The sequence below is a fragment of the Vitis vinifera genome, chromosome 12, assembly GCF_030704535.1.
Source record: "Vitis vinifera cultivar Pinot Noir 40024 chromosome 12, ASM3070453v1".
Lineage (NCBI taxonomy): Eukaryota > Viridiplantae > Streptophyta > Magnoliopsida > Vitales > Vitaceae > Vitis > Vitis vinifera.
In genome coordinates, this window is record NC_081816.1 from 15,001 (window position 1) to 136,442 (window position 121,442).

Consider the following 121,442-nt stretch of genomic DNA (forward strand, 5'->3'; position numbering starts at 1 on the left):
ATTGGGCCTGCATGTGGGCTGGGGAGGGGCTGGCATGTGGCAGACTAATGGAAAAAAAATAGGCCCCATAAATTGGGCCGAAATTGGGCCCAAAAATTGGTTGGTGTGGGTGCCACATGGCGCCCTCCCAAAATTCCAAAAGAAATGCAAAAAGGTGGGGGGCGGTGTGGCCACGTGGCAGCTGAGTGCTCAGGTGTGGCTGGTGCTCCTCCCCCTTTTGCTAAGGAGGGCTGCCGGCCGTCCGTTCATTCATCGGGAATTCCGGCCATCTCCTTTTTGAAACTACAAATTAAAGGTTTAGGGTTTAGGTAAATGTATTATTTCATTATTATATTTAATTTTTCTATTCACATTTATTTTAACTTTTATATTTATTATAAGAATTTTAAATAAAATATACTCAACCTGGTTCAATAACATGATATTATCATTAGAACCAACTCTGCCATCAATAAGTTTTCAAGATGATTTAATTATAAATTTTCTCAATCAAACAAAAAAATTCAAAATAATAAATAAATGCACGAAAAAAATATTAAAATTATGAATAATTGTGTAAAAAAACACCATAAATTATAAAGATCGGGTAGATGGGGAGTCATCATTGGTTGTGTCATAATCACACAATTTTGGTAAATATACTATTATTTGAAGAAAACAGCATGAGTAGAAATTTATGAGCTTACTACTCTTTCATAAAAACAAACTAGTCAACTTTTTATTTGAGCAAACCATTATGATCGAATCTCCACATTCGGGACTCCGATTTGGACCTTTTTTAAATAAAAAACCACATATCTCTCCAAGACTCACATAGTAGTGCCCTCCTCTTTCCATGTCGGGCCCCACAAGTCCCCTATCCGAAATGCCTATTTGGTTTCCCGACCTCAGAGCGAGGCGAGCCATGCCATGATAGATTCATCTTGACATCACGATCTTCCCACAATTTGGCGCAACACACAATTTTTAGCCATTAAAAAGTTATCCCCTAAAAACCAATGACATTTGACTTAAGCCCCCGAGGTTCCCTGGGACCCCATTGTCTGATGGATCTAAAACTCCTCCCATCGTCGTCCGATCCCCCGATCGTCCAATATCGGCCCTCAAAATCGATCATCACCGATCTTCCCCGTTTTCTCCCTCATGAAAGACCCCCGCGTTTTAGGATGATTAGCATAGACGCTCATCCTTTTTGACCCCCAAAGTCGAAGTTATGACCCAAAACGTCTTTTCTCCCCTGTCTTCCCATCCATCCATCGAACAACTCATTTGACCACACCGTTGCTGTCTTCGCGTCCAGACTCACAGTTTTAAAAAAAAATGTCCAAAAACTCCACCCAGAGCCCCCAAAAAAGCCTTCGAGAAACCCTTCTTTTGACCTTTTCCCCTCTCGTCCTTTAATGTCTCGATCAACACCCAAACCGTTCGTTAAAAAGCTAATCCAGCTGTACGGATCGAAAGAACGTGTCGATTTTAGGGAGGGGACACCCTCTAATCTCCACGAGCATTCCCGAATATCTAGATTATAATACATCTATCAAAACCACCCTTTTTCCTCTATGTCCCTTCCATCCAACACTCCATGTGCTGCACCTCTGTCATGCCCCATCCTCCTCATCATGTGGCGCCATCCCATTGGCCCACTTGTTTAACATTTTCAAGCCATCACCACCTTTTAATCTCAATTGTCTATGTTCAACCTTAATGAGTACACCATTTCTTCTTCTTTAATAACATTTTGTTCTTTAACTTAAAATAAATAAGAAAAAACATAACCAAATATGTCCTTACAATAAAAAAAAGGCATCAGTTTTTTAAAAATATTTAAAAAAATCGAGTTTTAAAACAAAATTTCAATCTCAAATTTTATAATTATTTGAAATTAGTTTTTAAATACATAATTTAAACCCATACTTTTTAAACAAAAGTTTTTATTTTTTATTATTATCATAATGTTTTTTCTAAAAACAAAAATAGGAAAGTGTGTGAAAGGAGATTTAATGAATGTAAGTTATAGAAATTAGAAATAATTAATTAATTACAAACTCGTGAAATCTGTCACTGACTTAAGCTCGTCTAAATTAATCATGATATGGAAATCTCCAAAGACAGATTGAATTTGAGTTGAGTTGCTTTGCTTTAATTGTTACATTTCAGCCCACCCACGGGCCAGTAGTTTTTAAAATTGGGTCGGCCCAAGTTCAGCCCATTATCACTGATATTAGAAATCAGTCGACCTGCAGCGTAACAAGCGCCGTCGTCTGTTGACACAAGCATTCAATCATTCTTCTCCAAACGCTGCGTTTCGATCGATCTCTGAGTTCAAGGTGCTGCTCCAACCTATCTTCCAAGTTCAATCAATCGACTTCTAGGTCAGATACAATAGTTTACGCTCCGAAAATAACGAGAAATGAAAGGAAATTTTGAATGGTAAACTTTTCACAATCTAGGGCTCGAGAATACAAAAACTCATACAAATTTCGACTTAGTTCAACCGAGGTGTTCTTTTTCTTTTTCTTGGGTTTTGGTGTTGGTGGGGGTGGGGGTGGAGATTTTCGGCAGCAAAGTAAGTGAGATCAGATAGGAATCAAAATATGGTTTTCTTTTATTTTGCTTCATTTTCTTGCTAGCCAAACTGAGGGCTCCAATTCCACTAGAGTGCTTTATAACTTGGGAACGCTATTGCTGGAAGTTTTGGATTCTAATGGTTCTCTTTGAACGGCCGTGCAACTATCGCAAGTTTCGATGCACTCTGAAATTTTGTTTCTCATTATTTTTGTTAGGATGACGGTCCGTGGAAATGTCTAGGGTTCAGACTGAAATTTTTTGTTAGGTTGATAGTCTTTGCTATTTGGGAATGTCTTTCTGGTATAAAAATAGAATTATTTAGAGGCAGAGGAAATAAGAGAAAAGTAATTACAATTTTGAATTGTAAAATTTTCACCATCTAGGATTCCGGAATACTGAAAAATGCTACTTCAAACTCCCACGACTGTTCGGCTTAGTTAACCTGAGGTTTGTTTGTTTGTTTTTTTAAGCAAAAGATGAGAGATAACGTAGGACTGAAAGGGTTCTTTTGTTTAATTGCTTCATTTTCTTGGAAACCCAACAGAGGGTTAGGGTTTCTCTTTGAATGCTTTTACCTTGTCAAGTTTATTGCTGAAAATTTTGAATTCTAGGATTTCATTTTGGACTACAGCTCAAGCTAGAATTTTTGAAAATTTATCTATGGAGGAACATTTTCTTGTACAAAAGATTTGGTTTGAAATTAAGTTCACTTATTTTCCATAGAAACATAAATGGTAACCCGCCATGTTGGCATTGAACCCAATGTAAAGAAAAAAAGAGGAATAACAAAAATGTTAGATCATGGTTGGCAACTGTTTAGAACCTAAAGAAAAAGGGAAATATGTTTGACAACTGAAAAAAATAAGTAAGGTGTTTTCATATAACACATTTTAGTTGTTTTTGTGGACTACTTTAGAAAATAATTATGTAAGTATGAAGAACAATTAAAAATAGAGAACTAAAGATAAAAGTTATATTTAAAAAATATTTAAAAACATAGAAAATAGGTTAAGTATAATTTAAGTTCCGAATGAACTTTTGATCTACAAAACTTCAAAGAATAGTTTTTCAAAAACTTCAACAATTGTTTTTTAAAACTGTTTTTGAAAACACTTCCCAAATAGAGCCTAAAGCTCTTATCTTAAAAAAAAGGACAGAAAGAACTTTAAAGTGCCCAATAAGTAAAATGCATAATAAAAAGATACATTTATTATGGTTTTTATGGTCAAATAATTTTTTATTGATAAGTTATGATTTTTATAGTCTAATAATAAAAATATGAGGGGAAATAAGTTATATAATAGGGGTATTTTGGAAGGAAAAAGGTCTCTTTCTCTCTTTCCCTCTCTTTCCCTCTCTCCCTCTCTCTCTCTCTCTCTATATATACTGATATTTAATATATTTTAATTTTTGGAGAATGAAAAACTAATTCAACAAACTTGTTGCATTTGGAAAGTTTGGATTGAGGTACCAAATAATGTTAATCTAAAACTTGATTTCCTCCCTTGCTTTTCTTGGAAACCAAACAGTGCATTAATGGAACTGTTTTAATTTACTGCATTGTTCAAAGTTTAATGCTTCATATCATGGGAACAATTTAGGCATAGCTTGCAGGTGATATCATTTTCATTATTTTTATTTTTATTTTCAGATTATTGTATAACATAGTGCAAATAAGGTTTTTATGTGAACTTTTTCTATCTTGTGCACTGGATTTGCTGGGTGACTTGCTTAGAAGCCCTCGAAATTCAATTATTATTGATATAATAACTATTATTCCTATCAAAAAAAAAAAAATAACTATTTCGATTATAGATTCACAAATTAACAAAGAAGTATTTGAATTATATTAGTCAAGTTTAGGCAGTTAGATGGTCCTAGATATCTTACATGTTTTCCCTGTTAATGGTGATGACTTCCTTTGTTCTATAGGCAGCTCTTCTATAAACTATTGCTTAATTACACCCACACCCTTGGGCTAATTATTTGTTAACATTCCTTCGGCCTTGCATGGTGGTACTTTATTTTATTATTTATTTTTGTGGCTGATTTAGCACCAATTTAAAATTTGCAAACTCAAATTGTAAAGAAGTGCTAACAGTTACTTTTACAGCCTTCTGACAGCTTTTCTAATTGATAGCTTATTCTCCCTTCCATTTCCCCTTCTTGCTCTGCATGTTTCTTTTTAACTTTATTATTACTTGCATTTCTTAAACGGCAGGTAGATCATTTTGTATAGAAAATGAGAGAGTGATGGTGGTCTATCGTTTGCTGTGGACTTATCCATTCTGAACTTTAGAAAGTTGTTAATGGTTATGCCCAGTATGGAAATCGAAAATTCCTCCCAAGCTGAAGAAATCAAACTCCAAGCTAATGAAGCATTTAAGGGTAATTTCTAGTGATTCTACAAGTTGTATTTTATTTTGTTCCTTTTAAAATGCATGCATTCATCAATTAGTTGCTTTTGTTAAAATAGACATCAAGTGAAGTTGTTACCTGGTGGTTCTTATAAGTTATATTGCATATTTTTTAGTGGTGTGTTGGGTACAAGTATGTATCTAGGTGTTAGATCCTTTATTCATACAAATTTTTGGATATGAGGACTTGTTTAAGAAGATCTTTATCATAGGTATGGACACTTGAATATAACCAATATTTTCATAACTAGATTGGTCATTGAATTGAAAAAGCTATCGGTTGATTGTTTAATGGTCAAATCGGTGGTTGAATCTCGATGTCATCATTACATCATAAATATATAATTATTTTTTATTAGAAACAAAAAATGTATTAAATTATGGATAAAGATATATAGATGAAAGATGAGGAATTCTTCTTCAAATACAATGAATGATAAAAAAAAGTATGTTTGAAACCTCAAAACTACTAAGTAAACCTATTCAATGCTTCTCTCTTTGCGAACCCACATTTTATGATCTACACATCGAAAACCAATCAAGGTGGACTATATTGAGAGGAATGTCCTTAAATGCTGTGATGTAAGAGGCCCAAAAGGAGGTGTAGAAATGACTGATGTCCAAAAGAGATTCTAAAGTCCTAACCTTGTTCTTAAAAATCCCAACATTTTTTTCCCACCTAACAATCCAAATCAATGCTAGACAAGTGGTTTTGCCAAAGAACCTTGTCTCTAATGGAGCTTCCCAATCCCTTATATGAATAATCACCATGTCACAAATACTTCTAGGAGCAACCCAATCCAAGTTAGCTAATCTAAATAGTTTGAGCATAGTCCCATAGTCAATTGACAATGTAAGAAAAGATGATTCACCATTCCTCCACTCTCCATACACAATAAGCAAACATCATGACTAAGGGTGTTTTTAGGGTTCTCTCAACTATAGCATGTCATTGGTGTTTATCTTCTAGTGTGCCACTAGCCAAGCAAAGATCTTGGCTTTAGATGAGACTTTAAAATTATTCAAAAAATTTATTTGGATACAAAGGAATTGGATTTGAAGGATTAAACAAGACTAAAAAGAATGACTTTATAGTAAATAATCATGATGAAGATAATGACCAAGGTCATATGCATTCATGAGGTTGTAGCTCTTTCTCTCTCCGGGATGGAGAGGATAGCCTAGCATGGAAAGATTGAAGTCTTGGACAGTGTTTGAGTCTAGTTATGGCAAAGTTTTGGGTAGCGATTGAATCGAAGACGTTTGAAGTGTCTATAGAGGAAGTCAAAGGGAAACTAAAAGGTATCATTGTGGAAAGGAGTAGAGGTTTTTCCTCTTGGATCAGGTTTGGGGTATTAAGTTTGAGAAAACTACTGGAAGGTTTCGAAGAATGTTGTAGGGAGGAAAAGAAAGGAAGATTGGTTAAAGTCTGGGAGGAAGAGGGAAGAAAGTTCCGGTTGGAGAGGCGTGTAAACGGGGCAGGAAGATACGTCTTATGCTCTGTTGTGGATGTAGAGGCTAAAAGATTCTGTTTAGTCTTTCCTGAAGGAAAGGGCGTGATAGGAGGATGGGCCATTCTAGCTGAGAAGCTAAGGGCGGTGGGGATAGTTACTAAAAAGGAAGACAAAGGTGTAGAAGCAACCCAAATCAATTCAAAAAAGAAGGATGCAACATTAGATGATGAGGAAGAAAGGTGCATTGGTAAGAAGAAGCAGGGGGAGAAAAAGAGCTTCCTAGATGTGGCTAAAGGACCGGCTGGAAGGGTAGGCGAAGAGCTGTGGCTTCAGGCTGGAGGAAGAGGATTGAGGAGGAGGGAGGAAGTTTTGGGGCGTTGCCTAGTTGGTAGGTGGGAAGGGGCAGCGATGGAGATGGAGTTAGATTCGTTGAAAAACTGGGGGAAACGCAGCTGGAACCTTAGGAAAGGAGTTAAGGTGATGAAGATGGGAGAACCCTTCTTCTTGTTGGAGTTTGAAGATGGAGGGGAAGCAGAGAGAGTATTAAACAGGGGGACGCGTAGATTTAAAGATAAGCTGCTGCATTTAGAGAGATGGAGTGAGGAGGCCGGGTGTTTGCAGGTTGGAAGCCAAACAAAAGAAGTTTGGGTGAGGGTGGTGGGGCTTCCGCTTCACTGTTGGAGCGAAGAGTTGTTTAAAAGTATTGGTGATTGCTGTGGAGGTTTGGTGGAGGTGGATGAAGATACAAAGAATCTTTCTCAATTTCAATGGGCCAGGATTTTGGTAAAGAATGGCGGAAATTTTTTTCCAGGAACTTTGAATTTAGTGGTGAAGTCCTTCTGCTATGCAGTCCGCCTGTGGTGGGAGGTGCAGCCTAGAGTTTCAGCAGTGGAGCCGATGATGAACTTGAGATGGAGTGAGGGGGAAAGGGTGAGGGGGAAAGGGTGAGGGAAAAAGGGGATGAGGGATCACGCACCGGGAACAGCGGTGGGAAGGAAAAGGAAGGATGGCGTGCAGCTGAAGCTGATGGATCAGGTGCAGTCAGAAAAAGAAGGGGAAAAGAAAAAAGTGATGGTGACAAGATGGGAGTTTCAGCTGATGGGTTGGCAGGTTATAGCAAGGAGGAAGGAGGGGTGGGCTCAAGTGAAAAAGACAGTGTGGGTGGGCTTGATAGCTGTAAGTTTGGGTGCGAAGTGGCCCAACCCAGAAATAGTCAAAGCCTGGAGCATGAAAGTCCTGTGGCTTGGGTAGAAATACAAAAGGATATAAATGGGCCAAGGGTTCGTTGGGAAAGGGGACAGTCAAGCAGAGGTGAGGAGTGGGCCGCTCATGAAGGCCCTTTTAGTTTTCAAAGAAATTTTTTGGGCCAGATGGACAATAGGGGTGAGGAGCGGGCTTCAAGGGTGGATCTTGCTTTCTTGCAACGGGATGGGCTGGGTCATTTGGACAATAGGCCCAAAGCGGTAGAGAAAGAAGGGCAACCCAGTTTAGCGGCGAAATACACCTCAGTGGAGCAGGCTTCTGATGATGGCCCATCTTCTCTTCAAAAGGATGTGCTGGGCCGGCTGGACCACAGTCCCAAAGTGGCAGGAAGAGAGGGGCAGCCCATCCTAGCAACAGTTTGGGCCCCGCTGGCTTATAAGCCTCCCTGGTTTGAGCCCGACAAAAAAGCTAGGGCTTCGTCCCGCCTTGTGCCAGCTGAGGAATGGTTCGCCGAAGACAAACTAGTCGGAGGGATGGGGCCATCGGCGGCGAGAGGGACACCAGAGAGCTGCTCAATAGCGGACGAGTGCTTTTTGGAGGAAGCTTCCAGGTATTCCTTCTTAAAACCTTCGACTGTTTGCGTGTGGGGGGGTCGGGCCTCTTCTTCTTTTTCTCCTTTCTCTGGGATGGGGGGCTCTTTGCTTGAAATGGAGGAGAGATGTGGCCATGAGGGCATTCTGAAGGAAACCGAAGAGGGGTTGAGTATCAACCCTCTAAGCATGCGTCCGGCAGAAGAGAGAATGGGAGAGAAGAGTACGAGCGGGTTTTTCCCGCTAAAAGAAGGAAGGAAGGAATGGGGCGAGGAAGAGGAAAAGGATATGGAATCGTGGAATTACAGTTGTTTGGCAAAGTTTTGCCATTGTTTGGGAATGCCAACAGAGGGCTGTGAGAGGGATATTCTGAAACTTCTCCATAAAATGAGGGACAGAAGGGATAGAAGTGAGAGATTAAGCGGAAAAAAGAGGAAAAGACAGAGAACCTCAAGATTTGACCGCGAGTTGAAGAAACTAGAATGGTCGGTAAATTATAGCGGGTCAGGAGGGGACAGGGGGTATCAAGAGTGTGTTAGATGAGGATTCGAATTGTGTCATGGAATGTAAGGGGGGCAAATGACAAAGAGAAGAGGAAATTGATTAAAGATGTGATTAAAACCCAGAAAGCAGACTTAGTGTGTCTCCAGGAAACAAAATTGCAGGAGATGACGAGTGCAATTGTGAGGAGTTTAGGGGTAGGAAGATGTCTGGAATGGGGGGCTTTGAATTCAAGGGGTGCGGCGGGGGGGTGGTGGTGTTCTGGGATAATAGGGTGCTGCAGTTGGAGGAAATGGAGGTGGGCAATTATTCAGTTTCTTGTCGCTTCAAGAATGTTGAGGATGGTTTTTGCTGGGCGTTTTCAGGAGTGTATGGGCCCTCTGTGAAGGTGGAGAGAGAGGAGTTTCTGAGCGAATTGGGGGCCATCAAAGGGCTGTGGAACGAGCCGTGGTGTGTTGCTGGTGACTTCAACATGATAAGATTCCCTTCTGAGCGGAGCCGAGGAGGTCGCCTGTCCCCATCAATGTGGAGATTCACAGAAGTGATAGAGGAGTTAGAGTTAAGGGATTTGCCCCTTCAGGGGGGGATGTTCACGTGGAGTGGAGGTTTTAATAATCTCTTAAAATCGAGAATTGACCGGTTTCTTATCTTTGAAGATTGGGAAGCTCATTTCCAGGGGTGTATTCAAGGTGTTCTGGCTAGACCAGTATCAGATCATTCTCCAATTATTCAGATGGAGGGGGGATGAGGAGAGGGCCCACACCTTTCAGATTCGAGAACATGTGGCTGAAGGTGGAGGGCTTCAAAGAGGTGCTGAGGAAATGGTGGGAGGGGATCCAGGTTAGTGGGACAGCCAGTTACATTTTGAGCGAGAAATTAAAGGCTTTAAAGCCGATTCTGAAAAAATGGAACACGGAGGTTTTCGGACATATCAAGGTTAAGAAGCAAGAGGCTTGGAATTCATTGAATTTCTGGGATAAGGAAGAGAGGGTTCGCGAATTGTCCTTGGAAGATGAAGAAGCTAGAAAGGAGGCAAGAGAGATGTATAAGAAGTGGGTCCTTTTAAAAGAAACGTCATGGAGGCAGAAGTCCAGGGAAATTTGGCTGAAAGAGAGGGATAGAAATACAAGGTTTTTTCATCAGATGGCTAATGCTCATAGAAGAAGGAATCAGATGAATAGAGTCAAAGTGAACGGGAGATGGTATAATGAGGAAAGGGAGATCAAAGAGGAGGTTTGCAGGGTGTACCAGGGGTTGCTGGCAGATCCGGGGGGGTGGAAGCCCAGGATAGATGCTTTGATGTTTGAAAGGTTGGAAGAGGGGGATGTGGAGGGGCTGGAGAAGCCTTTCACGGAGGAGGAGGTTTTTAGGGCTTTGTCAGGCTGTTGTGGCGAGAAAGCGCCAGGCCCTGACGGTTTTTCAATGGCTTTTTGGCAATTTTCGTGGGATTTTGTTAAAGAAGAGGTTATGAACTTCTTTAGGCAATTCCATGAGACCGGGAGCTTTGTAAGAAGTTTGAATGCAACTTTCCTAGTGTTTATTCCTAAGAAAGGGGGGGCAGAGGACTTGAAGGATTTTAGGCCAATTAGCTTGGTGGGAGGGTTGTATAAGTGGCTAGCTAAGGTGTTGGCTAATAGAATGAAGGGTGTCTTAGCCAAGGTCATCTCAACGTCCCAAAACGCTTTCGTGGAGGGACGACAAATTATGGACGTAGTGCTGGTCGCTAATGAGGCAATTGACTCCATTGTGAAAAGCAATAGAGGGGCGATTCTCTGTAAATTAGACATTGAGAAAGCCTATGATCACGTGGATTGAGATTTTCTTTTAGCAGTGATGGAGAAGATGGGGTTTGGGGAAAGATGGTGTAGGTGGATAAAGTGGTGCCTATCCACTGTTAGGTACTCAGTTATGGTGAATGGAAGCCCTACGGGTTTTTTCCAAAGCTCAAGGGGGGTAAGGCAAGGAGACCCCCTGTCGCCGTACCTATTTGTAGTGGTGATGGAGGCTTTTAGTGTTTTGATAAAGAAGGCAGTGGCTGAGGGGTTTTTGGCGCCTTGTTTGATTCAGGGAAGAAGAGGCGAAGGGGTCCAGATATCACATTTGTTGTTTGCTGATGATACGCTGATATTTTGTGAAGCAAAGGAGGATCAGTTATTGTATATGGGCTGGTTGTTAATGTGGTTTGAGGCAATGTCAGGGTTAAGAGTAAATCTGGAGAAAAGTGAGCTGATTCCGGTTGGTAGAGTCGAGAATGTGGATGAGTTGGCTGATGAGTTTGGTTACAGGGTGGGAAAACTGCCTTCCATTTATTTAGGAATGCCGTTAGGTGCCCCGTTTAAAAGCGTTGCAGCGTGGGATGGAATAGAAGAAAGATTTAGAAAGAAATTGGTTATGTGGAAACGTCAGTACATTTCAAAAGGGGGGAGGATAACTCTAGTGCGTAGTACCTTGTCAAATTTACCGATTTATTTTATGTCGATTTTCCAGATGCCTAGAGTGGTGAGAATCAGATTGGAGAAGATTCAAAGGGACTTGTTGTGGGGTGGTGGGGCTCTTGAGCAAAAACCACATTTAGTAAGATGGTCAATTGCGTGTTTAGACAAAAGAAGCGGAGGGTTGGGGGTTAAGAGTCTTAGGGCCTTCAATAGGGCTCTCCTTGGCAAATGGGTTTGGCGTTTTGCAAATGAAAGAAAGGCTCTTTGGAACCAAGTGATCAAAGGGAAATACGGGGAGGAAAGAGGAGGGTGGAGATCTTGTGAGTCTAGGGAGGCCCATGGGTTTGGGTTGTGGAAGGCAATAAGTAAAATGGGACATCAAGTGACCCCTTTTATTGGCTTTGTGGTGGGTGATGGTGAGAAAGTGAAGTTTTGGAAAGACAAATGGTGTGAAACCATCCCTTTGTGCGAGGCTTTTCCTTCTTTATTTGCTTTAACTTCGAACAAAGAGGCTTGGGTAAATGAAGTGTGGACAGCCGAGGGGGAATGGGGGGGAAGTTGGAACCCTTGTTTCAATAGACCTTTCAACGATTGGGAGTTGGAAGAAGTGGAAAGACTATTTTGTTGCTTGGAGGGGAAGAAGGTTAGGGGGGATGAGGAGGATAAGGTGAAGTGGATGGCATCAAAGGATGGGGATTTCTCGGTGAAATCTTTGTATAGGACCATGCAGCCGGGGTCTCTTGCTTTTTTCCCTTCAAAAATTATATGGAACTCTTGTGTGCAGCCCAAATTGAGCTTTTTTGCGTGGGAGGCTTCTTGGGGGAGAGTTCTAACCTTGGATTGCTTGCAAAAGAGAGGTTGGGTTATGGCAAATGGATGTTTTCTTTGCCATAAGAGTGAGGAGACAATTGACCACCTTCTTATCCATTGTGAAAAAACGAGGGAAGTATGGATGGTGTTCCTTTCCTTTTTTGGTGTTTCGTGGGTTTTCCCCCGTTCGGTCAAGGAAACCCTTTTAGGGTGGAGGGGTTCTTTTGTGGGAAAGAAAAGGAAGGTGGTGTGGCAATTGGGACCGTTATGCTTGTTTTGGGTTATTTGGAAGGCTAGAAATTCAATTGCATTTGAGGATTGTGGGTTGTCCATTCAAAGGCTGAAAGCATCTTTTGTGTATTTTTTGTGGTCGGAAACCAAATTGTGGATAAAAGATGGTCCTTCGACCTTAATAGATTTTATAGACTGGGTGTGTATGCGTTAAGGGAGAGGTTTTTTTGTTTTGCCTTGTCCTTTGATGTTTGGGCCCTTTTGTAAGGGGGTAAGTCCCTTTATACTGTAATTTGGTGGGTCGCTTCTTTAGCGCCTCTTTGCAATACAATCTTATACTTATTGATAAAAAAAAAAGATAATGACCAAGGTCCATATTTGGGATTGATGGAGATAAATACAAACTAGTGAAAGAGGGCATGTATCTTTCAAAGTCTTCTGTCTCCAAATTAGAGGGGTTACGGTAATAATTAAAATTCTAAGAGATAGGGTAAGTAAATCCAAGAATTGATGAGATAGGTAGATTTTTAACTAGGATAGTTTTGAATAAAGTTGGGAATTGTGAGCACAAAGGTTGATTTTTTTCCATCACCCACCATAAAATGAGTGGGTTTGAAAAAAATACTGAAAGACCTACACAATGGTCTTCCAAGGACAACGATGGTCCTTAATATGACGTTGGCGTCCCACCCATTAGGGTGTGTCCCCTAGATGCTCATAATAACCTGATGCCAAAGAGCATAACTTTTCCTAGGAAACATCCATCCTCCATAGCCATTTCCCTAAAATAGAATGATTCCTTAGAGAAATCTTTACCAAATCCACCTTAGACTTGCACATTAGGTCCCAACTAATGAGAGGGTCTCTCTTATGCTCACTAAACCCTTAGATTTAAGAAAATCATGTTCCATTTCCTCAATCTTTAATGCCATTGAAAAAGGTATCTTAAATAGTCATAAGAAGTTAAAATTATCTATAAATAATTAAAAAACTGGAAATATTTCATTCTTTTACCATTAATAAGTATTGTATTTAATAATAAGAATAAAATATTAATGTTTTAGTATTTTTTATTTTATTAAATAGTTTATAATATCTAACTATTAAGAAGATATATTATCTATTAAAGAGTGAAATAAAATTTTATCATTTATTTTATTGACATTTCATTAACATTTTATTTTTTTATTCGAATTTCATTAACATTATAATTTTGTCATATTAATATTTGGTTTTAGTCTAAATATCTAAATGATGGATATATTTAATGCATGTAAATAATGTAATGAAAAGAAAATTGTATCAGAATCAAACAGGCTTATCCTAATTGAAGTGGGCATAACAGCCACTGTTATATTGAATGGGTATGCTTGGTGGAGTTGGAGGTATAGCGTGTTTTGTAGTTTGTGTACGTTTTGCTTTCCTGTGTATAGTTTGTGGAGATGATTTTCATTTTTTGTTGAGCAGTATATGTTTCTTCTTTCTGATCAATAATTGTACATCTTGGAAGAATTTGTCATTCTTCTTTATATTTATCCTTCAATACAATGGTTATGTTTGTTTCTGATATTTTTAAAAAAAAAACACCTAGAAGCCATACTATAGATTCCTATCAAAAGAGTGTTCAGTTTTCTTACAAGTTCACTGATTGTAATCAATTTATGATGCAATAAATTTTTTTTCTATTATTTGGAAGAAACTTGTCCTTTAATATGATCCATGAGTTGTGTTCAACTGATCAAGATCATGTGTGTTGCCTCTATGATGCTGTTTTCCCCTTTCGTCTCTGCTAACTCTGTCAGTTGGCATTTCAGCACACAAATATTCCCAAGCTATAGATCTTTATACTCGAGCGATTGAACTACATAGTCAGAATGCTGTGTACTGGGCAAACCGTGCATTTGCACACACAAAACTAGAGGAATATGGAAGTGCCATACAAGACGCATCAAAGGCTATTGAAGTTGATCTTAAATATTCAAAGGCATGCTTTTCATCCTGAATCTCGTGTACTACTGCCTATGCATTTCTAAATTCTATGATCCTGTTCTGATAGTTTTTCATTATGTCAGGGTTATTATAGGCGAGGTGCTGCATATCTTGCCATGGGGAAATTCAAAGAAGCACTGAAAGACTTCCAGCAGGTATTTGGATCAATCTTGTAACAAAATGGGTTATTCTTTTTTTGTTCTAAATTTTTATTCATTAATGGGTTTTTAATACCAATCATTCTCTAATGTCTTCTATTTTGTGGGTTAAAAATGACTGTAGCAGCATATCTGTGAAAAAACTAAATTAACTGGGCCTTTTGTCTGTCTTGCATATTGTAAAAGGATTTACTTGCCTGTTGTGACTTTACTATGTGTTCCTTAGTTACTGTTATTGTAGCCAGTTTCTGCATAATGCATTACCATTTAAATAGGATCAGCATGGTTGTCATCTTTTGATATTTTATTTTTATGTTATTACAATAGCATGTATTATGTTTTTTATTTTTAGTAGGATCATGCTTCTCCTAACTTAGAGGTTTTAAATATTCTGTTAAATCATGTATAACTGACCTGGAGATAGAGGATATTGAAAGACTTATGCCCTTTCTCATTTGTGTGAACTTATCACCAACTTCTGTAGATATGAGAGTTTGGTCATTATCATCTTCAAGTTTATTTGCAATTAAATCTTTGGTCCTAGCCTTTTCCAATTAATCAACTCCATTTCTCTGCTCTCCTGCAAAATTTATATGGAAATCCAAAGTCCCATCAAAAGTTAAAGCCTTTTGCTTGGTTAGTGACCAATAAGAAGGTCAACACCAGTGACTTTCTCCAGGTGAAGAGAGCTTTTAAAGCTCTTATTTCAGATTGTTGCACTTTGTGTAGGGGAAGTGGACACTAATTAATTATCTTTTTTTACACTATCCAATGACTTCAGGTCAAAAACACAGGCCATTCAAACTAGCAAAATTAGATTGGGTTCCTTATAGAAGTATGAGTGACATGATGACCATTTCCTTTATGGCTTTGAGGAGTACTATTAGAGGCAAAGTTCTACAGTAAATTGCTTGTATTAGGTTGGTTTGAATAGCGTGGTGGGCAAGGAATGCAAAAATTTGTTAAAGAGTAGTGGAGTACTTCAGAGACAATTTATTTCCATTCCTCCTTATGGGCTTCTACTACTGTAACTTTCAAGAATTCCTTTTTCAATTCTCTTGTTCATTCCAAGTCCTTTTTTTTTGTTATCTTTTATATTCCAATTGAGCAACTATTGTTTTCTACCTTGTCTTTCAACTCTTCACCTAGTCTTTAAGAATTCTCTACAATGATTGTGAAAGAATTTTTCTGATGTTGCCTTTCCCGAAATCTCTACCTTAGCTCTACAACCGATTTGTTGTGCCAATGGAAACTTTGAACTTATAAAATATGTCATTAGAATCAATGGTTTAAAAGGCTAAAGGCAACCTTGAGGTGTTTGCTCAATCAAGCGAGATGTACTCCTTGAGGCGAAAAGAGGCATAAGCCTCGCTTTAAATGAAAAACTTAAAACATTAAAAAAAAGATACTAATAAAGTCATGTAAAATAAATTCATAAGAAATAAAAAATTTATAAATATCAATTGTATTTCCTTTTTTTGCTCTTAAAAAAAAATAGTTCTTTTCTCTCTCTTCCAAAATCCAACTCTTTTGTAACTTTATTGAATAATCTTTAGCACCACTATCACTATCACTAGTAGGATCTACTTTTTTTTTTCATCCATCAATTACAATGATCTCTTTCCTCTATCTATTAATAAGGTAATGATTATGTATGAACCTAGCCACTACAATAGCCAACTACTCTTCTATTTCTTCTTCTCACTCTCGCTCACTTTCTTTGTGTGCATGTGTCTTCATTTAAAGGGCTAAATGAAAGCTAGTTGCATACATGTTTTTTTATAAGGACCTAATCCTTGGACCTAAGCTCAAGACAAAAGACTTGGAAAATGTATATTAAAAGGAAGAGAAAACAAAAAGCTACTCTTTCCCTCAAACCGACCCTAACCAATCAATGAAATCAACTATGGACACCAATCTTTCACTTATAAACAGTTTGGTCCAAGTTAATGAGTTACACAAAAACAAGTATTTCAGCCTTTGGATTGAAAGTTCCACATTCTCAAAAGATCTTCTATTTTTCTTTTTCCAAATTGAGAGTTCTATTTCTCAAAGAGTTCCATCTTGGGCTTCTATTTTAGCGCCTCTTATTAATACAATACCTTTGCTTACTTGTCAAAAAAATTGTCTAGAAGAGGTATAAAGGTGTCGGCCTCCAAACTTATTTATGCTTTCTTCTAACAAAGGAACCATGCCAGCCTAATAAAGTCTTTCTAATTGTGGACCGCATCACCCAATAAACTCTAAAGAGAGAATAATAGCCCCCACGACACCCTTCCCTTGCCACAATGCAAAAGGATGTGGTCAATTGACTCCTCATGACACAAACATTGTACACCTTAATTTGATGAGGCTTAAGCCTTAATTTCTTTATATTAAGGTTAGAGCTTCAAGGTTAATTCACAATGTCTCACATTGAGGTGAGTCTTAAGGTGTAAACCTTGATGGGCCTATTGAATGGCTAAAAGGGAGTCCACCAGAGAAATCCTCTTAGCTTATGGGAAAAAGGTTGTCATCCTCACTTAAATTTAAAATGCCAACCTTGAGACAATTTATTAACTTGACCAACCTTGAGTTCGACCTCGACCTCCTAAAGAAATAAGTCTTGGCCTTGAAACCACTAGATTACCGTCAATGAATCATAGCTTAATATAACAAGAAGGTATGATGAAGGCAATGCTAGGAAGGAAAATTAGTTTTGTGAAGAGTATTTGATTAACATGCAAGATCCTCTTGAGGGGGAAAGTATCACCCAATCAGGAAGGACCTTACAAAGTTCAAATTGCACAAAAATGAGGAGTAGACCAAATCAAGCATATGAATGGAAAAAAAGATCCCTCACCCCTAGTATGCATGTAATCTACAAAAGTATTATCAATAAAATGATTGGTGATTTCTATCAAAGCTTAGAATCAATAAGCTTACAATCGACCAAGTTGAGCATCTCCTTGGGACGACTCCTTTCTTGGACCCGTTGTGAACAACACATTTACTTGCTAGGAACCCATGATTTGGATCTTCTGTGCAACTCCTAATGCACCCAAGTCATATATAATGTAAGTGATGCTTTATAGTTACATCATGACATGCTTTTAAGGGCTATATCCTAACAAATACCCTTTGAATTTCCACTTTGTCTCATTTCTATGACTTTTAGGTACAATTAAGACATTTTGAAAGTTGGGTTGAGGGGGGAGCTATTGAGATATAAGATATTTCTTCATAGACACCTCTAATTTTTTCAAAACCAGCTTATTATTATTTTTTTTTATACTTTTCTAGACCTTGTTAAATTATTAAATGAGGTTTCCTTGATAGGTATGCTTAATTATAGTTTTTGTTTTCAATGATTCTTAGTAGTGCTATATGAGATTAATCAAGTTAGAAATTTTATCTTGAGTTGAGGATTCCTTAAGATGAGATAGTAGGATTTCGTGTAATTCAATTTAACTTGATATAGAGAGGAATGCCTAGATAGTTTGGTTGGAATTTTAAGAAGTTTAAAATTTACCTGGTTCGAATACTATGAAGTGTGATCCCAATAAGTGGCACATGGCCCTGGGTTCAAATCTTGCCACTGATGATACCTTGAATTTATTTGGTCTTGGTTGTTGCGGTGCGGTCATCACCTCGAGGTTTGAGTCCCCATGGAGAGTCTTAAGGGCTTGGCCATGAAAGGTTCCTTGGTTATTAAAAAAAATAAATAGAAAATTAAGAAGGTTAAAGATTTTTCATCCTATAGAAAACATCATAAAAGAAAGGGAAAACAAACACAAATCCCAAGCTTCAGGGCATCACTACTTCCTCTTTTTTAGCATCTACACCCTAAATCTAAACCCTACTCCAACAATTGTCTCTTATTCTTCCTTACATCTCTTACCCAATATACCTTTTACAGGCATCTCAATCTCTTGGATTTTGCCCCTCATGATGTAAAATATGTATGAGGATATGTCTAATGTTTTTCCTTATTCAATAACAATACCTGTTTTCATAAGGACCCATTTTCATATGGAAATACAACAAACAATGTATTTTAGATAATATTATCTACCAAAGGAAATTACAAACTAAATAGGAATTTTAAACATTTTCCAACACCAAGGATCCTCCCATAGCCCTTTTGATAGCCCCAACACATCCAAGACAATCATCTTTTCTTTCTTTTTTTTTCAAAATTGGCCCATAAACCCTCAGGAGAACCAAATGAACTCATCCTATGTGTGTTAATTTGTCAAGAAGTGCATTTCCATGGTCTGTAGATTCTAGGATAGTGCTTTTCAATTGTTTGTAGTCACTTTTTACTTCTCTAAAATGCATTTGGGCATGTGCGTGCTTGTTAATTTGTCAAGCTAGTGCATTTTCATTGTCTGATGACACTTAATTACATTAGTTGTACATTATTTGGCTCCGCATTTTTGCTTCTCTAAAATCTATGTTTGTTCATGTGTTTATTAATTTGGCAAGTTAGTGCATTTCCATGGTTTGCAGACACTTAATCACAATTGTTTATCATAGGATTTAGCTTTACCTTATTTATTCTCTAATTTGTGCTATTTACATAGGATTAGGTCATATCAATTTCATATTGATTCTTTAATTAGATAAGGAGCCAACTACTTCAGCTTCAGATTTCATAGAATAAGCTCTCTTATTTCTTTTTAGGTGGCAATCTGCATTTTTTAATCGTTTTGCAGCCAATCAGAAATTGTATATCTGACAGAAACTAGATATGCAATCTATGACCTAATCAGGTTATGTACATTGTTTGCACATGGGGAAAAATGCTTATTTTTCTAATTTTATGGGTGGATTTGGTCATGTACATTGTGATAGGATTTGTGATCCATCAAAGTCAATGCAACATTCATTGTTCTCATGTTTTACCACCTTCATTTTACTGGGACTTTCAGCTTTGTTTTGGATGCAAAATTGAGAGCCTTAAAAGCAGTCTTGAAGACTTGGAATAAAGAAGTGTTTGGTTTCATTGAGGCTAGAAAGGGAGAAGCTCTTAGCCAGGTTGTGTATTGGGATGAGAAGGAGAAAGGTTCAGCCCTTAATCTGGAAGAGTCTGAAGCCAGGAAAGAGGCTAGGGAGGCTTATAAGAATTGGGTTTTGAGAAAGGAAATCTCTTGGAGACAAAAATCAAGGGAAGTGTGGTTGAAGGAGGGGGACAATAACACTAGATTTTTCCACAGGATGTCGAATGCTCATAGTAGAAGGAATTGGCTGTCCAAGATGAAAGTGAATGGTTGCTGGTTTTCCGAGGAAAATGAATTAAAAGCTAGTGTGGTTGGGGCGTTTCAAAACCTCTTCTCTGAATAAGGGGGGTGGAGTTCCAGTATTGATGGGTTGTCATTTGCGGGCTTAGATAGTAGTGAGATTGAGAGGTCGGAAGAAGAGGTGTTTGCTACTCTCTCAAATTTGGGCAAGGACAAAGCTCTAGGTTCGGACGGTTACACCATGGCGTTTTGGCTCTTTTGTTGGGATGTGGTGAAGGTTGAGGTTTTGGGTTTTTTTTAGGGATTTCCATGAGGGGGCATATTTGTGAAGTCTTTGAATGCTACTTTCCTTGCTCTTGTTCCAAAGAAAGGAGGTGCGGAAGACTTGATAGGTCGATTAGCCTTGTGGGCAACCTCTATAAGCTACTGGCCAAGGTGTTGGCCAATAAGACTTAAAAAAGTAATGGGCAAAGTGATCACGGAGTCCCAAAATTCATTTGTGGAGGGTAGACAAATTTTAGATGCAGTGCTGATTGCAAATGAGGCTGTGAACTCAAGGTTGAAATGCCATGAAGGTGGTGTGTTGTGTAAGTTGGATATAGAGAAGGTGTATGATCATGTGAATTGGAAGTTCTTGTTTGCAGTGCTAAGAAAGATGGGCTTTGGGGAGAGATGGATTAAATGGGTAGAATGGTGTATTTCTACTGTGAATTTTTCTGTTCTAGTTAATGGCTCTCCTTTTGGTTTTTTTCCAAAGTTAGAGGGGTTTGAGACAAGGAAATCCTCTCTCCCCTTACTTATTTGTGATAGCCATGGAGGTGTTTAGCTGTCTCTTGAGGAGGGCTATTAGTGGGGGCTTCTTATTTGGTTGGCGAGCGAGAGTTAGGAGTGGTAATGGGATTTTGATATCTCACTTGTTATTTGATGATGATACTTTGGTGTTTTGTGAGGCGTCTTAAGACCAGATGACTTATCTAAGCTAGCTTCTTATGTGGTTTGAGGCTTGCTTGGGTTTGAGAATAAATTTGGAGAAAAGTGAGCTAATCCCGGTGGGCAGGGTGCCTCATATAGAGGATTTAACCTTAGAGTTAGGGTGCAAAGTGGGAGGCCTTCCTTCCCGCTATCTGGGTCTTCCTTTGGGGGCCCCCTTCAAATCTGTAGAGGTATGGGATGGTGTTGAAGAGAGATTTCGAAGAAGGCTAGTCATGTGGAAAAGACAGTATATCTCAAAAATAGGGAGACTCACTCTAATTTTAAACACTTTGTCTAGCATGCTTATATATTTCATGTCTCTCTTTTGCATGTCAAGACAAGTGAGGTTGAGATTAGAAAATATTAAGAGGGATTTTCTCTGGGGTGGGGGGGCTCTTGTGCAGAAACTACATCTTTTCAAGTGGAAAACGGTTTGTTTGGAGAAAATGAAAGGTGCTTTGGGTGTGAGAAATCTTTTTCTGATGAATATAACTTTCCTGTGCAAGTGGAGTTGGTGGTATGCCAATGAAAGGGAGGCTCTTTGGAAGCAAGTCATCAGTCAAAAGTATGGTGAAGAGGATGGGGGGCGACGTTCCCGTGAGGTGAGAGGGAGTTTGGTGTGGGGTTGTGGAAAGCTATTAAGGAGTGGAAGTATTTGAGTGGCAAGTTGGCCTATCAAGTGGGCAATGGGTAGAGAGAGAGATTCTGGTTGGATAAGTGGTGTGGAGATGAGCCACTTAGTGAGTCATTCTCTTTCTTATTTACCCTTTCTATGTCTAAGGAAGCTTGAGTGGCGGATGTTTGGAACCCTAAAGGTGAAGGGGGTGGTTGGACCCTTATTTTCTCTAGGGCCTTTAATGATTGGGAGCTAGATTTGGTGGGCCGTTTTCTGCAAAAGAACCAAACATCTAGAGTTCACAAGGATTTGGACGATAGAGTGATTTAGATAGCTTCAAGTTGTGGGACCTTTTCGGTCAAATCTCTCTATTCTATTTTGATTCTAGAGATCCTCTTTCGTTCCTTAGTGGTAGTACTTGGAGATCGAGCGCGCCTCTTAAGGTGACCTTCTTTGCTTGGGAGGCATCTTGGGGGAAAGTGTTAACTTTGGACCAACTTCAACGGAGGGGGTTCTTTTTGGAAAATAGGTGTTTCTTTTGCCTCTCTGATGCAAAGACGGTTGATCACCTTCTTCTTCACTGTGCAAGGTCTCAGGTTCTTTGGGATCTTCTTTTCTCCCTTTTTGGTGTGTCTTGGATTCTCTCTTGTTCAGTGAAGGATACACTTCTTGGGTAACATGGGTCGTTTGTGGGTAAATCTCATAAAAAAGCTTGGCAAGCGGGCCCTTTATGTATATTTTGGACAATGTGGAAGGAAAGGAATTTGATAGTGTTTGACAATGAGGAGTTATCGATCCAAATATTGAAAAATTCTTTTTTATGTAACCTGTGGTCTTGGTCTAGGGTGTCTGTAGATATGTGCCCTGTTTCTCTTGTAAGTTTCATTGATTGGTTAGGCTCTAAGTAAGGGCAGGTGATGTTTTTTGCTTCTGTCTCTCCCTCTCTGTTTCGAGCCTTTAGGCTCGACTTGTATACTTCTTGTATACTCTGAGGGCACTGTTTTCAGTGTCTCCTCTTTACTTTATATATGACTTTTCTTTACCTTTTAAAAAAAAAAAATTTACCACCTTCATTCATTTGGAACCTTAACCTTTTATCTTGATCTAGCCAATAATTATTTACATTAGGTATACACATGTGTGTGTAATTAGGGCTCGAGGCATCCACCCAATTCAATATATGGAAAGGGATTAAGGTATCTATCAAAAAAAATATATGGAAAGGTATAAAGGTACCTCACAAGATAGACCAATGAGGAACATCATTTGATTAGCCCTTTATAATACTATCCCTCTTTCCATGATAGATTCTCCTAACGCTAGATTGAAAATAATAACTCTCCTATCATCCACATAAGGCCACTTTCCATAAAATCCTCTTGTTCAGGTTGATAATATGGTACTAGTCCCAATGGAAGGGACATTCTATACCTTGTTGATGTGCTAATCTATGGTGTATTGTTTCATTTTTATAACTTAGGTCAAGAAAATCTGTCCAAATGATCCTGATGCTACTAAGAAATTGAAGGAATGTGAGAAAGCCGTAATGAAGCTTAAATTTGAAGAAGCAATTGCTGTGCCTAATTCTGAACGACGTTCGGTAGCTGATTCTATTGATTTTCGTTCTATAGGTATTATCACCTTTATTTGATTTATTTTTTAATGATATATGATATTTTTTTTTTGTTTATTTATTGAAAACTTTGGTGCATGTTTCTAAATATATGATTTTTCTTCTTGTGTTTCTTAGAATTTCTGTTATTTATTTATTTAATGAATATTTTTTATTATTGCCATAAGGAAAATGTTTAAATTTGTTACAAATTTTGGAATGATAAATGCGGACATGCTATGGTGAAGGAAGAGAATATGGTGGAGTTTTATGGCTTGAGCATCTTTTTTTTTTTGATAGATTTGATGGATTGAGCGTCTTAGTCGCTTCAATTTAATAGTCAACAGACTGTGAGGTTGACTCTCTTGGACATTGATCATTGATCATTATAGGTTATAGATTTTCTGAGGATTTGACAGAGATCTGTGATTTGGTTATCATTTAGGCTTGAATAACTCCTATAAGGTTGTACAGGAGGAAGAAATTAGGGTTGTATTGTTTTAGGTTTATGGAGATGTTGGCTCAGGATCATGGTTCTTAGTGTGGCTTTAGAGAAGATTTTTTTTTTTTTTTGGCGTTCTAGATAGAGCTAGAACTTCTCAGAACAGAATCATTTTGATTGAGCTCGTTATGCTGGAATCATGAGCCCATCCACCTAAATGTAGGTGCAGCATTCAGACTAGTAATATTTCATTTGTGTAATCTCAACCTTATTGTATTTTTGGAATCGATTAGGTTGTTGCCTTATGATATTTGTCAAGATTGATAAAATGTGATCGAGCTTGTTTCCTAGTTATATTTCAGTTATAAATTTTTATTACATTAAGTTGAAAGACATACCAGGGTTGGAGGTGTACTTGTGATGTGGAATTTTAATCTACTTCAATCTTTGTGATGTATGGGGGATGTTAGTGTATATTTGGTTCAAGACAGCTATTTAATGTTTGGTCTCACTTCATTGAAATTGGTAAGGATGAAAATATTGATCGCTTGATTTTATAGAAATTTTAACAAAAATGGCCTTAAAAATAAAAAATATGGAAATTGAAAAAAGATAAGGAAACTTTGGCTGCAACTTTTTCTTTTGTCTTTTTTTTTTTTTTTTTTTGTTGAAAAACAAATAGAGAGTAAAAGAGCACCAATGAAAGGGGGTACACCTTATGTATACTAGAAGTATGCCCAAAAAAAAGAAACAGAGAATACCAACTCGTATGTTTAGGCAATAGCCTCAAAACCCAAAGCATCCACAACTAAGACCATATAATTTTTTTGATGGGTAAACACAGAAGAGAATATATTAAATAGAAAAGGAAGCCTAGAGGGCAACCCAAGGCATACCAAAAGTAAATAGCAGGTGCCAAAAGGCTCAAAAGAGCAAAACAAGAGTAAAACAAAAACCTCACCCGCCCTCACCTAGAGCCCAACCAATCAAAAAAGTCAATTAAAGATAAAGGGACAGCATCTATATACAACTTTGTCCAAGACCATAAACTACACAAAAGAATGCTTCAACCTATGTACTGAAAACTCTTCATTGTTAAAAGCTATCCTATTTCTTTCTTTCCACACCGCCCAAAAAAGGCATAAAGGAGTCAGTTTCCAGGCTTTTTTGCACTTCTTGCCCACAAAGGACCCAAATCAACCAAGGAGAGTCTCCCTTACCGAGCAAGGGAGAACCCAAGTCACCCCAAAGAGAGAGCGAATAATAACTCCCACAAAACTCTAGTCTTCGTGCAATGGTTAAGATGTGATTAGTAGACTCCTCTTCGGCTAGACAAAAGAAACATCTATTAGCAAGGGTCTAACCCCTCCTTTTGAGTTGATCCAAATTTAAAACTTTTCCCCATGAAGCTTCCCAAGCAAAAAAACCAACTCTTGGAGGGACATAAGGATTCCATATTAATTTTCTTGGAAACCGGACTGTACTTCCCGGCTCCTCAGCACTGTACAAAGACTTAACTGTGAACAACCCACTTTTTGTCTTTTTCCAAATCACCCTATCCTCTGTTTTTGCACTAACTCTCTTTCCTTGAATTCTCATGAGCAACCGCTCCACCAAGACTACCTCCTAATCATTGAAAGCCCTCCAAAAACGAAGACTCCAACTCCCCCCTTCAACCGAAATGACCCAAACCTCCGCCACCCACTCCTCTTTAGAAACCGCCAAAGCAAACAAAGAGGGGAAAGAGTTGCAGAAAGCCTCATCACCATACCAAGAGTCTAACCAAAATCTGATTCTTCTTCCATTACCCACTGAAAACACAATGTAGTTGCTCAACCGATAACTTTCCTTCCTAATCTCCTTCCATAACCCCACACCAAATCCCTCTCTACCTTCTCTAGTATACCACCCCCTTTCTTCCACTCCATACTTCCGACTAATAACTTGATTCCAAAGAGCCTCATTTTCTACCATAAAACTCCAACTCTATTTACCCCAAAGAGCTCTATTAAGTGAAGAGAGACGTTTTACACCCAATCCCCCCTTACTTTTATCTGAGTATACAATCGCCCATTTAACAAGATAAGTCTTCCTTTTGTTCTATTCCTCTCTTTGGGCTTCTTGTTCTGCAGCTTTTAGAGGAGTTCCTCTAAATGTGTTACAACTCAACTGGAGTGAGGTTTGCGCTTCAAAAGTTTGAGTTTATGGGGGTTTCTCTTTGTTTTTAGCTAATGTTGGGTGTTTTTTCTGTTGTTCAGATTGTGTAGGAAGGACCTCTCATCCTTCTAGTGGTTTCTTTTGTTTCTTTTTTCTTTTCTTTCTCCTGTATCTTTCCTTCTATTAATATATTTCTCTTCGTTTCTGATCTAAAAAAAAAACAAGATAAGTCTTCCTCTCCAAAGCCCCCCCCACCCCAAAGGAAATCCCTTTGGATTTGCTCAAGTCTTAATCTAACCGATCTAGGCATATGCAAAATTGACATGTAGTAAATAGGCATGCTCGACAAAGTGCTTTGAATGAGAGTAAGTCTCCCTCTTTTAGATATATATTGCATCTTCCACAATGCTAGTCTCCTTCGTAACCTCTCCTCCACCCCATCCCACACCGCCATTGATTTGTGAGGTGCACCCAAGGGAAGCCCTAAATATAAGGAAGAGAGCTTCCCCACCTTACACCCAAGCTCAAGAGCCAGCTCCTCCAGATTCTCCACGCTCCCTACTGGAAGAATCTCTCTTTTATCCATATTAATTCTTAAATTGGCTATAACTTCAAACGAAATTAACACCTAGCTTAGGTGAGCCAATTGCCCTCAGAGGCATCACAAAAAATCAGCGTACAACAGATGGGTGAGTTGAACTCTCTCACCACCCCTCCCTTTAACCCTACAACCAGTCAAAAAGCCCCCACTAACTACTCTCTTGATCAAACAGCTCAAGGCCTCCATACCTATTATAGAAATGTAGGGTGAAAGGGGGTTCCCTTGTCTCAACCCCTTGGAGCTGTTAAAGAAACCTGGCAGTGTGCCATTAACCGACATCGAGAAAGAAGTTGTAGAAATATACCACTTAACGCACCCTACCCATTTGTCTCCAAAGCCCATTTTCTTCAACACCTGGAGCAAGAAATCCCCTTTTAAATGGTTGTATGCCTTCTCTATATCAAGCTTACACATCACCCCGCATTCATTACCTTTCAAAATAGAATCTACAGCCTCATTAGCTATTAACACTGCATCCAGAATTTGCTTCCCATCAACAAAAGCATTTTGAGATGGAATACCACCTTACCCACCACTTTCTTCAACCTATTAGCTAACACTTTTGCTAACAATTTGTATAGCCCTCTCACCAAACTGATAGGTTTGAAATCTCTAAAGCCCTCAACATCTCCCTTTTTTTGAACCAACACCAAGAAAGTAGAGTTCAAACTTTTAACAAACCTCCCATGCTCGTGAAATTCTCGGAAAAAACCCATCACCTCCTTCACAAAATCCCAACTGGATTGCCAAAAAGCTAAGTAATATCCATCTGGCCCTGGAGCTTTGTCCCCGCTTAGGTCGCAAAGAGTAGAGACAACCTCATTAACAGAGAAAGCCTCCTCTAGCCTAGCTTCCTCTTCCCCTACTAATCTGTCAAAAACCAGCCCATCCAAACTTGGACTCTAGCCACCAGGATTCGACAATAGGTGCTGAAAGTACTAACCACAACCCCCTGAATTTCCCTCTCCTCTACTATCCAAGAACCATTACTTTTAATCTTGGTCAGATTACTCCTTCTATGACAATTTCGCCATCCCGTGGAAATAACTTGTATTCCTGTCACCTTCTTTCAGCCACACTTCTCTAGATTTTTGCTTCCAACAGATTTCCTCCATGAGAACCCATTTCTTATATTCCTCCCTGGCCTGCTTGCCTCCACCTCCTCCACCAATAAGGTTCTAGACCTCTCCTGAGTATCCCATAAATTGACTTCTTGTAATGCCAAACTCTTGTTAACCTCCACCTTCCCAAACACTTCCTTGTTCTAGGTTTTCAAAAAAACCCTTAAGAGCCTTCAACTTTGTTGCTAGAATGAACTGCTAGAGCCCTTGAAATTGAGCCATTGCCACCAGTCTTTTAAAAGATCCTTAAACCCTTCCTCCTTCAACTGCATATTCTCAAAACGAAAATCCAAAAGACCTCTCCTCATCCCTCCCCCATCTAAAAGGATAGAATGGTGATTAGACACTGGTAGGGGAAGAGTGCTTTGCACCACCCCACTGAACTGACTTTCCCAGTCCTCAGACACCAAGAAAAGATCCAATCTTGACATAGTTTGCCCATTAAGACCACCATTCCAAGTAAATGGACCCCCTGCAATGGAAGGTCTCTTAGAGCCAAATCATCAATCACCTTCGAAAATCTTCTCATTGCAGCCTCCAACCTGCCTCCTCTATTGCGCTCACTAGGGAACCTTGACATGTTAAAATCCCCTCCAATGCACTAGGGGTCATCCCACAACCCACGGATAGCCCCCAACTCCTTTCAAAAAAGTTCTCTACATCTCTTCAAAATGGGACCATAACCCCCGTAAAAACCCACACAAAACATCATCGCAATTTCTAAAACGACAAGAGATCGAGAACTGACCCACCACCATGCTAGTCAACTCTAACACTCTGTTATCCCAAAAAACCACCACCCCTCCGGCTATTCCACACACACGCACCCCACTCTAGAAACCTGCCACTCCAAGACTTCGCACCACTCCAATGGACATCTCTTGAATTTTAGTGTCCTGAAGACACACCAGATTTGCCTTCTGATCCCTAATTAATGCTTTAATAACCTTCCTCTTATTGTTGTCATTTGCCCCTTTGACATTCCAGGACAACAACTTTAGCTTCATTTACAACTCAACTCTCTGTTCCCTCCTCCTTTGACCACCTCACTCTCTTTGTCCCCTCCTTTGTAATTGATCGACCACTCTTAACTTATTCAGTTCTCAGTCGAACCTAGTGGTCGAACCAACACCCTTCCTCTTAATCTGTTCCCTTTTTTTTTATCCTTTGAAGCAAACTTAGAAATTCCCCTTCAAACCCTTCTAAGGAAAAACCCAAATATTTGCTAAACTTTACCAAGCTGCTCTCATTCCACTGATCTCCAAACTCCCTTACTTCTTGAGTAAGCCCTACTTCCACAGCCATTTCTGCTACGTCCCTCCCTCCCCCTTCATCCATAGCCTTTTCACTACTGTTAGCCAAGATGATGGACAAAGGATCTAAGGAACTCTCTTCTTCTATTGGCACCAACCCACCCTGGCCAGAGGATCCCCTTGCCACCAAGGCTCGACCAAAAAGAAAAGGAGTAGAAGAGAGAAACAGGGTCTTCACACAACCGTGGGAAAGAGTGTCATACCTAGAGGCCTCTTCCAATAGCACCTTGTTTTTAAACTCTGCCCTAGCGACCTCCGACAGAGTCGACTCAGTCTGGGTAAGCAAAGGAGCCACCTCGAGCATCGGGTCCCCCTCTAGGATGCCAAAAACTGACCTTTTACCATTGTTGGCTTCTCTTTGGGACTCCTCTTTTGCCCTAGCTTCAAAGTTAGCCACGGGAAGAACTAAGGCTTTAAAAGGGCCATTGAACCCCAAACCACTTTTACTAGGCCCAACCCTCATCTCCCAACCCTCATTACAACCCACTAAAGATATTTTTAAAGAAATGTGCCTTAAACCCACCTCCAATTCTCCCTTCCCCCGTCGATACTCAAGCCCAATAACAGATTGGGCCTCCATTGAGCCCAATCTCTCTTTCCTTTTTCTTCCTTTAATCAACTCGCCACTGCACCCACCCAACGATTTCAAAAAAGTGTCATTCTCCCCTACTCTCAGGAATCAAATTAGTATTCCACTTTTTAGACCTACCCACTGACCCTAGTTCAGAGGAAGCAATAGCAACAATAGTAGTATCAGCACCAACTCCTTTTTGCCTCCCCTCATGCAACGACACATTTTGTACTCCCCTCTGTACCTCAACCAACACCACCCTTTCTCTTAAATCACCACAATAATCAGCGTGTGGCCTCTCCTCAACTGCTTCCCTACCCTTGGAACTTCCAGCCATGCAGTTCTTGCTCGCTGACACCACCTGGACAAAACTAGGATGGGTTTCCCACCATAACTGAATGACAAAACAACCTGATCCCACAGAGAACTGGTTTGCTCCTTGCCTTCCAATTCTACTAAAATCCTCGCCCACTATAATTCCATGAAGAAAGCTATATCCTCATCCACTGCAATAAAACCTCCGCACCCATCACCTATATTTTTAAGCACCTCTCTACTCTACATGTGAAGAGGAAGACCCACCACCCTCACCCAAGTTTCCTTAATGCTAGCACCTTGCCGGAAATACCCCGCCTCCGGATTCCATCTTGTAAGATGCAAAACGTTCTCCTTGAGTCTTCTTTTCCCTCTAGCCAAATCCCTTTCAGCTTCACTCAAAGACTCAAACTCAAACAACAAAAGCCCTTTACCCGGAAAAGCCGCTCTCAATCTCCCCTTTAGCAACCAAAGGTGGCTCGCCCAACTCCTCACTAAATCCAGGGGCAGGAACAAAATCCACTCCCCACCAGCCCACTAAACACCGGTCCAATTGATCCTTCCTTCCTAGCAACTCTCTTTCTCACAGCTCCAACCAAACAAATCACCTATCCTCCTTGGCCTCGGTTTTGCCATTTCGGCATAAGTCATTGACAACAAACCTTTCCAAGATCACGCAGCTTGTCCGCCAGAATATTATAACCTCCTAACAAACCCCTTCCTTTTGGGAAGATCACACAGTACCTCTTGGACTCAATATCGCAAATTGAACAGAGAAAAAACCTTCACGCCTCATTTGATCGATGCTCCAACCTATATTTCCTCCCCTCCTCCTCCCAATCAAGAACCCACCTTCTATTTCCATTATCCCTACAACAAGTTTCAACACCATCCAACAAACGACTTAAACTAACTTCCCCAAACCTAATCTATGAAGTGGTTCCTCTACATTTCTCCCCGATACACCCTTTCAGCTTGCCACCTACCACCTCAACCTGCAACTCGTAAGACTTAGATTCAACAACGAACTAGCTCCTTCCACCCCTAGAAGCCTCACTCATTCTTTGTGTGTGAGGCTTCTTCACTCTCAGGGTACACACTGTGCTGCTTGCGAGATGATGAATTCGGCCGTCAAGTAGTTGCGGGAATAAACCCTCTAACCATATAGAGGCTTGAGGTAAGTATAAGCAAGGAGCAAGGACACTTCCTCTAGGGACCATATATGAATGTCATCAATGAGAAATTTCCCATTTCTAACGTAACTTTGGACCAACCAAAGAGGGATTTCCCATTGAGAAATGATAAAATAATCTATAGTATACATTAATCAAGAACTTTTAAGATAATAATATATGTGTTATAAAATTAGTGGCATTGGTCGCTCTTGAGGCCTGGCTCAAGTGGTAAAGGGTTGGGGTGGGTTTATGAGAGGTTCTAGGTTCAAGTCCCAATGGGGACAAAAACGGAAAAAAGAAAAAAAAACAATTTACCTATGAAAAAAAAAAAATCATGGCATTGGTCATTAAATAAAAATGCAAATTTATATGATAACAAATATGACTTTAAAAGTGAATACTAAATTTATAGTAGAGACGACAATTATGTTTCATGGAGTTTCAATACTTAAAAAACTCATTAAATTACATTCTACACCAAAATGATAATCTATGTAGTTCAAAGGTACTTTAGGACATAAAAAATGATGATCTGTGCTATTTTTGTGTTTGTTTATAAGAGTTTTTAAAAATGTTGGTAATTTTATTTACAAGTCTATGCTTCATTGAAATTAATTACTACTTTATTATGGTGATTATCAAATACTCTCAGGAAAGTATAGAGCTTTCACTTCAAATATCTCACACTTATTTATTCCTAGAACTATACAGGAAGCACTAGGAATGAACTAGTAAATCTTATTTTTTTCTTTCCTTCATTGGGTTTTTCTTCAAGAGGTAAGGTGTTGAATTAGGTTTCTCTTTTCACATTGAGGGAGTTAATCTTTGATATGAAGTTTTTTTTGGAAGAGAGGAAGCTTCCTTGTCTAAATTTTTGAACAATTTGAATGCATGAGAATCTCAGTATTTTCAATTATTGGAAATCTCATTGGATTAATTTGATGGGTATTGATAATGTATGATGTATTCTTTGTGTATTGCAGAAGAGTTCAATGGGGAATCATCTTTATTTTAGAGTGAGATTGGAGTTAGATTCAGTAAAGTGTTTCTATCATCTTTCTTGGTTGATGTGTATTTGTTTTTCAAATTTTGGTTTGATATTTTTTAACTTATGTGTTTATAAAAATGGGAGTGGTGCAGTTTCCATGGGTGGGTAGCTATAAGGTGATGTTCTAGCTAGAGCATTGGCTGGCTACATTGTGAAGGATAGGGCTCTATTGTTTGCAGTGTTCTCTATTTGTAGGCCTGATTCATTTTCAGGACTCAAAATTATCCTATATTTCTAGGCCTAATAAATTTTTGGGATAGGAGCAGGGCTCAGAATTTCAAGCTCGAGTTGGGTTGCTGCACTGATGCTTGATTTGTGTTAGTTTTATGAATACATAAAATAATTTTATAAATTTATAATAATCTATATAAATTTTATGCTTATTAAGAGTTAACATTATTAGTATTTTTACTAATTTTTATTGTTATAGGGACTGGCCCAGACTCATCATCCTTGACCACCCTGGTGACCGCTTTAGCGGCGGCAGCAGTAGCCATGGTGGTAGTGATGTTAGTGGTGGGAATTGCAGCAACCGCAGTTGCAACGACTGTGGTGGCAGTGGTGGTGGTGGTTATAGGGGCTTGTTGGTGGGGTGGCTGCACTAGTGGTGTCTTTTCCAAAAGTCATACAGTTAACCTAGGTTTGAGCTTTTCAAAGTTATCATATCATACTTGTTATATGCCTACTAATACTGTATACTTTCTTTTGCTCTTTCTGCCTAAGTCTGGTTGAGGAAGAGCTGAGGGGTATTCTTTCATTAACAGTCTCTTTTGCTCTTTCTGCCAAAGTTTGGTTGAGGAAGAGCTAAGAAGTATCCTTTTATTGACTGCTGTTCTTTTCTTGGGAGTGTACTGCTGACTCTAGTGCTGTAGTGGTGGAACATTGGTTTGAGTTCTCTCTTTTTCCAACTTATCTTGATTCTTCAATAGCACAACCAAGATAACATGTTCTCGATTCTAGGGGAATATAGCAACAAGAGTTTCCAAGCTATTTGAAACAATGTAGAGTATGAAGAAGGATCACAAATTGCTCCCATAATTCCAGAAGTCACAAATTCATGGTTTTAGATATTGTGGAAACTCACAATGAATTATCGACTCAACAACTAACCAAAGAGAAGTTTGGTTAAGAATTCATCATTAGCATTAAATACCTTTCATAATGTAAATCAAACATGGCATAATATAATTTAATAAAACTTAATAGTGATAGACATTGTTAGGTGAATGAGAAGTACTGCCTATCCATTGGCTTGGTTAATAATTCTAAATTTATATAATTGGTGGAGTCCAGTGAAGATTTGTTCTTCATTTTTCTATTGAAAATGGGCCAGAGCATGATTTGAAAATTTTGTTTCTTTTCTTTACTAGAGTGCAACATGGGGATTAATGAAAAGAAAATTGATTTAAGCAACTTTTTTTAAAGTGTAGAAAATGAGCATTTTAATATATTGGTGATGCTATATAAAAATGTTCCGTTGAAATGGATTAATAATAGTGAATGTTGTGAAATAAAAAAACAGTAATGCTATTTCTTACCACATTCTTTACCACTTGTACAACAAGTGGTGATGTAATGTGATGAAAAGTAGTTAATATGAATTAAATGCAAAAACATTTTGGCTCCAATCACCACTAGCTATGCAAGTCGGTGGCCAAAAAGTGTGGTAAAAGTGGTAGGAAGAAAAGAATCATTCATAAAACAATTAACTAGATGTTTTAGGTAAAAGATGGAGAAAGGTTTGAACAAGATTACCTTTGGCGATGACACAAAAAAGATAAAAGAGTCATACATATGCATGCACACACTAAAAAAGATTGCATGTTTTAACTTGACTTCATGCCACATAACTACTAATGTTCTTGCTATTATTTGCTAATCATGTCCATATTGGGGAAATTGATGGCCAGTAGATGATCAGAAGTGAAATTGAGGTTGATGTTGCTTGTAGGCTTGGAACATGATGGATGATGTGGAGAAGGTCCTAGTAGTACTGCCTCATTGTATAATGCCTATGAAGTAAAGGGAAAATTTTACAAGATACCTATGAGTCCAGCTATGCTAAATGTTATAGAATGCTAGTTGCATTTGAGGCCAGTTCTAGATGCTAGGGTTTCAGGTAGGTTTGAAGTTCGATCCCATGTAAGAGCAACCAAAAAATGAAAAAAATAAAAATAAAAATAAAAAACTATACAAATTTTATAGAATGCTAGACAGTTAGGAGACAACCTCTTAAAATAATATGTTGCTAAAATGGTAAAAGATGGATTGGCCAGTCATGAAATGCATGATTGTCAGGGACTTCATGAGGGGATGTGTTGGATATACTCAATTATGTGAAGGGTCTGTCTACCTGACTCCATGTGGTTGGGATTATGTGTCTGTTGAGTTTGTCTTAATTGATTGAAATTTTTGAAACCATCTATTTGCTTTGTTGTTTTTCCTAATCTATATTTTTGGTTCTCTTAGACTCCTGGTTACTTGTGGAAATTGAATTTCTGTTGTGAATGCATCATCGGATGTCGTTTTCTTTTTTCTTTATTATTATTAGTTTTTTATCAGAAACAAACAAATGTACTTGTGGGAAGCATTTTTCTTTCTCTTTCTTTTTTTTTTTTCTTTTCTTTTTAGTTTTGCTCATGTACATCCTTGTGTTATTATGTTGCTGAATAAAATGCATCAAGGCATGCATATACAGATGCACTAGTTATTCTTTAATTTAATCTCTCTTTCTCTCTCTATTAATTTCAATAATTTTCTAATTTTGGTTCATGTATTAATAAAAATGAAGAGAATGGGCTTTAACCTCTTACATATTCCATCAAGTTGTTTTCCTCATGCTTCTGGATATTCTAAAGCATTGGTTCTGGCTGTCAACTTTAACCATTGTTTCAAATATAATTCATTTGCTGGGGGATATAATCAGTTGAACAAAAATTATTTCAGTTTTCTAGAAGATAATATCATATAAGTTCTGGGAATCTATTAAAAAAGGATTATTTAAATGCTTGGTGTTAATGAAGTTGCTATTTTGTTTTCATCCAAGATGTGGAGCCACAGTATTCTGGTGCAAGGATAGAGGGAGATGTTGTGACGTTGGATTTTGTGAAAAGAATGTTGGATGACTTCAAGAATCAGAAGTGCTTACACAAGCGGTATGTGTAGGGAACTTTAAACTTGTTATAGGTTTGACTCTTTCAAAGATGGAAGTCCTAATGTTTTTACTCTGAATCTTGATGTCCACTTTGTAGATATGCATTCCAGATTGTCCTTCAAACAAGAGAAATGCTGCGAGCCCTGCCTTCTCTTGTCGATATAAATGTTCCAAACAACAGCCATTTCACTGTTTGTGGTGACGTCCATGGTCAGGTAATTGCATTACTTTCTCCTTCCATCACATTTCTATGAATTTTTTTTCCTTTTTTTCTTTTTTTCTTTCCTACATGTTATAGGTCCTGAATTTAAGTAACATTCTGCGTCATTTTTGAGATAATTGTGCAGTACTCTGCATGATACATTTTGGTGTGTGCTTTCTGTTGTAGGGTGAAGGTTAGGCATGGTAGCATTTATGCACACTGACATTCATGGTTATAATGTGTACACTTTCATGTTTATGCTAGTCCTGGTGCAAGTACTTCAAATGCTTACCTAAAACCACTTATCTTTTGTTCTCATTTGTCCATGTAGATGCCTTGAGGTTTAGCTCAAGGAGCAAGTGATTGGATTGGGTTGGGAGTAGGAAGGTTTTAGGTTCAATTCCAATGCCAAAAGGGGTCATCTATCAAAAGAAATATACTGCTTTTAAATTCACTGAGCTGCCCTGGATTATAGGAAAGAATGCTCCTCAAATGTTTAATAAACCATGATTTGGAGAGTTGGCATTTGGTTGAATCCGCAGGAATTTTGGGGATTGATAGGATTGTGATAGGATGTCAAACTCTCCTTAAATAGGCTGTAATCTGTGTACATATTTTCCTTTATAAAAGATATTCAATGTAATAGGAAATAAGATTTTTGCTCATGGTATTAGAGCTCTTGCTCTTTGGGAAATAATTTATACAAAATCCTACAACTTTTCTTGCTGATTTTTTTTTTTTTTTTTTTTTAAGAAATTTGATTCTTTGAGAAATCCCTTCTAGCTGTCCATTATTCAGTCTTACCCATTATTTAGCCCTGTTTGAAACATCTGAAGGTAACTCTATTGCTGTGATTACTGAAAACCAATCTGAAGAGGCACAACAAAACTCTCCAAAAGAGGAGTTGCAGAATACTCAATCATCATATCAATTAAATGGTAGAAAATACTTATAGTGGTCACAAGTGGTGAAGACTTTTCTGAAAGGAAAAGGGAAATTAAGCCATTTGATGGGGATTGGACCTGCTTAGAATGATCCTACATTTGTCAAATGTGGTGAAGATGCTGCTATGTTACTAAAGCTTGAATTAGACTATTATAAAAAATCCTTAATGCTGAGTTTGACCAAGTCTGAGTGCAAGTTTTAGGGAAGGAAACTCTACCCTTATTGCAAGGTGTTTTCTCAATATCTGAGCCGAAGAAAGTCGAAGAGGTGTCATGCTTGAATCTCAACCCACAGAAGGGTTTGTCATGGTTTCCACAAAAACAAGTGATGAAGGAATCAAGAGGAATGTTGAGAGACAAGGAATCACAACTGAAACCGATAAGAATGAATCAACAAGGTTGTTCAACAGTGATGGAGTATGGTGCACCTATTGTAAGAAGCTTCATCACACCAAAGAAACTTGTTGGAAACTCACTTGACTCACTTGAATGGTGGTTTTAAGAATGGACAGCAGAGAGGACAGACTCACTTGACTCATGCAGAAGGTTATCCTTATGAGAATTCCAATTTAAGTAGCTCGAAGACTGGGGAATTCAATAAGGAGGAGATAGAGAGGTTGAGGAATCTTCTTAATTCCCTTGAAAAACAAATGGATTGTGTTCATTTGCACAATCAGGTAAGTTTCCTACTTCTTATGCCCATGGTGCCTCAAACACACTCCATAATGATTCTTGGGTCATAGACTTGGGAGTAATTGATCATATGACATATTCTTCTTAGTCACTTATCACCTATAATCCTTGTCCTAGTAATAAGAAAAATAAAAAATGCAGATGGCTCTTTCACTACCGTTGTGGGTCAAGGAATTGTTACTTTATTCCCCTGTCTTCCGCTAAAAAATGTTTTGCAAGTTCCTAAATTGTCTGTCAATCTTTTGTCTGTTCATCAAGTTACTAAAGATTTGGATTGTAGATCTATCCAACCTACTGTGTTTTTCAGGATCGGGTTATGGGAAGGATGATTGGACATGCTAAGGAAAATGATAGACTCTATTTCCTTGAGACAAAGGGTGGAAGTAGCAACCAACCTTCACATTCCTATTTATCTAATGATTTTTCCTTGAATAAAGATGACATTTGGCTTCAACACTCCTGTCTTAAGACATTCACCATTTAGTTTACTCAAAGATATGTTTCCTTTACAATTCAATAACGTTGATGTTAACAATTTACATTGTGATATTTGTGAGTTTTCTAAACATCATCATGTTTCCTTTCCTCTGAGTAATACAAGATCATCTTCTCCATTTTCTTTGATTCACTCTGATATTTGGGGACCATCTAAAATTCCTAATATTTTGGGTGTAGAGTAGTTTGTCTCATTTATTGATTGCACAAGGGTAACATGGGCTTTTCTCTTGAAACAAAAATTCGAAGCGAGTGAAGTTTTTCCAAATTTTTTCAAAACGATCAAAACCAATTTGGGGTATGCATTAAGAGTTTAAGGAGTGATAATGTAAGGGACTATTTTAATTAAACCCTATCAACTTTTCTTCAAAAAGAAGGTATTATTCATTATTCATCTTGTGTAGATACTCTGCAAGAAATTGCGGTTGCTGAACGGAAAAACAGACACTTACTTGATGTTACATGAGCACTTTTTTTTTTAAAACACGTGCTCCTAAATCTTATTAGGGAGAAGCCATATTGAGGGCAACATACTTGATAAATCAAACCTTTTATGTTTTCAAATTGCCATAAATTGTCTAGTACTAACTGCATCATTCTCCCTTCCTTAGAAGAATCTTGTCCTCGAGTTTGGTGCTGCTGGAAACATCTTTTACGTTTTCACCAGTGTAAGAACATCAGAAACTAGGATGTTAGGGCGTAAATCGACATAAACATCTATGGAGTTAAACTACAAGATTGGACGAAAATGAGGGATACCCGTGGATAAGGGTAGATATCAAATACTAATTGGTAAGCTTATCTGCCTGGCACATGCTAGACATTGAAATCACTTCCGTTGTAAGTGTGGTAAGCCAACATATACATGCAACATGTGAAGAAAATTTCGAGGCAATGAATAGAATATTAGGGTACTTGAAGATGATTCTAGTAAAGGGATTGTTTTTTGGGAAGAAAGTAGAGAAGAAGATTGAAGTTTTCACTGATGCTAATTGGGTTAGGCCAATAGAGATAAGAGGTCTACCTCGAGATATTGCACATTTGTTGAGGGAAATTTGGTGACATAGTGAAGTAAAAAGTAAAGTGTCCAAGAATGGAAAATGTATTAGGTGCATAGAGGGAAGCTCTATCCCTTTCCTTGTTCTGGTTTAAATAACAACAATAAGAAGATGATTCAAAATCAGTCGTTTGTAGTGGAGAGAAAGGTTTTCCAGGTAAAGTCTGAAGGTTTTAATGGGGGAACGTGGATTTCAATAACAGAGAGAAGTCGAGGTTTTGTGGTTTCTTTAGGTTTTGGAGAGGAGGAGTCGGGTTGGTTATTGGAGCATTTGAAGAAAGCTGTGGATTTGGAGGCTTCTAGGGGTTTCATTCGAAAGATGAGGGGCAAGACTAGGACTCATCTGATGGAGATATGTTTTAATAGCAGAGGGAGATATATGAAAATCACAGAATTCGTTGCAAAGAGAAAACCTTTGGTTTTAGTTGTTCACGAAGGTGTTAAAGGCTATGGGTGGGAAAATCTTAGGAAGGCGATTGTTTCAGTCGAAGATTTCTTTGTTCAAGCTGAAAGAGTCTCGAAGGAGAAGCAAAAAAAGCCTCAAGAGAGCAAAGGAATGTACAAAGGTGAGTGGTCCTATGTTGATGTGGTTGCAGAGAAAGGACCTTGGAATGGTGCAGAGATGCCAGTTGGAAAATGGGCAAGAGCTGTAGTTTGTGAAAGCAAAGGAAAAATATGAGACTGGTGTGATGTTGGAAAAGCTATAGCGAGAAGGGTGGGTATGAAAGGAATGGTGTCTGTAACACCCATTTCTGCTTACAAAGGGTGTTTTTTTGTGGATTCTGCAAGGAGAGCTCAGTGGATTCAAGATCAAGGGAGCTTCACAGTGAGAGGAGAGGTTATTGCTCTGAGGAGATGGTCGCCAAAAGAGAACTCAGTCGTTAATGGAAAATTTAGATGGGGTTGGTTGGAACTAAGAGGCCTTCCTTTCCATCTGTGGGATGAGGCGCAACTGAGAGACATTTTGCAGAAGTGGGGGAGGGTAACGAAGGTGGCGAGGAATTCGCTGAAGCTTGTAGATTTGACGAAGGTAACATTGTGGGTGGGGATGCTTCCAAATGTCGTGCTTCCAGCGCTACTAGAGGTAGAAGATGGAGATTGGACATACACGGTTGCAGTTACAGTCACCGGAGAAGATGACGGAGAAGACTCTCTCAGGCCTGAGTCAAATCGCAGCAAGGACAAGCTGAGGTCAGCGGGGCTACGAGCTACTGCTAGGACCAATGAGTGCCATAGCTGGAGGCCTCGTCATCGTTCCCATTCTCGTTCTTCAGATTCAAAATCGTCTAAGGGGGAGAAAGGAAAGGGAAGGTGGATGTTCGGCCCAACGGCGGGAAGCAACATCGGGCCAACAAAACCAGACGTGTTTAAAGCCCGCTCTGATTGGGCCCAATTTGGGGCGAAAGATTTTGGGCCCCTAGTGGGTCCAGCCCACGAAGGTTACTCTAATGGTGGCCTAGATGCATCTTCGTCTTCAAAGCTTCTACGACCAAGGTTCTCTGCAAAGAAAATAATGCCGAAAGCTCATCCTCAAGAGTTGTCAAAGCCAAAAGGCTCCTCAGTCTCCGTAAGGCGCATAGCAAGAAGTTGGCCGCCGAGATTAGAGGAGGCGTCTTCTACCCCGAAGCGTAACCTAGAAGGAGGTGGCTCATCGGAGGCAAATCGAGACACTTTTCGGGGCAAATCTCGCTCCAGTAAGAGCGATCTTTCTCCTGGTTCAGAAAAATCCAAAGTTTTTACTGGCGAGACAGAGGGAGAAGAGGGGATTTCGCAATGCAAATTGGTCAATAAGGTGCGTCCTCCTTTCTTAGCTGTATCCGAGCGGGATCTTCCTTTGGTTGGGGCTTTTGAGCCAAAATATCTTCCCGAATCCTCTGTTTCTTTGGTTCATCCTTCTCGTTGTCAGCCTTTTTCTTCGTTTCCGTTGGAGTCAAGCTTTGCCGTTCAACGTGGTTCCTTTTTTATCTCTCCTGTTGTGAATATCAGCCATCGTGGTGGTGCGTCCTGTTTTGAAGGTGTGGTGTTTCCCCTAGAAATCTCTAACCGAAAATTTAAAGACCGGCCTTTCCTTAGGGAAACACTCAGTAACCCTGAGGAGCGTGGTGTCTCAGGTGAGGCTTCACCCCCAGAGCTAGAACCTTCCACCCTCCCGTTGGAAGGTTTTTAGGTTGAGGGACTTACGCTTAGGAAGATGGTCAAGGTTCAGTCGGTTTTGGAGAGTTTGAGGATTAGAATTGTCAAGGATAAAGGAAAAGGTGTGGAAGGAGAGAACAAGAGTGCTCTCTCTGCAGACAAGGTTTATTCCAGAAGAAAGAGGAAAAATGACTCTGGAACTCGAGGAGAGGATTAGTACTGGGTGTTGGTTGTGTCGGGTTGTTTTTGTTTTCATGAAAATCTTAAGTTGGAATATAAGAGGATTAGGATCTAGGAAGAAAAGGAGGACTGTGAGAAGGTTTTTAAGTACTCAAAACCCAGATGTGGTGATGCTTTAGGAAACAAAGCGAGAAATTTGGGACAGGAGGTTTGTGAGCAGTGTTTGGAAAGGCAGAAGTCTGGAGTGGGCTGCTCTTCCTGCTTGTGGGGCTTCGGGGGGGATTGTGATTTTGTGGGATTCAATTAAGTTCAAGTGTACAAAGAAGGTGTTAGGATCCTTCTCTGTAACTGTAAAGTTGAACTCTGATGAGGAAGGGTCTTTTTGGTTAACCTCAGTGTATGGCCCGAATAAGCCTTTGTGGAGGAAGGACTTTTGGTTGGAGCTTCAAGACCTGTATGGTCTGACTTTCCCAAGGTGGTGCGTAGGAGGGGATTTTAATGTTATTAGGAGGATATCTGAGAAGACGGGTGACTCTAGGTTAACAGTCAACATGAGGTGTTTTGACGAGTTTATAAGGGAGAGTGGTTTGTTGGATCCCCCTCTAAGGAATGCGGCTTTTACATGGTCAAACATGCAAGTGGATCCTATTTGCAAGAGATTGGATAGGTTTTTGTTCTCTTCTGAGTGAGATTCTTTTTTCTCTCAAAGTATTCAAGAAGCCCTTCCTAGATGGACCTCTGATCATAGCCCAATTTGTTTGGAAACTAATCCTTTAAAATGGGGACCGACTCCTTTTAGGTTTGAGAATATGTGGTTGCTCCATCCTGAGTTTAAAGAGAAGTTTAGAGATTGGTGGCAAGAGTGTACGGTTGAAGGTTGGGAAGGTCACAAGTTTATGAGGAAACTAAAGTTTATTAAATCAAAGTTGAAAGAGTGGAATATAGTGGCCTTTGGAGATTTAAGAGAGAGGAAAAAGCACATTCTTTCGGACTTAGGCAGAATTGATCTAATTGAACAAGAAGGGAATTTAAATCTTGATCTGGTTTCGGAAAGGACCTTAAGAAGGAAGGAGCTAGAGGATTTGTTATTAAAGGAAGAGGTTCAATGGAGACAAAAATCTAGGGTTAAGTGAATTAAAGAAGGGGACTGCAACTCTTAAGTTTTTTCACAGAGTGGCCACTAGAAGAAGAAGCAGGAAGTTCATTAAGTCTCTGATTTCTAAGAGGGGGGAGACTTTAAGTAACATTGAGGTTATTTCTGAGGAGATTGTAAATTTCTTTGGGAATCTCTATTCCAAACCTGAAGGTGACTCTTGGAGGATTGAAGGGATTGATTGGGCCCCTATTTCTGGAGAGAGTGCAGTTTGGTTGGATAGACCGTTTTCTGAAGAGGAGGTTCGAATGGCAATTTTCCAATTGAATAAGGAAAAGACCCCTGGCCCTGATGACTTTACTATAGCAGTTTATCAAGAGTGTTGGGATGTGATAAAAGAGGATCTTATGAGGGTGTTTCTTGAGTTCCACACTAAGGGGGTAATAAATCAAAGTACAAATGCGATGTTCATTGCTATGGTGCCTAAGAAAAGTCAAACTTTTAAAATCTCAGATTATAGACCTATTAGCTTGGTTACAAGTTTATATAAGATAATTGCTAAGGTCTTATCAGGGTGTTTACGCAAAGTTCTACATGAAACAATCTTTGGCTCTCAAGGAGCCTTTGTGGAAGGGAGACAAATTTTGGATGCTGTATTGATAGCCAATGAAGTGGTGGATGAGAAAAGAAGGTCAGGGGAGGAAGGGGTAGTCTTCAAAATTGATTTTGAGAAGGCCTATGATCATGTGGATTGGGGCTTTTTAGATCATGTGCTTCAAAGGAAGGGGTTCAGCCAGAAATGGAGATCTTGGATGAGGGGCTGTTTGTCTTCATCTAGTTTTGCAATCCTAGTTAATGGGAATGCAAAGGGTTGGGTTAAAGCCTCTAGAGGTTTGAGACAGGGAGACCCTCTTTCTTCTTTCCTTTTTACTCTAGTAGCAGATGTTCTAAGTAGGTTGATGATTAGAGCAGAGGAAACTGGGATAACTGAGGGTTTTTTTGTGGGGAGGGATAGGATTAGAGTGTCTTTGTTACAGTTTGCTGATGATACCATCTTTTTCTTTAAAGCCTGTATAGAACATCTTCAAAACCTCAAGATTATCCTTTTGGTTTTTGGGCAAGTATCTAGTTTAAAAATCAACTTAGAAAAAAACACCATTTCAGGTATTAACACTAGGCAGGAGCTGTTGTCTAGTTTGACTTCGGTTTTGGATTGCAGAGTGTCAAAGTGGCCTTTGTCTTATTTAGGCCTTCCTTTGGGAGGGAACCCAAAGACAATAAGCTTTTGGGATCCAGTGGTTGAGAGAATTTCGAGGAGGTTGGATGGGTGGAAAAATGTCTATTTGTCTTTGGGAGGAAGGATTATTTTAATTCAGTCTTGTCTGTCTCACATCCCTAGCTACTTCCTCTCCCTCTTTAAAATCCCAGTATCAATAGCTTCAAAGATTGAGAAGATGCAAAGGGATTTTCTTTGGTCTGGGGCGGGGGAAGGGAAGAAAGGTCACCTTATCAGATGAGAGGTTGTTAGTAGACTAAAGGAGTTGGGAGGTTTGGGCTTTGGGAAGACTTCTATGAGAAATATTGCTCTCTTAGGGAAATGGCTTTGGAGGTTCCATAGAGAAAGGAGCGGTCTTTGGTATAAGGTTATTGCGAGTATATATGGGACACATCCTAATGGATGGGACGCCAACACGGTGGTTAGATGGTCACATAGATGTCCTTGGAAGGCTATTGCTCAAGTTTTCCAAGAGTTCTCCCCTTTTGTCCGCCTAGTGGTGGGCAATGGGGAGAGAATTCAGTTCTGGGAAGATCTTTGGTGTGGTAACCAAACTTTGTGCTCTTAATTTGCTGATCTTTACAGAGTTATTTCTGTGAAAAACCTCACTGTCTCAAATGTCCTTGGCAATTCCTTACCACTGTCTTGGAATTTTAACTTTCGCCGCAATCTAACGGATTCAGAAATTGATCTCCTTCAAAGATAAATGTCCTCCCTTAATTCTGTGCTTTTTTCTCCTTCTTCATCAGATTCAAGAGCGTGGTCTTTGTCTTCGTCAAACTTGTTTTCAGTGAAATCTTTTTTCTTGGCCTTGTCAAAAGTCTCAAATCCTTTAATGTTCCTTCCGGCCAAGTTTTTATGGAGCTCAAAAGTCCCTTCAAAGGTTAAGGCCCTCGCTTGGTTAGTAGCACATGGGAAGGTAAACACTAATGACAAGTTGCAATTGAGAAGACCCTACAAAGCCCTCTGTCCTCAATGGTGCATTCTTTGCAAAGGAAATGGAGAGTCGATTGACCACCTTTTTCTTCATTGTCCCGTTACCATTGGACTTTGGCACAGGTTGTTCAATCTAGTAGGGTTGGTTATTACTTTTAAAGGCTTCTTGGGGAACTCATTAAGAGGCAAGACACTTTGGCAAATTGTTTGCCTTACTTTGATTTGGATGGTGTGGCAAGAGAGAAACAATAGGATCTTTGAGAATAAAGGGAGAACGGAAGAGATGGTATGGGATTTGATCCGGTTTTATTCTTCTTTGTGGGCTTCTTGTACTGAAGCTTTTAGAGGAGTTCCTCTAAACATTCTACAACTCAATTGGATTGGGGTTTGCATTTCAAAAGTTTGAAGATTGATTGGGTTTCTCTTTGTTTTTAGAGTTCTATTGTTGGGAGTTTTATCCTTTGTTCAATTTGTGTAGGAAGGACCTCTCATCCTTCCCTTGGTTTTTTTCTCTTTCTATTGTCTCTTTTTTCTCTCCTGTATTTGTTCTTATATTAATATAATCTTCTTCGTTTCTGATAAAAAAAAAAAAGAATTAGTGTTAAGACTAAGTTTAGGTCCATGGCTCAAGGGATTTGTGAAATGATTTTGTTGAAGCTATTGCTAAATGAGTTGAGGGTGCTCCCACATGGTCCTATAAAACTTTATTGTGATAATAAAGCTACCATGAGTATAGCTCACAATTCGGTCCCTCACAAAAGAACAAAATATGCAGAAATTGATCATCATTTTGTCAAAGAGGAGATAAAAGAAGAGCTAATGTGCATCATGTACGTTCCGACAAAGCAATAAACTATAGACATCTTAACAAAAGGCCTATCGAGACAAAACTTTGAGGATCTAACATACAAGCTAGGAATGTTGAACAATTTTTTCTCAACTTGAGGGGGAGTGTAGAGGATATTGTTTAGGATTAAGTTTGTTATGTTTTGATTTTTTTTAATACTATTTTTTTTTTCTTTAAATTTAAAATGTAGTTGTTAGTGATTAGGAAGCTCTATCTTTATGTAGTTTCGGTTCCTAGTTTTTAGGGATTTAGTTTAGGCGAGGTTCGATCTGGATGCTATGTTTTTCTTTATAAATGTATTGGTTGTTCATTTCAATAAATTGAGAGAGCTATTCCATTTATTTTCTAGTCTCTATTTACAACTTCTATACAAAATCTGATGCAAGATCAGTAAGCTTCCAAGACGTTTGTTCTTTAGTTGTAGGTTGTGAAGAATGAGTTATGGATTCTTGCTATTATGGAGTAGTGGTAGAATGGCTTAGGATAATTGTGTTTTTGCATTTTAGTTGCTTCAAAAAGGTGGAATTGTTGGGATGTTATAGAAGAAAAATAATTTAGGTTGAAGGGAGGTCACTCAGGACAATGTACAACACATGTAACTAGAAGGAGGAAATAATAGAAAGTCTAATACAACTTTGCTAACTCCGTAATTTGCTATGTACTAAAAATGCAACAGATTATAATAAATCATTAACCAACAAGGTTCTATGAATTTGGATAGTCCTTGGTGGGGTGCCTTTGTTGGGAAGAAGGCCTAGAAAGTTGCGCCTTTGTACCTATTTTGGACTTTATGGAAGGAGAGAAACTGAAGAGCCTTTGAAGATTCTGAACTAACAGACCATGCGATTCATGTACATGTTTTTGGAGTGGGTTAGGGTACATATATAGTCTACTTCTTTGCCCCTTTTAGATATCATAGATTGGTTGGGCTGTAAGTAAAGTGAGGGTGTTGTTTTTTGTCCATACCTTCTTTTGTTGGCTTTGTATACATCATGTACACTTTAGGCACTTTTAATACAATTTCTTTACTTATCAAAAAATAGCCCTTGGGACAATCAGATTTCTTTAATTCTAATACTTCCTCTTAAGCTGTGCAAAGATGTTATGCATTCCTAGCTTGTTGACCATAGAGTCGAGCATTGTGTTTAAGATTCTTTTGCAAAAATATTTGTAATTTGCTACTTGATTGTCACAAAAAAGGTGGAAATTGTCCATTCTTTATTTTTCCTTGATGAAGTGTCTATCCACCTTTACATGTTTGGTGTGATCATATTGAACTAGGTCATGTGCAATGTTGAATGTTGCCTTATTATTACAATAAATCTTCATAGCCTCTTTAAGCTTCGATTTAAACCCCTTGAGTAGAAGTTTAATCTGTGAAACTTCACATATTTATTGGCCCATTGCCCATAATCCAACCTTAGCACTAAATTATGCTACAATCAGGGTTCTTACTCCTCCATGTATCAAGATTGTCTTCTACTTGGAGGTGGTCATTCTTAGAAAACAAAAGTCCTTTTCTAGGAGTAGCATTTAAATATCTTAAAATTCTTTGAACTTCCTTCTATGTGTCATTCCCTTCTATGTGGCATTCCAATGGTGAATGCATAAACTGGTGATTTCAAAGGTGCACATCATGAGGTGCCTAAAAATGCACTGAGGCTCAAAATGAAAAATGTGAAGCCCCAAAGATGTATGCCTTAGGGATCAAGTCTTGGATGAGGCACACCTTAAGTGCATTTTTCCTTCTTGTTTCCTTGATGTCTAGTATTTATCTAGCTACTAGGGTGATTAAAAACAATGGTTAGAGCATTGGACACCACATTTTGATTCGAATCAGCAAGATTTAGTTGACATGGGGAGTAGGACAAATCTTCTAGATCACTTGTTTTCTATTCTTGAAGACAGTTGTAATAATAATAATAATAATAATAATAATAATAATAATTTGGTGAAAGTAATGTACCTTTAACTAACCTATTCCAATGTTTCAAGATCTCGACCTCCTATAAGGTTTGGAGAAAGCATTAATTATATGTAATTTGGTGAAAGTAATGAAAGGTTCAGGTTGAATCCTCAAGGTCTGAAAGGGAATTTAAAAGGTTGGAGTGTTCCGTTAATTTTAAAAGTTTAGGAAATGGAAGAGCTATTTTTCGAGAGAGTGGGGGTTCAGTCTCTGTGGGTAAATGAAGTTAAGAATTCTCTCCTGGAATGTGAGAGGGGCAAATGATAGCGATAAAAGAAGGCTCATTAAATCTCTAATCAAGGCTCAAAAGGTGGATTTGGTTTGCCTGCAAGAAACCAAAATCCAAAGTATGTCGTGTAGTTTGGTTCGATCGTTGGGGGTGGGCAGGTTCTTGGAGTGGGGCGCTCTTGATTCTCGGGGTATGGCAGGGGGGGGTGTTAGTTTTTTGGGATAATAGGGTTTTAGAGCTGATTGAAATGGAAATTGGTAATTTTTCAGTTTCCTGTTGGTTTAAGAATGAAGAGGATGACTTCTGTTAGGTCTTTACAGGGGTGTATGGCCCTGCTGTTGGGAGGTTTAAGGAAGATTTTTGGGAGGAGTTGGGGACAATCAGGGGATTGTGGCAGGATTCGTGGTGCATAGGGGGTGATTTTAATGTTATTAGATTCATGGGAGAGAGGAACAGTATTTCAAGACTGTCTTTAGCAATGAGAAGATTCTCGGAGATCATGGAGGATTTGGAATTAAGGGACCTCCCTTTGCAGGGGGGGTCTTTCACGTGGAGGGGTGAGTTGAATAACCAAGTTCAGTCAAGGTTGGATAGATTTATAGTTTCAGAGGAATGAGAGTGTTATTTTAGTGGGGCAGTTCAAAGTCTTTTACCCAGACTTGTTTCTGACCACTGCCCAATTTTGTTGGACTGTGGAGGAGCAAAGAAGGGCCTTTCCCCCTTCAGGTTTGAGAATATGTGGCTAAAGGAAGAAGGCTTTAAGGATTTGTTAAGGAGTTGGTGGATGGGCTTCCAATCCAGAGGGACTTTTAGTTTCACTTTGTCTGAAAAACTGAAAGCGCTTAAGGCCAGCTTGAAGATTTGGAACAGAGAAGTGTTTGGTAATGTCACTGCCAGAAAAGATTCAGCTTTAAAGGAGATGATGTTTTGGGATTCAATAGAAAGGGATAGGGTGTTGTATGCCGAAGAGCAAAATCTCAAAAAGCAGGCTTTAGAGGAGTATAAGAAGTTGGTGATAATGGAAGAGACTTCTTGGAGGCAAAAGTCTAGAGAGTTATGGCTGAGGGAGGGTGATAGAAATACTGGTTATTTCCATAAAATGGCCAATGCACATAAGAGGGTCAATTCCCTGGTGAAGATTAAGATAAATGGGTCATGGGTAACAGAAGAACGTGACATTAAGGATGGTTTGGTTCAGGCTTTCCATTCTCTGTTGTCAGAAACAGATGAGTGGAGGCTCAAATGCAATGGGCTGCAGGTTGAGGTTTTGGAAAGGGAAGTTGCAGCAATGTTAAGAGGCTCCTTTTTCTGAGGAAGAAGTGTTTGGTGCTCTCTCGGACCTCAACGGGGATAAAGCTTCTGGTTTTGATGGTTTCACAATGGCGTTTTGGCAATTTAGTTGGAGTTTTCTGAAGGAGGAAGTTATGGGGTTCTTTAAGGACTTTCATGATCAGGGCAAGTTTGTCAAGAGCATTAATGCTTCTTTTCTGGTTTTAATTCCTAAGAAAGGAAGAGCTGAAGATCTCAAGGACTTTAAGCCTATAAGCTTGGTGGGCAGTCTTTATAAGTTGTTAGCAAAGGTGCTAGCTAATAGGCTTAAAAAAGTGATGGGTAAGATGGTGTCCAAGTCCCAAAATGCATTTGTGAAGGGAAGACAAATCCTGGATGCCTCGCTAATTGCGAATGAGGCGATTCATTCGATGCAGAAAAGTAGGGGAGGTGGCATCCTTTGTAAGCTGGATATTGAGAAGGCATACGACCATATAAATTGGAGTTTTCTTCTTTGGTTGATGGAAATGATGGGTTTTGGAGCTAAGTGGATTAGCTAGATTCAATGGTGTATTGGTATTGTTAGTTTCTCCGTTCTTATTAATGGAACTCTCTTAGGATTTTCCCAAAGTTCTCGGGGATTGAGACAGTGGGATCCTTTATCCCCCTACCTGTTCGTGATTGTCATGGAGGCTCTCAGTTGTTTGTTTAAGAGAGCGAAGGAGGGGGGGTTTTTGCTAGGGGGGGTTTTTGCTAGGGTGGCAGCTTAGTGATAGAGGAGGTGCAGGAGTGGAGATCACTCATTTGCTGTTTGCGGATGACTCTTTAGTATTTTGTGAGCCTTCCATTGATCAGGTGTCCTACTTGAGTTGGCTCCTTATGTGGTTCGAAGCCATGTCAGGGTTGAAGGTGAATTTGGACAAAAGTGAGATCATCGCGGTGGGAAGAGTGGAGAATGTAGAGGAGTTGGCCCTTGAGTTTGGTTGCAAGGTTAGCAAGCTCCCATCTTCTTATTTGGGACTTCCTTTGGGTGCTCATTAGAAGAAGGTGGCAATTTGGGACGGGTTGAGGAAAGGCTAAGGAAGAGGCTTTCCTTTTGGAAAAGACAGTATATCTCCAAAGGAGGCAGAATGACCTTAATCAAGAGCACTCTGTCCAGTATGCCTATCTACTGTATGTCCCTGTTTCATATGCCAAGGAGCATGAGTTTGAGATTGGAGCAGATCCAAAGGGACTTTCTTTGGGGTGGTGGGACCCTAGAGAGGAAGCCCCATTTAGTGGAATGGTCTATTGTTTGCTCAAATAAACGAAAGGGTGGTTTGGGTGTGAGGAACTTGGCGTTGCTGAATAAGGCACTCCTATGTAAGTGGAGTTGGCGTTTTGCGATGGAAAGCGAAGCTTTGTGGAGGCAAGTTATATGTATAAAGTATGGGGAAGAAGAGGGTGGTTGGAGGTCCCGTGTTGTGAGTGGTAGTTTTGGGGTTGGTTTGTGGAAAGCGATTAGGAGAGGTTGGGATGTGTTAGGCGACAATTTGGTTTATTCTATGGGAAATGGTAGGAGGGTTAGATTTTGGAAGGACAAGTGGTGTGGAGATGATTCTTTGTGTACTTCTTTTCCCTCTTTATTTGCTATTTCATCGGCTAAGGAGGCTTGGGTGGCGGATGTGTGGAGCCATTTTGGAGGGGGAGTGTAGGTTCTCAAGGCGGCTTAACGATTGGGAAGTGTTCGATGTGGAGCGTTTTCTATTAAGGTTGCAAGGGAGGAGGGTTTGTAGTGATGTGGAAGATCAAGTAATTTGGACTAAGGCAAAGGAAGGAAGATTTTCTATTAAGTCTTTACAAGGAGTTGGAACTAGAAAGACTAAGGGATTTTCCTGCAAGAGTTATTTGGAATTCATTGGTGCTTCCGAGGGTGAGTTTTTTTGCTTGGAAGGCTACGTGGAAAAAGGCCTTAACCTTGGATCGTATTCAGAAAAGAGGGTTCTCCTTGGCTAACAGATGTTACTTGTGTCTGGCTGAGGAAGAGTCTATTGATCACATCCTCTTGCATTGTGGGCTGGCCAGAAGTTTATGGAGCTTACTTTTTTCCCTCTTTGGGGTTTCGTGGGTGCTCCCCTCTTCGGTTAGAGAGACGTTATTGGGATGGTTTGGGCCTTGTGTGGGAAAGGAAAGGAAGAAAGTGTGATTTTTAGCTCCCTTGTGCCTTTTTTGGATTGTTTGGAAGGAAAGAAACAGTAGGGCGTTTGAAAACGAGGAGCATTCAATTCATGGGTGTAAATCGTTTTTCCTTTGTAATCTGTGGGCCTAGACTAGGGGGTTATTTGGCTCTTGTCCCCCTTCCGTTGTAGATTTTGTAGATTGGTTAGGCCCTGGTTAAGGGTTCTCTTCTCTCTCCTTTGTATTCTACCTTTGTATACTACCTGTATACTTTGGGGTGCTTCTTTGATGTGCCTCTTTTCTTTTAATATATTTTTCTTTATTCATAAAAAAAAAAAAATTATATGTAATTTGGTGAAAAGTAATGAACCTTTAACTAACCTATTCCAATGTTTTAGGATCTCGACCTCTTGTAAGGTTTTGAGAAAAACATTAATTATACATGTAACATATAGTAGCAGTTTTGGTGAAAGTAATGAACCTTTAACTAACCTATTCCAATGCTTTAGGATATCGACTTCTAGGACTTTGATTTAGTCCAACGATGACCTCCACTCCAGGGAGTGGACCCCACAACCATAGTGAAAAAAATATAGTAGGGTTTCAAAGAATTTGACATCCATGGTTAAGTATTTTTTTTGCTGGTAGGAAGGATCCAGACATTTGAACAGTTTTTTAGTAAGAAACCTAGGAAATAGCACCTAAGAGCTCTAGGATCAAGTTTAGATCATTCTCTACTTAGGAGCTGAATAAAGGCTAAACATCCAAAGACTCTAAGGGGAAGAGATTTGAATAAGTTAGATATTGGGAGACAGTTTTTAGGACTTGAATTGGAGTTTTCAGTAGGGTCTTCAAAGGCGTATGGTTTATTTAATAGGCTATAGTTAAGACAAGATAACCCTAGCAAATCTTTGGGATATTGTGAGTAAATCTTAACGCTCTAGGAACTTCTTAGAAATGCCTATTTTTCCTCTCAATCACTGCATATTGTTGGAGTGTATCTATGCGTGAAGAATGATGTATAATCCCATTTTCAAGAAACTAAGACTTCAAGATATTATTAAAGTATTGTCACTAATTATCTGACTGAAATGCTCGAGTGTTTGTGTGACAGTGATGTTGAATCATTTTGTGAAAAGATTTAAAAATTGAGGCAACTTCAAACTTTTCTTTGAGGGGATAAAACCAAGTTGGTGCAAGTAGAATCATCAATGAAGCTTATGAATCATTTAAAGCAAGAATAAGAGGTTACTTGTGATGGACCCTGCACATCACTGTGGAAAATGGAAAAAGGAATTTCTAATTTTTCATTACTCAGATTGAAAAGAGAAAATGACGACTTTTGGGTAGCTCATCACATAGCAATTTTGAAACAGTTGAAGAATAGGGTTTCACGGGAATAATTTTCTTTCATTGAGATTATTCTTTTATAGAGTTTACAGCATATACAAATCCTTCAAATTAGGAAACTAAATCACCGATTAAAAGGAAAGAATAACTCCTAACAATTACTTTCCTAAAAATACAAAGATTGACAACTAATAAATAATTTACAGCTTTACAAAGTTATTTCTTTCCATATCAGTTTCGGTTTTCCAACACTCCCCCTCAAGCTGGCTTAAAGATATCTTCCATAGCCAGCTTGCCAACTAGAAAATCGAATTACCTCTTGTGTAGTCCTTTGGTGAAGACACCAACCACTTGTTCCTCGGTAGGGATATAGGTCATACAGACCAATCCGTTGTCTATCTTCTCTTTAATGAAATGCTTGTCCACTTCCACATGTTTGGTGCGGTCACGGAGAATCGGATTGTGAGCTACTGAAATTGCTGCCTTGTTGTCACAATACAACTTCATAGGAGATGAACCTGTCATCTTTAACTCTTCCAGTAATCTTCTTATCCACATAATCTCACAAATACCATGAGCTACAGCTTTAAACTCAGCCTCAGCACTACTTCTAGTAACCACGTTCTGTTTTTTACTTCGCCATGTAACCAAGTTGCCACCTACAAATGAACAGTACCCAGAGGTGGACCTTCGATCCACTATGCTTCCAGCCCAGTCTGTATCGGTGTAGGTTTCAATTTGTAGGTGTCCTCGTGACTTGAACAGAAGACCTCTACCTGGTGTCCCCTTTAGATACCTTAGAATCCTGTAAACAACTTCAAAATGCTCTGGTCCAGGCGCATGCATAAACTAACTAACCATACTCACTGAGAATGCTATGTCAGGGCGTGTATGGGATAGGTAAATCAATCTCCCAACAAGTCTCTGATAACGATCCCGATCCTTCACATTCTTGGCTTTTGTAGGCTGCAGTTTTACATTCGGCTCTATAGGTGTTTCAACAAGCTTACATCCTAACATACCTGTCTCATCAAGAAGATCAAGAACATACTTCCGTTGATTTACAAAGATACCTTCTTTGGACCTAGCAAACTCCATCCCAAGAAAGTATTTTAATGCCCCCAGGTCCTTAATCTCAAATTCCTCAGCAAGTTTCCCCTTCAGCTTCTCTAGTTCATTGCAATCATCCTCAGTTGACACAATATCGTCAACACACAATTAAGATGGCTACTTTACCTTTATTTGAATGTTTGTAGAACATCGTGTGATCAGCTTGACTTTGAGTATATCCATAATGCTTTATTACTTTGCCAAAGCGCTCAAACCAAGCTCTAGGCTACTGCTTAAGTTCGTATAAGGACTTCTTCAATTTGCACACTTTCCCAACTCCAAAACTTTCTTCAAAACCTGGTGGAGGACTCATGAACACTTCCTCCTCTAGGTCTCCATTAAGAAAGGCATTTTTAACATCTAATTGGTGTAAGGGCCAATTGGAACTTACTGCAAGGGACAACAAAACTCTAATCGAGTTTATTTTAGCTACGGGGGTAAAAGTCTCTTGGTAGTCTATCCCATAGGTTTGAGTAAAACCCTTTGCCACAAGTCTAACTTTGTATCTCTCAACACTTCCATCTGCTTTACTCTTTATTGTAAACACCCATTTGCACCCTACAACTTTTTTTTCCCTTGGTAAATCTACAACCTCCCAAGTGCCATTCTTTTTTAAGGCATTCATTTCCTCAAACACTGCCAATTTCCAACTCGGTTCATCTAGTGCTTCTTGAATATTTCTAAGTACCACAAGTTTTGAAATATTTGTAGTGAATGCTCTATAGTTGTCAAAAAGGTTACTATAGGGGATATATTTGGCAATGGAATGTTTAGTGCAGGCTCGAGTTCCCTTTCTAAGAGCAATAGGGAGATCAAGGTCAAGGTCCTGTGCAGGAACAATTGGGGCTAATCCTAAACCGGGTTCGGGTGCAAATATTTCTGGACTTGGACCAAAGTGTGATGGTAAACTTAGATCAGTAACAAAAGAAGAAGAAGCATGTAGAGTAAGAATAGAAGGAGGGTTACTTGAGACATTTAGAGAGCCATTGCCCAGGGCTTTCGGTTGACCATGTGCTGGGATGATCGACTGGTCTTTACTTCTTCCAGGGACTTTTTTCCTTGAATAAACCACAGGTTCAAGATTGTTTCAATTTTTTTTTATTCGTAATATTTCTTCTTCTGACAGACCAATTTCAAATTTGGATTTAGTAGGCTTAGTTTCCTTATTTTCTTTTTCAAGAGAGATATCAAGAATTACACTAGGCTAAGGTTCAACAATTTCCCAAAAATTTGGTTCTACTAATTTCTCCCCCTGAAGTAAATTTTTGGTAAAATATGGGACATTTTCCACAAAGGAAACATCCATAGTTGTGTAAAAACATTTTGTAAGGGGATTAAAACATTTGTAACCCTTTTTATTAGGAGTATATCCTACAAAAACACATTTTTCTGCTCTTGGGTCTAACTTAGATCTTGACCTTTTTGAAATGTGTACATATGTAGTGCAACCAAATATTTTCAAGGGTAATTCAGAATTAATTCGAGATTCTGGAAATACCTTTTTCAAGCATTCCAAAGGAGTGGTATACTGCAAAATTTTTGTAGGCATCCTGTTGATTAGATATGAAGCAGTTAGTATGGCATCCCCCCATAAGTATTTTGGAATATTCATGTAAAAGGATTGATGTAAAATTCCTTTCTTGTTTTAAAAGGTTTCCAAAACTTTATTAAAGTACTCAGTCCTATTATCATATCTCAAAATATTGATTTTTGTTTGAAATTGGTTTTCAATCATTCTGTAAAATTCTTTAAAAATCCTTTCGACTTCAGATTTTTCCGTCATTAAATATACCCAACAAAGACGTGTATGGTCGTCTATAAAGGTCACAAACCATTTTTTTTCCTGAAATTGTGGTTACTTTTAAAGGTCCCCAAACATCACTGTGAAAAAGATAAAATGGTTTTGATGCATAGTAGGGTTTTGGAATGTAAGTTTTTCGTTGGCTCTTTGCCAATAAACAACTTTCACATTAAAATGATAAAGGATCAACCTTTTGAAATAACACTGAAAATAAATGTTTTAAATAAGAGAAACTAGGATGACCTAATCTGCAATGCCAAACTATTATTTGATCACAAACAGAAAGAGAACTAATACTACTTAGTCCTTGAGCAATTTTATTACTAGGTAAATTATCCTCAAAATAATAGAGAACATTGATCATCCTAGCACTGTCAATCGTCTTCCCCGACCTCTGGTCTTGAAAAATACAATGGGATTCATAGAAGATAACACAACAATTAGAATCTCTAGATAATTTGCTAACAGACGAGATTACAAGTAAGTTTAGGAACATGGAGAACAGACTTAAGATCTATTCCCTCAGAGATTTTTATTAGACCTTTTCCTGCAATAGGTGAGAAATTACCATCAGCTATCCGAACCTTTTTATTTCCAGGACACGGTGAATAGGATTCAAACATGTTTGAGGAATTGGTCATGTGGTCGAATGCTCCAGAATCGATTATCCATGGAGTAGATTTAAAACGACAAGATAGAGCATATAATTCATTACCTGTGTGTGCCAAAGAAACACTAGAAGTACCGGATGTCAAGTTGGATTTCAACAGTGCAAGAAGATGCTCCATTTGCTCAGTGGTGAAGGGGCTGGTCTCAGCCTCATTAGCAGTAGGAATAATGGCTCGGCCTGATTTGTCACCTATTTTTCCTTTCCAATTTGCAGGTTTCCCATGGATTTTCCAACAGTTCCCACGAGTATGGCGAGGTTTGTTGCAAAAATTACACCAAACCCGTGGTCTTTCATCTGATTTACGCTGAAATGCAACAACTTTATTATAGCCTCCACCCGTGGTAACCAAGGCTGAACCTTCAATAGCAACTCCAGGTCCCTTCTTGCCCAACATCACATTCCTCCGACTCTCTTCTCTTCTAACTTCTGAAAAAACTTCACCAATTGAAGGCAGGGGTTGTCTTCCAATGATTCTCCCCCTTACCTCATCAAACTCGACATTAAGGCCAGCCAAGAACTTGAAGATCCGATTGTCTTCCATGGTCTTCTTATGATGAAGTCCATCCTCGGTAGATTTCCACTCATAGGTGTTGAAGAGGTCAAGGTCTTGCCAGATCCGCTTCAAGGAGTTGAAGTACTTTGTGACGTTGTCCTCCCCTTGTCGTATCTCACCAAGTTTGAGGGTTAATTCAAAGATCTGTGATTGATTCCCTAAATCAGAATAGATTTGATTTACATTCTCCCAAAGCTCGTGTTGTTGGATAGCACATGTAATTAAAGCTAAATGTCTTCTTCCATGGAATTCACAAGCCATGTCATCACCATGGAATTCTCAGCATCCCATATAGCATAGTTTGGATCATCCACTGCAGGAGCCTTCTTTTCACCTGTCAGGTAGCCCATCTTTCCACATCCTCTGATGTACATCCGAATTGATTGAGACCATCTCAGAAAGTTGTCACCATTCAAGCGAATCGTGGTGATTTGGACAGAGTGAGATTCCGAGGTGGTAGGACTGATTTTTGAAGAATCGGTGATGATGGGATTGTTCAGAGAAGGTTGAGGAACAGGAGTGGATTCGTTTGAAATATCCGACATGGTTTCAGAGAACAAGGACTGAAAGAGAGGAAGAAGGAGGATTTCGACAAGCAAATTGCTAGCTCTGATACCAAGTTGAAGAATAGGGTTTCACGGGAATCATTTTCTTTCATTGAGATTATTCTTTTATAGAGTTTACAACATATACAAATCCTTCAAATTAGGAAACTAAATCACTGATTAAAAGGAAAGAATAACTCCTAACAATTACTTTCCTAAAAAATACAAAGATTGACAACTGATAAATAATTTACAACTTTACAAAGTTATTTCTTTCCATATCAGTTTCGATTTTCCAACAAAAATAGTACATGTGTTTGTGTGGAATCATAGGCTTTCCTTTTATTACAAGAATAAGATTTTTTTTTTTTTTTTATAAGTTAGAAAGATAGGAGTTTAGCAAAGAAGTAAACTACTGACACTAATTCCAATAAAATAACAGAAGTGTATGTAGGATTATCGCTTGCTTGTCCAACTCATTCCAGCAATTCAGAAATTACCGAACTACCTCTCTGAAATAAACATAAGGAATCTTTACTAAAAGCAAAATAGTTTTCTGACTTGAACAAAATTGTGCTAAGATTCAATTTGACTTAATTTAACCGTGTAATGTTCCAAGTGGAACTTAAAAGATCATCCCAAACTGCTCATCACCATGGAATTCACAAGCCATGTCATCACCATGGAATTCTCAGCATCCCATATAGCATAGTTCGGATCATCCACTGCAGGAGCCTTCTTTTCACCTGTCAGGTAGCCCATCTTTCCACGTCCTCTGATGTACATCCGAACTGATTGAGACCATCTCAGAAAGTTGTCACCATTCAAGCGAATCGTGGTGATTTGGACAGAGTGAGATTCCGAGGTGGTAGGACTGATTTTTGAAGAATCGGTGATGATGGGATTGTTCAGAGAAGGTTGAGGAACAGTAGTGGATTCGTTTGAAATATCCGACATGGTTTCAGAGAACAAGGATTGAAAGAGAGGAAGAAGGAGGATTTCGACAAGCAAATTGCTAGCTCTGATACCAAGTTGAAGAATAGGGTTTCACGGGAATCATTTTCTTTCATTGAGATTATTCTTTTATAGAGTTTACAGCATATACAAATCCTTCAAATTAGGAAACTAAATCACTGATTAAAAGGAAAGAATAACTCCTAACAATTACTTTCCTAAAAATACAAAGATTGACAACTAATAAATAGTTTACAACTTTACAAAGTTATTTCTTTCCATATCAGTTTCGGTTTTCCAACAAAAATAGTACATGTGTTTGTGTGGAATCATAGGCTTTCCTTTTATTGCAAGAATAAGATTTTTTTTTTATATATATAAGTTAGAAAGATAGGAGTTTAGCAAAGAAGTAAACTACTAATACTAATTCCAATAAAATAACAGAAGTGTATGTAGGATTATCGCTTGCTTGTCCAACTCATTCTAGCAATTTAGAAATTACCGAACTACCTCTCTGAAATAAACATAAGGAATCTTTACTAAAAGCAAAATAGTTTTCTGACTTGAACAAAATTGTGCTAAGATTCAATTTGACTTAATTTAACCGTGTAATGTTCTAAGTGGAACTTAAAAGATCATCCCAAACTGCTCAAAGCTTGGGCTGGCTTGACTTAAGCCAACCCAAGTTGAAGTCCTAGCTTTTATAGTAGTTTATAGTGTTAGAAAAAATTGGGCTAATCCAACCTATGGTAATCACCCTAGAGGGAGGGTGATGGTTTCTTTTTGCAAATTTAAATTATGTGAATGAAAGAGATAATTATATGCAAATATATAATAACACAATATGAAGACAATTGCATATAAAGTAAAAAAGTAGGGAAGAGAGAATGCAAACACAAGATTTTTATAGTGGTTCGGCGAAACTCAGCCTACGTCCACTCTCCTCTAGCTTCAATCCCAAGCTTGAGGTTCCACTAATTCAAGGCTTCCAAACCAAGCCTTCAAGTAATACAATTGGATTATGGTTCCAATCCACCTTCTTGGACTTTTGGCTCCAAGCGCCCTTTACAAACCTAAAGAAATACCTTACTCTTGAATAACCCCTCAAATGATACCCCACACTTGAGAATCCCTAAGTGATGCCTCACATTTAGATTCTTCCTCTCAAAGATTTACAAATGAAGATAGTAAATGATCTCACAAAATCCTAGTACAAAACTTTAAGGCTCAAATGATACAAGAAAATTATGATTGAATGGTGTACTAATGATATGCAAGTTTTAGAACAATTGTGCACTAAAAAACACTCTCCCAAGGCTCAAATATATTCAAGAAAGGTTTAGGAAGGTTAAGCTTTAGAAACAATGAAGATTAAAGCATTTTTATAAAGGAAAACGACCAAACTACCTGTTGGGGGTTTGACCGGTCGAGTTTGGGGTCGACCGATTGACTAGCCGTTAGCATTTAATGCTTGACAAGTGAACGTTGGACCTCAACCGTCCCTTGATCGGATCTCGACCGTCCCTTGATTGGTTGAACAAGCGTTCTGGAAGAAAGAGAAAGTTTTTGTACCTTTAGACCGCTTGAGCTGGGGGTCGACCGGTTCCTCATCCAGTTCAACCGGTTGAGTCGTTTTTGTCTCAACAATCATCATTTTCAACTTAAAACCTTTTTAACAAATTTGGAAAACATTTGACACTAGATTTTAGTTGAAAACATGAAATCATCTAATTTTAAAGGATTTAAAACAAAATTACTTGTTGAAAGAGAGAGAGAAAGGAGAAAAACCTTATTTTCATTCATCTATTTTTACTTACAATTGAGAGATATATATATATACAAGGCTAGGAGTCCTAACTACCATACATATGACCTATATTAATAAGGAAAGATAGTATACTATACATACATTATATTCAACACTCCCCCTCAAGCTGGAGCATATACGTCATATGCACCAAGCTTGTTACAAATATATTTAATCCTAGGACCTCTGAGAGATTTAGTGAAGATGTCTGCTAGTTGATCATTTGAATTGACAAAACTTGTAGCAACACATCCTGATGCGATCTTCTCTCTAATGAAATGACAGTCAACTTCAATATGCTTGGTCCTTTCATGAAAGACTGGATTGGATGCAATATGTAATGCGGCCTGGTTATCACAGATGAGTTTCATCTGTTCATCCTTTCCAAATCGCAACTCCTGAAGAAGATGTCTCAACCATATGAGTTCACATGTTGCCAAAGCCATAGCTCGATACTCGGCTTCAGCGCTAGATCTGGCCACTACATCTTGTTTCTTACTCTTCCAAGATATTAGATTACCTCCAATAAAAACACAGTACCCTGAAGTGGAACGTCTATCTGTGGGTGAGCCAGCCCAATCTGCATCTGTGTAACCAACAACTTGAGTATGACCTCTGTTCTCGTACAATACACCTTGGCCTGGTGTACTTTTGATATATCGAAGAATACGGATTACGGCATCCCAATGGCTATCACATGGTGACTGTAGGAATTGACTAACAACACTCACAGGAAAAGAAATGTCTGGACGAGTAATGGTGAGATAGTTCAATTTACCTACGAGTCGTCGATATCTCCCGGGGTCTCCTAAAGGCTCCCCCTGTCCTGGTACAAGTTTGACATTCGGATCCATAGGTGTGTCTACCGGTTTACAGTCTAACATACCGGTTTCTTCCAGGATGTCTAAAGCATACTTCCTTTGGGAAAGGACCACACCAGAACTAGATTGAGCTATCTCAATTCCCAAGAAATACTTGAGTTTCCCCAAGTCTTTGGTCTGAAAGTGGGTAAAAAGATGTTGCTTTAGTTTCTGTATACCATCCTGATCACTGCCTGTAATGACGATGTCGTCCACATAAACAACCAGATAAATACACTGCCCCAAGGAGTTATGATGATAAAAAACTGAATGGTCTGCTGTACTGCGAAGCATGCCAAACTCTTGAACAACAGAACTAAAACGGCTAAACCATGCTCGAGGAGATTGTTTCAAGCCATATAGAGAACGGCGTAACCTGCACACTAAACCAGACTCCCCCTGAGCAACAAAACCAGGAGGTTGCTCCATATAAACTTCCTCGGCAAGATCACCATGAAGGAAGGCATTTTTAATATCCAACTGATAAAGAGGCCAAGAACACATAGCAGCCATGGAGAGAAGCAAGCGGACAGAAGCAATCTTGGCAACAGGGGAGAATGTGTCACCATAATCAGAACCATAAACTTGAGTATAGCCTTTAGCAACTAAGCGGGCCTTAAGGCGATCAACCTGACCATCAGGACCAACCTTAACTGCATAGACCCAACGACAACCAACTGTAGATTTACCAGGGGGTAAAACAACAAGATCCCAAGTGCCATTAGAGTGCAGAGCAGCCATTTCATCCACCATTGCCTGTCGCCAGCCTGGATGGGAAAGAGCTTCATGGGTGCTCTTGGGAAGAGAAACAGAGGATATAGCAGAAACAAAAGCAGAATAGGGTGAAGATAATCGATGATAACTCAAAAAATTGTAAATAGGATGAGGATTACGAGTAGAGCGAGTACCTTTCCGAACAGCAATGGGTAAGTCATTAGGAGAAGGCAGAGCCGGGGCAGGTGAAGCCGAAGGGATAGGAAGTGAGTCAGCAGGTGCCTCAGGAAAAGGGAGAGGAGCAACGACACGAGGACGACGATGATAAACCTGAAGTGGTCGAGGGGGCATAGCTTCAGGTGGGGAGACAATGGGAATGGGCAAGACTTCAGAAACAGGAAGAGACTCAGAAGTGGTGGAAAAGAAGGGTGAGTCCTCAAAAAAGGTGACATCAGCGGAGATAAAGTACCGATGAGTCTCAAGGGAATAACAACGATAACCCTTCTGAAGTCTGGAATATCCCAAGAAGAGGCACTTCATGGCTTTGGCGGAAAGCTTGTCCTGTCCAGGAGTGAGAATATGAACAAAGCAAGTACAACCAAAGACACGAGGAGGAAGGAAATAAAGTGGTTGGTCAGGGAAAAGAAGGGAGTGAGGAATCTGATCATGTAAGACAGAGGAGGGCATACGATTAATCAAATAACAAGCGGTAAGAACAGCGTCCCCCCAAAAGCGAAAAGGAACGTGACTATGGAGGAGGAGAGTACGAGCTGTCTCAACAAGATGTCGATTCTTGCGTTCAGCTACCCCATTTTGTTGAGGAGTATGAGCACAAGAAGACTGATGAAGAATCCCATGATGAGACATAAACGAAGTAAATTGGGCTGAAAAATATTCCCTGGCATTGTCACTGCGTAACACACGAATAGAAATATTGAACTGGGTTTGGATTTCAGTATAAAATTTCTGGAAAATTGAGAATAACTCAGCTCGATTTTTCATTAAAAATAACCAAGTACATCGAGAATAGTCATCAATGAAAGTGACAAAATACTGAAATCCTAAAGTAGACGCAGTCCGACAAGGACCCCAAACATCAGTGTGAACAAGCTCAAAAGGAGACTTTGCCCGATTATTCAAACGCTTTGGGAACGAGACACGAGTATGTTTCCCAAGCTGACATGACTCACACGGAAGCGACGACAAAGTGGAAAAACGAGGAACCATCTTCTGGAACTTGGAGAGACTAGGGTGGCCCAGACGATTGTGAATGAGGAGAGGAGCATCAGTGGAAATGCAAACTGCAGGAGATGAATCTGAGGTGAGGTGATAGAGGCCTTGAGACTCACGTCCTATGCCAATCGTCTTCCCCGTACTCCGGTCCTTCAAGGTCACAAATTTATCAGAAAATGTAATAGAGCAATTAAGAGTACGAGTGATTTTGCTGATGGAAATAAGATTAAAAGGACATTCAGGAGTATAAAGGACAGAAGTGAGAGGTAGAGAAGGCAGAGGAAGGGCCAAACCAATACCTTTAGCCACAGTTTGAGAACCATTAGCTAAGGTAACAGTAGGTAAATCAGAGGTAGTAGTAATAGAGGAGAAAAGATCCTTATTACCAGATAGGTGATCAGATGCTCCAGAATCTAGAATCCAGGGTCCAAGAGAAGATGTGTGGGTAAGGCAGGCAGAGGCATTACCAGGCTGGGCAACAGAGGCAATAGAAGCCTGAGATGTCTGAGATGCGGAGGAGCTCGGAGGCTGAGGCAACAGAGAATCAGAGGACTGGGCCATATGGGCAGTGCGAGGAGGTCTTCCATGTAACTGATAGCAACGATCGCGAGTGTGGCCAAGTTTATTGCAATAGGTGCATTGAGGACGTTGGCCTCTACCTCGGGTACCACTGCGTCCTCCTCGAGAGGTAGTTTGAGAAACTAACACAGAAGAATCTGAAGCGCTATCAGATGTCAAAGTCTGAGTGGACGAGATACGCAGGAGGCGAGCAAACACATCATCCAAGGACGGAACTGATGAACTGCCAAGAATCTGATCACGAATAGGCTCAAGATCCGGACGGAGGCCAATAAGAGTAAGAACCATGAAGAACTTGTCAAGTTGTGTTTGTTGAGCCCCAACATCAGGAGTAAGAGGCATCACAGTCAGGAACTGCTCCTTAAGAGAGGCAATCTGACCAATATAAGTAGATAGGTCCAAGTCCTGTTGGCTGAGATGGACAATAGCAGAAGCCACCTTATAAAGACGCTGGATATCATTCGTGTATAATCCTTTGGCCTGAGTCCAAAACTTAAAACAAGTTTTATAGGCCTGAAGATGAAGAAGAATCCGGGGATCAACCGATTGCCATAATACACTACATAACTGTGCATCTATCTTCCGCCACTGTACGCGGTCAACCTCAGGGATATCTGCCTCCTGGGTAACCAAGTGATCCTCATATCCTTGACCCATAAACCAAAGTTCAACAGAAGCAGACCAGGAGAGATAATTCTCACTGCCAACCAATTTCTCTGAGGTAATCATAGGAGATCCAGAGATAACAGAGGTAAAGATCTGATTTTTGGTGGTCATATTCACGTATTTGGATCGAAGAGAGCCCTAAGATGGGTTCAGATTTCGGCGGAGAGAGAAAAAAAGTGAAACCACGGCTGTGAGAGGTGCAATCAATGGAGAAAAGGTTCGTGACGTGCCTGGAGAGGAAGAGAAGCAGCACCCAAGCCTCGGAGATGGAGGGGGAGCCCTGTCGGAGGTGGCCGGAATGGCAAGAAAGCCAAAAACAGGGAAAAAAATGGAGATGCAGGGCTCGGGGAGGACTGCCGGGGGGCTAGAAGGCCAAGACGGCGCCGGACGAGCCTGGAGAGGTGTCGGAAGTGGCCGGAATATGCCTCACGCGCCCCCACGCGCCGGCGCGTGAGATGCAGCCGCCGACCGAAAATCGCGCGTGGACGGCGCGTGGCTCCTCTTTTGGTGCTGGTGTCTTCACAAAAGGTGGAGATCTCCTCCAGGCGCTCCTTCTGGTATGGTCGGTGTCGGAAAAATAGTTCGCCGGAAAGTTCGCCGGAAAGTTCGCCGGAAAATTTCGCCGGCGGTGAGTGGTTTCTAGCGACGATCCGACTGACCGGAAAGTATTGGGAGATGGGAAAGGTGACCGGAAAGAAACACGGTGACCGGAAAGAAACACGGTCACCGGAAGGTTTCCCGGAGTTGATGACACGGAAAAACAGGAAAGAATTAGGTTTTCTTCCTTGGCTCTGATACCATGTTGAAAGAGAGAGAGAAAGGAGAAAAACCTTATTTTCATTCATCTATTTTTACTTACAATTGAGAGATATATATATATACAAGGCTAGGAGTCCTAACTACCATACATATGACCTATATTAATAAGGAAAGATAGTATACTATACATACATTATATTCAACATTACTTTTGAATGATTTTGGTGCATAAATTAATAATGTAATGCATGAAATACCTAATGCACCAACAACCAACCTTACAAAGAGATCCTATAAAGCTTAGGTCTTGAAAAGAACTTCTCTTTGAGGTCTTCTTCTTCTTATTGATTTCTCTTTGTCTTGATTTTGTCTTTGTGATTGCTACTTTGGAAATCTTCTTGCCTAATCACACTTGAAATATAATCATTAGTTTCAAACCTTGTTTTGTTATCATCAAAACCGAGATTAACCGAACTTTGGTTTCACATATAGTTTGTTGTAATGAATACACCCATTAGTGACCATGTGTTTATGCCGTCCCATTGGATAAACTGTTATTCATTAAAAGGATAACTATTCTACATATTAAATGCAATCTACTACATTGCAAGTTGCAATCATAATTGATTTATGCTTTCTTGTTCTTGTAAAAGCTTGAAAGATCAGTTCTCAAATTAATTTTCCAATCCTGCCTGAAGATTTTTTGATGCCCATTTATAGCTCTGCCTTATATTCCTGGAGAGGAAATCTGGATGCTTAAAAGTGTTTTGTAATATCTTTCTCCATTTAAGCATTATGTCTAGAATGTGTAGTAAATCAGTTTTTTTGCCTTGTATTGGCACCTAGGCATCTTGCATCCACTGATTTCTGATACAGTGACATGGACGTTCCATATTGTTTACTTAATTTAATCTCTTTTAGCTCTGTCTTTATGTTCCAAACTATTTTTATTGCCTTTTCTTTTTTCTGTTTGCTATTTTGGAATTTGGAGGGACTTACACCCATCTTGATATGCTTGCAGTTCTATGATCTATTAAATATTTTTGACCTCAATGGACTTCCCTCAGAAGAGAACCCCTATCTATTTAATGGTGATTTTGTGGATAGAGGATCCTTTTCTTTAGAGGTCATCCTCACACTGTTTGCATTTAAGTGCATGTCTCCATCAGGTATTCCCTCTGCAATTCTTCTGCTCTTTGTCTTCTCTGCGTGAGCTTTGCTTACAAGGTTTGGCACTGACAAACAATCATTCCTTTCTGAAAGGGTAACATGTGGAAATAGAATCTACATTTTGCTGATTCTTGTTTTTCTCATTAGCATATCAAGAAGTACATTTTTGCTAATTCTGTTTATGGCTGTTGAACAACATATATTTATAGTAATATTCAAGGCCATCTGCTTTTGGTACTGATGAGTAAATCATATTTGAATACAATTGTGCCTAAGCAGGTCTCTATTATTAGGTTCATTTCATATTTTGCCTTGGTCCTGAAATTTGCCATTGATATGTTTAATTCAGCCTTTCTTTTTTGCTTGTCTGGGTTTTTATGTGTAAAAATAACAGCATTTTCTTCATTTCTTTCTACAATTACCATGCATTACTTTGTTTCCTCTTCCTTTGTTTCATGCTCTCTAAGTAACAAAATCACAACTAATTTTATTCTCATGTAACATCTTGTTGACTGGTTCAAAAAATCTTCAGCTATATATCTCTCTAGAGGAAATCACGAGAGCAAGAGCATGAACAAGATATATGGTTTTGAAGGGGAGGTCAGATCCAAGTTGAGTGAAACATTTGTGGAACTCTTTGCCGAAGTGTTCTGTTGTTTACCTTTGGCTCATGTAATAAACGAAAAGATCTTTGTAGTTCATGGAGGTCTATTCAGTGTTGATGGAGTGAAGCTCTCTGACATTAGAGCAATTGACCGGTTTTGTGAGCCTCCTGAGGAAGGTAAGCTAGATATGCTGTTCATTCTGTACTTTTTTCCTCAAGCTTCTATTAATATCAAGATGCATTCTCTTCCAATCCTACCACTATTGGTAAATAGTTATAATTAAATTGTCAATTATATAATGTGTTTCACTTGCCAAATAAAAAAGAGAACAAAAAAAGAGGAAAAACTGTATTTCTTTTTCATTTTGATTCAGGGTGAGGATCCTTTGTGTAAACATGGAAGCTTAACAAATTTGGCATGACTTAGAGGAACTCTTATTTATCCCAGTTGTGAAGCTGCGAGAAGAAAAAGGAAAAAAAACATGAATGGAGAACATGTTCTATAACCTTATGAATTGATGTCACCATTAAAGATCCTCAGAAGCAAAAAATTCAATCTTCTTAGCACATGAAAGTTTCACATATACAGCCTCTAATGATTGAATAGAGCATAGCAGCCTAATCTCAACATTTGTGCATGATGATCACAATCTAACACAGCCCTACCTTGGAATTTTGGCATTCAGCGAAAATTTAGTTTTTATCGGGGCTGTTTAGTCCTAGTGGAGTAGTTAATTATTTATTTATTCATTTGCTTTTGTATATCAGTCATCTCAATGCCTCGATCAAATGGACTTTGCATAGGTTATAATTGAAATGATTAAATCTTTTTGTTGCTTGCATACTTGCTATTGGTACCTTTATCTATTCATTAGTAAAACATGCTGGTTTTGTTTTGTCTGGTTTTGTTTTGGTACCATGGGTAAGATATATCTCATATCATGCATCCTAGAAGATGATATAATAGAAGGTGACTAATTACAAATTCTCAAAAATTCAAAATTGTTTAATGATGAGCAGTGGAAGAAAGGTAATAGGAGTTATCTGTCACATCTAAATCTTAAATCCATGAAATATTGGAAGGACACAAGCTAATTTGAGGTTCCAAAACTGGGGTGGACATTGGTATGTGTAAACTTCTGGTTAAAATGATGAAATAATTCCAAATATGGCATTAAAAGTAATGCATTCACCTATGTCAAAATTAAACTTAACCAATGTAGGTAATGACCAAGGTCATATTCTTATTAATTGGTAGCTAATTCATCATCCAGTTAAAATCATACAAGAGGGTATAATCATTTTCACCAACCATGTTTTATCTTGAAGCCCACATTAAAAACAAAATATTTAATCTTGGCTAATACCACAATAATATAAAATTTTGCTTTAGGACTCTCACCCAAGGATGTGTGTCTGCACCCCCCTATTATATTCCTAATGGAATCTTCTTGAGGTTACTTTGGGGTCCTCCATCACTAGGGACACGATGCTGTTCTTCTTTTTGGGCTCTACCTAGGGGCCCTGGCCCCCCATTAATGCATAAATTCACAATTGTGCAACATATGATCGGTTTTTTATAGAATTTGTCACATGCATAATCACTTAATATGTAGGGTTCCCCACAAATATGTCCATCTGCAGAATATCTCCAATTAAACTAATTAGGAAGAATACTTCAACCTGCATCACTTTGTAGTTCAACAAAAGATAATTCATTCACACATTTAATAAAAATATTTTGAATGTCCATGATTAAAATAAATATCAATTTATTATCAATTCTAACAAATGAAAATAATAAATCATGACAATAACAGTTTTTTTTTGTTTTTTTAATTGTAGCCTCAGAATTTATAAAAAGAACTAACATAAATGAAGTTATCTCAGCACTTGATTTAATATTCTAATTCTTAATTTCACAAATGCACTTTGTATAGTTATTGTTCAAGAAAATATTTTTAAATACAAATTATTAGTAGTAGTAGCATGTGCATAGTTGTTTCTGTTCAAGAAAATATTTTAAAATACAAATTACCATGTGCAGAGTTCATATTGTAGTCTCAGTATTTTTCTTTCTTGTCCTTTATCTCACTTCTGCTGTTTACTCTGGATAAGGTAAACTTGGATTTTTTTTTATGTAAGATCATTCTAAGGCATGATCCTCTGCTTCTTCACTGCTTATGTTTATTGATTACTAAGTACCTTTAATATTTATCTGGTATTCCATAAGGATTGATGTGTGAACTGCTGTGGAGTGATCCCCAACCTTACCCTGGAAGAGGCCCTAGCAAGCGGGGTGTAGGTCTTTCCTTTGGTGTAGATGTGACAAAAAGATTCTTGCAAGAAAACAATCTAGGTACTTCTCTACTAATTTGTATATTATTTATGGTCATATTTTGTTGAAGTCACTCTCTTCATGCACATGGCTTGTTTGACAGATTTAGTTGTGCGATCTCATGAAGTAAAGGATGAAGGCTATGAGATTGAACATGATGGCAAGCTTATTACTGTGTTTTCTGCTCCAAACTATTGTGATCAGGTATGTGAGGCTTAACCTTTTTAATAGTTCCTTGGATTTGAAAGCTTAGAACTCGTGTACATTCGACTAAACTCCTCCAGGGGACATCACATATGTATATGTATTTAGAAATGTAGGCCTCATGAAGCTGTTGAGCCCTTGTCTACCAGTATGAACCACTGTTCCTTGCAATTTTATCACATATGAGAAGTCTCTAAAGAAATTGCAAAAGTAGTCAAAACAGCAGAGCCCATTGTATGGAGCTTATCTTATCAGGAGTGAGAAAATATTGTTTTTATTCATCTCACTCATTAGACTATGGAACATATATTGGTCTTTTAGGTGATCTGCAATATTCGTTCTTGGAGTATGGATATATTTTATATATTTGTTGCTTATAAGGAGCTTGGATTTGTAATGAAATTTCATACTGATTAGTTGTCAGAACATTATATTTTTGGAATATCATTTTCAGATAATTTTGCATTGATTTTACATACTTATGATGTGTTTTAATTATGATGCAAGAGATTACATATAACTTGGGTATGTGATTGGCTGTTGCAGATGGGCAACAAGGGTGCTTTTATTCGTTTTGAAGCCCCAGATCTGAAGCCAAACATTGTCACATTTTCAGCAGTGGTGAGTAGCCTGTGTTTTCTGAAAGATCCTTCTGCTAAATTTTGTCAACTTGGTTTATAGATGGTTAAAAGTGTAACTTGTCCTCTTATTTCTTTTTGTGATGAAATTGCAGCCACACCCTGATGTGAAGCCAATGGCGTATGCCAATAACTTTCTCCGGATGTTCTCTTGATTGGTGTACCGCCAGTTGTATGTCAATTTTTTCTATACAATATTACTTACTAGCCTCACTGCTGAAGTGCAAAGTTGTTGCAGAAGGCTGGAGAAGAGCTGATCTTGTTGGCAAAAAGCACTTTTTTTTTTTCTGTCATGACATTTTTTAGAAATACATTTTTTACCAAAAAAAAAAAAAAAAAAAAAAACTCTGAATAATACTTTTATCTATCTCCAAGCTTTCTTGTTTGGACCAGAAAGTCAGGTCTTGCTGAAAGACTTATGGCATACACATGTAAAATTTATGGTCCTATTCTCTCTGTATTTGTTAGTTTTGTTTGGCGTCTACTTTCAATAGATAGCCTTTGCTTTTTCTCTCTTGGAGAGTTACCTTCTTTTCTTAATCAAAGTACAGCTAGTGAATCAGAGTATTAATAAATTTGAAAATAGGTAAAAAAAATTCTATGAAGGATGAATTTAAGGATGAATCAGGAACAGGAATGATAATGGAGTTGCAAGAGAAGAAGGAATCAAATGGAGTTGAAAGAGAAGGAATCAAAATCTCATAAGAATGTGTTTATGGTTCTGGTGAGAGTGAATTTTTATTAAATGTTTTTATCTTTAGTAGTTAATTCAAACAAGAGTCACATTCTCATTGCTTACTTTTAAAACATTCAAAACATGCCCTCGAGAGATGCTTCTAGGGAAATGTACCTCCTTTGTTTCTTGCTTAGTTAATGAAAGAATTTAAACCAATGTGAGAAATTAAATGTCTTGTTGTGCAGTCACATTTTTTACATATGTCCCTATTCAATGGTGAGATTCCTTTTTTATGTGAAAATTTGATTTTTTTGAAAAAGTTGGAGTTGTTATTTGTTTTTGCTTAGTTTTAAGAGGGAAAAAATAAGAAAAAAAAAAATTTTTGTGCGACTTTTTATTTGGAAAAAGAACAAGTTTGTGAACAAAAAATGGATTCGGGATCGAGTTACCTATTGAGCGGGTTACATGTTGAGAAGGTGTGATGATAAGTTGTAACACCCTTTTAAACTTATATGCTAATGGTTTCTACTAAATGAATGAAGAGAATTGTGGTGATTAATTAATTTATTGTGGATATCAATAGAAAAAATTCATACAAATATATATGTACAAGTCACGGTAAAAATAATATCACAAGAATAGGCAAAATATATAAAAAGTGATATACACAAATTAATTTAGAAATATATGGAAAGAGAAGTACACAAATTAATTTAGGTTAATTATAATTTTTTTATTATTATTTCAAACATTACAACGCAATTTTAGGAAACTTTGAAAGAATTTATTTGTATTAAAAAAATAATTTTGAGTTAATAACTTCAACTTATTTATATATAAAAAAGTTTCAATTTATTTTTAACAAATTATTTGATTTGATATTCAATTTTTATTTTCAAGAAACTTATTTGCACTTATTTTAACAAAAGAATTCATTAAACAAAAAAATCAAGTTGACAATAAAAAATATTTTTGCTTACTTTTACTAAAAAAAGAATGATATTTTATAACTTTATTTACAAAAATATGTCAATTTAATTTCTATTTATGAAAATATTTTCAATCCAAATTTATTAAGAAAACAATTTTTACAACTTTAATTTAAAAAAATGACTCTCATCCTATTCTTATTTAAAAAATCTTTAAGGTCTCTATTTACAAAAATTATTTTTAATCATTCTTATCGAGGAAAGAAAGTTTTATTTAAAAAACATTTTTTCCGATGATTTTATTAAAATTAACTTTTGGACAAGTTTATTTAAAAATCAAAATTTTGGACAGTTTTTACTAAACAAATAAATTTCTGGATAGTTGTTATTAAAAAAATTAGAACTTTTATTAAAAACAATTTTTTGCATTTCTCTAAAATCATTTAATTTTTTATTATTAAGAAAACCTTCTTTTATTAAAAAGAATATTTTTTGAATTATTATTTTATTAAAACATAATTACTAAACTCTTTCATCAAAACAAAATTTTTGAGTTATTATATATACTCAATAAATATATACAAAAAAGAAAAAAAAATGTACAAGAATCAATAGAAATGAAATTAAATAGAAGTGGGGAAATAAAATGTGTACTAAAACAAACTTATAACAAACTCAATGACCCATTCACAGCCTTTCTAAGCCTTATTTTGTTCCATGAAATTCAACCCTCCAAACGTCACGAATCCGTACTCAACCAATATAATACCAATATGAGTAGTGCAATGGGCCATGCAAAATAAAAATGAGTCCAAAATTGAATGCTCATAAATGTTCAAAGCTTTCAATAAGTTCAAAAGCAATCTCAAATCAGTCAAATAAATCCCACCAATAAAAAATAACCCAAATTAAAAAATAAAGCCCAACAGAAATATCCCACATGGTATAACCCCGAATAAAAAATTCCAAATTAATAATTAATATGCAAGTACATTCAATCAAGTCCAAATATAAGAAATCAAAATAAATTCAATTAAGCCTAAATTCAATATTTCATAATTTAAGCCTAATTTAATATGCAAACCCAAATCCACAACCAAAATCGAGCTCAATTTAATATGTAAAGCCCAAAATGCAATCAAGCCCAAGTCAACAAAATTCAAACCCAAATCCAAAAACAATTACTATAGAAATTAAAGAAAAAAAGAGAGAATAAAAACTTACCCATTTTGTAGCCCTAGGATTGAGATGCAATGGGATGATGATTTTCCATGGGTGAGAGGAATGGAGAGAAAAATGAAAGAGAGAGAGAGGTGAGATAAGGGGGTCGTCAAAAATGGTGTGGCATTGGTGTCATGTCGTTGGAAGTAGCGACAGTAACCGTAGACAATGGAAGACACTGTGGTGAGGGGAAAATAGAGAAAAGAAGAAGAAAAAGAAGAGAAAGGAAGAGAAAAAAAGAAAGAAAAAAAATGAAAGAAAGAAGAAGAGAGACGGTGCGTGTGGTAGTAGGGTGTTTGGAGGTGTGGGTAGGTGGGGGAAGAAAGAAAGGAAAAAGAGAAGGAAATGGGATGAAGAGGAAAGAAAGAAAAAATAAGAAAAAAGAAAAAAAAGAAAAAGAAAAAGAAAAAAAAATAGGAGAAAAGAGAAGGGGAAAGAAAAAGATAAGGGGGGAGTCTCCTAGACATAGGAAGGAAGAGAAGTGGAATGAGAGAGATAAAAAGAAAAAAAAAGACAAAAAAGACAAAAATAAAAATAAAAATAATATAATATAATAAAAATCAAATAAACATAAAAATACAAAATAATAAAAACTAATATTCAAATGGTATGAATGAGCCAAAAAAAAAAAAATCGAATGTAATCGGGATTGAAATTTAAGGATAAAATTGGGTTCAAAATTAATGTAAAAATAAATTAGGGACAAATTTTGGGTATACAAATATGTCCATCTTTGGTAGAGTCCACGAGTGAAATAAGTGTATACACAAACAAAATGAAGTGAACTCTATCAAAAAACAAGAAAGACCATCAAATTTGTCCTAATATGATACGACCTCTATAAGGTCATTAAATATGCTCATCAATATGCCAGTAAGGAAACATGTAACATCCATGTGGACCTTAACGAAGGGCTTGTTGAATAGGATAGTGACAATGTCTACGTGAAACACTAGGGACCATGCTATAAAAAAAATGGGAAATGACGAGTAAACAAAAGGAGGGAAAAACGAAAAGAAATTAAGGTGCGACTCTAGGAAAACATAAAAGAGGTTGAAAAGATAGGGTACGACACCAAAAAAACATAAAAAAGTCAGATAGTCAAAGTGTGCCTCTAGGAAAACATAAAGGAGGTTGAACAGTTAGGTTGCAACACTAAGAAAACATAAAAGAGGTCGGATAGTCAGGACACGACTCTAGGAAAACATAAAGGAGTTTGGAAAATTAGGGCACAACTCTAGAAAAACATAATAGAGGTTGGACAGTCATGGTGCAACTCTAGGAAAACATAAAGGAAACTGAATAGTTAGGGCGCCACACTAGGAAAATATAAAAAAGGTTGGACAGTTAAAACGCTACATTATTAAAACACAAAGAAATCAGATAGTTAAGGCACAACTATAAAAAAATAAAAATAAAAGATGATGAACAATCAGGATGTGACACTTAGGAAAACACAAAGAAGTTAAACAATCAGAGTGCGACACAGGGAAAACATAAAGAAGGCTGGACAGTCAGGGTGCGGCACTAACATGAAACATGAAAAAGGTTGGATAGTCAAGGATGTGGCATTAAAAGCAAACTAAAAAGGAAATGTCAAATAGTTAGGGTGTGACATTAAAAAAACACAAAGAAACTGGACAATCAGGCGCAATTCTAGGAAAACATAAAAAATATTGGATAGTTAGTGCACAACACTAAAAAAAACATAAAAAGGCTTAACAATCAGGGTGTGACACTAATAGAAACATAAAAAGATTGGACAATCGTGGCATGACATTTAAAAAACTAAAAATAAATAAAAATCGAAAAATCAGGGCGTGATACTAACAAGAACATAAAAAAGAAACGCCTAACAGTGAGGGTGCAATATTAATAGGAAACTAAAAGGGTCAGACATTTAGGGTGCGACACTAAAAAGACATAAAAGGTTGGACATTCTAATAGTAAGACATAGTCACGATGATCGAAGAGACGACTAGGATAATGCTCAAAATGTGGCTTCGAGCCAAATGATGATCTAAAGGCATAACTTGAGGCCAAATGATAAATGATCATATGATCTAATCATAATGCCCATCCGCAATAATAAAGAGATAATCTAATAGTAAAACTCAGGTTGATCAGTGGGCAAGATAGATATCGAAAGTAGAAGAAACCTAAAGATACCTAAAGGTATAGCTAAGGCCAAATGGTGACTTAAAGGTGTGGCTCGAGGTTGATAGAAGGTAAGACAAAAATGAATTAATGGTGTAACTCAGGGTCTGAATGATAACTAAGAAGATACAAAAGATATGGTTGCAAAAACCAAAAAACAAATGACATAAGACTACAAAAGGAAAAAACAAAAGATATAAAATGCTACAAAACAATTACTATACTCTAGGATACACCCGTCGACAACAAGATGAAAACATCTAATCTTCTATTAAAAAAAAAAAACTCAATAGGATTATGCGTCTTGGGACTATCCTATCAAAACAAAAACAAATGATAGACAGAAACAAAACTAACCAAAACTCTAAATTTAAATGCATAAGTCATGACATGTCAACAACCAAAATGAAAACATCATCGCAAACCCATCGATGGTCTAATAGGTCTTATAATCATGGGGATTTTGAACCTGATATCCAAAATACACATGAAATTTCAACTAGGAAACTTGGGATTGGTCTACATTCTTCTCTAGATAGGAGATCTTAAGGTCATATGTCATGAACATGAGATTGGTGGGCTCAAAACAAGATATAGGTGCAAAAATATCCAAGGTGTGGTGTCTAGGTATGTGACAAATATAGGTTAGTGTCTAAATCAAACTAGGTATGCTGAGAAGACTAAATCTAAGACATCATCCTCTTTATAATCCATCAGAAACCTCAAGTAAGTGGTTGGATCCCAATGTAAGAGAAGATCAATAAAGTGGTTGTGCCCTAGTATGAATAATTTCTCAAATGGTTATGCCTTAATATAAAAGACATCAAATCAATATTCCCAACCATCTCTCATACTCTAATATGAAAAGAATATGATCACCTCCAAGAAAGTGGTTATGCCTTAGTATACGAAAATGAGTGAAGTGGCTATGCTCTAATAAAAATACTCTCTGAAGTGGCTATGTCTTAGTATGAATATATCAAGTTGAAATGTGCCAAAATGGGTAAGCCTTGAACCAAGTAATCTCCTCCAAAATCAAGCACTAATGAGAGAAGTATGCCCCAATATGCTTGGAATGATCATACCTTGATATGAGGTTATCTCTAGAATGGCTATACTGTAACATATACAATCTAAGCAAGATAAACTTCTACTCCCCAAAGTCTCATCATACTGTAATGTGAAAGGAAAATCAAATCTCCTTTGGAAGATGAATATGCCTTGGTATAAGGAAACAAACATAATGGCTATGTCTTAGTATAAATCGTTAAATCAAAATCAAACTCTATCCCTATGTCTAAAAAATGGATAATATACAAATATGATCCTTATGACTCTTGATCCACTATGCTCCATGAGAAGGAATGAAGTGGCTATGCTTTTATATTAATTGTTGTCTCAAAAATCAATCACCAATAAGAGGGTTATGCCCCAATATGAACACTTTGAGGTGCCTATGCTCCAATGTAAATCATCATCTAAAAAATCCATCACCGATGAGATAGCTAAGCCCTACTATAAACTCTCTCATAGCTCCTTATCCATCATGCTCCAAGTGATCTCAAACCAATCTCAAATGTTGCCCATGTGTGAGTTATCAATCATAATGTTGATGTCATGGCCTCAAGGTGGTCTTAAGACTCGAGACATAACATAGGCTAAGGTAATAGGGAAAAGAAGTGAAGGGAGACTAGGCTTAATAATCCTAATGATAAAATCCCCATGCCTCTAACATATACAATGCAACAGATAAAAAGCCTTCAAGATCATGGACTTCATAGATGCTCCATAACATGGATGATTGAATGAAAGAAAAAATGAAATCGATGAAAATAATAATAAATCAATGGAAGTACTATACATATCCATGTAAAGGGGTGAAAGAAATAGGAAGGACAAGGGTGGCATTTTGAAATGGGCTCAAGGGAATCAAAAGAATAGTATAATGGCTAAAGGTAGAGTAGACAATGTTGATGAGTGCTAACTCGATACACAAGCAAAAAGAACATGACCAAGATGAATGAGAATAAAACTCTGAATGCAAAGTGTAATCGAGTATAAGAGAAAAAAAATGTCATAATCAGGGATAGAACCCATAACTCAATCATAAGTCAATGTATAGATAAAATGAATATATACAATTGAAATATCAAAACTATCACGCAAATTGCCAACAAAGATTGACATCATATTTTTTTTTTAACAAAAATCAAACCAATGAATCAAGGGAAAAATGTACAGGGATCCTAAGACAGTTTGGGCAAACCTTGATATATATACTAGAAAACCAACCCGCATGTACAAAACAAACTCATGGTGACAGGAATAATGAACAAATAACTCAAATAAAGACAACAAAATACTAAGAAGAGGTATGGATGAGAAAACAAAAAGGATCAAGGCAAATAAGATGAATAAATTGTAAAATTCATAACCTAAGAGTTCCTATCCATAAAAAAAGATGTGCCAAGGGGCCCCAACTCAATTTATAAGGAAAAAGGTAAGTGTGTGACGAATGAAAAAACTAAATGAACATGACTCAACTAGCTAGCAAGCGATAACTCTGTGTGTTAGGACTATCAGGTAAACAAGCTCTTGAGATGATGGTCACCTATTCTTTGACCACAACTTGAAACATCATGCTCTTAAACTCTCACATGGTAAAAACTAAATACTAGTATCCATCAAAATATAGTCATTCAACCCCTCTGAAATCGTACGTAAATATCCCATTCTGGATGCTTTGTAATAACCTCAAGATGCTTCCCTCAACCATAGAATAGTCAATAATCTTGTGAAACAACCAACTCACTCATCACAAAATGCTCCTCATCATGCAAAATCACCTCGAGTTCAATCTTCTCAAACTCTACCTAGCTCGATTGAAGAAGGGGTAGAAAGTAAAGGTAATGGTGTTGTACAAGCCAAGAATTGTACAAGGAATGCAAAGGTCATGCAATGGCATCAAAGGATAGTGTTGTATAGGGCTTACAATAGATAGGTCCATGTACAAAAAGTTAAGGTGTGGAAGTGGGTGAGGTACAACTCTAATCATAAGACAAAAAGTGTTACAGTTGCGAACTCTCTAAGTCAAACCTCTAGTCCTAGGTCAATGGGCTCAATATCCTTCATGATGGATTAGGCTTAATGATCATCATACAAAAGTGATACAAGCCTCAAATAAAAAATCATCACAAGACACAAACATATACTTAACGAAAGACACAAACATATACTTAACGAAAAAGATCAAGTCTACAATTTACATCTACGAGTAGAAATAGGTATTGATAAGTCAAAACACTTTACAAGGGATATAGATTCCGACTTTACCACAAGACTAACACAGACTCAACAACGAAGATGACTAACTCCAACGTCAACAACTAGGATGACAAACCTTGACATAACAAAAAATGACAATCCCACTAACTCTAATAAGCATCTCACCTTATCACCTAGAAGAAATTAGCTAGGTCCCTAAGACTCTAACTAACATGACTCACTTAAGGAATCGATCAATGACCCACGAAACACAAAACCATAGACCTAGGTCCAAAAATGTCAAATGAACATACCTTAAAATGCAACACCTTATGCACAACAACTTGGAAAAACTAACAACATGCCTACTAGATAGAATATATCATCTCTATGTACAACCTAAGGCTAACAAACTCTCGATGGGAAGAAAACTATAAAAGATAAACTAATATACAACCTAAAAGAATGACTAACTCTAGTAATAAACATGTGTTGCTATTGTAACACATTATCCAAAGGTCTAAGTAGTAGATACTTGGTTTTCTAACCCGTCTAATACCATCTTGATATACCACTCTTTCCTTTTGCTAGGTTAATTCATAGGGAATAACTAGCTCTATCTAAACTAGTTTCTATGAAATTAGTTACTATATCCAAAATAAAATTAGTCCAACTAATTAGTTGGACTTGGTCCAAGGTGAGAAAGAAAGTGATAATAAAACCAACATGATATACGTAACAAAGAATATGACCAAACATGTGACATAATTGAGCATTCAAGGCAATTGGTAATTAATTTAGCAAAATTGTAGTGTTCTCAAACTACATGTCTTTTTGCAAGGTATCCTAGTATCATAAGAATCAAACCTACGTGGGGCGGTCATGACCTTATCACTAGTTAGAGACCCTCTCAGATTGATCCCTCTGCCTTAACCATGAAAAATATCTAAAGGCAAGATCAACATTCTTTTTATTTGGCATATGGACTATGTAAGTGGGACCATGTGGGGCGATTCTACCATTTCATATCCAATGTCAAGTGTATAACCATTATCCTTGAACTATCAATGTCACCAAGTAAAGAACCCCACCGTGGAGGTGGTCGCTCCTACTTTAGACATATCTACTCTCGTCAATGTGGAAAGTCCATATGTTCTGATTCTTAAGACTAACCCACCTTGGGGCTGGTGATGAACCCAAATCAAGTTGGGCTCGACAATGGAGGTCATGGGTTTGCTTAAGACCCTTCCCCACTTAATCTTTTAAGATAAATAATAGCATTTTAAAACCATTAGTAATTTCCTTAATGAATAAATTATCTACTTTGAGAATTTTCAAAAATATTTATTTCCTAATTGGAAATCTAGTATAATAGTAGAATGAATTCTCATTCTCCTTCATAAATCCAATTAATAAATATTTTATTTAGAAAAAGTTTCAAATAAATTTATTTCCATCAAATTACTAAGCCTTTTGGTAATAATATTTTAATGATAAATTATCGATAATGAAAATTTCCAAAATATTTATTTTCCAAGTTGGAATCTCTGATGTAATAAGAAAATTACCAATTTATGAGATTTTGAATAATTTTGAGAGCACCTTATCTAGAAAATGAACTTTTGTTTCTTATATTAAAAAATCCTGATAAAATTTACTTTCCTTATTCTTTACACCTTTCCAAATTAATAAACATTTCCATGAAAACTTCATAATAATTTATTCCATTAAATACAACCAGAAACAAAAACTTTTAGTAATCTTTTAATAGATAAAATATGCTCTATGAAAAACTCCCAAAAATATTTATTTCCAAAAATGAATTAAATAATCCACTTTGGAAAGTATTGTCAAAATATTTTATGTCTCCATTAAATTACTAAAACTTTCTAAAGTTATTTTGGTAACCCTTCTTAACATAAATTATCTATCATGAGATTTTTCAAATCCATTATTTACCTTTTAAATTGGGACTCCTATGTTAAAAGAATTGTTATCTTATTCCTTATCATTAAACTATCCAAATAAAATGGTTTCCTCATTCTCTTCAGGGGGAAGGCTTGGAAGACTAATTATAGGTATAGTTTTCCTTCTCTCATTGAGAAAGAACAAGGAAACCTCCTAAAGTTTAATAAACAAATAGTTCTAAAGAAATAGCAATAGATTTTAATAACAACCGGTTACAAAAAAAATAACATTGGAAAAAACTTTCCATGAAAATTTATTTTCTTAAGAAAAATCTAAAAATTACTTTAATTTATTTTATTTGAAATACTAACTTGGTAAAATATCTTAATCATGAATTATCTATTATAGATTTTTCCAAAATAATTTTTATCCTTAAATTAGAATTTTGTGCTAAAAATGAAAGATTTTATTTAATACTTAGAAAAATAAAACTTCTTCCTTAAAATAAAAAGATTCTTAGAGATCTAAAATCTTAAAAGATTTATTTTGAGGAAAATTCTCTAAGAATTTAATTTTGAAAATGAAGTAGGTTCCTTATTTATTTTCAACTTATCTTTTCCTAAAATAAAAATTTCTTAATATTTAGCACATTCCAATTTAATAAATTATATAAAATAAGAAAAAACATATGAAAATTCATTTACTTAAGAATACCATAATATATTTTGTTAGTTTAAGGGTTCTCCTAATCGTACTTTGATGATAAAAAATCATGGTTAAGTTATTAATTGATTTTAATTATAAATAATTTCGGGTGTTACTTTAGAAATTCATCAAAAAATCCAATGGATGCAAGATCAAGACAATTAAAAGACTCTTTAATTATAAAAAAATATATATAAAATGAAAGTATAGGTGTACTTAAGATTTTCGTATCTTTTCATCCATCTTTAAAAACTATAAAAACTATATTTATGCATTAAAGTTGCATTTCAAGTGGTCTTGTCAAAAGGCAGCCATACCAACAGGAATACGTGGTCATAGAAGGAAAAGACAAAAAGAGAAGAAAGAAAAGACAAAAAGACAAAAAACGCCATGCACATAAATATTTGCATTATGCGACACTACGCAGATAGGATACAAGATCTATCACTCGTCTTCCTTTTTGAAAAGACTCATCATTTACTATCTGAAAAGCCTATAGACCTAGTAGATGGTTTTCTTTTGTCATCTTTTAAAAAGTTCATGTATAAAAAAGGGAAGAGTGAAACAAAGAGAGACATTTGGAAAAAATCGGAAAAAATGAGAAAAACCAACTCTCCAACTCCTCTAGCTTTTGCAAATGTTGTGTAAATTGAACAACAATCAATGAAAGTCATATTTTTTACTCTCATTTTAATTGTGCTTTGTTTATATTATTTTTATTTTTATTTTTATTTATCCCCTTAAAGGGGAACATAAGGTAAAAGATGATAAAAACTAAAATAAAATAAAAATTGTTTAAGTCAAAACTTTTTATTTTTAATATTTAATATTACTTATAATATAAGTGGATCCAATTCAAATAAAATAAAATGGAGAACAAATTCTAGTATAATGTTCAAATCATTTTTAACATATATACATGTATATATTATATAAAAATATTTGGACCAAATCTAAAATATTTCATACTTTACAAAAATTATGTCTGTTTTTTAAATTGTAAATACAATTTTATTTTTAAAAAAACTGTTTATATTTTGTCAAAAAGCATTTTAGTGGACGTGGGAATAATCAATTTTTATGAAAGGTATTTTTATTCAAAATGAAAAAAAAAAAAAAAACAATTTTCTCTGCTTTAAAAAGAAAAGGATATTTTTCAAAATTTGAAATTATTTCATATCCTTTTATATATATATATATATTTCAACGCCGATGTATCTGTGTTTTCGTGAGAAAGAAAGAGATGGCTGAGAAAGAAGAGAAGGAAAGGGTGTGTATCACAGGTGCAGGAGGTTACATAGCTTCATGGGTTGTCAAGCTTCTGCTTTCAAAGGGTTTTATTGTTCATGGAACTGTCAGAGAGCCATGTGATCTGCTTCTCTCTCTCCCTCTTTTAATTTCCATTTCATTTCTGGGTTTTTCATGTTCAATTTCCCTCATTCAAAATCTCCATTTGATCAGGTGATGGAAAGAACAGTCATCTGAAAAAATTGGAGAAGGCTTCAGAGAATTTGAAACTGTTCAAGGCAGACTTGTTGGACTACGATGGCCTTTGTGCTGCCATTGATGGTTGCACTGGAGTCTTCCATATTGCCAGCCCTAATCTTTACCCCAAAGTATCCAATCCCCAGGTAACTATTTTCTTGTGATTTGATCGCCATAAAAATATATATATATATATATATATATATATATATATATATATATATGAAGTAAAATCTCATTTAAAATCATGGGACTTTTTTATATCCTAAAATTAAAACTATTATTTTCAAAAAAGAACTAAAACTGTAAGCACAACATCGAGAAAGAGATAGGGACATGTTTGAGCAAATACTTAATTCTCACATTGCCAGTTGCATTTTTATATTTTTATAATTGATTTTCTTAACGTATTCACATTTCTAAAAACAAAATAGCTTATTTTGTTTTTCCAAAAGACCCAAATTGGTAGAATCCATTCCCAATATATATTTTCAGTACCCATTTTCCCATTATTTTATTTTATATGATGATTTGCTTCCCATCCAGAGATGTCATGCCTTCTAAATCTTTGCTATGGAATGATGGAGAACTAACCTCAACCTTGACTCTAATTATCAAAACGGAAATTGGAAAATGAAGGTTTCTGTACATGATACATGATACATGTGATTCTTCTGACTCACATGCATGTGGCCTTATTTTTTAGCAAAATTTACGTAGGCAGAAGTGGTAGAGCCTGCTGTAGTGGGTACGATAAATATACTAAAGGCATGTGAGACGGCCAGAGTGAAGAAAGTTGTGGTAGTGTCATCTGTTGCTGCAGTCATCCTCAACCCAAGCTGGCCTAAGGATCGTCCAAAGGATGAAGAATGCTGGTCTGACCCTGAGATTTGTAAGGCACCCGAGGTATGCAATGACCCAATTAAAATTCGTTATTCTTTTCGCATCCAAATACTGTCATTCTAGGTGTTAAAGGTCTAGTTCGGTTCATGTGACTTCTACTTTGGTTTGATGAACTAATAACACTACTGGATTTTGCTAAACTAATCTGTTTTAAACTGTATTTAGTTGGGCTGCAAAGTACTTTTTAAAGGTTCTTTTAATCAATATCAATGATCATATTTTTTAAAAAGAATTCACAAGATGATTATACAAATTTGAGAAATTACTAAATATTAAATGGGAATCCTTTCATTTCATATATCCTTTTGGAAGATCATTTCATTGAAAGTTATTACTGCAACAAGGATGTTAACCTAATTCAGAATTGAGAGTTATAAACTCCAGAAGGATCTTTCCAGTAAAGGCAAGGGGTGGAATATTTTTGAGCAAGAGGCTATATAAGATGTTTAGAAATTAATTCTTAAGAATTGGCTGAATCTATATAAATTAACTAAGCTCCAATGTTTCATATGAATGGCAGAACTATTATTTCCTATCGAAAACACTGGCAGAGAGTGAAACTTGGAAGCATGCAAGGACAAGTGAATTGGACATTGCAACAGTTTGTCCATCCTTTGTTTTCGGGCCCATGTTGCAACCCACACTGAATGCCAGCAGCTACGTTCTCTTAACATATTTGAAAGGTTCCTTCTCTGACTAAAGCTCTCTTGTGGACCAAATCTGTGTCACAAATATATATAAAATATGTGTTTTACATTATACTCTTGAGGTACAATTCCTTTTTCTAACTTCTTTGCTCTACATTTACTCTCTTGGATTACGTTTCCTGGATATTAGATGGACCTGAATCCGTGGAAAATAAAGATCGTCCTATTATTGATGTTCGTGATTTAGCTGAAGCAATTCTTTTGGTATATGAGAAACCTGAGGCACAAGGAAGATACATATGTTCATCATATACAATATCAACACAAGAATTAGTAGAGAAGTTGAAGAGTATGTATCCTAATTACAATTATCCTAAAAGGTAGGCTCAATTGTACTAGAGACTCGAAGTGAAATGTCGTGTATATTATGCAATCTTTTTTTCTTCTAGTCTTTGGTATACTCAGTTTTATCTCTGTAATGGTAGCTACACTGCAGTGGAGGGTTTGAAGCTAAGTTCGGAGAAGTTGCAGGGTTTGGGATGGAAGTATCGGCCACTAGAAGAGACTCTTGTGGATGCTGTTAAAAGCTTTCAAGAGAATGGCTTCTTGCCAAAGCACTAGACAACAAGACTATGGGAAAAACGACCGGCTAGAAACCTTTTGCATCTCCTCTTTTCCATGAATATTGATAATAAAATATTGCAACAGGTACATTGGTCTAGTTTCCATTAGATGTTGGTGAGTAGTCAAATATTGAGATAAGTCTCAATTAAATATCGGTTCCTTTTGTTTTGTTTTGTTTTTTTTTGTTTTTGTTGTTGTTGTTGTTGGAGCTTGCCTAAGAAAGATCAATATCTTCAATCAAAAGGAAAATTAAAACCAATTCGACCTTTTTTCTAGTATAGTGTTTCTCACCCAAACATTCAGAATTGATATGCATTCACACGCCACCAATAAACCTATTTTATAGTGCTTTGAATGAGGATTAGAAGTCCAGTAATAACTCAAATACAGATGTAATTTGATTGATGAGCAACAAGGGTTCACAAACCCCTTTTGGACATGGTGTTATTGTCCCAATTTCAAGTTTTTTTAGCATATTTGATCTAGTTAGCAATTTTGTTTCTTTCTTACTAATTAGATGCAACTTACTTTCTTGTCTTATCCATCTCAATACAACTTTGAATTTCATTAAATTTGGATTTGGGTTATTTGAGTCATAAAATTTAAGATGAACACTTATTTGTGGTTGGTAAAACTTTTAGAATGAATAATACAAAAAATTAGGAAAAGAATACTTTTCATTTCCTAATTTGGTTTCTTTAGAGTTTTTAGTTCCAAAAATTGTTTTTGATAAGTTTTAAATTGTGTTTATCTCTAAATTGGTGTTTGACTCTAAAAATAATTTTTGGAATGGTTTTTGGTAAGTTCTAAAATTATGTTTATCTTAAAATTTGTATTTTACCCTAAAAAGGATTTTTGGTTGTTTAGAATTAGGAAACTCTCCATAATTTTAAAAACGATTTATAAATATAAATACAAATATTTTATTTAAAATAAGCGCAGATTTTTATGAACCCTAAAAAAGCATAGTCATTCATAAAACCCTTCATCCTCCAACTCTCAAACTTCAAGATCTTTCTTAAGAGTAACTTTTCAACTTCAACAAAGATTAGATATTTCATCATGAAAACTTCAATAAGGGTTTTGAGGAATCCACTAAGGAGCACATGAGAGTGTTATGTGGGGATGAGGAAAAGGAATGTAGGTGTTGATGGTATGAGACCTATGGAGTAGGTGCATCCAATTAGGTAAAATTGTGTACTCTTTTTTTACAATTAGTGGATTTTTTAGTAGTCAAGAGATCATCTATGGTTTTTTACACCTAGTAAATTGCTAGGTAGTTTTTGCAAGGGACAAACCTAAAGTAGGTAATAAAAATATTAATTTGGGGTTTAACTCAAAGACTACTTATTCACCTCCTCTAAGTAGTTCCATTATATCGAGACTAGAGATTAAATTTCTTTCAAGTGGTATCAGAGTGGGAAAAAAAAATTATTTTCAAAATTTGTATCAATTCTTGCAATTGTTGACAAATGGAAGCACTAAGAGTTGAGACTTCTATAAATTATCCATCATTCTTTGATGGGAGTAATTACCCAACTAGAAAGTCCAAATGAAATTTTTTCTTATGCAAGGTGAAAGAAATTGGAATACAATGAAATATGCATGGTTGCCCCCAGTCTTAGTTGACAAGAATGGTAGTCCAAGTAGTATTTTACCCAAGAAAAAATGGAATAAATTGGACAATGAAGGGAGTGAGACAAATGTCATTGCCCTTTGCTATATATTTTCAATGGGATTAGTCCTAATGAGTTTTATAGGATTGCCACATGTAGATAGGCTAAAGAGGCTTAGGACATTCTTTTAGTGATACATGAGGACATTTCTATTGTGAATCTATCAAAATCGCAAATGTTAACTACAAAGTTTGAAAACATAAAGATGAAAAATGATGAGATATTCTTTGAATTCTATACTAAAATCAATAATATTAATTCTTGTTTCAATCTAGCAGAAAAAATCTTTTATTCTAAAAATGGTCAAAAAAATATTGAGATTCCTCCTTCAGAGATTTAGACCTAAAATGATCACAATAGAGAAAAGTAAAAATTGTGAACTTAATGAGAGTAAATGAATTTGTAGGTTCTCTTTAAACTTATGAGGTGATTGTATTTTCTCTTAAAAAAAACCTAAAGGGATAGCCCTAAATGTCCTTATAAAAGTATAAATTGAGTGTGAAGATGAGAGTGAGCAAGTTATCACTCAATCTAAAATTTAAAAAATTTGCTAAAAAATTCAAAATTTTTATGAAAATGCAAAATGAGGCAAACTCTAGAAATGACTTAAAGAAAGGGAAGAAATCTTTCTCCAGGAAAAATAGAGAAAACTTTTCATTAAAATCATCACAAGTTGAGTGTTTCAACCATAGAGGGAAATGACACTTTGCTTCAGATTGCCCGACACCTAAAAAGAATAAGAAAAGTTATGCAAGTGACTTAGAATGATTCTCAATTCAATGATAATAATTCCACATGTTCAACTAAAAGGGAAAATAATAATAATGTTATTACCTTCACTGTCTCTCTTTCTTCATCTTCTAAAATTGAAAGTATCATTGAATCAAGTGATGAAAAAATGAGAGTTTAGCACTCTTCAAAAGGCATATAATTCCTTGCATCATGAAAATTATGAAAAATTATGAGTTAAAGGTTGAGAATGTGAGGTTAAAGAAAACCTTGAATAAAAAGAACACTCTCATTGAATGCTTTGAATTTGAGAAAAATGATTTGGATGAAAAATTAAATTTTTATGGATCTTAGAAAATTGATATGGATTGCATGATCAAGAAACATATAGATGAAAAAGAAAATCTAATTTAAAAAGTTAAGTTTCTTGAATCTGAACACTATAATATACATGGTGGTTAAAAATAGTTCCCTTACATCAAAGTTGATCAACTTGGACAGGATTCAAGAAGTCAAAATGAAGTATTTCACCTTAGTTATAAAGTCTTGAATGAAGTGATTTAGAAAGGGAAAGTACATGGAAATAAAAGAGGTTTAGGTTACTTAAACAAGTGTAAAACTCCCATGAGTGGAAAGACTACTTTTATGAAACTTAGAGCAATCTCATCTTTTGGGAAACCATATTCAAAGAAAGCCTCTAATTACACTACTTGTAATAAATCTAAACATGTGGCTAACAAGTGCTTTAGTAGATCTTTTTTTATAAATATCAGTCTTTGTTATAAATGGAGTTGAATGCCACCACATTTATTATAATAAATATTAATATTTATGACTTCCATTAATACTCAGTAATAGAAGCCATTTGGAAAGCCTATAAAAGGCTTCCTATCCCTTGTGTAAGATGTATCCCTAGAGTAAGAAAGAAATTCTCTTTTTCTCATTCTCTTTCTCTTATTCTCTTTTTTTTCATTCTCCCAATTTTCTCACTTCTCTTCTCTTATTTTTTTTCCTCTCCATTATATATATATATATATATATATATATTTGTCTCTACTTTATTTGCATTTACTTTTGTTTTACAACACATTATCAACACAAATTGCTCTAAAGGTAATTCTCGTATCTTAAACTTGAAGTTGTTTATATAGAATAAAATTTTACATATTTATATTACTATTGATTTTGTTCATTTAATTTGTGTTCTATATTGTTAAAAGATATAAGCATATTGTTTGGTTTTGATTATAATAAAAAGTTATACTAATACTATCAATTTATTGTAATTGATTATAATAATATTGTTTTGTCATATATATGAAGTTATTTGACAATGTCGAATATCACAAAACTCGAATTTATGACACTTGACATTTCAGGAAAGAACTATCTATCTTGGATCCTTAATGCTGAAATACATTTTAATGCAATGAATCTTGGAACTATGATCAAAGAAGGAAATCAAGTATCCCATGGGATCGTGCAAAAGCGTTGATTTTCCTTCACCATCATCTCCATGAAAGTTTGAAAAATGAGTATCCTACGGTAAAAGACCATTTTACTCTACGGAGTAATTTGAAGAAAGATATGACCACTAGAAAACTATGATTCTCCCAAAAGCTTGATATGACTGGATGCACTTAAGGTTGCAAGATTTTTAAATTGATAGTGAATATAACTTCACATTGTTCAAAATCAGTTTTCAATTAAAGTTATGTGGAGAAAAATTACAGAAAAAGGCATGTTAGAAAAAACTTTTACTACATTTCATGCCTTGAATGTGCTCCTACAACAACAATATCTAGAGCATAGATTTACAAAATACTCCGAATTAATATCATGTCTTCTTGTTGTTAAACAAAATAATGAGCTTTTGATGAGAAATCACCAGTATTGTCCAACTGGATCTGAACCATTCCCTAAAATGAATGCAATATCATTCTAAACTCCTAGACGTAGACCAAGACGAGGACGTGGTCGTGGTTGTAGAAGAAATCCTAAATACCATGGTTCTTGTGGTAATAATTCCTTAAATTCTCAGAAAATGAAAGCCTCATTGCACCACCAAAAGTGGAATAATACTGAGGCAAAATAAGAAAATGGGAAGTGTCTACAAGATAAACCTCCTAAGAACCATGAGAATAATTGTTATAGATGTGGTATGAAAGGGCATTGGTCATGTACATGTCGTAAACCCAAGCATTTGGTCAACCTTTACCAAGCATCAATAAAAGCAAAAGGAAAAAAGATAGAGATGAACTTTATCAATGGTGATGGATTAGACCTAACCTACTATGACATTGATTTCTTTGGAGGTCCTAGTGAAAAAATTGATCATTTAATAAATGATGAGAAGACTAACATTGATTAATGTTACTTTATATATCAAATAATATATTATTATGTCTTATATTTACATCTGATTTTCTTTTAACATTTACATTATGCCTTTTTTTTTTTAATATTAGTTATATCTAAAATCCATGTGTTATTTGGTCTCAAGATGAATGAGGATGATGTATGTCTTGCAAACTATGCAACCACACACACAATTCTTCGAGATAAAAGATATTTCCTTGAAGTGACATTGATAAAAACTAATGTAAGTATCATATTTGGTACTACAAACTTAGTTAAAGACTCTAAAAGAGCAAACATAATGCTACCAAATGGGACTAGATTCCATATAAATGATGCTTTATATTTTAGAAAATCCAAAATAAATTTGCTCAGTTTGAAAGATATCTGTAAAAATGGATATCATATTGAAACCATAAATGAAGATAATGTAGAATATCTTTACATTACTTCCATTATATTTGGCCAGAAGCTTATAATGGAAACACTCTCGACTTTCTCATATGGGTTGTATCATACAACTATAAAGCCTATTGAATCATATATTATCGTGAACCAGAAGTTCAAAGACCTTAAAGTTTTTATCCTTTGGCATGACATGCTAGGTTACCCAAGGTCTTCAATGATGCATCGAATAATCGAATGCTCACATGGGTATCCACTAAAGAACCAAAAGATTCTTTTGCCCAATGAATTCTCATGTATTGCCTACTGACAAGGTAAAATGATAGTCAAACCATCTTTCACTAAAGTCATATCTGAGTCACCAATCTTTTTAGAAAGAATACATGGGGACATATGTGGGCTTATCCATCCACTATGTGGACCATTTCATTATTTTATTATCTTAATAAATGCATCTACTAGGTGGTCATATGTTTATCTCCTTTTTACACGTTATGTTGACTTTACTAGGCTTTTTGCACGAATGATCAGATGACGAGCACAATTTCCAGATTATCCAATTAAGACAATATGTATTGATAATGCTAGCGAATTTACTTCTCAAACATTCATTGACTACTACATGTCAGTGGGGATAAATATTGAGCATCCTGTTGCTCATACCGATACCCTAAATGGTTTAGCAAAATCATTTATTAAACATTTTCAATTAATAGCTCAACCATTACTAATGAAAACCAAGTTACCTACTTCTACCTAAGAACATGCTATTATGCATGTTACAACTTTAGTCTGTATTCGACTTACAACTTACCATGAATACTCCCCTTCACAAGTTATGCTTGGAAAACAACCAAATATCTCTCACTTACGAGTTTTTGGTTGTATATTTGGTTGTGTAATATATATACTAATTGCATCTACACAACACACTAAAATGGGTCCCCAATGAAGACTTGAGATTTATGTAGGTTTTGACTTTCCATCTATCATAAGATATCTTGAACCTTTGACAGACAATGTTTTTACAGCCCACTTTGCGGATTGTCATTTTAATGAGAGTGTTTTCCCATCATTAGGGGGAGAAAAATCGATTCCTAAAGAACAATGAGAAATTACTTGGAACACATCTACTATGTCCCATCTGGATTCTCGTACAAATCAATGTGAACTAGAAGTTCAAAGGATCATTTATTTGCAAAATCTTGCAAATCAATTACCAGATGCATTCATTGATACAAAGAAAATGACAACGTCACATATCCTGACTGCAAATACTCCAATACGGATTGATGTCCCTGTAAGATAGTTAGCAAATGAATCTAAGATACACTTGAAGCGTGGTAGACCCATTGGCTCAAATGATGTAACTCCTCAAAAGAGAATAACAAAAGAAAAACTTGGCACTTTAGAAGAGGCCATCAAAATGACTGATCAGTCTAAAATTGATACATCTATAGCCCTAAAAGAGGCACAAATAATGCAAAAAGCCCCTGAAGAGGCACATATTGAACAAGAAACCCCTGAAAAGGCACATATTGAACAAGAAGCCCCTGAAGCGGCACAAGTACATGAAAATTATGAGATCTCAGTAAGTTATGTACATACGGGAAAAAAATGGGATTGAAACAATATTCTTATTAACAATATTCTCACTTTCCAAGTGGCCTATGATATCATAAAAAATGATGAAAATCTTGAACCGTGAAATGTGGAAGAATGTCGACTTAGAAATGATTGGCCAAAATGGAAAGAAGCTATACAGGCAGAGTTAAGCTCATTAACAAAACGAGAAGTTTTTGAACCTATAGTCCAAACACTTGAAGATGTAAAACATGTTAGGTACAAATGGGTATTTGTATGAAAGCGCAATGAGAATAATGAGATCATAAGATATAAAGTACGATTAACAACACAAGGTTTCTTGTAGAGACCTGATATTGACTATGATGAAACATACTCTCCCGTCATGGACACAATCACATTTTGTTTCTTAATTAATTTAGCGGTCTCAAAATGACTGAATATGTGTCTCATGGATGTTATTACAACATATTTATATGGATCCATGGATAATAATATGTATATGAAAATCCCTGAATGATTTAAATTGTTTGAAACAAATAGTACAAAGCCTCGTAGCATGCATTCAATCAAGTTACAACGATCCTTGTATGGATTGAAACATTCTAAACGCATGTGATACAATCGCCTTAGTGAATACTTTCTAAAAGAAAGGTATGTGAATAACCCTATATGTCTATGCATCTTCACTAAGAAATCAAAAATCGGATTTGCAATTATTGTAGTGTATGTTGATGACTTAAATCTTTTTGGAACTCCTAAAGAGCTCACAAGAACAACAAATTAGTTGAAAAAGGAATTTGAGATGAAGGATCTTGGAAAAACAAAATTTTGTCTCGACCTGCAAATTGAGCATTTTCCAAATGGAGTTCTAATACACCAATCAACATCCATTAAGAAAATTTTGAAGCGTTTTTATATGGATAAAATGCATCCTTTAAGTCCTCTAATGGTCGTTCTTGAGAAAAGGGTGAAGAATTACTTGGTCTTGAAGTGTTATATCTTAGTGCTATTAGTGTACCTGTGTATCTTGCCAATTGTACACGACCAAATATTGCTTTTTCTATCAATTTATTAGCAAGATACAGTTCCGCTCCAACTCAAAAACATTGGAATGGTATCAAACATATGTTATGCTATCTTCACGAAACTGCTTATATAGGTCTATTTTACTCAAGGGAATCAAAGCAACAATTGCTTGGATATGCAGATACAGGATATCTTTCAAATCCACATAAAGTTAGATCATAAACAGGATATGTGTTTAATTGCAATGGTACCGCTATTTCATGGAGATCTGTCAAACAAACAATACTGGCCACATTATCAAATTATTCAGAAATACTTGCAATTCATGAAGCAAGTTGTGAATATATATGGTTGAGATCTATGATCCGACATATTCGGAAAGCATGTGGACTCTCCTCTATCAATGGTGACTTGACAATATTGTTTGAAGATAATGTTGCATGCATTGCACAAATAAAAGAAGGTCATATTAAAGGAGAGAGAACTATACACATTTCACCAAAAAAATTTTATACACATGAACTCCAAAAGAGTGGTGAAATTGATGCTCAACAAATACACTTAAGTGATAATCTAGTAGATTTATTCACAAGGTCATTGTTAACTTCAACATTCAATAAGTTAATACACAATATTGGAATGCATCAAGTCAATGATATCAACATGAAGGGGAGTATACTTATAAAATCGTGTTAGTGTATTGTACTTTTTTTTCATTCTTCCAAGTTTTGTCACATTGGGTTTTATTGACAAAGTTTTTAATGAGGCCGTCTTGACAAACTAAGAATAGCTTAAAGAATTATAAGAATATTATACTCTTTTTCCTTCGCTAGGTTTTTCCTATAGGATTTTTTACTAGCAAGGTTTTAATGAGGCATATTCTTCTAATGTGGTGGACATCCCAGGGGGAGTGTTATAAATAGAGTTAAATGCCACCACATTTATTGTAATAAATATTAATATTTATGACTTCCATTAATACTCATTAATGGAAACCATTTGGAAAGCTTATAAAAGGCTTCTCATCCCTTGTGTAAGATGTATCCCAAGAGCAAGAAAGATATTCTCTTTCTTATTCTCCCTTCCATTCATTCTCCCAATTCTCTCACTTCTCCTATCATTTCTTCCTCTTCATTATATATATATATATATATATATATATATATATATATATATATATATATATTATTAAAGTAATATATATTTGTCTCTATTTTATTTGCATTTACTCTCGTTTTACATCAATCTCATGTTAATAGGTTAGTAAGTCAAATTCCCTTAAAAATCAAATTTTGAATATCAAGAAAGGTGAAAGATGTCATGCTAGGCCTAAGAAAGAAAAGAGTTAATTTATTATCATTCTTAAAATTAGACAAATTTAAGTTAGGTAAAAAGATCTAATTGCACTTCAAGGTAAAAGTCTCGTGTTGGAATATCTAGATTGCTCCATTCCAAGCCCTAAATCATTGATGCATATGCAAAGCTATCCTAACATTCTCTAGATCTACGAACGGAATCATTCAAAACATCATGAAATGTATTCTCAATGTGTCACATAGAAGCTTGTGGTGTCCACTAGGGGTCTCCAAAAAGCCCGCGGCCCGCTTTAGGCCCGGCCCGGCCCAAGCCCGGCCCGAGCCCAAGCCCGGCCCGAGCCCGTTTATGGGCGGGCCGGGCCGCGGGCCTAAATTTAGGCCCGCCTTTAATTTTTTTTAAAAAAATAATATACTATATTTTTATATATATATAACTAACTCATTTAATAAGCACAAAAGAAATGTAGCTCAGTTGGTTAGAGCCTTGAAATTTATGCTTGAGGGGAGGGGTTCGAATCCCCTCCTCTTCCTTCCTTTATTTAAAAGCCATTTTGGCTTATTTAAAAAAGCCCGCGGCCCGGCCCGTCGGCCCGGCCCGCCCAGCCCGCTAGCCCGCGGGCTCATAGGCCGGGCCGCGGGCCTAGCATTTTAGCTCGGCCCGGCCCGTTGACCAGTCAACGGGCCCATAGGCCCGGCCCGAGCTGGGCCGCGGGCCTCCTATTTGCGGCCCGGCCCGGCCCGTTGGAGACCCTTAGTGTCCACTTCTCAGCTAAAAAAAAGTGCATTTAAAATCCTGCACTCTAGATTTTACTAGCCCCACCTATTCAAGGAATTTTTTTTTGCAAAACCTGTGATAGATTCCAAAGAGTAGGTGCTCTCTCTCTAAGAGATATATGATGCCTTTACACCCCATTTCAACCACAGAAATTTTTTACTGTTGAGGAATAGATTGGGACATTTTCCCATATCCCAGGTGTTCCAGTATATTTTGTTAGCAATTGAGTATATGTCCAAGTGGATTGAGGCTATTCCCATTAGAACGAATGATGTCCAAACTGTAAAAGAGTTGATCGAGTCTCATATATTTTCCAGGTTTGACACCCTCAAGGATTTGATTAACGCTAGAGGGAGCCATTTTTGTAAATAGGTTGTTGAATTCCATACTCACAAGGTGGCAACCCGGTACCATCCCCAAACCAATGAACAAACTGAAATTGGAAAAGTTGTGAAAGGCTCTAGGAAAAACCAGGCCAGTCATCTAAATGGTGCACTGTGGGCCTACAGAACTGCCTACAAAACCATACACCTACAATATTGACATGTGATGAAAAAAAATGTTAAAATTATTATAAACAAAATCATATTGTTAATATTTAATAGTAATAGTACAATTACAATCATATAGTTATTATACTATTATTATCATGTTGTTGAAGTGATGGAAGGATGCCTTCTGTGAAGGGACACTCTCATGGATGAAGAATCCTATGATCAATTCTTTGATACAACCTCTTTTGAACATATCTTCAATTCAGTACATTATACGTTTTTATCAGTCTTGTTTAGCTTGCACTTTTTCCACAGGCCTTGAAAGGGAAAAATAAAGACGACCACCCAATTATTTTCTGCTGTTACAGGCATGGTAGCAATATGACCAGCTAAAATAATGAGGTGATAACCATTTCATCATTCATACGAAAGATTACTCTCAAGTCAAACCAGAATCCTTCCAAACTAACTAAAAACATATCGCAATAAAGTGTACATGTGCCAAGTATATGATGTTTATTTAATTCCTCAAGGAATTACTAACAAATAATATCGACCAAGAGACACCTAAAAACAAAAGATTCATGTGTCATCCCCACAAACCTCCACCAAAATTCTCATTTCATTTCTTGCTATTTCATTTCCTTCAAACTCTGTTTTTCTGTCCTTACACCTGCAAAGTACAAAACAAACATGTGAAGGCCAACCCCAGCAATTTAACAACTCCAAAGACACAAGACTGATGTGAAAAAGGTTAAAATGCAGCAAAAGCTTGGCAATAATGATGATTTTATGCTTTTTCTTTTATTTTCTTTTCATTATGAAGTGATACCCAATTATTAAGCCTTTTTTTTTTCTTTTTTCTTTGTATTGGTACACCCATGAGATAAACATATTCATTTCACATCAGCTACAGATAGGATACAAATCACTACCTAAAAGCACACAAATACTGGAACCAAATGTCCTAGAAATCAAAGATTGTTAAATTTCACCCTTTTTGTATATACTTACAAATATTAGAATACTGAAACCAAATGCCCAATAAATAAAAGATTGTTAAGCTTTCATTTATCAACATTAACATAAGAAGAATATAGCTAAGGCATGAGCGACTATAGAAAATGGTCTCCAAGAACTGCTTAAAAAAATGTGAGGATCAGCATTAACCATTAAATGTGCAATATTTTACCTCTCCTAGTGCCCCAATCACCATTATGAAAATCAGTTGAGTGATTTTAGAATGATCTTCTCCCAGTGCTCTGACCATTATTACTCCTATCATCTCCAAAGTCACCAAAACGGCTTGAAAACGAATCATTGAAGCCACCACTTGTACGGCTTAAACGAGTAGAATCAGATCCACTAGAACGACCTGAACCAGGATTTCTGAAACCACTCGAACGATCTGATCCACCAAAATTCCCAAAACCACTTGATCGATGTGAGCCACTAGAGTTCCCAAAACCACTTGATCGGTCTGAACCAATAGTGTCCCCAAATTCACCTGATCGACCAAAACTAGAGCCACCAAAATTGCCTGAACGGCTAGAGCTAGATCCACCACCCGATCGACTTGAGCCAAATCCGCCAAAGGAACCAGAACGTCCAGAGCCAGATTCACCATATCCACCACTACGACCAAATGATGATCCAGATCGGCCAAATCCGCCACCAACACGACCACCTCCCCTACTTCCAAAAGAGCCAAACCGGCCACCATCACCACCACCACCCATGTCACTAAACATGTCTCTGCTACCACCCTCAATAGCAATCCTAGGGAGCTGATAACAAACAAGAGGAAATAATCAAGCAATTAATCTACTGTAGAACTAAATATATCATGAGGCAATAAGTCCAATACAGTAATTACATTGAGCAGAAATAAGCATACACATTGTTCACACATATGCAATGCAATTGATACTCGTAATTAGTAAAATCAACAGTATATATATCACATTTTTAAATGTAAAGCAAGGTCATCTGAGAGTGTATTTGATGGCTCATTGTTCATCTTTCAGAAAACTCTAACCATGATATAATAAGAAAATTTCCACTAACTTAGATCCACCCAAATCTTCTTTTAACATGTTTGCCATTCCCCTATCAGATACATATAATTCTTCAACTATGGTTTGTCTGCATCTGTACAGAACAGATCTCATGAATTTATGATATCTCTGCAAGAATTGAATACTCATTTTTGATGGTTAATAACTGTGCAGCGATCTATACCCTATCCAAAATATTCCACCCCAGCTGACCTGCATAGAACTCTTAGCGTGATATTCCAGTTTATCAAATTTAACCTTCAGCTTTCAAGACCACAGATACTTTTTTGATGGGTACAAAACAGGCATGAAACTATGAGAACAAACAATCATAAGAGCATTAAAATGTTAGTGGAGATCAGCACCAACCTCTGAGAATTTGCATCCTATATCTCGCTCAATAAACCGGACAGTCCTGGCTTGCTGTTCTGCATAAATGAGAATTGCAGTTCCTTTCTTTCCTGCACGTCCTGTTCGTCCAGACCGATGAACAAAGATCTCTGAGGAATTGGGAAGCTCATAATGTATTATCTGAGCAAGAAAAGAACGGCATGTGAAGAAAAAGCAACGGCATGTGAACATGCATAGCTTTGGAAAGTGTTGAAAAGAAGTGAAAGAATGGAAACAAAAAGGTTCAACAAAATAAAAGCATTAAGCTAACTAAAGCACACACATAGACACCACACATTGCAGTAGAATTAGTTTGTGTTACAAGCAAATATCTCCAAGGAAGAAGTTCCCTCGTACTTCCATGCACATCAATAAAAGTAGACATAGCAAACACGTTTAATACAAAAAACCACACAACAATACAGCCAAGGACCAATTATTTCCTAATTTTCCACAATGACAACAAATCCATAACATTTTTTTAGGCAAAAAAAAGTTCAATCATAAGGAAACTAGCAAAAGCAAGGATGCACCCATTTCCATAATTTACCACAATGAGAACAAATCAATAACGTTTTCATTTTAGGTAGGCAAATAAAACTTCATTAAAAGGTGCCAAGAAAAAATGGGGCAGCACCACAAGTAGACATGGCGACTGCAAGTTGGGCATGTCAGCCATGTTGCACAACTCAAGAAGCCAAAGCCCAGCCCTACTGGCCTCTGACCTGAGTTGACAGCATAAACTCAATCTAAGCTTAAAAATCAAGCTGAAGTGGAGCTCAGTTTAGCTTTATTGAGGTTGGGTTGGGATGATTTTCCTTTCCCACATTTAGTGTCAGAAGAGATCTATTTTCATCGCCCCTTGCTTTGATGGCTTTTGGCAATAGGTGACCATCATGCAGTGTGAAAAAACACAGGATATCAGATATACTTAAAAGATGAAGACCAACACAAAGGGAATTGAGACAAATGTAAAAGAGAACCTCTAGATGCATAGGATTGGCCAAAAATATTAAAACTAAGGATTGTACAGACACAGCATCATTTTGTTTTTTTTGATAAGTAATCCTAGGCATTTAGAGGTTCGCTTTTACATTTGTCTCAATTCCCTCTGTGTTGGTCTCCATCTTTTAAGTATATATGATATCCTGTGTTTTTTCACACACTGCATGATAAATCAAATGCTATAATCAAGAGATGATTCATTAGGCAATATGCTGTTCAAGAGAAACAATGTGTGCATGAAAAATACCATGTCCATATGATACTACTAACTCCATCTTTCATATGTAAAAATAAAAAATAATAATAATAAAAAATTTTAAAAAGGAAAAAAAAAAAATTGAATGTTAAGCTATGAACCAAAACCGTGATCAATGAAAAGAGATATTACTCTTCAATTTGATGTCAGAAGAGGAAACAAGGATCACTTCCAAAACATTGTTAATACTCACAGATATTTAGGGAAAGATTATAATACAATTCCACTTTGGATCATGTAAAAAAGGAAGGAATACCAATATAAACTCAAGCGGAGGAGGTGGAAAAAACTATATTGGGAAATGAAAAAATGAAGTACAGACAGGCGACCTGTTCAAGCAATAACTTTGATCAACTAAGGATAAGAAATGTCATTGCTAAGGAGAAGAAAATATTATTGCAAAAATGGTTAAAACAAAAATGATGTACAGAAGACAAGAACTTACCAGGTCAACATTAGGTATATCAAGCCCACGAGCAGCAACATCTGTGGCAACTAATACATTGAAGTGCCCATCTCGGAATCCTGAAAGGGTTCTTTCCCTCTGACTCTGTGAGATATCCCCATGCAGAGCCTCACATCTGAAGTTTCTTGCCATAGCATATGCCAATCGATCAGCATCGCGTTTTGTTTGAGTGAAAACAATACATTTTCCACCTTTTGCATGTTCCTAACAAACACATGTATGGTGCTAAGGGAAAAAACTTGATGGAGGTAAAAGCAAGAATGAGCTAAAATAAAAAAGGGAAGCTATTCAGCATTTGCAAAAACTTTAACATACAGAAAACCTAAAGCTCTGGAAACAGTAAAAATTAGGAGAAAGAAACAAAATGAAGTCCTGGGTTCATACTGTTATCAGTGGTCCAACAATTGAAGCTTTCTCATACATTTCCGATGCAATAGAATATAGGGAAATTCCTTCTGCCAACTTCTGATCAGAATCCCCTACCTACAGTGAACATCCAATATTAATAAGTTTGCAGTCATAAGAATCAAATAGTTAAGAACATGCCTTTTCATAATATAGCTTGGAAAAGGATAATAGTTACTACAACCAGCGAATAAGAAATGGAAAAACAAACTCTCCAAACTCACAAGATCAATAGTTAATGGATTTTTTAGGTACTTCTGGGTAAGCTTCCTAATCCAACTTGGCATTGTTGCAGAGAACATCATGCTCTGACGATTTTGTGGCAACTTCTCTAAAATCATTTCAACATCTTCCTCAAAGCCCACTGCAAGCATCTGATCAGCTTCATCAAGAACAACAAACTGAACTTCTGACAAATTTAAAGCACCTCTCTTAATCAGATCGATAATGCGACCAGGTGTGCCAACTACTACATCAACACCATAGTCCAGGGAATTCATTTGGCGTGAGATGGGGGTACCCCCATAAACACAAAGTGTATCCAAATTGGGGGCAGATTCACAGAATTCCTTCTCCACTTGCCGTGCAAGTTCTCTTGTTGGAGCCAAAACCAAGGCCAACGGATTCCTCCCACGTCTGTTTGTACAAAACATAAAAAATATTATGCCAATAATAAAGACCAAAAATTGCATTGATGTCCTGTTCCATTTTATAACAGAACACATAATCAATCTTCAAAAAGAAAAGGTAAAAATTGAACCAATGGATCAAGTGTTACTGGAGTAAACAAACAAACCCATGCTTAGCATTGTATTGAATAACTTTATCCATGATGGGAATCCCAAAAGCAAGGGTTTTCCCAGTCCCTGTTCTAGCACGACCGATCATGTCACGCCCTTGCATTGCAGGTTCCAGCACAGCTCTCTGTACAATGTACAAATTTTTTTTTACGAAAAATGGAATCTCCAAAACCGAATATTGAGTTACTGACATATCAAGAAATAAATGTGAACAATTAACATGAATTATTAAAAAACAATTCCCTAAAACAGTGATCTGGAGTTTCTAAAGAATAAAGCATTCAGGGAAAAGGATGCATCCTGAGTAGACTGACTAGGCTAAATCATACAATTCCAGAAGTAGATGCTTTAAAAAAACAAAATAAAATTCCTGAGGTTGATACTTAGTGAAAAGAATGCGGACCGAACAAAGAAAATTCCAGGGCCTAATTGCCTAATGTCACAATTATTTCAATGATCATATAGCATGACCTATCATGTGGCAAACACTCAAAGATTAACCATAAGCAGCTTCTTCAAGACACCAGCTAAATCCTGCTTATCCTTTGTTGGCATTCTCAACAAGGAGGCATGCCAAAATACTTTCAAGACCCTTATCAAATATATGTAACCAATCAATTTTCCAATTACAATCATGAAATGGTTCCAATAGTCAGCTTCTCATTATTTGGGTTGACATTCAGGATTAGCCAAAATATGCTCACCCTGAACTGGCATTCTCAATAATTTGGGACCCAACAAAGAAAAAATCAACAGAGCCTACTACAAGAGATGATTTCTTGTTGCATCTTTTCAACCTGAAAATGGTATTAAATATATAATAGAACTCTTAAACTTGTTATTTATTTACAATTGTCAGAAGCACATTAACATTTTTTAAATCAACTGTTAACAATAACAATAGCAGTTTCTATCTACTATCATAATATATTAAGTTTTACACTATCAAGGGCCAAGAGAACAAAACCTGCATCAATGAGCCTACTGGGCCAACCCAGAGCAAAAATAAGCATCAGAATTTTATACTCTTTTCTTTACATCATGTTTCTCAGCAACCAAACAGAACAAAAGATTACTCTTCTGTAATTATGAAAAAGCACTTTCATGTATTGAAAATGATATATCACATTTAGGTAGTAATGTATTTTCCTTTCCCTGATTCTTCCCAAGAACCACACAGATGGAAATCAAATTGATTTAATATAAAGCCTATCTTCCACTTCATTCCCTTGACTACCATTACAAGTATTCAAGCATAATCATGCAAATCAAGATTAATTCTCTATTTTATTCTTTCTGAATTGTTTAAAAATTTTGAAATGGAAAGTTTTAAAAACAGTCATTATATTTCATTTTCCTTTGTATAGTCCCTGACTTAAAAAAGTTCATATTTCTTCTTATTTTTTCCTCTCAGTGGTACTTCATCAGATCTAAACAAGGCACTGTAAGTGAATGGTTTAAGGAAATGAACACTGCTCTCTATTTGTGGAGACAGAAAGGGCGGAAATAAAAGAGAAGCCCCTTCACAACTTATAATCAGTATTGGATGATCACTTTTGAGAAGCCATGTAGAGATTCGGCCTCAAAAGTTTTAAACCTCAACATTAACCAAAATTTACATTGAAAAAAGTAGAATGCCCTTACAATAATACTATCTATCAAGACCACTTGAAGGCCCTCCCGCATCCTCATTCCTCCTCCATTATTTGTCATATTGCAACCTCATTCTCACCCATTTAGTCATATTACGTTGACATAAAAACTGAGAAATAAACTAAGATCTACCTCTTCATACATGTGTTTATGATATGGATAGCATATGTGTGTCCCATTTGGCTTATTCAGTTGTATAATTGTATTTTTGCTAAATTTGAAAAAAAAAATTAAAAATCATGTTATTGTCGAAGTTAAAGAGAAAATATTTTTACCACATTATGATTCAACTATTCTTATACCTAGTTGATATTCGAGATCAATATATGTACTAGTCTAGTAATACGTCACATATGTGAGTTTTATCATTTTAGTTGAGCAATTCAGATGTTAATTTTGAAGAATTTTATAATTTGTTATACTATTTTTCAGGAGAATGTCGAATGAGTGAGCTTTCATAATGGATACACCATAAAATGTTTTTCTGGTCAGTTTTGGGTTTTCAAATTCGTGTGGTGAAACGTCTTCGGGGACTGCCAAAAGTGGTTTTTTTATTTTTTTAAAAAAAGGAAAAGAAAAAGAACCCCAGTTCCAAAAGCAAAAACAAAAACATAAGACTAAAACAGATATTCCTTTATTTTGTTCCAAATTCTCAGCAACCAAACATGTGGAAGTAACCCTGAAATTCTGGGGGAAAAAAAAACCATACCTGAATAGGGAAGAGCTTAGTGATACCCTTGTTGGCCAAAGCAGAAACGATTTCTTGAGCAATGCCAAGTTTCGATATCTCAAGACCCTCGTCACCTCCTTTGGAGGACTTCTCCTCATCGGAAAAATCAGCAACGGCGTACTCAGCCCGAGACACCACAGAAGCCCTGAAATCCAAGGGCCCAGATTGGGAGCGAAAGTTCCTCACCCTAAAACCGCTGAACCCGAGTAGACCAGACAGCGGTGGAATTGGGGCGGCAGAAGTAACAACGTTTCTAGCCACAACTGCATCGGAAGCTGAGGTGGAAATTGGAGGGTGGATGTGGAAGTGGAGGAGAGAATGTACATGAGGCACCGAGGCCAGGGCTCGAATCGGTGCCTTAACAGACGCCAAGGAAGATGACTTCCTCGAGATTATGTTCATCATTTCTCCAACCTCGAGAAAACCCTAACTGAGAAAAATTTAGGGTTTTTAAGAGAACGTCAGTAAAACCCTAAAGGGAGGGTTTATGGGCCACTCGCGTACTTAAAAGGGATGATGGTTCAACACGTGCTTATGCTTATGCTTCTCATAAGAGTCTGCTGCGGCTTTTTTAAGTATTGCACTAACCTGAGAAAAAAAAAAATTAAAAACATGATATCTAAGAAAATAATTATTAGAATAAGAAATTTTGTACCACGTAAGCAAATACTGATGCTGAGTAGGATGAAAGTAAAAACACAAACGATTTTGGAAGTTTGTGAATTAAAAATGAGATATTATTTGAAATATGTTTGATTTTTTGAATAAATGATATTTTCAAAATATAATTTTAAAATTAAAAAGACGAATTTCTCTTACAATTTTAAAATGAAATCAATGGGAAACATCACTCTTAAGTGGTAGTTTCAAGTAAAATATAAAATATTAAAACATCTCTCCAAGGTAGGTTTTAGAGGAAAAGTAATAGTATGATTAAAAGGTAAATCTAAAACTTTTTTTAGGACATTTTGAATGAAAAAATAATTCCAAAAGAAATCTTTTGAATTTTTAACTAAATATTTTTATAAATGAAAATATGGAATTAATTTATTTAAACTCAAATTTGAATTTTATTTTAATATTACTCAAAGCCACCCCATTCCCACCATCTCACCAAATTAAATTAAGTTTTATATAAATTAAGTTTTGTTTTTTTTTAACATTTTGATTTTAATTAATTTTTTAAAATAATTCTCATATTTTTTTCCCTTTTTTGAAAATCTACTTAATTAAAAAAGCAAATTTTATTTTTTAAACGATCAATTCATTTATTCATTATTTTTTTATTTTTTTTATTAAATTTTTATTTTAACATCATGTGTAATTAATGCATTAAAATACATTAGTTTTTAATATAAAAATATACCCATCTATAATAATTAATAATCTAATAAATAAATAAATACTACTAATACTTAATCTAGTAAAAATGTTGCTAATTAATTAATTAACCATACAAGACTTAATTAATCAATTAGTCCACTCCAGACATACTACTCATTTATCCTTGTGTAACCTTATGTAATTACTAAAACGTCCTTATGCACAAAAATGAACCAAAACCTCATTCAACCCTCATAAATCGTGTCATCAAGGAATATGAGCTTAAAGCGGGGACCATAAGGACTCATAGGAGTACTAGCTCCCTCATAATCAAATTTTGAATTAATTCAATATCTCATTAAAGAGAGTCAACTACACTTCAGTACCCTATATACTATAATGAGACACCAAGCGCTCGAGTATGTGACCTACTATCCACTACATGCAAACTCTCCATGAACTAATGTTTGTAATCTAGCAAGGTAGTATTATCACATATTAAGATTACCTCTCAAATCCTTGAGTTACAGATTTAACTTATTATGTGATCAACTAAAATATTTTAACTATAAGGAGCATATGTCAAATTCCACTAAATGAATAATTATGACCACAAATTTCATGATCATATATCCTTTGGATCACCTAAGGGGACACACTATCTCAATCTCATGAGTTATCATGATGGCTCTATTGAGAATACCTATTGCCTCTAGCCTCCATCAATAGTGACCCAATCTATAGAGATATATGATCACTTTAAGATCTCACACATAGGTCAAAGCTTCCTATTGATTTTGACACAAGCTCAATATCTTTTCAAGGTAGTTTGGTGATTTATAACAATTGATAATCTTGTGTTAGATTCATCGTAGGTCTTGTCCAGTATGCATCACATACATTAGCGCACTTACCATAGGAAACCCATCCCGATGGCCAAGACAAGTCATCCCTCCAATTAGAAGGTAATACACTATAGTCTCTACTAGATTGCCCAAATCCATTAACCAACTATGGACAAATTATCTACTTACAAAATACCTATGACTTGTATCTTTTGTACAACTCTTAATGTACCCAAGTCATGTACAATGTAAGAGACATGGACTGAATGCTCAAATCCATGTCAATACACCAAAAAGATAGCAAGAGAATAGTTAAGTCTAACTTTGTTACATCATGTCTTGCTTTTAGGGGTTCAATCCCAACATAAGGTGCGTCATGGGTCCATAGATGTGGCTATAATGCTTGGCCTAGGAGCTCCTATCCAAGTAGGCATGGGAAGCCCGAACTCCTAAGGCAAGGTTGATCTTGAATCCAACGTCCTCCAAGATCTAAGAGATGAGGAGGGCAAAAGGAAGGTCATCTTCTCAATAGGAAGGATTGCGATAAGGAGTAATCGGGTTTAAGATCACCCTGCCGATATTGAATTATTGGCCATAGAAAATAATGTGGATAAATCAAATAGACGATTGACGAATTTAGATTTGATGGGTTGAGGGGTAGAAGAAGTAGGTGAAAATGGTAGCAAGAAGCCATGTTGGCTTGAAGAAATGAGTGATGGAGATGTAAGAAAGCAGAGGATGAGGAACGTCATAAACAGTGGTCGAGATGGCATCAAGCTCCTCTCTAGTGATAGATTGTACCTCCGAAGAGAAAGAAGGAATGTGAGACTCAAGTCACGACATTCCAAGCACATGTCAGATAGATTGAGAGGAAATAAGAAAAGAATGGTCATACATAGTCACTCAAAAAGTGACTCCGACTATTATAGAGTGCATGTTTGTGTAGAACATTTGCACTAGATAGAGATAGTAGGTCCCTTGAAGCGAAAAGAGAGTCTCTCACCCTTGCTCTTAGATGATGGCGAGGAGAGGAGTGTCCTAGAAAGCTTTGAGATCGATCGAAACCTCAATCTCAATATGTTGAGTATCAAATAAGGCATAGAAATGGTCTTGTGCCTCTCGACAATGGAAACACTCCACTAGAAGAGCTCTTAGGTAGAAAGGATCCTAGAGTGTGATGCCTTTGATAGGCTCAGGTGACTTAAGAGGGGTTACCTTACACTGGTGTCTACGACTCACCATACTATAGCAATGGAATGTAAAAGGACACTAAAAACAAAAAAAAAACTGAGAAAACTATGAAAGAAAACTAATTCACTAAAAATACTAAAAATGAGGTATAAAACAATACTATGCAAATGAAAACTTAAAAAATGAAGCGAACTGATCTCAAATGACAAAAAAATGGAAACTGAAACAACTAGGAAAGGAAAATGGTGCAAATAGTGTGTTGGATGGCTTTAAATAGACTATAAGAGTGCTCAATATAGATTAGCCCTCAAGAGTCATGAGCGTTGGAAGCGACATTAGATAATACTTATAGTGCTCGAGTGGTCTAACCACTTGAAACAGTGTTGGATATAACTTAAAGCGCTTGGAGTGTTGGAATGAGTGTTTGGAGCACTAGAATGAGCGCTTAAGCATTAGAGACAGAAACTAGGCACCGAGAAAGGAAAAAATGACAAACAAAACACTTTGAAACTAAAAGGACACCTTGAGGTATAATCATAATCCTCATAAACTCTCAACATTAGATCAAAATCCAAAAATATGGTTTTTATAGCACTTAGATCTAATTTTTATTGCTTCTACCATTGATAGATCTAGTAGCTTTAGGATCTAGAGAGTATGCATCCCTATGATCTTGGTGTTATCCAAAATTTGGTATTAGAACTCTAAGATAGGATTAAGCATGCTAAATCTCATATACAGTGTGCTAATATTGTTTTATAGGGTTTATGTTTTCATCCCACGACTTAAGGGGATAAATACATCTTTTTATTTGTTCTTGAATAGATGAATGTTTTTTATTGTTATTTTCTCTCTAGATTGGGCATAAACTCCACAAGGAGTATAAGATTTTTTTTTTTTGAATGTAATCTTAAATTTTTATTGCTTTCATAGATGGGTTGTAAATTCCTTTTAAGTTTTTTTATTTATTTATATAAAATTCCTTTTTCAATCATCTATAGAGATCTCAAAGAGAGAAGAATATATCTTAAAAGGCCCATTGTTAAAGCTTCAAACATTTTATAACATCTAACAAGTTAAAAGACAAAATCCATGGTGAAAAAAATGAGTTTTTGAAAAATAATTTAGAGAAAAAAAAATGAGTTTTTGATATGGAGTATGAAGTGACACCACTTGAGTGCTTAGATTAGCATTTGAGTGGTTTAAGCGGTATATGAAGGTGCTTGAGTGCTCCTTCCAACGATAACTAGTGTTGATTTGTTTTCTGGATTTTTAAAATTTTTATTTTCACCAACCTTAATTTTGTTAGGGGTATTTTGGTAACTTTGGATTTTTAGATCCCATGAAATTTATTAAAGTCATGACAAGATCCGTAAGGCAATGAGAAATTATTTTAATTTCCTTTTTATATTTTTCATGTTGAATACATGTATATTTTGTATATGATATGTTTTACATAAAAGTGAGTTGGAGTAGTGTCACACATACTAAGGAAATTAATTTTGGAATCCTATCATGTATGAGTAGTGTACATTATTTATTAAATTTGATTCCAAAATAAATAAATTTATTTCCTTAATTTAAGTAGTGTCATGTATATTTCCTTAATATACACTACTCCAAAATTTACTAAATAATGTCTTGAAAATTAAAATATGAGTAGTGTCATGTACATTTCCTTAATATACACTACTATAAAATTTAATAAATAATATCTTTATGGAATCCAATTTTCAAAATTTAATTTTCTTTTCTGATTTGGGTCATCACCATCCTAAAGATGAGTTGGTCCAAGAAATCAAGGGATATGAACTTTCATTATCATCTTAAAACATATCTTGATTTTGGGTCATCGCCACACCAATGGTTGGTTGAGCCAATGAATCAAGTGATGTGGATTTGTTTAAGGACAAGATTGGATGTGTTAATAGTAGGCACGACCAATCCTAAAAATAGAACTCTTCACTTGGTAACATTGATGTCAAGGATCTTAGTTAAACACTTAGATATGGAATGTTTAAATCACCTAAAATAGTCTAACTTGCATAACATGATGGCTAAACTTAAAATTTATGTTAATATTAGATTAAGAACTTTCCAAGTTTAAGGCAAAGAGATTAATATGAGGAAGTTTTACCTAGTAATAAGATCATGACTTACCTAAAGAAGGCTTGACTCTTATGATACTAGGATACCTAGTAAAGGATATGTAGTCTTAAAAGCTCTACATTTGTTAAACTATTATTTTCCTTGAATTCTTAGTACTTAATGCACATTTCTCAGTACCGAATCATATGAATTGGAAAGTAATATCAATATAGTAACAATAATATAAAAGCTAAAATAATAACTCTTAGAGCTAACTATTTCTCATGAACAATTCTACCAAAAAAAAAAGTATATCAAAGGTGGCATAAGGTGGATCAAAAGACCAAATATCTCATACTTGGGTCTTTAGATAATGAGTTGCATAAACAGTACATGTCTCTTGCCACAATCTAGGATATTCTCTTTAGTTTGCAAAAATATTTGGTGATAAGGGTAAGCTAGCTAAACAAGCTACCCTTAAGAGTACTGTTATGAACACCAATGTCTATATGATCTCAAAGACTATTGATTACTACTCAAAAACCACACATTTTAGATACTAATTCTCATGAGTTTCATACCTTTTGAGTAGTAATTATGTCTAATATGCCTAAGTAATACATTGTTACCCTTGCAAGAGATACTAATGGTTTTTGTGAAGTTTTGGAGATATTTTAAGGTGATTTTTGAAGCATTGAGTGACAAAAGAGAAATGGAATTGAGGAGGGTACACTATGTGGATGATGAGGAAGAGGCAATGCACTTGGACCAACCTTTGGAGTTGAATTGAAGGTGGTTGAGGTGGATTCAAAAGAAAAAAATGGGAGAAATGACAAAAAGTAGTTGAAAAACTATGTTTTTCAATTTCGCATGAACATGTGGAAATTTCGCATAGTCGTGCGAAATGAAACAAAAAGGATTTTGGTTGCAGCTCAAAGGGGAAAAGTGAAAACTGATTTCACATGACCATGCAAAATGCTTCAAGAAGGCGAAAATGGTGCTAATGAATTTTCCACTTCACACAATTGTGCGAAATTGCATTTTTTTCCAGATTTCTTGGTGAAAAAGCCTCCGGAAGACCTCTTAGATGATGCCAAGTGTCCACTTGACCTTGGCCTATAAATAGAAACTTGATTTACTTATTTGAGAACTTTTTTACATTTTTCTAATTGTAGAATTTTCCAGATTTTCTCTATATAGAATTTTCCATTTTTCTTCATTCTCTCTCATTTTCTCACTAGCCAAACATGCCTTGTGAGATCAAATCTCCAAGCATGAGTGGCTAAATCTCATTTTTCTCAGAGGAGGGAGGATCTAGAGGCAAGATCTATGGTGAATTAGAAAAATGAGCTTGAATTGCAAAGGTAATTTGATTCAATTGATTGATTAATTGAAATTTTAGGATTTTTCTCTTCAAATTGTCATTGATGATTACTACAATGCAAGCTAGGTAGATTCATCAAATTCTTAATGTTAGATTTGATGAGATTGAATAGTTACATTGTGTGAATCATTGGAAGATAATTTAAGATGAATTGAATTGATCTCCTGGATTAAATGACCTAATTTGAGGAGAAATTAGATCTAGATCTAAAGCTAAATCAAAAATAAGTTTAGATGAAAATTTAGGTTTTCAATCTAACTTGATGAAAATTAGATCATAACATTTATTCACCATAGAGATTGTTTTCTAGAAGATCTTAACTCCGAGAATTTCATTTTCTATTAATTTTCTTCTATTTTACATTTCATTTTCCTCTCAATTTGGGATCATTGTCATTTTGAATTGTAATCATGAATTGTCAAATCATTTTCACTTGATCTTAATCATTTCTTCTCCTTTCATTCAAGCCTTGATTACCAAGAATAATCCATCTTTGTGGACAATACCTTAAAACCACTATACTACAGTAGTTTGTACTAAAACCACTTTTTGATCGGGTACAAATTGTTATAGAATAGTGAATTAGGTTATAAATTTTGTTTTGATCCAATAAACGATGAAAATCCGAGCAATCAACTATACCAAATTCTTTTAGGATGACTAAAGAGATTCTCAAAGATCAAAAGGGTGTTCATATGCAAGTAAAGGTCTCTTTGGGTTCTTCAATCAAGATGAATAAGAATAACACCAAATAGGTAAAGTTTAAGAAAGGGAATGAAAATAACAAGCTCTAAGGTAGTGATTCCTTTGTGGCTTATGGGACATTGGAAATGGTACCCTGATCCATTATTTGTAATTCTTTTTAAGGTTTTCAACAAGAAAGAAGATTGCATAATGGATATGTAGTTACCTTAACTTTAGATATAAGGTTAGTAATGACAACTAGTCAAAGGTATTTCATTTTTTATGAATCACTCCATTACCACTTTTGCCAAGTAATGAGAATAGTTATATCTCACTAAACAAGTAAGAACATAGCACTAATTAAATATTTGGCATCTAAGCCTAGGTCATATTAATCCAATTAGGATTCAAAGATTGGATGTTTGAGTCATTAGACACTTTGATTTTAGAAGAACTTCTTGTTTGTGGATCCTATATAGAAAGCAAAATAACAAAAAAAAAAAAAATCTTTTTACTAATAAAGGATATAAAGCTAAGAAATGTTTGGAATTAGTGCTTATTGACATGCATAGACCTTTTTGTATTCATACATAAGAGGGTATGAGTTTTTCATCATCTTTACAAATAATTTCTCTAGGTCTGAATATATTTACCTAATTTATAGAAATTTGTTACCTTTGATAAATTCATTGAATTTGGGGTAGAATCAAAAGACCAATTATGTAAATATATCAAAGTACTTTGATCAAATTGAGTTGGTGATTATATGTCTAGTAAGTTTGATCATTTTCTTATAGATGCAAAATGGAAAAGTGGAAAGAAGAAATCAAACTTTGATGGACATGGTGAGATCGATGTTGAGATTCTCGTAATTTTCCACATATTTTTGTTGATATGCTTTAGAGATTGCATTTTACCTCCTTCTTTACCTAGTACCTTCTAAGTTGGTATCTTTGTCTTCCATAAAATGTGGACACATCGTGAACTTAGTTTATACCACATCAGCAGAGGAAAAGGTTCCTAGGACTATATATGTATGGACTTTTCTTAACCATGTAGAAGTATTTTAAAGTTGTGCAGGCCTATTGGACTCACAATGCACAATGCCTCTATAGTTAGGAGTAGATCATTACAAATGGTATTGAAATTGATCTCCAAACTTGATGTGAGAGTTTGTTTAGCCTCACAAGGGATGACTATTTGTTTGGCCCACACTCTTGTAGGACACAAGGATGTTGTGTTTGCATGTGAGGTAACTGTGATATCTCACATTGGATAGGGAAAAAAAGTTCATAACGTTATATATGTATAAACTTCTCTTAATCATGTAGATCCATTTCAAAGTTGTGCAAGCCTATTTGGTTCAAAGCATATAGTATCTACATGTTTAAGAGCAAGTCAACATATTCACATATGAGGTGTCATACATATATGTTAGAATGAAAAGTAGATAAGTTGGAAACAAGATCAAAGGTATATCAATTTGTAGTTTATCCAAAAAGGAAACTAGAGGCTATTACTTTTATAATCAAATTGACTAGAAGGTATTTGTTAGCACCAATACTAAATTTCTAGAAGAAGATTATATGATAGGTAATAAGGCAAAGGATGATAAGATTCACCTTAAAAAGGCTTGGAAGACCAATTTAATTAGGTGTTTGTACCTTTTCCCCTTGCCTAAGAGAAAAGAGATGTAAAACTCATAAATTCTACTGCAAAAAAAAAAAAAAAAAAAAAATAGTTCAAAGAAAAATGAAAAAAAAAATATTTAAGGGAGCTTAAAAAAAACAAACATCTAAATTGCTCTATCATTATTCTTATTAGTAACAAACTTTTTTAGCTCTAACCTTTTATTATGAAACCAAACTTTGACATGATGGCAATATTGAATAGATTCAAATGTTCCCAAATTAGCTATTGGAACTTATGAAACACTCTGCAGGGTTTCACCTTGTTCAAGTGTACACGTTACAAGCTTGCCATTATTCAACACTACTTTTGCATCGTTGCATATTCCTATCATGACTAGAACTTCAAGACCCCATGAATATTATCCAAAACCCAAACAAATCCACTATTCTACAACGATATTAAACTCCATGTTCTAGTCTTTCTAAAACTTCAGTCTTTTAACTATTTAAATACTTAGAACTTGAAAATGTTTCTTCTATTCATCATTTATGATATAAAAGTCCCCTAAATCCGCACATTAATACATTGAGATCTAAAACTCTAAAACCATAACAACCAAACCAACTCAATGAGATAAAGATCTTTAAACCAAAAGCTTACTCAACCAAAATCATCATCCATAAATGGCAAAACATTTCCTATGCAAGATTGAATCGTGCTTTTGGGGCTTTTTTATGTATCGAATTTGGAGAATAAATGAAAAACAAACCAAATATGCTTGAGGTAGGGAAGGTTGAACTTGCTAAAGCTAGGGTTTTGAAAAAGACTTTAAAAGGTTGTGTAAAAAATGGGTTTTTGAGAGAATGAAATAAGACAAGCCAAGCTTCCCCTTATATGCATTAGAGAATCTTGACAGATAATAATTTTTTTTCCTTGACTTATAAATTAAATGTCAAGTTATCTTAATAAAATACACCATATGCTTGTAAAACCTAACCTTGACTTAAAGAATATCTATCAAGCTAAGCTTATGATATGTCAATATTGTTTTCCCCAAATTGAACATCTATCAAGGTAAGTTTCAGAAGACTCACATAAGTCATTGTTGCCAATTTTAATAACTTATAATGACTAATACTTACATAAGGAATTATCTATCAACAATCCACTAAAGGAATTCTTGTAACCACAAATTTCATTATCATAAGTTCTTAGAATCATCCAAAGGGACACACAGTCTCAAACTTATAAAATATCGTGGTACCTATCTTGAGACTTATTGTTACTTGCCTTAATTAACAACGACCCTATCCGTAAGGAATATATGACCATCTCAAGGTGTCACCCATAAGTTAAAACCACTGAAGACGGAGTATTAGCTCAATATATCATCTCAAGGTTGAAATCCTATACAACATGATAGCTTAGTGAAATTATGACTACCTAATAGTCAATGTTGTGATTCACTAGTGCCCTCACCATGGAAAATCCATCTCGATGACCAAGTTAAGTCATCCCGGTTGTGACCAAGTTCAATAAACCACATTGCAAAAGTGGGATAGTATAGTGAAACTAAAAAACTCATATTTTAACATAATATCATGCTTTTAAGGGCTCTTTCTGAGTAATAAATTCTTTTTTATTTTAAGGAGTAAATAAACAGTGATGCAATTTAATTGAGTGCAAAATGAAATTGATTTTTGAACTTAATTCCATATTGTTTTTGCCATCAAAGAAAAACCAATGTCTTTGGGTCAATGATTTCATGATGGTTGTTATTCATTAAATCACATTAATCTTGAAACTAAACAAAACACATATTTGAATGCACCAAATTCTTACCTATGAATTTTGGGAGCTGTTGCTGAATTGATTTATTATATGCAATCATGATTAATCACCAACAAAATTACAACTTTCTGGATATCATATATATATATATATATATATATATATTTCTTGATATTCTGGTTCTAATGTTCTGGTCTTGCACATTCCTTGATCTTTTAGCTTTAATTAGTACCATGTGTTGAAAGCCACGCAATTGGGTATTGGAAGCATTTTTTACTAAAATAATATATATTTTTATTCAACTTTTAATCAACATAATAACATACATGTATTTATAATAAACTAATCATACTTGCATTATAACTCTAATTCATAATTAAATTAGGACTTCTAATTAATAAAAAAATATCTAAACAAATAATAATTCCTACTATTTATCGGATTCCTAAAATTTTGTAATTTGAATTTAAATGGGATTAGTATTTTCAACAAGAATGACAATAAAAACAAGATCATATAAGTCTGAGAAGTTATAAAAAAAGAGATGATGCAGTAGCAACAGGAAGTCAGCTCTTAGAAAGGGCATCTGTTATAGCTTTTCTATTCACCAATGATAATTAGGGGTTGAGGACTAATCCCAATTCTCAACCAAACCTAAGTAAAAAAGAGGAAATAATATTATAGTAAAACTTCTATACATAAAACAGTACTTTTAGGACCAAGAGAAATTATTATTCATAAAATGAACAACTTATTAATTTATTGATAAATGAATATTTTTTAATTTGTAATGATTTATAAATTTAAAAATAATAGATGTGGTAAAAAGTTTAAGATACACAAATCTAAGAGACTCCAAAAAGTAAAGGATAATTATTAACGGATCAAAAGCCTATTAAGAAGATATGTGGTATTAAAATTTAATGTTTTAAAAGATAAAATGTTGTCAAAACTTAATGTTTTAAAAGATAAAGAGGTTTCAAATATGTGATGATGTCAATGAGTGAATTAAAAGAAAATGGAAGTTATAAAAATTAGTTTTATTATCTTTTGCATATAGTAAAATTATTAATTTAGTAAATTGAACCGAATTGAGACCAGAAAGTGTTGTTATTTAAATGAGGTTATTAATTTATAAAATAATGATAAGTTTTACTGCACAGACAAGAGAGGACCATGGACAGATAATAGAGGAACCATAACTACAATACAATGACAGTTTCAATTTACCTACCGACGCTGAGGCACCATTATGATAACAATGAACCCTTCACCTACCATGCCCAATTGCCATTCTGACCCTCACCTCCCTTCAACTCTTCGATCTCTCTCTCTCTCACACACACACACACACGCACATAATGGGAAAGAATTCTGGACTCTTTCCTCATACTTCAGTGTTTCTGATGCACTGTTGGGTGGCTTTCTTATCACCAACTGCCAGCTTAGCCAATTTAGCAGATGAGCTTTCTCTTCTTGCCATGAAAGCCCATATAACATCTGACTCCAAAGACGTTTTGGCAACAAACTGGTCCACCACAACCTCCTACTGCAATTGGTTCGGTGTCTCTTGCGATGCTGCTCGCCAAAGAGTGATAGCCTTGGATCTTTCTAACATGGATCTTGAAGGAACCATTGCACCCCAAGTTGGCAACCTCTCCTTCCTTGTTACCCTTGATCTTAGCAATAACAGCTTTCATGCCTCTATTCCCAATGAGATAGGTAAGTTTCTGGATGGGAAAAATACTTTATTGAAAAACACTGCTATGTGATGATACCATGTTTACATGATCTAGTTAATTAGATGAATGCCAAAAATGTAACATATATTTTAGAGGCAATCAAGGAAGTTGCAAACATAATCAGGAAAAAGCCACAACAACCAAAAGTTGTTATGTGAAACCATTACAGTCATTTTAGATATTCTTTTATTGTAGATTAATCTCTTGTTTCATGAGTCCGGATGGATTTATCATCTCCGTTTTTGCATTACCAAGTACACCATGAGACCATGATTAGTACATGGAAATGGGCAACAGGAAATGAGAAGTTGGAATGTGTAAGAAAATGAATGAATAATCAATTCTCGTTCTTGGTTCCCATATACCAAATATGGGGCGTAATTGATAATCCCAATGACAAAGTGAATGTGTGATAGATTTTAAACTATCTATAGTGGATTCCCTGTTGAATTGTAGAGATTTTTTCTTGAAGAATAGTGCAATTCTTGTAAAACTTATATGTTTAAGACTAAAACATGTCAAATCCATTTTTCTGTTTTAGCTAAGTGCAGAGAACTACGGCAGTTGTATCTATTCAACAACAGACTCACTGGAAGCATTCCACAAGCCATTGGTAACTTATCCAAACTTGAACAACTGTATCTTGGAGGAAACCAGTTAACAGGTGAAATTCCAAGGGAGATAAGTCATCTTCTTAGTCTCAAGATATTATCATTTCGAAGTAACAACCTCACCGCCTCAATACCATCTGCCATTTTCAACATATCTTCTCTGCAGTATATTGGTCTTACATACAATAGTCTCTCCGGGACTCTTCCTATGGATATGTGCTACAGTCTTCCAAAGCTTAGGGGGCTTTATCTTTCTGGCAATCAGCTGAGTGGAAAAATCCCCACCAGCTTAGGTAAATGTGGAAGACTTGAAGAAATTTCCCTATCATTCAATGAATTCATGGGAAGCATACCAAGAGGAATTGGCAGCTTGTCAGTGCTTGAGGTTTTATATCTTGGTAGTAATAACTTGGAAGGTACTTCTCCACATTTTAATGCTATAATTAATTTCCTCACTTTTTGTCAAAGTTTCTAAGTATTGCTCTTATACTAAGTGACTAGTTTTCCGGCAGGAGAAATACCTCAAACACTCTTCAACCTATCTTCGCTGAGGAATTTTGAACTTGGAAGCAATAACCTCGGAGGTATTCTGCCAGCGGATATGTGTTATAGTCTTCCTAGACTCCAAGTCATTAATCTTTCACAGAATCAGCTTAAAGGAGAAATACCGCCTAGTTTGTCAAATTGTGGAGAGCTTCAAGTGCTAGGATTATCAATCAATGAGTTCATTGGAAGAATACCCAGCGGCATTGGCAACTTATCTGGGATAGAGAAGATATATCTCGGAGGTAACAACTTGATGGGAACAATCCCATCTTCATTTGGTAATTTATCCGCACTGAAGACGTTGTATCTGGAAAAAAACAAGATCCAAGGTAACATCCCCAAAGAGTTGGGTCATCTTTCAGAATTGCAGTACTTGAGTCTTGCCTCCAATATTTTAACAGGGTCTGTACCAGAAGCAATCTTTAACATCTCAAACCTGCAGTTCATCGTGCTAGCAGATAATCACCTTTCAGGCAATCTTCCATCAAGCATTGGCACTTCCCTCCCTCAACTTGAAGAACTTCTGATTGGAGGCAACTATTTAAGTGGAATAATTCCAGCATCTATTTCCAATATTACCAAACTCACCCGCCTGGATCTATCCTACAACCTCCTAACTGGTTTTGTGCCAAAAGATCTAGGGAACTTGAGATCACTCCAACACCTAGGATTTGGAAATAATCAGTTATCTGGTGAATACTCAACCTCCGAGCTTGGCTTTCTAACTTCTTTGTCAAATTGCAAATTTTTGAGAAATTTGTGGATACAAGATAACCCTCTAAAAGGTACTCTTCCAAATTCATTAGGGAATCTCTCTTTGTCTCTTCAAAGTATCAATGCATCAGCTTGCCAATTCAAAGGTGTGATTCCAGCAGGAATTGGTAATTTGACCAACTTGATAGAATTGGGCCTCGGAGATAATGACCTGACAGGAATGATTCCTACGACACTGGGACAACTAAAGAAGCTCCAGCGGCTGTACATTGCAGGAAATAGAATACATGGTTCAGTTCCTAATGGTATAGGCCACTTGGCAAACTTGGTTTACTTATTTTTGAGTTCAAATCAACTCTCTGGATTAGTACCTTCATCGCTGTGGAGCCTGAATCGTCTTTTGGTTGTTAACTTGTCTTCAAATTTCTTGACGGGTGATCTACCAGTGGAAGTCGGAAGCATGAAAACCATAACCAAATTGGACCTATCACAGAACCAGTTTTCAGGCCACATTCCAAGCACCATGGGACAACTTGGGGGCTTGGTTGAACTCTCCTTATCCAAAAACAGACTGCAGGGCCCCATACCCCGGGAGTTTGGTAATTTGTTAAGCTTGGAGTCCTTGGATCTGTCCTGGAACAATCTTTCTGGTGCCATTCCGAGGTCACTAGAAGCTCTTGTCTCTCTCAAATATCTAAATGTTTCTTTCAATAAGCTAGAAGGAGAAATTCCTGATAAAGGACCTTTTGCAAACTTTACGACTGAGTCTTTCATCTCCAATGCGGGACTTTGTGGAGCACCTCGATTTCAGATCATAGAATGTGAGAAAGACGCTAGTGGGCAATCACGGAATGCAACATCCTTCCTCTTGAAATGTATTCTAATACCAGTTGTAGCAGCGATGGTTTTTGTGGCTTTCGTTGTATTGATCCGCAGGAGACGAAGTAAGTCAAAAGCACCAGCTCAAGTCAATTCATTCCATCTGGGAAAGCTTAGAAGGATATCGCATCAGGAACTTATTTATGCAACCAACTACTTCGGTGAAGACAACATGATTGGAACAGGAAGCCTAGGCATGGTACACAGAGGGGTATTATCTGACGGGTCGATTGTTGCAGTAAAGGTTTTCAATTTAGAATTCCAAGGAGCATTCAAGAGTTTTGACGCAGAATGTGAAATAATGCGAAATATTCAGCATCGTAATCTTGTCAAGATAATCAGTAGTTGCTCAATTCTCAACTTCAAAGCCTTGGTGCTGGAGTATATGCCTAATGGGAGCCTTGAGAAGTGGCTCTACTCTCACAATTACTGTCTGAATCTTGTCCAAAGACTAAATATTATGATAGATGTGGCATCAGCACTTGAGTATCTACATCATGATTTTTCAGTTAATCCTGTGGTGCATTGTGATTTGAAGCCCAACAATGTTCTGTTAGACGAGGAGATGGTTGCGCGCTTAGGGGATTTTGGAATTTCAAAATTGTTGACGGAAACAGAGTCCATGGAGCAAACAAGAACCTTAGGAACCATTGGGTACATGGCACCAGGTAAAAAAAAAAAGAGTCACTCACTACTTGTGTGTATATAAATCAATTACAAGCTGTTTTGAATTTGTGGATAAATAGAGAGAGAGCTTTTTTCTACTTTGCTTAGCTTATTTGTTTAATCCTTTTCCATAACTAAAAGTTTTAGCATGTGAAACAGAGTATGGGTCAGAAGGAATAGTATCTACAAGGGGCGATGTGTACAGCTACGGGATTATGATGATGGAAACATTTGCAAGGAAGAAGCCGACGGATGAAATGTTTGGTGGGGAGGTAACGCTGAGGAGTTGGGTGGAGTCATTAGCGGGTAGAGTGATGGAGGTTGTAGATGGGAATCTAGTGAGGAGGGAGGACCAACATTTTGGCATCAAAGAGAGCTGCCTGCGCTCCATCATGGCATTAGCTTTGGAATGTACAACAGAGTCACCTAGAGACAGGATTGACATGAAGGAGGTTGTGGTCAGACTTAAGAAGATCAGAATCAAATTGCTCGTCATATGATTCAGGATTATTCCTTCCTGCACAAACTGATTTTATAATTAACATGTTTCTTCTCCATGATGTTGACTGTTGAGAATATTTGTAGATCAAAAGTAATGCAAGTTATATTTGTTTCAATTATCACATTCCTATCTGAAGACCAGTTTGTTTTCAAGTTCAATAATATGACCCGTGAGGTAGTATTCTACATCATTTTTATTCTTCCATAGAAATCTGAAAAGGGAACGCGGAACTTTGCAGATCCTTTGTGTAGTTCACAAGGACATATTGTTATTCCCCCAAGAGTCCGTCCAAAGCTGTTTCTGCTTTCCACATTTTCCATACCCTCTTTCGCCTACAAATCTTGGGTTTTGGACCTTTTGGTTGAGAGGCTTATAATGATGAATTAGAGGCCCATTGAAATCACTGAAAACTAGAGCCCAGCCCAGATTAGGGACATGCGTTATTCGTCTACTTCTTAACCGTATGATCGGCATCGTATCTCAACCAAGCAAGAGATAAAAAATAAATGAAGGTTGAAAGATAGAATGGGAATGCCTTGGCTGCCATCCCTCCCGCAAAATTATTTTCATCAGAGAAAAAGGCGAAAACAAAACTCAATCCCTGAGGATAAATAAAAAACAAAAAACAAAAAAGAAACGGGAAAATGAGAAACCCTAGGAGCCGGATCGGAGGGAGAGAAGAAGATGCATCCTTACCCGTAATCGGAACCCCCAAGGCAAGTCTTTCCACCCTAAAACGCCGTCGTTCCATCAAAACGACGTCGTTCTTCTCCCAAGACGGTGTCGTTTCCCTGAAACGGCGTCGTTTTTTTTTTTCTTTTTTCTTTTTTCTTTTTTCTCTCTCAAAAATTTAGATTAATTTTAGATCTTCTCCGTGCGCTTTGGTGAGAATTTCAGCCTTTAAAGGATATTAGAAGAAGATGAGAGAATGGAGTTATATAGTTGTCCTTAAAGAGGAAGTGGGGTGTTTTGGTTGTTCTTCTTCTCAATATATTTGTGCAACTGTCGTGTACAGGGGGAGAGAGAAAGGAAAGGATAATATAAAGAAAATGTTGGGAAAATTTTCCAAGTGTTTGTATGTTGTGGATGGAATAGTGAATGAAATTGTCTTGTATTCTATTTTCAATTTATCATCTGACAAACAGGATTTAGATTGTAATTTGTATAAACTTGGAACCCTAAAGAGGTTAAAGTCTTAGTAAAATGGTGAGTGGTGTGGGGGTTGACACATATATTTGGTTAAATATTCTGAATATTACATGTAAACTAACTGTCCTTCTGAAGGACTGAGGTTGTGAAACAAGGTGTGTTCAGGTTCAGCACATCTTCAGAATTACTTCCTCAACTTGACAGCAGCCCATAAATCTCATTTATGGGGGTGTGAAGGGGAGAGGTATGGGTTTGGCAATTCAAGCTATGGACACCTCAACTAGTTGGAAGTACCCAGGAGCATCCAAATCTGTTAATTTTTATAGGACTAGGAGTTGGAGTTTTCTTTTTCTTTGAAATTTAACATTTGTATTATTTATTTAAATGGGGTTGCTTTTTCTTTGCTCCTTTTTCCCTTGAAGCTCATCTCTTGCTGCTTTTGGATTTGTTTATACCTATAGGAAAAGTTCTCTCTTGATTTATCTTTATCATTGTTGATATAGAAATTGAATCAAATACAACATTGTTCCGTATTGCTCTTTTTTTGTTCTTATTTTTCATTACATACATGTGTGATCTATTCTGGATTAAAACCAGAAAACCCAAATCTTCTATTCTATTTAATGTTTGTGATTTTGAATTTTGCTCCAATTCATTTAGCTGAGATCTTGTTTGCATTGTCAAAATGAATTTTTCAGCTTTAGGTTAAAGAAGTTGCTCAAGTTGACGCAGAGTTGATGTTTTTTAGTTGTAGTTTAGACAACTTTATCAGTAAGCAATGGACTTCTATGTAACTAATCCTGGGCCAATTGATGAATCTGTACTTTATGATCAAGATAAGCATGTGTCATCAGCAGTGTGGGAGGGGCAGGTACATACTATATTTCTATTAGGCATGTTTCATTTTGTTTTGTTTTTTCTTCTTTCCTTATTTAAATCTTACAATAAAATACATTAATTTCATTAACATGAATACAGGAGCGTGGTGCACTTAGATGCCATGAACACACTTCAAAACTTGATCAATGGGCACTCACTCCAAAACAGCTGGAGTTAGTACATAAGGCTGGATTTGGGTACTTAAGATTAATTCCTGCTATTAGTTTAGACAATCCACTTATCTCTGCACTAGTTGAGAGGTGGAGGAGAGAAACAAATACATTTCACTTGAATGTTGGAGAAATGACAGTGACACTTGAAGATGTTGCATACTTGCTTGGACTAGCAATTGATGGTGAGCCTGTTATGGGTGTAACATACACCACATGTGACACAGTATGTGAAAAACTTTTAGGGAAAGCACCAGACTCTGGTTACACAAGTGGTGGGATGGTGAAGTTAAGTTGGTTGAAAGAGTCCTTTTCTCATTGTCCTGAAGACGCACCAATGGAAGAGATAGAGTGCCATACACGTGCTTACCTGCTTTATCTTGTTGGTAGTACTATATTTTCCACTACCACTGGCAATAAAGTCCCTGTGATGTACCTTCCATTGTTTGAGAATTTTGACCAAGCTGGGACGTATGCTTGGGGTGCAGCAGCATTATCATTCTTGTATAGAGCACTTGGCAATGCTTCCCTTAAATCTCAAAGTACTGTTAGCGGCTGTTTAACACTATTACAGGTTGCCTTTTTTGCCTTTTTTTTTCCTTTCTTATCTCTCTTATTTCATGTGGTGTGTGCCTTTGGTTGTAGGAGAAGGAAAGAGATAATAAGAAGGGGGAATTCTTTTTTCCTCTATTTATTTATTTTCCTTTTTCTGGAAGGAGGAGGTGTTGGCTTTGGTTGGGGGGAGAAGGGGAATGGTTCATATATCAGTCAGTGTTAAACTTTTCTCCTTTCTTTTTTCTAATATTAGCTATGTATGCTTGTTCTTCTTTTGCAGTGTTGGAGTTACTATCACCTGGATATTGGTCGACCAAAGCTTAATCAAGACCCATTCCATGTTCCTTTTCCACTTGTACTTAGATGGAAAGGAAAACAAAGTGCTCCAACAGCAAACCGTGATTTAATGTTCTATCGTAAGGCATTGGACTCCCTTAAGTCATGTGATGTAAGTTTTTTATCATATGTTATTCAATTTGATGCTAACACTTTGTGTAGAAAGTAATAGTGCAATTTATACGGGTTTCATGCACAGGTTGAGTGGCTTCCTTACATCAACATTGACAATAGGATTATACCAGAAGATATCAAGAGTAGTTTGATTGTAGGGAGGTCAAAAACAATGTTGATATGTTTTGACAAGGCAGAAAGACACCTCCCTGACCGATGCTTAAGGCAATATGGCATGAACCAGTCAATCCCAGAAGATGTGCAGCAGTGGGAAAGAAAGAGTCGTG

The 121,442-nt window shown here is 36.5% G+C and overlaps 5 protein-coding genes across 15 annotated transcripts in view; 4 read left to right on the forward strand and 1 right to left on the reverse strand.

The window, feature by feature from the left end:
* Positions 1-2,105: 2,105 nt before the first annotated feature.
* On the forward strand, positions 2,106-69,220 carry LOC100259074 (serine/threonine-protein phosphatase 5). 4 transcript variants are annotated; one of them, XM_002280075.5, is made up of 14 exons: positions 2,204-2,327; positions 4,790-4,956; positions 14,024-14,193; positions 14,282-14,353; positions 22,647-22,797; positions 31,952-32,161; positions 34,568-34,676; positions 34,773-34,890; positions 64,775-64,922; positions 65,456-65,704; positions 67,761-67,886; positions 67,969-68,069; positions 68,616-68,690; positions 68,803-69,220. In XM_002280075.5, exons 2-14 carry the CDS (start codon positions 4,878-4,880, stop codon positions 68,860-68,862), a joined length of 1,668 nt encoding a protein of 555 aa, XP_002280111.3. In that variant the 5' UTR covers positions 2,204-2,327; positions 4,790-4,877; the 3' UTR covers positions 68,863-69,220. The 4 variants fall into 4 exon arrangements, with proteins under 4 accessions (XP_010656954.1, XP_059597354.1, XP_002280111.3 ...); XM_010658651.3 differs by having other exon boundaries at positions 2,230-2,372; XM_010658652.3 differs by lacking the exon at positions 31,952-32,161 and having other exon boundaries at positions 2,106-2,327.
* An 11,574-nt stretch (positions 69,221-80,794) lies between these two features.
* LOC100264246 (cinnamoyl-CoA reductase 1) lies at positions 80,795-83,394 on the forward strand. Its single transcript, XM_002280059.3, has 6 exons — positions 80,795-80,934; positions 81,029-81,198; positions 81,773-81,958; positions 82,476-82,638; positions 82,793-82,982; positions 83,088-83,394. The coding sequence occupies exons 1-6, from the start codon at positions 80,811-80,813 to the stop codon at positions 83,221-83,223; spliced, it is 969 nt and encodes a 322-aa protein (XP_002280095.1). The 5' UTR covers positions 80,795-80,810; the 3' UTR covers positions 83,224-83,394.
* Positions 83,395-93,982: 10,588 nt separating this feature from the next.
* Positions 93,983-101,939, reverse strand: LOC100250610 (DEAD-box ATP-dependent RNA helicase 53, mitochondrial). The gene is made up of 8 exons (XM_002284067.4): positions 101,334-101,939; positions 98,968-99,095; positions 98,396-98,807; positions 98,151-98,249; positions 97,746-97,970; positions 96,019-96,180; positions 94,785-95,379; positions 93,983-94,265 (listed from the first exon to the last, which is right to left on the reverse strand). Exons 1-7 carry the CDS (start codon positions 101,757-101,759, stop codon positions 94,831-94,833), a joined length of 2,001 nt encoding a protein of 666 aa, XP_002284103.1. The 5' UTR covers positions 101,760-101,939; the 3' UTR covers positions 93,983-94,265; positions 94,785-94,830.
* Positions 101,940-113,574: 11,635 nt separating this feature from the next.
* LOC100241966 (probable LRR receptor-like serine/threonine-protein kinase At3g47570) lies at positions 113,575-118,150 on the forward strand. Of its 2 annotated transcripts, none has more exons than XM_002280039.5 (4): positions 113,575-114,014; positions 114,576-115,061; positions 115,158-117,452; positions 117,610-118,150. In XM_002280039.5, the coding sequence occupies exons 1-4, from the start codon at positions 113,654-113,656 to the stop codon at positions 117,948-117,950; spliced, it is 3,483 nt and encodes a 1,160-aa protein (XP_002280075.2). In that variant the 5' UTR covers positions 113,575-113,653; the 3' UTR covers positions 117,951-118,150. The 2 variants fall into 2 exon arrangements, with proteins under 2 accessions (XP_002280075.2, XP_059597077.1); XM_059741094.1 differs by lacking the exon at positions 113,575-114,014 and having other exon boundaries at positions 114,610-114,698; positions 114,812-115,061.
* Positions 118,151-118,363: 213 nt separating this feature from the next.
* The window catches only part of LOC100855007 (protein MAIN-LIKE 2), a 4,330-nt gene continuing 1,251 nt past the window's right edge, over positions 118,364-121,442 (forward strand). For 5 of the 7 annotated variants that reach the window (XR_009467078.1, XR_009467080.1, XR_009467081.1 and 2 more), the window contains exons 1-4: positions 118,364-119,972; positions 120,080-120,724; positions 120,986-121,153; positions 121,241-121,442. The exon at positions 121,241-121,442 is cut by the window's right edge and continues 188 nt beyond it. Coding sequence is in view for 2 of the 7 variants with exons in the window: in XM_059741097.1 (XP_059597080.1) it covers positions 119,880-119,972; positions 120,080-120,724; positions 120,986-121,153; positions 121,241-121,442 (1,108 nt within the window). In the remaining 5 variants the exon portion in view is untranslated. The remainder of the gene's footprint in view (positions 119,973-120,079; positions 120,725-120,985; positions 121,154-121,240) is intronic. The other 2 variants (XR_009467079.1, XM_059741095.1) reach the window with 1 other exon arrangement.

Excerpts from the sequence above, each read along its gene's own strand:
- LOC100259074 (XM_002280075.5), top strand. The coding sequence starts at position 4,878 with ATGGTTATGCCCAGTATGGAAATCGAAAATTCCTCCCAAGCTGAAGAA. Across the intron at positions 34,891-64,774 it reads GTGGTGACGTCCATGGTCAG|TTCTATGATCTATTAAATAT; the intron begins GTAATTGCATTA and ends ATATGCTTGCAG. Across the intron at positions 68,070-68,615 it reads CTCCAAACTATTGTGATCAG|ATGGGCAACAAGGGTGCTTT; the intron begins GTATGTGAGGCT and ends TGGCTGTTGCAG.
- LOC100264246 (XM_002280059.3), top strand. The coding sequence starts at position 80,811 with ATGGCTGAGAAAGAAGAGAAGGAAAGGGTGTGTATCACAGGTGCAGGA. Across the intron at positions 81,959-82,475 it reads AGATTTGTAAGGCACCCGAG|AACTATTATTTCCTATCGAA; the intron begins GTATGCAATGAC and ends TATGAATGGCAG. Across the intron at positions 82,639-82,792 it reads TCTCTTAACATATTTGAAAG|ATGGACCTGAATCCGTGGAA; the intron begins GTTCCTTCTCTG and ends CCTGGATATTAG.
- LOC100250610 (XM_002284067.4), bottom strand. The coding sequence starts at position 101,759 with ATGATGAACATAATCTCGAGGAAGTCATCTTCCTTGGCGTCTGTTAAG. Across the intron at positions 98,250-98,395 it reads ATCCATTAACTATTGATCTT|GTAGGGGATTCTGATCAGAA; the intron begins GTGAGTTTGGAG and ends TGTTCACTGTAG. Across the intron at positions 97,971-98,150 it reads TTGTTGGACCACTGATAACA|GAACATGCAAAAGGTGGAAA; the intron begins GTATGAACCCAG and ends TGTGTTTGTTAG.
- LOC100241966 (XM_002280039.5), top strand. The coding sequence starts at position 113,654 with ATGGGAAAGAATTCTGGACTCTTTCCTCATACTTCAGTGTTTCTGATG. Across the intron at positions 114,015-114,575 it reads CTCTATTCCCAATGAGATAG|CTAAGTGCAGAGAACTACGG; the intron begins GTAAGTTTCTGG and ends TTTCTGTTTTAG. Across the intron at positions 117,453-117,609 it reads CATTGGGTACATGGCACCAG|AGTATGGGTCAGAAGGAATA; the intron begins GTAAAAAAAAAA and ends CATGTGAAACAG.